The sequence below is a fragment of the Heterodontus francisci genome, chromosome 34 (genome assembly GCF_036365525.1).
Source record: "Heterodontus francisci isolate sHetFra1 chromosome 34, sHetFra1.hap1, whole genome shotgun sequence".
Lineage (NCBI taxonomy): Eukaryota > Metazoa > Chordata > Chondrichthyes > Heterodontiformes > Heterodontidae > Heterodontus > Heterodontus francisci.
In genome coordinates this window covers 15880515-16023915 of record NC_090404.1, presented here as the reverse complement: position 1 = coordinate 16023915, position 143401 = coordinate 15880515, and the positions used below count along the sequence as shown (strand labels likewise).

At 50.8% G+C, this 143401-nt stretch overlaps 3 protein-coding genes across 3 annotated transcripts in view; 2 read left to right on the top strand and 1 right to left on the bottom strand.

Moving 5' to 3' along the window:
- Positions 1–48948: 48948 nt before the first annotated feature.
- LOC137349110 (mucin-3B-like) lies at positions 48949–114797 on the top strand. The gene is made up of 19 exons (XM_068014463.1): positions 48949–52287; positions 63936–66197; positions 67858–67981; positions 70297–70390; positions 71467–71553; positions 78657–78773; positions 80533–80631; positions 82852–83000; positions 84026–84164; positions 87137–87259; positions 89531–89722; positions 90269–91233; positions 94147–94396; positions 95598–95687; positions 96301–96525; positions 99674–99844; positions 103726–103903; positions 104260–104373; positions 113679–114797. The coding sequence occupies exons 1-19, from the start codon at positions 49884–49886 to the stop codon at positions 113696–113698; spliced, it is 7803 nt and encodes a 2600-aa protein (XP_067870564.1). The 5' UTR covers positions 48949–49883; the 3' UTR covers positions 113699–114797.
- Positions 114798–126902: 12105 nt separating this feature from the next.
- On the top strand, positions 126903–128131 carry LOC137348670 (isocitrate dehydrogenase [NAD] subunit gamma, mitochondrial-like). Its single transcript, XM_068013929.1, has one exon. The coding sequence runs from the start codon at positions 126903–126905 to the stop codon at positions 128076–128078; it is 1176 nt and encodes a 391-aa protein (XP_067870030.1). The 3' UTR covers positions 128079–128131.
- Positions 128132–138294: 10163 nt separating this feature from the next.
- Positions 138295–143401, bottom strand: part of LOC137348513 (tubulin polymerization-promoting protein family member 3-like) — an 82574-nt gene continuing 77467 nt past the window's right edge. The window contains exons 2-4 of the mRNA XM_068013817.1: positions 142176–142390; positions 140143–140296; positions 138295–138635 (exon numbers count right to left, since the gene is read on the bottom strand). Of these exons, the coding sequence (XP_067869918.1) occupies positions 138441–138635; positions 140143–140296; positions 142176–142366 (540 nt within the window). The 5' untranslated portion in view covers positions 142367–142390 and the 3' untranslated portion in view covers positions 138295–138440. The remainder of the gene's footprint in view (positions 138636–140142; positions 140297–142175; positions 142391–143401) is intronic.

The following is a 143401-nucleotide window of genomic DNA, read 5'->3' as shown; positions in this document are numbered from 1 at the left end:
GAGAGACAGTTCCCAACAGAGGATGAGAGGGAGAGGGACAGTTACCGACAGAGGAAGAGAGGGAGAGAGACAGTTACTGACAGAGGAAGAGAGCGAGAGGGACAGTTACCGACAGAGGAAGAGAGGGAGAGAGACAGTTACCGACAGAGGAAGAGAGGGAAAGGGACAATTACCGACAAAGGAAGAGAGGGAGAGAGACAGTTACCGACAGAGGATGAGAGGGAGAGGGACAGTTACCGACAGAGGAAGAGAGGGAGAGACAGTTACTGACAGAGGAAGAGAGGGAGAGGGACAGTTACCGACAGAGGAAGAGAGGGAGAGAGACAGTTTCTGACAGAGGAAGAGAGAGAGAGAGGGACAGTTACCGACAGAGGTAGAGAGGGAGAGAGACAGTTACCGACAGAGGGCGAGAGGGAGAGGGACAGTTACCGACAGAGGAAGAGAGGGAGAGAGACAGTTACTGACAGAGGACGAGAGGGAGAGGGACAGTTCCCAACAGAGGATGAGAGGGAGAAAGACAGTTACTGACAGAGGAAGAGAGGCAGAGAGACAGTTACCGACAGAGGACGAGAGGGAGTGGGACAGTTACCGACAGAGGAAGAGAGGGAGAGAGACAGTTCCCGACAGAGGAAGAGAGGGAGAGGGACAGTTATCGATAGAGGAAGAGAGGGAGAGAGACAGTTACCGACAGAGGACGAGAGGGAATGGGACTGTTACTGACAGAGGAAGAGAGGGACAGAGACAGTTACCGACAGAGGAAGAGAGGGAGAGAGACAGTTACCGACAGAGGAAGAGAGACAGTTACCGACAGAGGACGAGAGGGAGAGGGACAGTTACCGACAGAGGAAGAGAGGGAGAGAGACAGTTACTGGCAGAGGAAGAGAGGGAGAGAGACAGTTACTGACAGAGGACGAGAGGGAGAGGGACAGTTACCAAGAGAGGAAGAGAGACAGTGACTGTTACCGACAGAGGAAGAGAGGGAGAGAGACAGTTACCAACAGAGGATGAGAGGGAGAGGGACAGTTACCGACAGAGGAAGAGAGGGAGAGAGACAGTTACTGACAGAGGAAGAGAGGGAGAGGGACAGTTACCGACAGAGGAAGAGAGGGAGAGAGACAGTTCCCAACAGAGGATGAGAGGGAGAGGGACAGTTACCGACAGAGGAAGAGAGGGAGAGAGACAGTTACTGACAGAGGAAGAGAGCGAGAGGGACAGTTACCGACAGAGGAAGAGAGGGAGAGAGACAGTTACCGACAGAGGAAGAGAGGGAAAGGGACAATTACCGACAAAGGAAGAGAGGGAGAGAGACAGTTACCGACAGAGGATGAGAGGGAGAGGGACAGTTACCGACAGAGGAAGAGAGGGAGAGAGACAGTTACTGACACAGGATGAGAGGGAGAGGGACAGTTACCGACAGAGGAAGATAGGGAGAGAGACAGTTATCGACAGAGGAAGAGAGGGAGAGAGACAGTTACTGACAGAGGACGAGAGGGAGAGGGACAGTTGCCGACAGAGGACGAGAGACAGAGACCGTTACCGACAGAGGAAGAGAGGGAGAGAGACAGTTACCGACAGAGGATGAGAGGGAGAGGGACAGTTACCGACAGAGGATGAGAGGGAGAGAGACGGTTACCGACAGAGGAAGAGAGGGAGAGACGCAGTCACTGACAGAGGAAGAGGGGGAGAGAGTCAGTTACCGACTGAGGAAGAAGGGGAGAGAGACAGTTACCGACAGAGGGCGAGAGGGAGAGAGACAGTTACTGACAGAGGACGAGAGGGCGAGGGACAGTTACCAAGAGAGGAAGAGATACAGAGACAGTTACCGACAGAGGAAGAGAGGGAGAGAGACAGTTACCAAGAGAGGAAGAGAGGGAGAGGGACAGTTACCGACAGAGGATGAGAGGGAGAGGGACAGTTCCTGACAGAGGAAGATAGGGAGAGAGACAGTTACCGACAGAGGAAGAGAGGGAGAGGGACAGTTCCCAAAAGAGGAAGAGAGGGAGAGAGACAGTTACCGACAGAGGATGAGAGGGAGAGAGACAGTTACTGACAGAGGATGAGAGGGAGAGAGACAGTTACTGACACAGGAAGAGAGGGAGAGAGACAGTTCCCAACAGAGGATGAGAGGGAGAGGGACAGTTACCGACAGAGGAAGAGAGGGAGAGAGACAGTTACTGACAGAGGAAGAGAGCGAGAGGGACAGTTACCGACAGAGGAAGAGAGGGAGAGAGACAGTTACCGACAGAGGAAGAGAGGGAAAGGGACAATTACCGACAAAGGAAGAGAGGGAGAGAGACAGTTACCGACAGAGGACGAGAGGGAGAGAGACAGTTACCGACAGAGGATGAGAGGGAGAGGGACAGTTACCGACAGAGGAAGAGAGGGAGAGAGACAGTTACTGACAGAGGAAGAGAGGGAGAGGGACAGTTACCGACAGAGGAAGAGAGGGAGAGAGACAGTTACTGACAGAGGAAGAGAGAGAGAGGGACAGTTACCGACAGAGGTAGAGAGGGAGAGAGACAGTTACCGACAGAGGGCGAGAGGGAGAGGGACAGTTACCGACAGAGGAAGAGAGGGAGAGAGACAGTTACTGACAGAGGACGAGAGGGAGAGGGACAGTTCCCAACAGAGGATGAGAGGGAGAAAGACAGTTACTGACAGAGGAAGAGAGGCAGAGAGACAGTTACCGACAGAGGACGAGAGGGAGTGGGACAGTTACCGACAGAGGAAGAGCGGGAGAGAGACAGTTCCCGACAGAGGAAGAGAGGGAGAGGGACAGTTATCGATAGAGGAAGAGAGGGAGAGAGACAGTTACCGACAGAGGACGAGAGGGAATGGGACTGTTACTGACAGAGGAAGAGAGGGACAGAGACAGTTACCGACAGAGGAAGAGAGGGAGAGAGACAGTTACCGACAGAGGAAGAGAGACAGTTACCGACAGAGGACGAGAGGGAGAGGGACAGTTACCGACAGAGGAAGAGAGGGAGAGAGACAGTTACTGGCAGAGGAAGAGAGGGAGAGAGACAGTTACTGACAGAGGACGAGAGGGAGAGGGACAGTTACCAAGAGAGGAAGAGAGACAGTGACTGTTACCGACAGAGGAAGAGAGGGAGAGAGACAGTTACCAACAGAGGATGAGAGGGAGAGGGACAGTTACCGACAGAGGAAGATAGGGAGAGAGACAGTTATCGACAGAGGAAGAGAGGGAGAGAGACAGTTACTGACAGAGGACGAGAGGGAGAGGGACAGTTGCCGACAGAGGACGAGAGACAGAGACCGTTACCGACAGAGGAAGAGAGGGAGAGAGACGGTTACCGACAGAGGAAGAGAGGGAGAGAGGCAGTCACTGACAGAGGAAGAGGGGGAGAGAGACAGTTACCGACAGAGGAAGAGAGGGAGAGAGACAGTTACTGGCAGAGGAAGAGAGGGAGAGAGACAGTTACTGACAGAGGACGAGAGGGAGAGGGACAGTTACCAAGAGAGGAAGAGAGACAGTGACTGTTACCGACAGAGGAAGAGAGGGAGAGAGACAGTTACCAACAGAGGATGAGAGGGAGAGGGACAGTTACCGACAGAGGAAGAGAGGGAGAGAGACAGTTACTGACAGAGGAAGAGAGGGAGAGGGACAGTTACCGACAGAGGAAGAGAGGGAGAGAGACAGTTCCCAACAGAGGATGAGAGGGAGAGGGACAGTTACCGACAGAGGAAGAGAGGGAGAGAGACAGTTACTGACAGAGGAAGAGAGCGAGAGGGACAGTTACCGACAGAGGAAGAGAGGGAGAGAGACAGTTACCGACAGAGGAAGAGAGGGAAAGGGACAATTACCGACAAAGGAAGAGAGGGAGAGAGACAGTTACCGACAGAGGATGAGAGGGAGAGGGACAGTTACCGACAGAGGAAGAGAGGGAGAGAGACAGTTACTGACACAGGATGAGAGGGAGAGGGACAGTTACCGACAGAGGAAGATAGGGATAGAGACAGTTATCGACAGAGGAAGAGAGGGAGAGAGACAGTTACTGACAGAGGACGAGAGGGAGAGGGACAGTTGCCGACAGAGGACGAGAGACAGAGACCGTTACCGACAGAGGAAGAGAGGGAGAGAGACAGTTACCGACAGAGGATGAGAGGGAGAGGGACAGTTACCGACAGAGGATGAGAGGGAGAGAGACGGTTACCGACAGAGGAAGAGAGGGAGAGACGCAGTCACTGACAGAGGAAGAGGGGGAGAGAGTCAGTTACCGACTGAGGAAGAAGGGGAGAGAGACAGTTACCGACAGAGGGCGAGAGGGAGAGAGACAGTTACTGACAGAGGACGAGAGGGCGAGGGACAGTTACCAAGAGAGGAAGAGATACAGAGACAGTTACCGACAGAGGAAGAGAGGGAGAGAGACAGTTACCAAGAGAGGAAGAGAGGGAGAGGGACAGTTACCGACAGAGGATGAGAGGGAGAGGGACAGTTCCTGACAGAGGAAGATAGGGAGAGAGACAGTTACCGACAGAGGAAGAGAGGGAGAGGGACAGTTCCCAAAAGAGGAAGAGAGGGAGAGAGACAGTTACCGACAGAGGATGAGAGGGAGAGAGACAGTTACTGACAGAGGATGAGAGGGAGAGAGACAGTTACTGACACAGGAAGAGAGGGAGAGAGACAGTTCCCAACAGAGGATGAGAGGGAGAGGGACAGTTACCGACAGAGGAAGAGAGGGAGAGAGACAGTTACTGACAGAGGAAGAGAGCGAGAGGGACAGTTACCGACAGAGGAAGAGAGGGAGAGAGACAGTTACCGACAGAGGAAGAGAGGGAAAGGGACAATTACCGACAAAGGAAGAGAGGGAGAGAGACAGTTACCGACAGAGGACGAGAGGGAGAGAGACAGTTACCGACAGAGGATGAGAGGGAGAGGGACAGTTACCGACAGAGGAAGAGAGGGAGAGAGACAGTTACTGACAGAGGAAGAGAGGGAGAGGGACAGTTACCGACAGAGGAAGAGAGGGAGAGAGACAGTTACTGACAGAGGAAGAGAGAGAGAGGGACAGTTACCGACAGAGGTAGAGAGGGAGAGAGACAGTTACCGACAGAGGGCGAGAGGGAGAGGGACAGTTACCGACAGAGGAAGAGAGGGAGAGAGACAGTTACTGACAGAGGACGAGAGGGAGAGGGACAGTTCCCAACAGAGGATGAGAGGGAGAAAGACAGTTACTGACAGAGGAAGAGAGGCAGAGAGACAGTTACCGACAGAGGACGAGAGGGAGTGGGACAGTTACCGACAGAGGAAGAGCGGGAGAGAGACAGTTCCCGACAGAGGAAGAGAGGGAGAGGGACAGTTATCGATAGAGGAAGAGAGGGAGAGAGACAGTTACCGACAGAGGACGAGAGGGAATGGGACTGTTACTGACAGAGGAAGAGAGGGACAGAGACAGTTACCGACAGAGGAAGAGAGGGAGAGAGACAGTTACCGACAGAGGAAGAGAGACAGTTACCGACAGAGGACGAGAGGGAGAGGGACAGTTACCGACAGAGGAAGAGAGGGAGAGAGACAGTTACTGGCAGAGGAAGAGAGGGAGAGAGACAGTTACTGACAGAGGACGAGAGGGAGAGGGACAGTTACCAAGAGAGGAAGAGAGACAGTGACTGTTACCGACAGAGGAAGAGAGGGAGAGAGACAGTTACCAACAGAGGATGAGAGGGAGAGGGACAGTTACCGACAGAGGAAGATAGGGAGAGAGACAGTTATCGACAGAGGAAGAGAGGGAGAGAGACAGTTACTGACAGAGGACGAGAGGGAGAGGGACAGTTGCCGACAGAGGACGAGAGACAGAGACCGTTACCGACAGAGGAAGAGAGGGAGAGAGACGGTTACCGACAGAGGAAGAGAGGGAGAGAGGCAGTCACTGACAGAGGAAGAGGGGGAGAGAGACAGTTACCGACAGAGGAAGAAGGGGAGAGAGACAGTTACCGACAGAGGGCGAGAGGGAGAGAGACAGTTACTGACAGAGGACGAGAGGGCGAGGGACAGTTACCAAGAGAGGAAGAGATACAGAGACAGTTACCGACAGAGGAAGAGAGGGAGAGAGACAGTTACCAAGAGAGGAAGAGAGGGAGAGGGACAGTTACCGACAGAGGATGAGAGGGAGAGGGACTGTTCCTGACAGAGGAAGATAGGGAGAGAGACAGTTACCAACAGAGGAAGAGAGGGAGAGAGACAGTTACCGACAGAGGATGAGAGGGAGAGGGACAGTTCCCAACAGAGGAAGAGAGGGAGAGAGACAGTTACCGACAGAGGATGAGAGGGAGAGAGACAGTTACTGACAGAGGATGAGAGGGAGAGAGACAGTTACTGACACAGGAAGAGAGGGAGAGAGACAGTTCCCAACAGAGGATGAGAGGGAGAGGGACAGTTACCGACAGAGGAAGAGAGGGAGAGAGACAGTTACTGACAGAGGAAGAGAGCGAGAGGGACAGTTACCGACAGAGGAAGAGAGGGAGAGAGACAGTTACCGACAGAGGAAGAGAGGGAAAGGGACAATTACCGACAAAGGAAGAGAGGGAGAGAGACAGTTACCGACAGAGGACGAGAGGGAGAGAGACAGTTACCGACAGAGGATGAGAGGGAGAGGGACAGTTACCGACAGAGGAGGAGAGGGAGAGAGACAGTTACTGACAGAGGACGAGAGGGAGAGGGACAGTTGCCGACAGAGGACGAGAGACAGAGACAGTTACCGACAGAGGAAGAGAGGGAGAGAGACAGTTACCGACAGAGGATGAGAGGGAGAGGGACAGTTACCGACAGAGGATGAGAGGGAGAGAGACGGTTACCGACAGAGGAAGAGAGGGAGAGAGGCAGTCACTGACAGAGGAAGAGGGGGAGAGAGACAGTTACCGGCAGAGGAAGAAGGGGAGAGAGACAGTTACCGACAGAGGGCGAGAGGGAGAGAGACAGTTACTGACAGAGGACGAGAGGGCGAGGGACAGTTACCAAGAGAGGAAGAGATACAGAGACAGTTACCGACAGAGGAAGAGAGGGAGAGAGACAGTTACCAAGAGAGGAAGAGAGGGAGAGGGACAGTTACCGACAGAGGATGAGAGGGAGAGGGACAGTTCCTGACAGAGGAAGATAGGGAGAGAGACAGTTACCAACAGAGGAAGAGAGGGAGAGAGACAGTTACCGACAGAGGAAGAGAGGGAGAGGGACAGTTCCCAACAGAGGAAGAGAGGGAGAGAGACAGTTACCGACAGAGGATGAGAGGGAGAGAGACAGTTACTGACAGAGGATGAGAGGGAGAGAGACAGTTACTGACACAGGAAGAGAGGGAGAGAGACAGTTCCCAACAGAGGATGAGAGGGAGAGGGACAGTTACCGACAGAGGAAGAGAGGGAGAGAGACAGTTACTGACAGAGGAAGAGAGCGAGAGGGACAGTTACCGACAGAGGAAGAGAGGGAGAGAGACAGTTACCGACAGAGGAAGAGAGGGAAAGGGACAATTACCGACAAAGGAAGAGAGGGAGAGAGACAGTTACTGACAGAGGAAGAAAGGGAGAGAGACAGTTACCGACAGAGGATGAGAGGGAGAGGGACAGTTACCGACAGAGGAGGAGAGGGAGAGAGACAGTTACTGACAGAGGAAGAGAGGGAGAGGGACAGTTGCCGACAGAGGACGAGAGACAGAGACAGTTACCGACAGAGGAAGAGAGGGAGAGAGACAGTTACCGACAGAGGATGAGAGGGAGAGGGACAGTTACCGACAGAGGATGAGAGGGAGAGAGACGGTTACCGACAGAGGAAGAGAGGGAGAGAGGCAGTCACTGACAGAGGAAGAGGGGGAGAGAGACAGTTACCGACAGAGGAAGAAGGGGAGAGAGACAGTTACCGACAGAGGGCGAGAGGGAGAGAGACAGTTACTGACAGAGGACGAGAGGGCGAGGGACAGTTACCAAGAGAGGAAGAGATACAGAGACAGTTACCGACAGAGGAAGAGAGGGAGAGAGACAGTTACCAAGAGAGGAAGAGAGGGAGAGGGACAGTTACCGACAGAGGATGAGAGGGAGAGGGACAGTTCCTGACAGAGGAAGATAGGGAGAGAGACAGTTACCAACAGAGGAAGAGAGGGAGAGAGACAGTTACCGACAGAGGAAGAGAGGGAGAGGGACAGTTCCCAAAAGAGGAAGAGAGGGAGAGAGACAGTTACCGACAGAGGATGAGAGGGAGAGAGACAGTTACTGACAGAGGATGAGAGGGAGAGAGACAGTTACTGACAGAGGATGAGAGGGAGAGAGACAGTTACTGACACAGGAAGAGAGGGAGAGAGACAGTTCCCAACAGAGGATGAGAGGGAGAGGGACAGTTACCGACAGAGGAAGAGAGGGAGAGAGACAGTTACTGACAGAGGAAGAGAGCGAGAGGGACAGTTACCGACAGAGGAAGAGAGGGAGAGAGACAGTTACCGACAGAGGAAGAGAGGGAAAGGGACAATTACCGACAAAGGAAGAGAGGGAGAGAGACAGTTACCGACAGAGGACGAGAGGGAGAGAGACAGTTACCGACAGAGGATGAGAGGGAGAGGGACAGTTACCGACAGAGGAGGAGAGGGAGAGAGACAGTTACTGACAGAGGACGAGAGGGAGAGGGACAGTTGCCGACAGAGGACGAGAGACAGAGACAGTTACCGACAGAGGAAGAGAGGGAGAGAGACAGTTACCGACAGAGGATGAGAGGGAGAGGGACAGTTACCGACAGAGGATGAGAGGGAGAGAGACGGTTACCGACAGAGGAAGAGAGGGAGAGAGGCAGTCACTGACAGAGGAAGAGGGGGAGAGAGACAGTTACCGGCAGAGGAAGAAGGGGAGAGAGACAGTTACCGACAGAGGGCGAGAGGGAGAGAGACAGTTACTGACAGAGGACGAGAGGGCGAGGGACAGTTACCAAGAGAGGAAGAGATACAGAGACAGTTACCGACAGAGGAAGAGAGGGAGAGAGACAGTTACCAAGAGAGGAAGAGAGGGAGAGGGACAGTTACCGACAGAGGATGAGAGGGAGAGGGACAGTTCCTGACAGAGGAAGATAGGGAGAGAGACAGTTACCAACAGAGGAAGAGAGGGAGAGAGACAGTTACCGACAGAGGAAGAGAGGGAGAGGGACAGTTCCCAACAGAGGAAGAGAGGGAGAGAGACAGTTACCGACAGAGGATGAGAGGGAGAGAGACAGTTACTGACAGAGGATGAGAGGGAGAGAGACAGTTACTGACACAGGAAGAGAGGGAGAGAGACAGTTCCCAACAGAGGATGAGAGGGAGAGGGACAGTTACCGACAGAGGAAGAGAGGGAGAGAGACAGTTACTGACAGAGGAAGAGAGCGAGAGGGACAGTTACCGACAGAGGAAGAGAGGGAGAGAGACAGTTACCGACAGAGGAAGAGAGGGAAAGGGACAATTACCGACAAAGGAAGAGAGGGAGAGAGACAGTTACTGACAGAGGACGAGAGGGAGAGAGACAGTTACCGACAGAGGATGAGAGGGAGAGGGACAGTTACCGACAGAGGAAGAGAGGGAGAGAGACAGTTACCGACAGAGGAAGAGAGGGAAAGGGACAATTACCGACAAAGGAAGAGAGGGAGAGAGACAGTTACTGACAGAGGACGAGAGGGAGAGAGACAGTTACTGACAGAGGAAGAGAGGGAGAGGGACAGTTGCCGACAGAGGACGAGAGACAGAGACAGTTACCGACAGAGGAAGAGAGGGAGAGAGACAGTTACCGACAGAGGATGAGAGGGAGAGGGACAGTTACCGACAGAGGATGAGAGGGAGAGAGACGGTTACCGACAGAGGAAGAGAGGGAGAGAGGCAGTCACTGACAGAGGAAGAGAGGGAGAGAGACAGTTACCGACAGAGGAAGAAGGGGAGAGAGACAGTTACCGACAGAGGGCGAGAGGGAGAGAGACAGTTACTGACAGAGGACGAGAGGGCGAGGGACAGTTACCAAGAGAGGAAGAGATACAGAGACAGTTACCGACAGAGGAAGAGAGGGAGAGAGACAGTTACCAAGAGAGGAAGAGAGGGAGAGGGACAGTTACCGACAGAGGATGAGAGGGAGAGGGACAGTTCCTGACAGAGGAAGATAGGGAGAGAGACAGTTACCAACAGAGGAAGAGAGGGAGAGAGACAGTTACCGACAGAGGAAGAGAGGGAGAGGGACAGTTCCCAAAAGAGGAAGAGAGGGAGAGAGACAGTTACCGACAGAGGATGAGAGGGAGAGAGACAGTTACTGACAGAGGATGAGAGGGAGAGAGACAGTTACTGACACAGGAAGAGAGGGAGAGAGACAGTTCCCAACAGAGGATGAGAGGGAGAGGGACAGTTACCGACAGAGGAAGAGAGGGAGAGAGACAGTTACTGACAGAGGAAGAGAGCGAGAGGGACAGTTACCGACAGAGGAAGAGAGGGAGAGAGACAGTTACCGACAGAGGAAGAGAGGGAAAGGGACAATTACCGACAAAGGAAGAGAGGGAGAGAGACAGTTACCGACAGAGGACGAGAGGGAGAGAGACAGTTACCGACAGAGGATGAGAGGGAGAGGGACAGTTACCGACAGAGGAAGAGAGGGAGAGAGACAGTTACTGACAGAGGAAGAGAGAGAGAGGGACAGTTACCGACAGAGGTAGAGAGGGAGAGAGACAGTTACCGACAGAGGGCGAGAGGGAGAGGGACAGTTACCGACAGAGGAAGAGAGGGAGAGAGACAGTTACTGACAGAGGACGAGAGGGAGAGGGACAGTTCCCAACAGAGGATGAGAGGGAGAAAGACAGTTACTGACAGAGGAAGAGAGGCAGAGAGACAGTTACCGACAGAGGACGAGAGGGAGTGGGACAGTTACCGACAGAGGAAGAGAGGGAGAGAGACAGTTCCCGACAGAGGAAGAGAGGGAGAGGGACAGTTATCGATAGAGGAAGAGAGGGAGAGAGACAGTTACCGACAGAGGACGAGAGGGAATGGGACTGTTACTGACAGAGGAAGAGAGGGACAGAGACAGTTACCGACAGAGGAAGAGAGGGAGAGAGACAGTTACCGACAGAGGAAGAGAGACAGTTACCGACAGAGGAAGAGAGGGAGAGGGACAGTTACTGGCAGAGGAAGAGAGGGAGAGAGACAGTTACTGACAGAGGACGAGAGGGAGAGGGACAGTTACCAAGAGAGGAAGAGAGACAGTGACTGTTACCGACAGAGGAAGAGAGGGAGAGAGACAGTTACCAACAGAGGATGAGAGGGAGAGGGACAGTTACCGACAGAGGAAGATAGGGAGAGAGACAGTTATCGACAGAGGAAGAGAGGGAGAGAGACAGTTACTGACAGAGGACAAGAGGGAGAGGGACAGTTACCGACAGAGGAAGAGAGGGAGAGAGACAGTTACCGACAGAGGATGAGAGGGAGAGGGACAGTTACCGACAGAGGAGGAGAGGGAGAGAGACAGTTACTGACAGAGGACGAGAGGGAGAGGGACAGTTGCCGACAGAGGACGAGAGACAGAGACAGTTACCGACAGAGGAAGAGAGGGAGAGAGACAGTTACCGACAGAGGATGAGAGGGAGAGGGACAGTTACCGACAGAGGATGAGAGGGAGAGAGACGGTTACCGACAGAGGAAGAGAGGGAGAGAGGCAGTCACTGACAGAGGAAGAGGGGGAGAGAGACAGTTACCGACAGAGGAAGAAGGGGAGAGAGACAGTTACCGACAGAGGGCGAGAGGGAGAGAGACAGTTACTGACAGAGGAAGAGAGGGAGAGAGACAGTTACTGACAGAGGACGAGAGGGCGAGGGACAGTTACCAAGAGAGGAAGAGATACAGAGACAGTTACCGACAGAGGAAGAGAGGGAGAGAGACAGTTACCAAGAGAGGAAGAGAGGGAGAGGGACAGTTACCGACAGAGGATGAGAGGGAGAGGGACAGTTCCTGACAGAGGAAGATAGGGAGAGAGACAGTTACCAACAGAGGATGAGAGGGAGAGGGACAGTTACCGACAGAGGAAGATAGGGAGAGAGACAGTTATCGACAGAGGAAGAGAGGGAGAGAGACAGTTACCGACAGAGGACGAGAGGGAGAGAGACAGTTACTGACAGCGGACGAGAGGGAGAGGGACAGTTACCGACAGAGGAAGAGAGGGAGAGGGACAGTTACCAACAGAGGAAGAGAGGGAGAGAGACAGTTACCGACAGAGGAAGAGAGGGAGAGAGACAGTTACCGACAGAGGAAGAGTGGGAGAGAGACAGTCACTGACAGAGGAAGAGGGGGAGAGAGACAGTTACCGACAGAGGAAGAGAGGGAGAGAGACAGTTACTGACAGAGGACGAGAGGGAGAGGGACAGTTACCGACAGAGGAAGAGAGGGAGAGGGACAGTTACCGACAGAGGAAGAGAGGGAGAGGGAAAGTTACCGACAGAGGAAGAGAGGGAGAGAGACAGTTACCGACAGAGGATGAGAGGGAGAGAGACAGTTACCGACAGAGGAAGAGAGGGAGAGGGACAGTTACCAACAGAGGAAGAGAGGGAGAGAGACAGTTACCGACAGAGGAAGAGTGGGAGAGAGACAGTCACTGACAGAGGAAGAGGGGGAGAGGGACAGTTACCAACAGAGGAAGAAGGGGAGAGAGACAGTTACCAACAGAGGGCAAGAGGGAGAGAGACAGTTACCGACAGAGGAAGAGGGGGAGAGAGACAGTTACCGACAGAGGAAGAGGGGGAGAGAGACAGTTACCAACAGAGGAAGAGATGCAGAGAGACAGTTACCGACACAGGACCAGAGGGAGAGGGACAGTTACCGACAGAGGAAGAGGGGCAGAGGGACAGTTACCGACAGAGGAAGAGGGGCAGAGGGACAGTTACCGATAGAGGACGAGAGGGAGAGGGACAGTTCCCAACAGAGAAAGAGAGGGAGAGAGACAGTTACTGACACAGGAAGAGAGGGAGAGAGACAGTTACCGACAGAGGACGAGGGACAGTTACCGACAGAGGAAGAGGGGGAGAGAGACAGTTACCGACAGAGGACGAGAGGGAGAGGGACAGTTACCAACAGAGGAAGAGGGGGAGAGGGACAGTTACCGACAGAGGAAGAGGGGGAGAGAGACAGTTACCGATAGAGGACGAGAGGGAGAGGGACAGTTCCCAACAGAGAAAGAGAGGGAGAGAGACAGTTACTGACACAGGAAGAGAGGGAGAGAGACAGTTACCGACAGAGGACGAGGGACAGTTACCGACAGAGGAAGAGGGGGAGAGGGACAGTTACCGACAGAGGAAGAGGGGGAGAGAGACAGTTACCGATAGAGGACGAGAGGGAGAGGGACAGTTCCCAACAGAGAAAGAGAGGGAGAGAGACAGTTACTGACACAGGAAGAGAGGGAGAGAGACAGTTACCGACAGAGGACGAGGGACAGTTACCGACAGAGGAAGAGGGGGAGAGAGACAGTTACCGATAGAGGACGAGAGGGAGAGGGACAGTTCCCAACAGAGGAAGAGAGGGAGAGAGACAGTTACCGACAGAGGAAGAGAGGGAGAGAGACAGTTACCGACAGAGGAAGAGTGGGAGAGAGACAGTCACTGACAGAGGAAGAGGGGGAGAGAGACAGTTACCGACAGAGGAAGAGAGGGAGAGAGACAGTTACTGACAGAGGACGAGAGGGAGAGGGACAGTTACCGACAGAGGAAGAGAGGGAGAGGGACAGTTACCGACAGAGGAAGAGAGGGAGAGGGAAAGTTACCGACAGAGGAAGAGAGGGAGAGAGACAGTTACCGACAGAGGATGAGAGGGAGAGAGACAGTTACCGACAGAGGAAGAGAGGGAGAGGGACAGTTACCAACAGAGGAAGAGAGGGAGAGAGACAGTTACCGACAGAGGAAGAGTGGGAGAGAGACAGTCACTGACAGAGGAAGAGGGGGAGAGGGACAGTTACCGACAGAGGAAGAAGGGGAGAGAGACATTTACCAACAGAGGGCAAGAGGGAGAGAGACAGTTACCGACAGAGGAAGAGGGGGAGAGAGACAGTTACCGACAGAGGAAGAGGGGGAGAGAGACAGTTACCAACAGAGGAAGAGATGCAGAGAGACAGTTACCGACACAGGACCAGAGGGAGAGGGACAGTTACCGACAGAGGAAGAGGGGCAGAGGGACAGTTACCGACAGAGGAAGAGGGGCAGAGGGACAGTTACCGATAGAGGACGAGAGGGAGAGAGACAGTTACCGACAGAGAAAGAGAGGGAGAGAGACAGTTACTGACACAGGAAGAGAGGGAGAGAGACAGTTACCGACAGAGGACGAGGGACAGTTACCGACAGAGGAAGAGGGGGAGAGAGACAGTTACCGACAGAGGACGAGAGGGAGAGGGACAGTTACCAACAGAGGAAGAGGGGGAGAGGGACAGTTACCGACAGAGGAAGAGGGGGAGAGAGACAGTTACCGATAGAGGACGAGAGGGAGAGGGACAGTTCCCAACAGAGGAAGAGAGGGAGAGAGACAGTTACCGACAGAGGATGAGGGACAGTTACTGACACAGGAAGAGAGGGAGAGAGACAGTTACCGACAGAGGACGAGAGGGAGAGAGACAGTTACCGACAGAGGACGAGAGGGCGAGGGACAGTTACCGACAGAGGAAGAGAGGGAGAGAGACAGTTACCGACAGAGGAAGAGAGGGAGAGGGACAGTTCCCAACAGAGGAAGAGAGGGAGAGAGACAGTTACCGACAGAGGACGAGAGGGCGAGGGACAGTTACCGACAGAGGAAGAGAGACAGTTACCAACAGAGGAGGAAAGGGAGAGGGACAGTTCCCAACAGAGGACGAGAGGGAGAGGGACAGTTCCCAACAGAGGTCAAGAGGGACAGTTACCGACAGAGGGAGAGGGACAAACAGACAGGAGGAGGTGGATGCTACACTCGGGCCAAAGGACGGAAACGATTGATTGATTTCAAAAGAATGCGCATTTCAGTACCGCCCTCCTCATCCTGCTTTCCCTCTCCAGGCTCTCAAAGTGGCAGAAAGTCAACAATCCTTGCTACCGTTGTTTAACAGCTGTTGTTCCCATGCAGCTATCGCTCTTAATGACTCTGCCTCTGTCATTTGTTGCGTGCCTGTCTTGGGTGTCTGTCTTGTCTTGTGTGTTTATCTATGTGCATCTACATATCTCTGTGACTGTCCATGTTTCCTCTCTCTGTGTGCCTGTCAATCCCTCATTCTCTTTCCACTTCCATTCTGATGCTCAGTCCAGCCCCAGGGTCTTTATTTACACAGCAGTTTTCCTGTACCAATGGAAGTCTGGAACAGCTATGCCACCTTCGCCGTCTCTTGCCCTTTTTTCCCTCTCCGTCTCACTTCGCAGCAAGAGAAACCACTGGAGAGGACAGAATGCGGAGGTTGCTGGGGAAAGAATGAGTCAGAATGGGAGGCGTTGTGAGTAGTCCCAACTGCAATACAGCGAGACAGAGGGGGATTGCAAAATGTGGGGCTGGAGGTGGGGAGGGTCTGGGTATTTCGAGCTGGAGAGGGACAAGAGAGCAATGTTATAGGCTGTGAAAGCCTCACACTTGCCATTCCCGAGTGCGACCCACCCGAACGTCCATTTCCAATTGCCACAACCACTGCATGTCAACAACAGTTTGGAGGGTAATCGGGCCAAGTGACATCCAACATTTGGAGCCAAGCACCACCCAAAGTACATAAACGTTCTTCAGCTGGGAGTGGGACTTCATGGCAAAGGGTAACCACCACCCCCCCCCCCCCCCCACGCCCCACACACCTCCAGACTGTCCCACTTTTCCCTTGTGACTCTGCTGCAAACTTTCAAAGCTTGCCATTACCTTGCCTCCATCCCCTCCAAATTATGTCAGCTGTGGCTCAGTTTGTAACTCTCTCACCCAAGGCGGAAGGTCGTGGAGTCGAATCCCATTCTGCAGACTTGAGACCCATAGTCCAGGCTGCTGCACCCCATGCAGTGCTGAGGGAGTTCTGCAACGTCGGAAATGCTGGTCTTTGGATGAGATGTTAAAATCAAATAATTATAAAGGTTAATGGAATGCTGGCCGTTATATCTCCAGGATTACGAGGGGTAGAAGGCATACTTCAAATTTCTATTCAAAACCCTGGTTAGACCACACCTGGAGAACTATGAACATATCTGGGCATCACACCTTAGGAAGGATAGACTGGCCTTGGAGGGAGTGGAGTGTCAATTTACCAGAATGATACCTGGACTCCAAGAGTTAAATTATGAGGAAAGATTACAGAAAGCAGAGTGTATTCCCTCAAGTTTAGCAATTTAACAGGGGATTTGATTGAAGCTTTCAAGATGTTAAGGGGAAAAGACAGGGTAGAGAGAGAGAAACGTTCGGCTTGTTGGAGAATCTAGGACTTAGGGGCATAGGCTAAATTTGGAGACAGACCTTTCAGGAGTGAAGTTAGGAAACACTTCTACAGTCAAAGGGTGGTAGAAGTTTGGAACCCTCTTCCTCAAATGGCAATTGATGCTGGGTCAATTTTTATAAATGACTTGGATGAGGAAGTGGAAGGCTGGGTTAGCAAGTTTGCCGATGACACAAAGGTTGCTGGAGTCAGTAAGAAAGCTATGGGTGGATCGGCCCCCTATGTTGAGTGGACAGGACTTCAGGATCAGGTGCTCATGGGGTTAAAAAGAAATGGTTACTCTCGGAGGACAGGCTCGCCTGGCCCCAACATTTAGGCATGACACTTTTGCTGTTTTCCTTGAGCTGCTGCAGCTGTCGTGAGGCCTGAGCCAAAAATATCATCTCCCGGGTGGGCCTGAGGCCTGATTTATGAATTAAGTTGAGGGAGAAGCTTGAAATGTTCTAGGTCAGTGATCAGGGTCAGCAGGCTGGTTGGCGAAGCGGTGGTGCAGAGACTGCTGCCCAGGTGTGAAATTGTCGGCAAGAACTATGGTCGGTTTGCAACCCCTTGGTGGTAGGTGAATGTCTACAGCAGTGACTTCTTGGCTCAGGGACCATTCACATAAAATAGCCAGATGTTGGGCGAGGGTTAACTGTTGGTGGGGATGACTCCCCTGCTGTTCCAGCAGTGGTCGTGGGATCATTTACATCCACCTGAACAAGCAGATAGGGATCTTGGTTTACATAGGAACAGGAGCTATACCCGCCTTTGCTCCATATCCCTTAATACCTTTGGATAACAGAAATCTATCAATTTCAGGTTTAAAATTAGCAATTAGAACATAGAACAGTACAGGCCCTTCGGCGCACGATGTTGTGCCGAACCTTTAACCTACTCTAGGATCAAACTACCTACATACCCTTCATTCTACTATCATCCATGTACCTATCCAAGAGTCGCTTAAATGTCCCTAATGTATCTGCTTCTACTACCACCACTGGCAGTGCATTCCACTCACCCACCACTCTCTGTGTAAAGAACCGACCTCTGACATCTCCCCGTTCTCTCCCCACAGTCCTGTATCAATCCCAAACAAAGCACACTGCTCCTCCGCACTCTCCCTGTAGCCATCTATCAATCCTTAACTAATCCTAATGCCCAACCCTTTCTGTACAGCCCTGTTGATAGAACTTTACTCTGTCCAAACAGTCAGGGAGAGGTAGAGATGCAGATATGTAGGCAAATCTCAGAGAGGTGTAAACATAATAGGGTAATAATAGTAGGGGATTTCAACTTCCCCAATATCAACTGGGATAGTCTTAGTGCAAAAGGCTTAAAGGGGGTGGAATTCTTAAAGTGCAGACAGGAGAGCTGTTTGAGCCAGTATGCAGAAAGTCCTACAAGAGACGGGTTGTTACTGGACCTAATCCTAGGGAATGAAGCCGGACAAGTGGTAGAAGTGTCAGTGGGGATTTTGGGGATAGTGACCATAACTCTGTAAGATTTAAGGCAGTTATGAAAAAGGACAAAGAGGGACCGGAAATAAAAGTACTGAATTGGGGGAAGGCCAATTTCAATCTGATAAAACAGGATCTGGCCAAAGTGGACTGGGAGCAGCTACTTGTAGGAAAGTCTACATCAGACCAGTGGGAGTCATTCAAAAATGAAACAGTGAGAGTTCAGGGCCAACATGTTCCCATTAAGGTGAAGGGTAGGACCAACAAGCCCAGGATACCCTGGATGTCAAGGGATATAGAGGATTGGATAAGGAAAAAAAAGGAGGCTTATGGCAGATTCAGAGTGATGAAAACAGTGGAGGCACTAGAGGATTATAGAAAGTGTAGGGGTGGGGCACGAAAAAAAGTAATTAGGAGAGCGAAGAGGGGACATGAAAAAACACTGGCAGGCAAGATAAAGGAAAATCCCAAGGCGTTTTATAAGTATATTAAGGGCAAGAGCATAACCAGGGAAAGAGTAGGGCCCATCAGGGACCAAAGTGGCAACCTGTGGAGCCAGAGGACATAGGTGAGGTTTTAAATAATTACTTTTCATCTGTGTTCACTATGGAGAGGATGATGTAGGTGCAGAGATCAGGGAGGGGGATCGTGATATCCTTGAACAAATTAGCACTGAAAGGGAGGAAGTATTAGCTGCTTTAGCAGGCTTAAAAGTGGATAAATCCCCAGGCCCAGATGAGATGTATCCCAGGCTGTTATGTGAGGCAAGGGAGGAGATAGCAGGGTCTCTGACACAGATTTTCAAATCCTCTCTGGCCACAGGAGAGGTACCAGAGGACTGTAGGACTATTCAAAGAGGGTAGCAGGGATAAACCAGGTAATTACAGGCCGGTGAGTCTAACATCAGTGGTTGGGAAAATATTGGAAAAGATTCTGAGGGACAGGATCAATCTCCACTTGGAGAGGCGGGGATTAATCAGGCGTAGTCAGCATGGCTTTGTCAGGGGGAGATCATGTCTAACAAACTTGATTGAATTTTTCGAAGTGACTAGATGTGTAGATGAGGGTAAGGCGGTTGATGTAGTCTACATGGACTTCAGTAAGGCTTTTGATAAGGTCCCGCATGGGAGATTGGTTAAGGTGGTAAGAGCCCATGGGATCCAGGGCAATTTGGCAAATTGGATCCAAAATTGGCTTAGTGGCAGGAGGCAGAGGGTGATGGTCGATGGTTGTTTTTGCGAGTGGAAACCTGTGACCAGTGGTGTACCGCAGGAATCGGTGCTGGGACCCTTGCTGTTTGTAGTGTACATTAATGATTTAGACGTGAATATAGGAGGTATGATCAGTAACTTCGCAGATGACACGAAAATTGGTGTTGTCATAAATAGTGAGGAAAGCCTTAGATTACAGGACGATATAGATGGGCTGGTAAGATGGACGGAGCAGTGGCAAATGGAATTTAATCCTGAGAAGTGTGAGGTGATGCATTTTGGGAGGACGAACAAGGCAAGGGAATATACAATGGATGGTAGGACCCTAGGAAGTAAAGAGGGTCAGATGGACCTTGGTGCACTTGTCCTTAAGACCACTGAAGGCAGCAGCACAGGTAGATAAGGTGGTTAGGAAGGCATATGGGATACTTGCCTTTATTAGCCGAGGCAAAGAATATGAGCAGGGAGGTTATGATGGAGCTGTATAAAACATTAGTTAGGCCACAGCTGGAGTACTGTGTACAGTTCTGGTCACCACACTAGAGAAAGGATGTGATTGCACTGGAGAGGTTGCAGAGGAGATTCACCAGGATGTTGCCTGGGCTGGAGTATTTCAGCTATGAAGAGACACATGATAGGCTAGGGTTGTTTTCTTTAGAGCAGAGAAGGCTGAAGGGGGACCTGATTGAGGTATACAAAATTATGAGGGGCACTGATAGGATAGATAGGAAGAAACTTTTTCCCTTAGCGGAGGGATCAATAACCAGGGGGCATTGATTTAAGGTAAGGGGCAGGAGGTTTAGAGGGGATTTGAGGAAAAATGTTTTCACCCAGAGGGTGGCTGGAATCTGGAACACACTACCTGAAGGTGTGGTAGAGGCAGAAACCCTCACAACATTTAAGAAGCAAACAAGGCGCCGAGCCAAGTGCTGGAAAATGGGATCAGGATAGGTGCTTGATGGCCGGCACAGACATGATGGGCCGAAGGGCCTGTTTCTGTGCTGTACAACTCGATGATTCTGTGTATCTCACCTGCTTTTTTTTGTTTGATGGGGACAGTGTAGAGGGAGCTTTACTCTGTATCTAACCCCGTTTTTTGTGTCTATAAGGTGGCCTTTATACCCCAGGCCCCTTTTATATTTTTCACGTCGAGGGGGCCTTTATTCCTCAGGCCCCCTTTATACACATATTTACAGTTTTAAGATAACTTTATTAACACCAGATAAATAAACAAAAAACTCAAATTAAAATGCCATTCTCGGCGTCAACGATGCACTCCAGTCCCTGTGGTGCACACCGGTCGCGGAAGGCCCCAAGCGTACCGGCGGACACCGCATGCTCCTTCTCCAGGGACACCCGGGCGCGAATGTAACCGCGGAAGAGGGGCAGGCAATCGGGGAGGACGGTCCCCCCGATGGCCCTCAACCTGGACCTGTGAATTGCCACCTTGGCCAGGCCCAGGAGCAGACCGACGAGGAGATCCTCCTCCCGGCCCACGCCCCTCTGCACCGGGTGCCCAAAGATCAGGAGCGTGGGACTGAAGTGCAGCCAGAATTTGAGGAGAAGCCCCCTTCAGATACTCAAATAGGGGCTGTAACCTCGCACACTCCATATAAACGTGGAACACGGACTCGTCCAGGCCACAGAAAGTATAGGCGGCCTGGGAGTCCGTGAACCTACTTAAAAGTCTATTGCACGGGACTGCTCTGTGCAGCACCCTCCACCCCAGGTCCCCGATGTAAAGGGGGAAGACTGCCGCGTAGAGAGACCTCCATCGGGGTTTCCCCTCGCCGCCAGATGGCAACGCGGACCGCCAGGGCGTGTCCGGCTGGCTGACAAGGGCGAGGAAGTGGAGAGTGTGCAGGAGCAGCCCATACAGGAAACCCCTCCGCGCCGATTGGAATGGCACGGAGGGCATTTCCGAGAGGTGGCTCGGGTTGTGTGGGACCGGCTCCCGAGCCCCCTCGCCACCCGCAGTGAGGGGTGTCCCGGGGGTTTCGGCTACTCCTCCGCCCGCCGGACCGTCCCTGGAGTCGGCCGCCCGGACAGCCGAGGCGCTCTCCTCCGCCGGTGGGGGAGCGCCATGACTGGAGGCAACCATGTTCCAGACTCGGAATAGATCCCGGTAAAAGACAGGCAACACCCTCAGAGAGGCGCGGCTAACGGACTCCACCGGGAGCTGCGTGTCGTCTTGAAGGCAGTGACACTGGCGGAAAAAATACGTCGCCAGCGCACACCATCTGGGAGGACGCTCGACGTACAGGTATCTCTGCAGGGTCCGAAGGCAGAGAGTCGCAGCCTGCGTGTGGACGCACACCAGCGACTGACCGCCCTCCTCAATCGGGAGACTCAAGACTGCGGCAGAGACCCAGTGTTTCCTCTTGCCCCAGAAGAAATCGACGAGTTTCTTCTGGATCTTGGTGGCAAATACAGGGGGCGGGGCCAAAGTGACCAACCGGTACCACAGCATAGAGGCCACCAGTTGGTTTATGACCAGCGCTCGGCCCCTGTAGGAAGGCACTCTGAGCAGTCCTGTCCAGCGCCCAGCCGAGCGGTGACATTCGTCTCCAAATCCTGCCAGTTTGCCAGCCAGGCTTCCTCAGCGGGGCGAAGGTGGACTCCCATATAGAGGAGGTGCGTGGTGCTCCACGCAAAAGGTGTCATCTCCTCCGGCAGGGAGTCCACCCGCCACTGACCCACCAGGAGACCGGAACATTTATCCCAATTGATCCTCGCAGAGGACGCGGCAGAAAAGGTCTGCTGGCAGACGCGCATCCTCTGCAAGTCAACGGGATCTGTGACCGCGAGGAACACGTCGCCGGCATAAGCCGAGAGGACGACCCACATGGCCGGCTCGCACAGAGCCAATTCCGTCAACCTCCTGCGAAGCAGGCACAGGAAGGGCTCCACACAGATGGTATACAATTGGCCGGACATGGGGCATCCCTGACGCACTCCTCTCCCAAAGCGAAGGGGCGCCGTCAAGGACCTGTTAACTTTGACTAGACACTCTGCGGCGGCGTATAAAAGTCGGACCCAGGCCACAAAATGCGGCCCGAGTCCGAAAGCGCGCAGAGTCCCGAAAAGGTATTCGTGATCCACCCTGTCGAACGCCTTCTCCTGATCGAGGGAGAGAAAGGCGACCGACTGACCAGTCCTCTGGGAAAGATGGATCAGGTCCCGGACCAGGTGGATGTTGTCCTGGATGGACCGGCCCGGGACCGTGTAGGACTGGTCGGGGTGGATCATGTGGGCCAGCACGGAGCCCAGGCGGGTAGACATAGCCCGGGCAAAGATCTTATAATCCGTGCTGAGGAGGGAGACCGGACGCTAGTTTTTAAGCAGGCGGAGATCGCCCTTCTTCGGCAGCAGGACGATGACCGCCCTGCGCCACGAGAGGGGCATCTCCCCCGGTCGCCAGGCTTTCCCCCAGGACCCGCGCGTTTTCCCCTGGGCTTTCCCCCAGGACCCAGAACGCCCTGAGGAACTCCACGGTCAACCCATCCAGCCCTGAGGATTTGTCCCTTGAGAGCTGGTGGAGGGCGCCAGTCAGCTCCGCCAACGTGAGCGGAGCCTCCAATCCTTCGGCGCCCTCCGGGCTGACCTGCAGCAGGTCCTCCCACAAAACTCTGCGCGCATCCTCGCTGGACGGATCCAGAGAGAACAACGCACTGTAATACGTCCGGACCAGGAGGCCCATTCCCTCCGGATCCGTGATGGAGGATCCGTCGTTGGCCAGCAGCTCAACGAGCTGCTTACGGACCCCCTGCCATTTTTCACGCGAGTAGAAGAAGGGTGAGGCGCGGTCCAAATCTTCCAGGATCTGGATCCGCGATCTCACGTACGCGCCTCGGGACCCTATGAGCTGCAGGTCCCTCAACGCGCCCTTCTTCTCTTTGTACGCCTGCCACAGGGCCGGGTCCACGACGGCATGACCGAGGCAGGACTCCAAGTCGAGCACCTCCCTCTCAAGGCGCCCGATCTCAGCTTCCCGCCTCTTGGTCGACCCCTTCGCGTACTCCTGACAGAAGACGCGGATGTGAGTCTTGCCCACATCCCACCATAGCCTCAAGGAGGGGAAGCCCCCGTTTCCTTCTCCAGTCGGCCCAGAATTGACAGAACGAGTCCCGAAATCGCTCGTCCTCCAGCAGCCGGTTGTTAAAGTGCCAGTACGCGGACCCCGCCCGCGTGCGGAGCGGAGTGAACTCCGCCCACACCAGGCAGTGGTCCGAGCACGGCACCAGCCGCATGGAGGCTGCTGAGACGCGGGAGACGTACGCCTGCGAAAAGTAGAGGCGGTCGATTCGCGACCCTCCTCCTCCAGACCTCCACCAAGTTAAGGGAGCTGATCAGTCCCCTCAACATCTCCACCGACGCTTGGCCGTGCTGGGGACCGGAGCGATCCCCCACCTCGAGGGTGCAGTTAAAATCCCCCCCGAGGATGATGCACTCGCCGCTATCGATGGAGCTCAAGAGAGCGGACACTTCTTCAAAGAAGCGCGCTTGCAACGCGCCGGGCCTGGACGCGTACACGTTCACAAAGTGGAGCGGTACGCTACCCAGGCGAACGGCGAGGTGGAGCAAGCGGCCCGGCCCGGCACTAGCTCCTTGACTCCCAAGATCTCCGGCTGAAAAGTCGGGGCCAACAAGATCGCCACCCCACTAGAAATAGGGGTGAGGTGACTCATGTAGACCCCACCCTGCCACTCCAGGAGCCAGGTGGCTTCGTCTCCCAGAACGGTGTGGGTTTCCTGCAGAAAGCTCAACGCGTATCTCCCTTCCCTGAGGACTGAGAGATTGTGAAATCTGCGGAGAGACCCCCTGCTGCCGTTGATGTTGAGGCTGGCTATGGTTATCTTCATGTCAAAGGTACTTAAAACCCGTCACCAACACCTCACTGTGAGGAGGGAGTGGAAGTGCACCTGGCCTTCCACTCCCCCAGCAACCCATTGAGGAACACATTAAACGACGCCTCTCAACCAGTTTCACGCCCGCGCGCTTGCCCGCTTTCTTCAGGGCGGCACGGACGGACTGTACGATCAGCGCCAGATTCGACCAACGGCCGAGGGCCAGCTGAACTTTATCGCGGCAACCCCTGCAAGCCGCGAGGAAATCCCGGAATCTGCCGTGAGGATGAGAGGAGATTCGGTGGGAGGCACGAGGGACTCCACCACCTCACTGGCGATGGAATCAAGATCATCCTCAGTGCCACACACCGAATCCCCATCCTCCTCCGGGTCGTCACTGCCAGCGGCCGACACATCCACAACACACTGTGGGGCGGACATCCCGGCTGCGCCAGCTGATCCCGCCTCCGTCACAATCCCACCCCCAGGATCGATGGCAGAGGAGTCCTCTCTGGGTTCTACTGTGAAACTGGAGCCTGTGGGTACCAGCAGCCCAGGACCGCCCTCCACCTCCATCCCCAGGCCAATGAGTGGTCCAGGGGAGACAGAAGTTCCCGACCCTGGAAGTCCAGCCAGAGTCGAGACCGGAGGCAGAGAGAGGAGGCCATCTCCCGCTCCGCCAGCACCCACAGGCCCAGCAGATGGGGCAGCATTCTCGGTTATGACCGGGTCGGGTGTCTCCTGGTTGGTGGTGGACTCCGGCTGGGTGGGCCGACCCTTTGGGGCCCCGCCCTCCCCTCCCCTCTACTCAGGGCACCCGACCCAGTGGCAGTGGCAGAATGGGCGGCGTCCCCAGGCTCCCCCACAACAAGCAGGGCTCCACTGGCTTCCCATGGAGGGGCCACATGTACAGGTGTCTCCCCCTCCACTCCATCCTGAGGAATAGGGAGCTCCTGCCCGGACTTTGCAGCCTTGATGTTGGTGGCGGTGGTAGGGGAAACCTGGGGACCTGAAACAGGAGACAGCTCCCCTCCAACAGATGGACCTTGTGCCTCAGGGCCCCTCGTCACCTCTGTGGAGGGGTGCCTTCTCCTTTTTTTCCCAGTTGGGTGCAGAGGTTCAGAGACCTCCATGTCATCAGAGGCCTCCGCACTCTCTTTTTTCTCATTCACCCTGGGCCTGAGCCCAGCCCTGGGGCAAGTTGACTCCCCGAGATCGGGCTTTATGCTGAGCTCAGACTCGGGTTGTGTCAATATGTCCAGGGGACGCGCCTCGCGATGTCTATTTTTCCTCCACGCCTTCCTTCCACTTGGACGGGCACCCTCCTCCCTGCTGGAGGCCGTGAAAACCACAGCCTCCGGTCCCGACTGAATGGTATCTGGTAGAGGTGTAAGGGGGGTGGGAGGAGGTGCAGCGGCGCCACCCTGGGCCGCCGAGTTGGAGTTGGCAGCCGGGAGGTTGGGGCAGTTCTTACGAACATGACCCACCCCCTTACAGACAAGGCACCGCACCCCATCCAAGGTCCAGAAGACACGGTAGGCTGTCCCCTGGAACTCTGTATTGAAGTGGCCCTCTGTAACCTCCTCCCGCGCCAGCTGCATGAATAGCTGGCGGCGGAAGGAGTACACATGCCGGAGGCTGTTCTCCCGAAGACCGAGCGGGACTGGGGTGAGCCCCGTCTTTACCTCCCCCAGATGGTGCAGGTGGGGAAGGAGGAGCTCACCAGGAATGAAGGGCGGGACATTGGATAAAATGACCCTTTGCGCAGTGGCCTCCAGGGGGTCCACTGGCAGAAAGGTCCCGCCCACGGTGAGCCCCTTGTTCAGAGTCAGGGACACCGCCCACTCGGTCTGCAGGAAAAACACTGCCTTCCCGTACATTTTAGAGGCTGCAACAATGGCTGAAGGGCCGACAACCTCGGCCATTGCTTTCACGCATGCCTCTATTGTCATGTTTGGGTGGACGTAACTCTTGACCCCATGCTTCGATGTTATTAATGCAAACGGTGACGGGGCAACAGGTGCAGCTGCAGCAGCATATGTACAGGAAGGCCCCGCCACCGGCGAAGGAGGGCTTGCCATGGGATCTAAGAGCCACGTCCACCCCCAAGAAGCAAAGCAATTTTACACAATTGAAACAAACGTTAAACAAAGTGGAGTGGGAGTAGAGGAGGATAGGGGTAGGAAGTAAAGGAAAAAGGGGGGATAGGTGACTGAGTGGAGGAAGGGAGAGAAAGGCTGAAAGGGATGTTTGATCCAACTGCCAGTTGGAGCACCTTTGTAACAATTAGACCAAAACTGTTTGCTGTCTTACAGCTGGGGCAGGCTTCTTCGCCCGGGATGGCTGGAGCCGCCCGGTACTCTCCTTTTCTGCTTTTAACAAGACAGTCTTCACCCGGGCAACTCCAGCTGTCCCGAGCAGGCAGTTGGGGTGGGGAGGGAGCTCCCTGTGTGCAAGCACCAATACAAATACAGGGGACCCCTACTGGATTTGGCAGCCCCACCCAAGTCTTCCGGCCTCTTCTCCCTCCCCCCAAACAGTCCAAACTTAAGAGTTCTTCAGGTGCCCTGACCCCCACCTCTCCAAAACAATTGCAGCCTTTCTTGATGGTTTCTCCCCACTCTGCATTCACCTCTCTCCACTTTCTCCAATTACTCCACTCTCCTGTTGCTGCAGCACAGGTGCAGCTGCTCCCCCTGATTGCTGGCAGGAAGTGCTCCAAATTGCCCAGCCAATCCCAGTGCTGTACCTGTCCTGGGAGTGTTTGATGGGGACAGTGTGGAGTGAGCTTTACACTGTATGTAATCCCGTTTTTTTTTTTTTCTTTATTCCTCAGGCCCCCTTTATACATTTTTTATGTCGAGGGGGCCTTTATTCCTCAGGCCCCCTTTATATACACACTTATATTTTAAAATAACTTTATTAAAACCAGATAAATAAACAAAAAAACTCAAATTAAAATGCCATTCTCGGCGTCGACGATGCACTCCAGTCCCTGCGGTGCCCACCGGTCGCGGAAGGCCTCAAGCGTACCGGCGGACACCGCATACTCCTTTTCCAGGGACACCCGGGCGCGAACGTAACCGCGGAAGAGGGGCAGGCAATCGGGGAGGATGGACCCCCCGACGGCCCGCAACCTGGACCTGTGAATTGCCACCTTGGCCAGGCCCAGGAGCAGACCGACGAGGAGATCCTCCTCCCGGCCCAAGCCCCTCCGCACCGGGTGCCCAAAGATCAGGAGCGTGGGACTGAAGTGCAGCCAGAATTTGAGGAGAAGCCCCCTTCAGATACTCAAATAGGGGCTGCAACCTCGCACACTCCATATAAATGTGGAACACGGACTCGTCCAGGCCGCAGAAAGTACAGCTGGCCTGGGAGTCCGTGAACCTACTTAAAAGCCTATTACACGGGACTGCTCTGTGCAGCACCCTCCACCCCAGGTCCCCAATGTAAAGGGGGAAGACTCCCGCGTAGAGAGACCTCCATCGGGGTTTCCCCTCGCCGCCAGATGGCAACGCGGACCGCCAGGGCGTGTCCGGCCGGCTGACGAGGGCGAGGAAGTGGAGAGTGTGCAGGAGCAGCCCGTACAGGAAACCCCTCCGCGCCGATTGGAATGGCACGGAGGGCATTTCCGAGAGGCGGCTCGGGTTGTGCGGGACCGGCTCCCGAGGAGGGTTTCGGGGCCTGGGTCCGATGAGCAGTTCCGGCCGAGCGGGGGTCAGCTCGGCCGGGATCGCTCCGCACTCCCGAGCCCCCTCGCCACCCGCAGTGAGGGGCGTCCCGGGGGTTTCGGCTACTCCTCCGCCCGCCGGACCGTCCCCGGAGTCGGCCGCCCGGACAGCCGAGGCGCTCTCCTCCGCCGGCGGGGGAGCGCCCTGACTGGAGGCGACCATGTTCCAGACTCGGAAAAGATCCCGGTAAAAGACAGGCAACTCCCTCAGAGAGGCGCGGCTAACGGACTCCACCGGGAGCTGCGTGTCGTCTTGAAGGCAGTGACACTGGCGGAAAAAATACGTCGCCAGCGCACACCATCTGGGAGGACGCTCGACGTACAGGTACCTCTGCAGGGTCCGAAGGCGGAGAGTCGCAGCCTGGGTGCGGACGCACACCAGCGACTGACCGCCCTCCTCGATCGGGAGACTCAGGACCGCGGCAGAGACCCAGTGTTTCCTCTTGCCCCAGAAGAAATCGACGAGTTTCTTCTGGATCTTGGTGGCAAATACAGGGGGCGGGGCCAAAGTGACCAACCGGTACCACAGCATGGAGGCCACCAGTTGGTTTATGACCAACGCTCGGCCCCTGTAGGAAAGCACTCGGAGCAGTCCTGTCCAGCGCCCCAGCCGAGCGGTGACTTTCGCCTCCAACTCCTGCCAGTTTGCCAGCCAGGCTTCCTCAGCGGGGCTAAGGTGGACTCCCAGATAGAGGAGGTGCGTGGTGCTCCACGCAAAAGGTGTCATCTCCTCCGGCAGGGAGTCCACCCGCCACTGACCAACCAGGAGTCCGGAACATTTCTCCCAATTGATCCTCGCAGAGGACGCGGCAGAAAAGGTCTGCTGGCAGTCGCGCATCCTCCGCAAGTCAACGGGATCTGTGATTGCGAGGAGCACGTCGTCGGCGTAAGCCGAGAGGACGACCCGCATGGCCGGCTCGCGCAGAGCCAATCCCGTCAACCTCCTGCGAAGCAGGCACAGGAAGGGCTCCACACAGATGGTATACAATTGGCTGGACATGGGGCACCCCTGACGCACTCCTCTCCCAAATCGAAGGGGCGCCGTCAAGGACCCGTTAACTTTGACTAGACACTCTGCGGCGGCGTATAAAAGCGCGCAGAGTCCCGAAAAGGTAATCGTGATCCACCCTGTCGAATGCCTTCTCCTGATCGAGGGAGAGAAAGGCGACCGACTGACCAGTCCTCTGGGAAAGATGGATCAGGTCCCGGACCAGGTGGATGTTGTCCTGGATGGACCGGCCCGGGACCGTGTAGGACTGGTCGGGGTGGATCATGTGGGCCAGCACGGAGCCCAGGCGGGTAGACATAGCCCGGGCAAAGATCTTATAATCCGTGCTGAGGAGGGAGACCGGACGCCAGTTTTTAAGCAGGCGGAGATCGCCCCTCTTCGGCAGCAGGACGATGACCGCCCTGCGCCACGAGAGGGGCATCTCCCCGGTCGCCAGGCTTTCCCCCAGGACCCGCGCGTAATCGTCCCCCAGGACGTCCCAGAACGCCCTGAGGAACTCCACGGTCAACCCATCCAGCCCTGGGGATTTGCCCCTCGAGAGCTGGTGGAGGGCGCCAGTCAGCTCCGCCAACGTGAGCGGAGCCTCCAATCCTTCGGCGCCCTCCGGGCTGACCTGCGGCAGGTCCTCCCACAAAACTCTGCGCGCATCCTCGCTGGACGGATCCGGAGAGAACAACGCACTGTAATACGTCCGGACCAGGAGGCCTATTCCCTCCGGATCCGTGATGGAGGATCCGTCGTCGGCCAGCAGCTCAACGAGCTGCTTACGGACCCCCCGCCATTTTTCCAGCGAGTAGAAGAAGGGTGAGGCGCGGTCCAAATCTTCCAGGATCTGGATCCGCGACCTCACGTACGCGCCTCGGGACCCTATGAGCTGCAGGTTCCTCAGCGCGCCCTTCTTCTCTTTGTACGCCTGCCACAGGGCCGGGTCCGCGACGGCATGACCGAGGCGGGATTCCAAGTCGAGCACCTCCCTCTCAAGGCGCCCGATCTCGGCTTCCCGCCTCTTGGTCGACCCCTTCGCGTACTCCTGACAGAAGACGCGGATGTGAGTCTTGCCCACATCCCACCATAGCCTCAAGGAGGGGAAGCCCCCCTGCTCCCTTCTCCAGTCGGCCCAGAATCGACAGAACGAGTCCCGAAATCGCACGTCCTCCAGCAGCCGGTTGTTAAAGTGCCAGTACGCGGACCCCGCCCGCGTGCGGAGCAGAGTGAACTCCGCCCACACCAGGCGGTGGTCCGAGCACGGCACCAGCCGCATGGAGGCCGCCGAAACGCGGGAGACGTACGCCTGCGAAATGTAGAGGCGTTCGATTCGCGACCCCCCTCCTCCAGACCTCCACGTGAAGGCGCTGGAGTCGGGATGGAGATTCCGCCAGACGTCCACCAAGTTAAGGGAGCTGATCAGTCCCCTCAACTTCTCCACCGACGCTTGGCCGCGCTGGGGACCGGAGCGATCCCCCACCTCGAGGGTGCAGTTAAAATCCCCCCCGAGGATGATGCACTCGCCGCTATCGATGGAGCTCAAGAGAGCGGACACTTCTTCAAAGAAGCGCGCTTGCAAAGCGCCGGGCCTGGGCGCGTACACATTCACAAAGTGGAGCGGCACGCTACCCAGGCGAACGGCAAGGTGGAGCAAGCGGCCCGGCACTAGCTCCTTGACCCCCAAGATCTCCGGCTGAGAAGTCGGGGCCAACAAGATAGCCACCCCACTAGAAATAGGGGTGAGGTGACTCACGTAGACCCCACCCTGCCACTCCAGGAGCCAGGTGGCTTCGTCTCCCGGAACGGTGTGGGTTTCCTGCAGAAAGCTCACCGCGTATCTCCCTTCCCTAAGGACTGAGAGATTGTGAAATCTGCGGTGAGCCCCTCTGCTGCCGTTGATGTTGAGGCTGGCTATGGTTATCTTCATGTCAAAGGTACTTAAAACCCGTCACCAACACCTCACTGTGAGGAGGGAGTGGAAGTGCACCTGGCCCTCCACTCCCCCAGCAACCCACTGAGGAACACATTAAAACGGCGCCTCTCAACCAGTTTCACGTCCGCGCGCTTGCCCGCTATCTTAAGTGCGGCACGGACGGACTGGATGATCAGCGCCAGATTCGACCAACGGTCGAGGGCCAGCTGAACTTTATTACGGCAACCTCTGCAAGCCGCGAGGAAATCCCGGAGTTCCGCCGTGGGGATGAGAGGAGATTCGGTGGGAGGCACGAGGGACTCCACCACCTCACTGGCGATGGAATCAAGATCATCCTCCGTGCCCCGCACCGAATCCCCATCCTCCTCCGGGTCGTCACCGCCAGCGGCCGACACATCCACCACACACTGTGGGGCGGACGTCCCGGCCGCGCCAGCTGGTCCCGCCTCCGTCACGATCCCACCCCCAGGATCGATGGCGGAGGAGTCCTCTCTGGGTTCTATTGTGAAACTGGAGCCTGTAGGCACCAGCGGTTCAGGACCCCCCTCCACCTCCATCCCCAGGCCAATGAGTGGTCCAGGGGAGACAGAAGTTCCGGACTCCGGGAAACCAGCCGGAGCCGAGACTGGAGGCGGCGAGAGGAGGCCATCTCCCACTCCGCCAGCACCCACAGGCCCAGCAGATGGGGCAGCATTCTCAGTTATAACTGGGTCGGGTGTCTCCTGGTTGGTGGTGGACTCCGGCTGGGAGGCCCAACCCTCTGGGGCCTCGCCCTCCCCTTCATTCAGGGCACCCGACCCAGTAGCAGTGGCGGAAAGGGCGGTTTCCCCAGGCTCCCCCACCACAAGCAGGGCCCCACTTACTCCTTTAGGAGGGGCCTCACGTACCGGGGCCATCCCCTCCCCTCCATCCTGAGGAATAGAGTGCTCCTGCCCGGACTTTGCAGCCTTGGTGGTGGCGGTAGGGGGAACCTGAGGACCAGAAACAGGAGGCAGCTCCCCTCCAACAGATGGGCCCTGCACCTCAGGGCCCTGTGTTATTTCTGTGGAGGGGTGCCTTCTCCTCTTTTTCGCACTTGGGCGCGGAGACTCAGAGACCTCCATGTCATCAGAGGTCTCCGCCTCCGCACCCTTTTTTAGTCACCCTGGGCCTGAGCCCAGCCCTGGGACAGGTGGATTCCATGGGAATGGGCTTTGGGCTGAGCTCAGGCTCGGGTTGAGTCAAAGTGTCCAGGGGACGCGCCTCACGATGTTTCTTTTTTCCCCGCGTCTTCCTTCCGCTCGGACGGACGCTCCCCTCCCCGCCAGAGGCTGTGAAAACCACAGCCTCCGGAACCGACTGAGCGGTGTCTGTTGGATCTGCGGGGGGAGTGGGAGGAGGTGCTGTGGAACCACTCTGGGCCGCCGAGGTGGAGCTGGCGGCCGGGAGGTTGGGGCAGTTCTTACGAACATGCCCCACCCCCTTGCAGACGTGGCACCGCGCCCCATCCGAGGTCCAGAAGACGCGGTAGGCCGTCCCCTGGAACTCCACATAAAATTGGCCCTCCGTGTCCTCCTCCCGCGCCAGCTGCATAAATAACTGGCGGCGGAAGGAGTAGACATGTTGGAGGCTGTGCTCCCGAAGACCAAGCCGGACTGGGGTGATCCCCGACCTCACCTCCCCCAGATGGTGCAGGTGGGGGAGGAGGAGCTCACTGGGAATGAAGGGTGGGACGTTGGACAACATTATCCAATGCGCAGTGGCCCCCAGAGGGTCCACTGGCAGGAAGGTCCCCCCCACAGTGAGCCCTTTACTCAGGGCCAGGGACACCGCCCGCTTGGTCTTCAAAAAGAACACAGCCTTCCCATACATCTTTGAGGCCGCAACAATGGCCGAGGGGCCGACAACCACGGCCATTGCCTTAACGCAGGCCTCAATAGACATGTTGGGGTGGGGATAGCTCTTCACCCCATGGCTGCATGTCAATAATTTAAAGAGTGACGGGGCCACGTGGGCAGCCACAGAAGCTGCAGCTGCGTAGGTATGAGAAGGCCCCGCCACCGGTGATGATGGGCTTGCCATGGCTCAAGAGCCAAACCCACCCCCAAATTGCAGGTAAGCAAACAAACAAAGAAACCAACTAGGAGGTTTGGGGAGAGGCTGAGGGTACACAGGAAATGGGAAAGACAGGCTGCAAGCGATGACTTTGCTTTTTTTCCCCTTAAAGGGTGGTACTCAGAGCACTGTAAACACTTCTGGTCTTCCGGTCTTCTGGTTGTGGGAGGGGTCTTCACCTGGGTCAGCCGAAAGCTGCCCAGGCTCTCGTTCGATCCTGATGTCTCTATTAGCCAGGCAGCTTCAGCTGACTCAGGCTGGGCAATTGGGGTGGGGAGGGAGCTTCCCTGCAACTTTAATGCAACTGCACAGCTCCCTACAGAATTGTATAGCCCCCACCCCTTGTTCTTCTGGCCTCTTTCACCTCCCACAACAGTCCAAATGAAATGAAAGCTTGGTGCTCGACACCCACCTCGAAATACAGCCTTTTTCAAAGTCTTTCCTCCTCTGCAGCAAAAGTTGTTGAAAAGTTTTTGCAGTTCCCTCCTCAGCACTCCTTCTCCAGCAGCACCTCCAGCAACTGACTGCAGCACTGTCAGCTGCACCTCGTTGATGCACTCAGCACTCAGTATTCCCAATCACAGAGGAGCCAATCCCAGTGCTGTACCTGTCCTGGGAGTGTTTGACGGGGAGTGCAGAAGGAGCTCTAGTCTGTATCTAGCCTGTTTTATTTTCTTGTTCTTTACAAGATTTACCCTCCATCTAACCTTTTTTTTTTCAAGAGTGAGCTTTACTCTGTATCTAACCCTTTTTTTTTGATGAGACAGTGTAGACGAAGCTTAACTCTGTACCTAACTCGAGCTGTACGTGCCCTGGGAGTGTTTGATGGAGATTTACTCTGTATCTGACCCCTTTTTGTTGTTTTTTTCTGTACCTGTCCTGGGAGTGTTTGATGGGACAGTTTAGAGGGAGCTTTACTCTGTATCTAGCCTATGCTGAGTGGGTTGACAGAAATACAAAGTGTTACACCCTCCAGCACTGACATCCCTGACCTTGAGGAGCAAAGAATTCAGTATTTAACTCTTTCTTAAAAGAACGATCAGAATGCAATATTGGACGTTGTTGGGTTATGTGAATGAGGCTGTTGTTTCATTGAGAATTGGAAGGTGATCTGAATGTAGAAAGTCCACCTTCCAGAATAGCCTTGCAAGGGAATGACAGTGAGTAGCATTGCCATTTCTCCCAGTGTCCAAGCCCCATTACCTGGGTATCCAAACAGAGAAGAATATTAAAGGGCATGTCACCGGCCCTTCCTCAAGATGGTAAAGGGCTCAAGAGAAGGACAAGGGCACTCCTGAATTTGTGGTTAGCTGACGCCAAGCTTCAAGTTGTATACAAGGTCCCAGGGAGTAGTAAGATCCCAGGTTCCATCCACCACCCACTGTCTGCATTGAGTTGGCTGATCCCAGCATGAGGGAGGTGAGGTGGGGGGGGGGAGGTGCTTGGGAGGCAGTGGGGGGTGTAGTGGGAGGGCTACAATGGGTAGTAAAGTTCCACAATCAAGAAGAGCTCAAGTTTCATCCCCTGCTCTGTGCTGAGTAAGCTGATCCCAGCTGGTGGCAGTCGGGGGTGGGGCAGCAAGGGGGCTGCAACTGGTCCTGTGACCCAGATAGAGCAGGAAGGGCCCAGGTTTTTAAAAAATATTTGTTCATGGGATGTGGGCGTCGCTGGCGAAGCCAGCATTTATTGCCCATCCCTAAATGCCCTCGAGAAGGTGGTGCTCAGCTGCCTTCTTGAACCACTGCAGTCCTTATGATGTAGGTACGCCCACAGTGCTGTTAGGAAGGGAGTTCCAGGATTTTGACCCAGCGACAGTGAAGGAACGGCGATATAGTTCCAAGTCAGGATGGTGTGTGACTTGGAGGGGAACTTGCAGGTGGTGGTGTTCCCATGCATCTGCTGCCCCTGCCCTTCTAGATGGTAGAGGTTGCGGGTTTGGAAGGTGCTGTCGAAGAAGCCTTGGTGCGTTGCTGCAGAGCATCTAGTAGGTAGTACACACTGCTGCCACTGTGCATCAGTGGTGAAGGGAGTGAATGTTGAAGGTGGTAGATGGAGTGCCAATCAAGGGGGCTGCTTTGTTCTGGATGGTGTCAAGCTTCTTGTGTGTTGTTGGAGCTGCACCCATCCAGGCAAGTATTCCATCACAGTCCTGACTTGTACCTAGTATATGATGGACAAGCTTTGGGGAGTCAGGTGGTGAATTACCCACCACAGAATTCCCAGCCTCTGACCTGCTCTTGTGCGACAGCATTTATGTGGCTGATCCAGTTCAGTTTCTGGTCGATGGTAACCTCCAGGCTATTGACAGTGAGGGATTCAGCGATGGTAATGCCATTGGACATCAAGGGGAGATGGTCATTGCCTGGCACTTGTGAGATGCAAATGATACCTGCCACTTATCAGCCAAGCCTGGATGTTGCCCAGGTCTTGCTGCATCTGGATACGGGCTGCTTCGGTGTCTGAGGAGTCTGAGGAGTCATGAATAGTGCTAACATTGGACAATCATCAGTGGGGAACATCCCACTTCTGACCTAATGATGGAGGGAAGGTCTTTGATGAAGCAGCTGAAGATGGCTGTCCTGAGGAACTCCTTAAGCGATGTCCTGGAGCAGAGATGATTGACCTCCAACAACCATAACCATCTTCCTTTGCGCTAAGCTTATGGGTCTAACCCTGTAGTTTGTGCCAAATTAAACTGATTGCAAAAGGAAATTGGATGGGCACTTGAAGGAAATAATCTTGCAGGAGTACAGGGATCGAGCAAGGCACTGACTGGACTGCTCCACAGAGAGCCAGCATGGACTCAATGAGTATCCTTCTATCCATAAGTGACTCCAAGACTCTCTGGACTTCCATTGTTTCTAGCTTTTCACCATTTAGGAAGTATGCATCCATTGTTTTTAGGTCCAAAGTGGATGACCTAAAGTTTGCCGATATTGAAATCCATTTGCAATTTTGCCCACTTATTCTGTTAATATATTTGCAGCTTTAAGCTTCCATCTACACTGCTTACAATGCCACCTACCTGTGTCATTGGCAAACTTGGATATGCGGCTTTCTATCCCATCACCTATGTCGTTAATAAATAGGAAGCCACTAGTCATATCCTGCCAACTAGAGCACCATTATCCCTACTCACCTTCGCTGCAACACTGGTGGCCCTACCTGCAGCTTTCTAGGCTCTAAGCTCTGGAACTCCCTCCCTAAACCACACTGCCTTTCTCTCCCCCTTTAATGTGCTCAATAAAACCCACCTCTTTGACCAAGCATTTGGTGACCTATCCTAATGTCCTCTTACGCAGCTCTGAATTAATTTTGTCTGATTCCGCTACTGTGGAGGGCCTTGGAAAGTTTCACTATAGTAAAGCAGCTATGCAAATCCAGGCTGGTGTTGTTTCTCGTGCGTCTGGCACTGCTGGAGGTTAACTGGGGACTGGCTGTTCGTCTGCCACTGCGGCTGGAGCTAATCTCCCTCCCTCTCTAGTCATATTGCGCTCCCGAATCACCCATCATTGCACGTCCAATGCTCCCTTTGTACAGAATGATCAGCACACTCCCTGGCTCGCCCCCAATCAAAGGGGCACCAAGCACTCTATCCCAGGCCAGAAATTCCTGCTTGTAAAACAGGGGGGCCAACCGAGGGGGGCTTCCGATCTTGTCGGAAAATCACAGGGCCACTTTCCTGAACACAGGCTAACTTTAAAAGAAGAGTCGAGTGAAATTCAGTATCACAACAGACCCAATCCCTTCCCATTCACTCCCACTATACTCAATCACAACAACCCCAGCAAGATTCCCCACTCCCGACCCAGCAGTCTGCACCCGATACTCCCAAACACAGCCCTCCGACTCCTTCCTTTCCCCCACCTCCCCCCCCACCAATCTGATTGCACTGGTTGTGACTCTGTGGAGCACACTTTCCATTCACTCGTCTCACAAAGTGCCCCCAGTTTCCAGCCACAGCTCCCATGGAGGCTGTAAGAACAGCCGTGTGCGGTTCCAGGTGCAGAAGCAACCCACTGGGTATTGGGAATTTTAAGTTCAAAGGAAAGGTTTAAGCATGTTAAGAGGGCGAATGGAATGTTGGGCATTATCTCAATGGGTTGGATTAGAGACGGGAGTAAGTGTTGCCTTAAAACATACAGACCACTGGTCAGATCCTAGCTGTGTTTGGTTCTGGGGACTGCACCTCAGCAAGGATATATTGGAGTGCAGATTCACCAGAATGATGGCGCTAAAGGGATTAACTTATGAGGATAGGTTGCATAAACCTATTCCCTCAAAGTCAGCAGGTTAAGATTGAGAGATGGTGTGATCGACGTGTTTAAGATGATTAAAGGAGAAAAACTATTTCCTTTGGTGAGGGAATCCCAAACAAGGGAGGGCACAGTACAAATCGTAAAATTAGAGCTAAGCTGCTCAGGAAGATATAGGTGACTGGGGTCAATTATAGTTTTGTAGACGGAGATAATCAAGATTGTTAGGTCAAGGAATCAGGGTATAGTGGTACAGAACAGGCTTGAGGGACTGAACGGCCTACTCTTGTTCCTCATAGAAACAGATGGAGAGTGCAGAGATTTGCAAGAATGGTACCCAGGGATAAGACTTTAGTTATGATGAGAAGCTAGCAAAGCTAGGATTGTTCTCCTTAGAGTGGCGCAGTGGTTAGCACCGCAGCCTCACAGCTCCAGCGACCCGGGTTCAATTCTGGGTACTGCCTGTGTGGAGTTTGCAAGTTCTCCCTGTGACCGCGTGGGCTTTCGTCGGGTGCTCCGGTTTCCTCCCACAGCCAAAGACTTGCAGGTTGATAGGTAAATTGGCCATTATAAATTGCCCCGAGTATAGGTAGGGAAATATAGGGAAGGTGGGGATGTGGTAGGAATATGGGATTAGTGTAGGATTAGTATAAATGGGTGGTTGATGGTCGGCACAGACTCAGTGGGCCGAAGGGCCTGTTTCAGTGCTGTATCTCTAAATAAAATGAAAATAAAGCAGCGAAGAGCAATGGGAGATTTAATATAAAATTATGTGGGGTTTTGACAAGTGTAAATAAGCAGAGGCTGTTTCCACTGGCAGAAGGGTTGGAAACCAGAAGACCGAGCTCTATAGTTATCGGCAGGAAGAACAACTGCGACTCATTTCTGAAAAATGTAGCAGGCTGCAGGCACCTGCGCCAGTTATTCGACAATCACTGCTGTGACACAGAGCTCCATTCTAGGTGAGCTGGATGACAAAATTTGACCTTCCACCGCCTGTCTTGTCACAATGGCTGCCAGTGCCATGGTGATTTTTCTAGACACTCCCTAACGTCTGTCTCTTTTTTTTGCCACCATCTCTGCAGGAGTCTGAAGCAGTGGACAGCTACATCCAGAGATCGCTCTCTGCCCTCTACCCTCCCTTCGAGGACACAGCCGCCACGCTCCTCGGCCAAGTGTTTGACGTGTTGGAGAAAACCTTCCGCCATGATGCTCTGCGCTATGTCATTGACTTCCTCATCCCCGCTAAGCATGTCCTGCAAACCATCCAGCAGCAGGCCTGTGTGAGTACCAGCCTAAGATATCTGTGGCGCAACAGGGAAAAGGACGGGGCAAAAAGGACAGAGGGAAAAGCTCTTTCTGTGCGAGAGGCCATGGGGTTTGTGGGCCAAATGGAGGGAAAGGATGGGGAATAGGAATAGGCCGAAGCTCTTTCAGAATGAGGGCACTACGATTGTCCAAATGGATCCCTCCTACATTGTAAAATTTCTGTGATTCCTGACCAGCATCCAGTGACTGAGAGGTCTGCATTTGTGCATGACAAGGGAAGGCAGTAACTGGATTTACTGCGATTGATGCCCACAACTGATGAGTAGCTCACTCGCACTCACTGTTCTGGGTTTGGATACAGGTTCCCAGCCTCCATTCACAATATTTCTGCTCAATATCACCTTCACCTTTGATGCCCTGCTCCCTAGTAATCCCTCAGACTCTCCCTCACCCTCGTAGCACTCCATCTCTGCTCCCTGAAGTACAAGGGATGCAGACTTGAACGCTTATGGCGGACAAATGATTTAGCCATTCATTGCCAGATCTGGCTGGACCACGCAAGGCATTATCAGGTCCTGCAGTTCTCTTCTGAAACTGATCCTTAGCCAGGATCATCCTGGAGTGCAAAAGTTAACAACCGGCTTCCTTTCTCCACTACAAACTGTCTTCTTAAACCTTTCTCTACTCCAACATGTGCGTGGAACTAGATAATAAAGATATCAAGGGATTATGAGGACAATACAGGAAAATGTAGATCAACCATGATCTAGATGAACGGCGGAGCAGGATCGAGGGGCTGAATGGCCTATTCCTATTCCCTATTTAACTCATTGGCTTCTTTGTCACCAAGACTGAGACCATCTGTTTCTCTTCCTTCCCAAAGCTTACAAAGCCAAAGTGCCTCCAGCCCCAGCCCTGAACTTGCATCTTTTTCTAGTTTCTCCGCTATGTCTCCTCATGTCTGTCAGACCTGCGCTCTTGATTCTATTCCTACTAAACTCCCAATCGCACTCCTTCCCTGCCTGGCCCCTATGTTAGCTGATACTGCTAACAGTTTCCTCTCCTCCCCTTCAAATGTGCCACGAACCACCTCTTCAAAAACACTTACCCATGACCCCTCTGTCCTTGCAATCTACTGCCCCATCTCCAAACTCCCTTTCCTCTCCAAAGTCCTCGAACACGTCGTCTCCTCCCAAATTTGTGTCCATCTTTCCCACAACTCCCATGTTCGAAACTCTTCAGTCAGATTTCTGTCCCTGCCACGGTACTGGAATGGCCCTTGCTAAAATCGCAAATGGCAGCTTATGTGACTGTATCCATGGTGCACTATCCCTCCTAGGTGTCAGCTGTGGTTCAGTGGGTGGCACTCTTTCCTGAGTCAGAAGGTTGGGGATTCAAGTCCCACTCCAGAGTCTTGAGCACAAAATCTAGGCTGACATTTCAGTGCCAGTACTGAGGGAGAGCTGCACTGCCAGAGGGCTGTCTTTGTGATGAGATGTTAAACCGAGACCCCATCTGCTTCCTCAGGTGGATGTAAAAGATTCCATAGCACTAGTTAAAAGAGCAGTGGAGTTCATCCTGGTGTCCTGGGACAAATATATAAATCACTCAACCAACAAAGCCAAAAATAGATCATCTCGTCACTCGCATTGCTGTTTGTGGGATCTTGCTGTGCACAAATTGGCAACCACATTTCGTACAATCAGCTACACTTTAAAAATACTTCATTGGCTGTAGAGTGCTTTGGGACATCGAGTTCATGAAAGGCAGCCTTCACTGTCTGATTTTCATGCTGTTTGTCTGACATATGTGAAGTTTCCTCCAATTAAATATTGATAATATATTGGTCCCAACAGAAAATCTGTTCCCAAGCCACCAAATCCATCCCTCTGTCTCGCCACTGTCTGAGGCTGAACCAGGCTGTTCGCAACCTTGGTGTCCTATTTGTCCAGGCCTGACCTTCTGATCAGATACCTGCTCTATTAACAAGACTACCTACTTCCAACTCTAACATCGCCCGACTCCGATACTACCTCAGCTAGTCTGCTGCTGAAACCTTCCTGAATATCTCCTTCACCTCCGCAACACACTCCTGGCTGGTCTCCCACATCCCACCCTCTTTGAACTTGAGCTCAACCAAAACTCTGCTGCCCATGACATAATTCACACCAGTCCCGTTCACCCATCACCCCGCTTACTAACCTACACTGGGCCCTGGTCTGGTAACATCAAACACGAGGGGACATAGCTTCAAGTTGAGGGGTGATAGATATAGGACAGATGTGAGAGGTAGTTTCTTTACTCAGAGAGTAGTAAGGGCGTGGAACGCCCTGCCTGCAGCAGTAGTAGATTCGCCAACTTTAAGGGCATTTAAGTGGTCATTGGATAGACATATGGATGAAAATGGAATAGTGTAGGTCAGATGGTTTCACAGGTCGGCGCAACATCGAGGGCCGAAGGGCCTGTACTGCGCTGTAATGTTCTAATTCTAATTCTAAAAAAATCTCGAATTTAAAATCCTCACCCTGGGGTCAAATCCCTCCATCATGGACTTGTCCCCTCCTTATCGCTAAGTTCCTCCAGCCCTACAACCCTCGGAGATCACTACGCTCCTCCAATTCTGGCCTCTTCCATGATTTTAATCGCTCCAGCACAGATCAGCGCTATAAGACTGCCTATTTCCACCTCCATAACATCTCCCGACTCCGACATGGCCCCAGCTTATCAGCTGCTGAAACCCTCCTTCATGCCTTTGTTACCTCTCGATCTGACTATTCCAATGTACTCCTGGTTGTGTTTGCCACATTCTACCCTCCATAAACTTGAGCTCATCCAAAAAATATCCAAGGACAAAGAACAATATAGAGTAAGAATAATTAACTGGGGGAAAGCCAACTTCAATGGGCTAAGAATGGATCTGGGACGAATAAATTGGAGTATAAAGTTGGCAGGAAAAATGGCAGCTGAACAATGGGCTACCTTCAAAGAGGAGATAGTTCAGGCACAGTCAAAGTATGTTCCCTTGAAGGGGAAAAGTAGGGCAAATAAATCCAGACCTCTTCAGATGACAAAAGAGATAGAGATTAAGATAAAGAAGAAAAAGTGTGCTTATCAGAGATGCCAGATAGAGAATACTATTGAGAACCAGCTTGAATACAGAAGGTTCAGAGGGGAAGTGAAAAAGCAAATAAGAGAAGCAAAGAGAGAGTATGAACAGAGACTGGCAGCTTACATAAAAGGGAATCCCTAAGTTTTCTATAGACATATTAACAGTAAAAGGGTGGTAAAAGGAGGAGTGGGGCTAATTAGGGACCAAGGATGTTTGCACATGGAGGCTCAAACCCAGCCCTGTTGACCCTGCAAAGTCCTCCTTACTAACATCTGGGGGCTTGTGCCAAAGTTGGGAGAGCTGTCCCACAGACTAGTCAAGCAACAGCCTGACATAGTCATACTCACGGAATCAGCTTACAATGTCCCAGCCACCACCATCACCATCCCTGGGTATGTCCTGTCCCACCAGCAGAACAGACCCACCAGAGGTAGCGCTGCAGTGGTATACAGTCGGGAGGGAGTTGCCCTGGGAGTCCTCAACATTGACCTCGGACTCCATGAAGTCTCATGCCATCAGGTCAAGCACGAGCAAGGAAACCTCCTGCTGATTACTATCTACTGGCCGATACCTCCCCCATCCCCCACAGCTGTGAATCAGTGCTTCTCCATGTTGAACACCAATTGGAAGAAGCACCGAGGGTAGCGAGGGCACAAAATGTACTCTGGACGTGGGACTGCAATACCCATCACGAGGAGTGGCTCGGTAGCACCATTACTGACTGAGCTGGCCGAGTCCTAAAGAACATAGCTGCGGGTCTGCAGCAGGTGGTGAGAGAATCAACAAGAGGGAAAAATCTACTTGACCTCGTCGTCGCCTGTCGCAGATGCATCTATCGATGACAGTATTGGTAGGAGTGACTACTACACGGTCTTTGTGGAGACAAAGTCCCGTCTTCACACTGAGGGTCCCCGCCATTGTTGTGTGGCTCTACTGTGCTAAAGGGGATAGATTTCAAACAGATCTAGCAACTCAAAAATGAGCATCCACGAGGCGCTGTGGGCCATCAGCAGCAGAATTGTATTCAATTACAATGTGTAACCGAATGGCCCAGCATATCCCCCACTCTACAATTACCATCAAGTCGGGGGACCAACCTAGATTCAATGAAGAGTGCAAGAGGGCATGCCAGGAGCAGCACCAGGCATACCTAAAAATGAGGCATCAGCCTGATGAAGCTACAACACAGGACTACTTGCAAGCCAAACAGTGGAAGCAGCATGCAATAGACAGGGCTAAGCGGCCCCACAACCAATGGATCAGATCTAAGCTCTGCAGTCCTGCCACATCCAGTCGCGAATGGTGGTGGACAGTTAAATAACCGACAAGAGGAGGCGGCTCCAAAAACATCTCCATGTGCCCCTAGCCAAGCTGTTTCTGTACAGCTACAACAGTGGCATCTACCTGGCAATGTGGAAACTTTCCCAGGTGTGTCCTGTGCACAAAAAGTTAGACAAGTCCAACCCAGCCAATTACTGCCCTATCAGTCTACTCCCAATCATCAGCAAAATGATGGAAGAGGTCGTCGACAGTGCTATCAACCGGCATTTGTTCAGCAATAACCTGCTCACTGACTCTCAGTTTGGGTTCAGCAAGGGTCACTCAGCTCCTGACCTCAGCCTTGATCCAAACATGAACAAAAGAGCTGAACTCCAGAGGTAAGGTGAAAATGACTGTCCTTGACATCAAGGCAGCATTTGACCAAGTATGGCATCAAGGAGCCCGAGCAAAACTGGAATCAAGAGGAAAACGCTCCGTTGGTTGGAGTCATACCTAACACAAAGGAAGATGGTTGTGGTCGTTGGAGGTCAATCATCTCAGTTCCAGGACATCACTGCAGGAGTTCCTCAGGGTAGTGTCCGAGGCCCAACCATCTTCAGCTGCTTCATTAATGACCTTCCCTCCATCATAAGGTCAGAAGTGCTGATGATTGCACAATGTTCAGCACCACTCGCAACTCCTCAGACAGTGAAGCAGCCCATGTCCATATGCAGCCCAAGACCTGGACAATATCCAGGCTTGGGCTGATAAGTGGCAAGTAACATTTGCGCCACACAAGTGCCAGGCAATGACCACCTCCAACAAGAGAGAATCTAACCATCTCCCCTTGACATTCAATGGCATTACCATCACTGAATCCCCCACCATCAACATCCTGGAGGTTACCATTGACCAGAAACTGAACTGGATCAGCCACAGAACTGCTGTGGCTACAAGGGCAGGTCAGAGGCTGGGAATTCTGCGATGAGTAACTCACCTCCTGCCTCCCCAATGCCTGTCCACCATCTTAAAGGCACAAATCAGGAGTATGATGGAATACTCTCCACTTGCCTGGATGGGTGCAGCTCCAACAACACTTAAGAAGCTCGACACCATCCAGGACAAAGCAGCCGACTTGATTGGCACCCCATCCACCACCAACACACAGTGGCAGCAGTGGGTACCATCTGCAAGATGCACTGCAGTAACTCACCAAGGCTCCTCCGACAGCACCCTCCAAATCCATGACCTCTACCACCTAGAAGGACAAAGGCAGCAGTCGCATAGGACCACCACCACTTGCAAGCTCTCCCTTAAGTCATGCACCTTCCTGACTTGGAGCTATATCATAGAGTTATACAGCACAGAAACAGGCCCTTCGGCCCATCCTGTCTGTGCCAGCCATCAAGCACCTAACTACTCTAGTCCCATTTTCCAGCACTTGGCCCATAGCCTTGTATGTTATGGCATACAAGTGCTCATCTAAATACTTAAGTGTTGTGAGGGTTTCTGCCTCTACCACCCCTTCAGGCAGTGTGTTCCAGATTCCAACCACCCTCTGATTTTTTCCCCCTCAAATCCCATGTGTGTGTGGCTGGGAGGGGGGGGTGGTGTTGGGAAGAATGGGCGGTGGAGGTGGTTGTGTGGGGGTGGGAGTGAGTGGGGCCGTGGGGGGTGGTGCGAGGGGAGGTTGGGGTATTGTGGGGGGAGTTGGGGGGGGGGATAAGAGAGAGTTGGGGGGATCATTGTGTGGGGGGGGGAAAAGAGAGTTGGGCAGTGGCGGGGGGTTGTGTGAGGGGGGGTAGGGGGGTTCTGCAGGGGGTTGGGGATGGGGGGAGCTGTGTGAGGGTGGGGGGTGGAGGGATTGTCCGGGGAGTTGCGGGATCATTGTGTGGGGGAGGTTGTGTGAGGGGGGTAAGGGGGTTGTGGGGGGAAGTTGGTGGATTGTTGTTGGGGGGGGGGGAGGGGGTTGGGGGATGGGGAGTTGGTGGATTGTTGTTGGGGGGGGAGGGGGTTGGGGGATGGGGAGTTGGTGGATTGTTGTTGGGGGTGGGGGAGTTGGTGGATTGTTGTTGGGGGGAGTTGGGGGATTGTTGTTGGGGGGAGTTGGGGGATTGTTGTTGGGGGGAGTTGGGGGATTGTTGTTGGGGGGAGTTGGGGGATTGTTGTTGGGGGGAGTTGGGGGATTGTTGTTGGGGGGAGTTGGTGGATTGTTGTTGGGGGGAGTTGGTGGATTGTTGTTGGGGGGAGTTGGTGGATTGTTGTTGGGGGGAGTTGGTGGATTGTTGTTGGGGGGAGTTGGTGGATTGTTGTTGGGGGGAGTTGGTGGATTGTTGTTGGGGGGAGTTGGTGGATTGTTGTTGGGGGGAGTTGGTGGATTGTTGTTGGGGGGAGTTGGTGGATTGTTGTTGGGGGGAGTTGGTGGATTGTTGTTGGGGGGAGTTGGTGGATTGTTGTTGGGGGGAGTTGGTGGATTGTTGTTGGGGGGAGTTGGTGGATTGTTGTTGGGGGGAGTTGGTGGATTGTTGTTGGGGGGAGTTGGTGGATTGTTGTTGGGGGGAGTTGGTGGATTGTTGTTGGGGGGAGTTGGTGGATTGTTGTTGGGGGGAGTTGGTGGATTGTTGTTGGGGGGAGTTGGTGGATTGTTGTTGGGGGGAGTTGGTGGATTGTTGTTGGGGGGAGTTGGTGGATTGTTGTTGGGGGGAGTTGGTGGATTGTTGTTGGGGGGAGTTGGTGGATTGTTGTTGGGGGGAGTTGGTGGATTGTTGTTGGGGGGAGTTGGTGGATTGTTGTTGGGGGGAGTTGGTGGATTGTTGTTGGGGGGAGTTGGTGGATTGTTGTTGGGGGGAGTTGGTGGATTGTTGTTGGGGGGAGTTGGTGGATTGTTGTTGGGGGGAGTTGGTGGATTGTTGTTGGGGGGAGTTGGTGGATTGTTGTTGGGGGGAGTTGGTGGATTGTTGTTGGGGGGAGTTGGTGGATTGTTGTTGGGGGGAGTTGGTGGATTGTTGTTGGGGGGAGTTGGTGGATTGTTGTTGGGGGGAGTTGGTGGATTGTTGTTGGGGGGAGTTGGTGGATTGTTGTTGGGGGGAGTTGGTGGATTGTTGTTGGGGGGAGTTGGTGGATTGTTGTTGGGGGGAGTTGGTGGATTGTTGTTGGGGGGAGTTGGTGGATTGTTGTTGGGGGGAGTTGGTGGATTGTTGTTGGGGGGAGTTGGTGGATTGTTGTTGGGGGGAGTTGGTGGATTGTTGTTGGGGGGAGTTGGTGGATTGTTGTTGGGGGGAGTTGGTGGATTGTTGTTGGGGGGAGTTGGTGGATTGTTGTTGGGGGGAGTTGGTGGATTGTTGTTGGGGGGAGTTGGTGGATTGTTGTTGGGGGGAGTTGGTGGATTGTTGTTGGGGGGAGTTGGTGGATTGTTGTTGGGGGGAGTTGGTGGATTGTTGTTGGGGGGAGTTGGTGGATTGTTGTTGGGGGGAGTTGGTGGATTGTTGTTGGGGGGAGTTGGTGGATTGTTGTTGGGGGGAGTTGGTGGATTGTTGTTGGGGGGAGTTGGTGGATTGTTGTTGGGGGGAGTTGGGGGATTGTTGTTGGGGGGAGTTGGGGGATTGTTGTTGGGGGGAGTTGGGGGATTGTTGTTGGGGGGAGTTGGGGGATTGTTGTTGGGGGGAGTTGGGGGATTGTTGTTGGGGGGAGTTGGGGGATTGTTGTTGGGGGGAGTTGGGGGATTGTTGTTGGGGGGAGTTGGGGGATTGTTGTTGGGGGGAGTTGGGGGATTGTTGTTGGGGGGAGTTGGGGGATTGTTGTTGGGGGGAGTTGGGGGATTGTTGTTGGGGGGAGTTGGGGGATTGTTGTTGGGGGGAGTTGGGGGATTGTTGTTGGGGGGAGTTGGGGGATTGTTGTTGGGGGGAGTTGGGGGATTGTTGTTGGGGGGAGTTGGGGGATTGTTGTTGGGGGGAGTTGGGGGATTGTTGTTGGGGGGAGTTGGGGGATTGTTGTTGGGGGGAGTTGGGGGATTGTTGTTGGGGGGAGTTGGGGGATTGTTGTTGGGGGGAGTTGGGGGATTGTTGTTGGGGGGAGTTGGGGGATTGTTGTTGGGGGGAGTTGGGGGATTGTTGTTGGGGGGAGTTGGGGGATTGTTGTTGGGGGGAGTTGGGGGATTGTTGTTGGGGGGAGTTGGTGGATTGTTGTTGGGGGGAGTTGGTGGATTGTTGTTGGGGGGAGTTGGTGGATTGTTGTTGGGGGGAGTTGGTGGATTGTTGTTGGGGGGAGTTGGTGGATTGTTGTTGGGGGGAGTTGGTGGATTGTTGTTGGGGGGAGTTGGTGGATTGTTGTTGGGGGGAGTTGGTGGATTGTTGTTGGGGGGAGTTGGTGGATTGTTGTTGGGGGGAGTTGGTGGATTGTTGTTGGGGGGAGTTGGTGGATTGTTGTTGGGGGGAGTTGGTGGATTGTTGTTGGGGGGAGTTGGTGGATTGTTGTTGGGGGGAGTTGGTGGATTGTTGTTGGGGGGAGTTGGTGGATTGTTGTTGGGGGGAGTTGGTGGATTGTTGTTGGGGGGAGTTGGTGGATTGTTGTTGGGGGGAGTTGGGGGATTGTTGTTGGGGGGAGTTGGGGGATTGTTGTTGGGGGGAGTTGGGGGATTGTTGTTGGGGGGAGTTGGGGGATTGTTGTTGGGGGGAGTTGGGGGATTGTTGTTGGGGGGAGTTGGGGGATTGTTGTTGGGGGGAGTTGGGGGATTGTTGTTGGGGGGAGTTGGGGGATTGTTGTTGGGGGGAGTTGGGGGATTGTTGTTGGGGGATTGTTGTTGGGGGGAGTTGGGGGATTGTTGTTGGGGGGAGTTGGGGGATTGTTGTTGGGGGGAGTTGGGGGATTGTTGTTGGGGGGAGTTGGGGGATTGTTGTTGGGGGGAGTTGGGGGATTGTTGTTGGGGGGAGTTGGGGGATTGTTGTTGGGGGGAGTTGGGGGATTGTTGTTGGGGGGAGTTGGGGGATTGTTGTTGGGGGGAGTTGGGGGATTGTTGTTGGGGGGAGTTGGGGGATTGTTGTTGGGGGGAGTTGGGGGATTGTTGTTGGGGGGAGTTGGGGGATTGTTGTTGGGGGGAGTTGGGGGATTGTTGTTGGGGGGAGTTGGGGGATTGTTGTTGGGGGGAGTTGGGGGATTGTTGTTGGGGGGAGTTGGGGGATTGTTGTTGGGGGGAGTTGGGGGATTGTTGTTGGGGGGAGTTGGGGGATTGTTGTTGGGGGGAGTTGGGGGATTGTTGTTGGGGGGAGTTGGGGGATTGTTGTTGGGGGGAGTTGGGGGATTGTTGTTGGGGGGAGTTGGGGGATTGTTGTTGGGGGGAGTTGGGGGATTGTTGTTGGGGGGAGTTGGGGGATTGTTGTTGGGGGGAGTTGGGGGATTGTTGTTGGGGGGAGTTGGGGGATTGTTGTTGGGGGGAGTTGGGGGATTGTTGTTGGGGGGAGTTGGGGGATTGTTGTTGGGGGGAGTTGGGGGATTGTTGTTGGGGGGAGTTGGGGGATTGTTGTTGGGGGGAGTTGGGGGATTGTTGTTGGGGGATTGTTGTTGGGGGGAGTTGGGGGATTGTTGTTGGGGGGAGTTGGGGGATTGTTGTTGGGGGGAGTTGGGGGATTGTTGTTGGGGGGAGTTGGGGGATTGTTGTTGGGGGGAGTTGGGGGATTGTTGTTGGGGGGAGTTGGGGGATTGTTGTTGGGGGGAGTTGGGGGATTGTTGTTGGGGGGAGTTGGGGGATGGAAGGGAAGTTATGTTTTACTCGGCTATCTAAATGCTAACTTGCTTGTGGACATTGCTCTGATTAACTCTCTATTCTTTCCTTTCCCCCCCAGGCTCAATACGACGGCTGCCTCTTCCTGCACCAGGGCTGGCCGCTCTGCCTCGGGGACCGGGTGGTGCTGCAGCTCTCGGCGCTGGACTGGAGGGCGCTGCAGCCGGAGGACTTCTACCTGCAGCTGGCGCCGCTGGGCGGCCGGGGGGCCCGGCTGCTCCTCAAGTGCCGGGGCCGGGGCGGCCGCGGCGTGCGGGAGCTGCCGGTGCTCGAGGCCTCCTACCCGCACCTCTTCACCGTCGAGTGGCTGGACGGCGTCAACCGGGAGCTAGAGGCGGGGGAGCCGGGCCGCCGGCACCGCCGCCGCCTCGACACCTGCCTGCTGGCCTCGGCCGGCGGCCGGCTGCAGCGCCTGCGCTGGCGCCACCTGGTCTTCCCGCGCCTGCTGAGTGCCGGGCGGCCGCGGCGGCGGAGGCCCTCGGGCGACGGGGCGGCGGCCGCCACCTGCGAGCCGCCGATCCCGGAGCCCGGCCGCCCCCCGGAGACCAGCCCCCTGCCCATCAAACGCGACGCCGGCAACGGGCAGGACTCGGCCGCCGACGGCCTGGAGGCCGAGGCTTCGACTTACCAGCGCGTCGAGGTCGAGGAGGAGGATGACGACGCCGAGGGGGAGTACGTCGAGCTACTGGAAGTTTCGGTCGAGGCACCGGCCGCCGGTGGCCGCGGGCCACCGCGCCTGCGCTCCCGGACGCTGCCGGGCGACGTCGGCCGCCGCAGCCGTCACCACCGCCGCCGCCGGAGGGGCGCGCAGGCGCGGCACAAGGCTTGGCTCCACCGCCGACAACCCCAAACAGCCGTCAATGACGACAGCAGTAACAGGACTCGGCCGCTTCTGGAAAGTTCCGGCGCGGCGGCATGTGCCCGGCCACCCTGGCCGTGTTCCAATCTCGCGAGACCAGTCTGCGTCTGCGCACTGGACCACCAGCCGCGAGAGGGGGAGCGCGACGACGCCGAATGGAGGAACTGCCGCGCCTCTCTGGTCTACGTCGAGCACGACCATGCGGACGCCGTTGGGCCCCCGTTGCCTAGGGTGACCAGTGCCGGTGACGTCGGCTGGAGGGAGCCGCCGCGTGAAGTGGAGGCCACGCCCTCTCTGGGATCCACCAATCAGCTGGCGGCGAGACTGTCAGGTGGTGGTGGTGGCGGCGAGCGAGCATGCGGCTGGAACGGCGCCACGTGCCTTCAGGACCGCGCCTGGCCGTCGCCGCCCAGGTGCCGGGCCCATAGCAAACCCTCTGCCGCCGCTGCTCAGCAAGGCGAAGGTGACGACGGACCCGATGTCCCGGCGCAGCGAGAGACGCCCGGGCGGCAGGCGTTGGTTGACTTGCACAGTCGCCCGTTGGCCGCGGCCCGCGATGACTCCTCGGCCAATGGCACGAAGGCAGAACGGACTGGCCATCGCCCATTGGCCCATTCGGGAATCCACGTGGGGCTCGACGCTCGACCGCTATTGGCGGAAACGGTTTTGTTTGCCGGGGGTTCCGAGGAACCATTGGCTGAAGAGGCCACACCGAGAATGGTGCCCGAGCCAGAGTTGGGCAAGAGGCCTGCAGCCGTCAGCACATCTGTGGCTGAGCAAGAGAAATCAATACCTGGGATTGAATCATTGGCTGAGCAGGAGAAATCAATAACTGGGATTGAAATGTCATTGGCTGAGCAGGAGAAATCAATAACTGGGATTGAAATGTCATTGGCTGAGCAGGAGAAATCAATAACTGGGATTGAACCGTCATTGGCTGAACAGGAGAAATCAATAACTGGGATTGAAATGTCATTGGCTGAGCAGGAGAAATCAATAACTGGGATTGAAATGTCATTGGCTGAGCAGGAGAAATCAATAACTGGGATTGAATCATTGGCTGAGCAGGAGAAATCAATAACTGGGATTGAACCGTCATTGGCTGAACAGGAGAAATCAATAACTGGGATTGAAATGTCATTGGCTGAGCAGGAGAAATCAATAACTGGGATTGAAATGTCATTGGCTGAGCAGGAGAAATCAATAACTGGGATTGAACCGTCATTGGCTGAGCAGGAGAAATCAATAACTGGGATTGAATCATTGGCTGAACAGGAGAAATCAATAACTGGGATTGAAATGTCATTGGCTGAGCAGGAGAAATCAATAACTGGGATTGAAATGTCATTGGCTGAGCAGGAGAAATCAATAACTGGGATTGAACCGTCATTGGCTGAGCAGGCGAAATCAATAACTGGGATTGAATCATTGGCTGAACAGGAGAAATCAATAATTGGGATTGAAATGTCATTGGCTGAGCAGGAGAAATCAATAACTGGGATTGAAATGTCATTGGCTGAGCAGGAGAAATCAATAACTGGGATTGAACCGTCATTGGCTGAGCAGGAGAAATCAATAACTGGGATTGAATCATTGGCTGAGCAGGAGAAATCAATAACTGGGATTGAAATGTCATTGGCTGAGCAGGAGAAATCAATAACTGGGATTGAAATGTCATTGGCTGAGCACGAGAAATCAATAACTGGGATTGAAATGTCATTGGCTGAGCAGGAGAAATCAATAACTGGGATTGAATCATTGGCTGAGCAGGAGAAATCAATAACTGGGATTGAAATGTCATTGGCTGAGCAGGAGAAATCAATAACTGGGATTGAAATGTCATTGGCTGAGCAGGAGAAATCAATAACTGGGATTGAACCGTCATTGGCTGAGCAGGAGAAATCGATAATTGAGATTGAACCGTCATTTGTTGAACAGAGCACTCTAATAACTGGGACTGAACTGTCATTGGCTGAGCAAAAGAAGTCAATAATTGGAGCTGAAAGGTCATTGGCTAAAGAAAAGGAATCAATAACTGGGACTGAACTGTCATTGGCTGAGCAGAGCACTCTAATAACTGGGACTGAACAGTCTTTGCCTGAACTGGTAAGATTTAAAATGAGAACTGGGCAGCCACTGGCTGAACAAAATGCAACTAAGAAGGGGACTGAGCATTCATTGGTTAAAGAGGCCAGATTTAGAATGAGAACTGAGCAGTTATTGGCCGAACAGGATGACTCAATAAGTGGGACTGAACAGTCATTGGCTGAACGTATCACACCAATAACTGGGACTGAACTGTCATTGGCTGAGCACGAGAAATCAATAACTGGGACTGAACTGTCATTGGCTGAGCAGAGCACTCTAATAACTGGGACTGAACAGTCTTTGCCTGAACTGGTAAGATTTAAAATGAGAACTGGGCAGCCACTGGCTGAACAAAATGCAACTAAGAAGGGGACTGAGCATTCATTGGTTAAAGAGGCCAGATTTAGAATGAGAACTGAGCAGTTATTGGCCGAACAGGATGACTCAATAAGTGGGACTGAACAGTCATTGGCTGAACGTATCACACCAATAACTGGGACTGAATCGTCATTGGTTGAGCCAACAAGATCTAAAATGAGAACTGAGCAACCACGGGCTGAACAAGATACAGCCATAACTGGGACTGAGAATTCATTGGTTGAACTAATTGAATCGCGATTGAGAAGTGAGCAGCCATTAGCTGAACTGGATACTGGGACGCCACAGCCACTTACCAGATCCAAGCGCTCATTGGCTGATTGTTCTGAAACTAACCAATCGGCCGCATTGCTGCAAAGGGCACAGGTTGACTGGAAAAAATTTGACAAGAGCCTAACAGACCATTGGCAGAAGGGTGCAGGGTCCACATGGGCAGCTGGGGAATTACTTGCTGCATTCCAAGGGTCTCTGGAGCATAGTGAAAGGAAGGCACACTCTGATGCTGCCTTGACCAGTTTGGCAGCTACTTCTGTACGTGCTGAGAGAGCTGACTGGAGGACTCCGACCAAGGTTAGAGTGGAGGAGGGAGAGACAGGCATGGGACACCATGGAGAAGTTTCTCAAATGGACGACACAAGAGACTTGACCCAAGAAGGTAAGCAATGGTTTACATTCAACGCTGACAGTTCATTGGGTAATGTTACTACCAGGTGAGAAAAGTGTCTAGGGTTCCCTCTCAGCCTTCACCTGGTCTTACTGTAACAGGGTTTAATTTTAAACACATTGTTTTTAACCTCCCTTGGTGAATCCTTGTTCACCGCTTTCCAATTAGATTAGATTAGATTAGATTAGAGATACAGCACTGAAACAGGCCCTTCGGCCCACCGAGTCTGTGCCGACCATCAACCACCCATTTATACTAATCCTACACTAATCCCATATTCCGACCAAACATCCCCACCTGTCCCTATATTTCCCTACCACTTACCTGTACTAGTGACAATTTATAATGGCCAATTTACCTATCAACCTGCAAGTCTTTTGGCTTGTGGGAGGAAACCGGAGCACCCGGAGAAAACCCACGCAGACACAGGGAGAACTTGCAAACTCCACACAGGCAGTACCCAGAATCGAACCCGGGTCCCTGGAGCTGTGAGGCTGCAGTGCTAACCACTGCGCCACTGTGCCGCACATAAGGCAAATAAAGCAGTACACACACAGGTTTTCTTCGGTTTAAAGAAGAAAGATTGAAATTTATTTAAATTTAAACTCTAATTCAGTTAACACCAACGGGTACACAACGTGCCCAAGCTAGTATGAATACGCGATACACACGTGCAGATAGGGACAGAAAAGAGCAGAAGAAATAAAGTGGAAAAGTTTGAGGCAATATCTGAAGAGCTTTTGTTATAGGTTTTCGAGCTCACTGCAGAGTCCTTGCTTGTCGGTAGATCATGCTTTTTGTTGGGGCCCAGTATTCTTCTTCTTAAACCTTGTTCACTGTAGGAGACTTTTCTCTCTTGGGGTTCATGTGTCTTCAGTGGGTTTTGGAGTTCCGTGAGAAAGAGATGGGAGCAGACAGGCAGGCTGGAGGTGGTCTTCAGTCCAGGAGCACTCGGCCTTCTGCCAGTTCTAACACTGTCTCTCCAATATAAAACTCTCAGTTCAAACTCTGCAACAGCCAGATAGTCATGTGACTAACTGGTCTGACCACGTCTGTTTGTGGATTGTATTGGAGCGAGGGATAGCTCCTTTGTTCCAATTACTGTCTGTTAATGTGCAAAAATGTCTTTCCAGCCAGGGGTCTGGCAACCCCTTGTCACAAGCCTCCTTTTCTTCCCAGCAACAATTTGAAATTTAATGTCCATGTGGCAAAATTAATATGCCTCATTCTTGGCAGGTGGGGCACCTGCATGACAGCAAGGACTGATGGGCTAGGTCTTTCAATGTTAATGCTTCTGATATTCACTGAGGGCCCATAGAGAGAAATGCAGCTCCCAGCCCCTTGTTACATGGTATCGTATCCATTGGGAAAATCTAATTGACAAAGATACTTTGTTGGCCAAGATCAATGGTGGCACTGTTTTAAAAGGATTCAAACACTCCAAGTACAGGTACAGCACGGGTTAGATATGAGTAAAACTCGCTCTACACTGCTACGGCCGCATGGTGAGGGGTTTGGGTGGTTCTCAATGTTTAACTCCTACCTGCCCGCATCAAGGCTTTAATCACTTTGTGTTTAATTCATCAAATAAACAGACAGCGACAGGTTTTCTTGTAGGTTTAAAAACAGAAAATCACTTATTTATTGATCAAGATGCCTTAACCCAATTCTTATCGCAACCGCATCTACTCATGTATTCACTCGCACATGCACTCACGCAAGAAGAGACAGACAGAGAGGAAAAGGGGTAAGTGGTTGTAAGTGGGGTAGGTTTCAGGGGTCATGGTAAACCTGTTGCATTTACTCGGAAGTCAACTTCTTGTTGGTTGCAAGCTTGAGGTGTTTGTAGGTTTCTCTCCTGGTTGAAAGTTCATTTGAAGACGGTGGATCACTTCTAATTCACTGCTGCTTAGCTGGAAACAAGCTTCTTGGTGAGGCTTCCTTCTGGGTCTCTCTCTCTCTCTCTGTCTTCAGGGATCTGCCTTTAACATCAAAAATGGTTTCACACCTTTGTCTCTGTTGGGAGATGTTGATCTGCCTCCCTGTGGTGACCAACATTGGACCAGGATGTGGCTACTTCACACCTTTGTTTCAGAAGAACCCATTCAATTCAAAAGTGTCTCTTGATGGGGTCAGGACGAGAATAATCCAGTTATGATGCTTCCATTTTATATCTTCTTTGTTTCAGAAGAACCTATTCAATTCAGGAATGTTTCAGGATGGGTATAATTGACACCTCTTAGTTTTGCATTCTTTGTTCTAAACAGACAGTGAGGCAGTGTTTGAATACACGTGGCCATCTTTTATCAGCATTGTCCATTTTCTTGAACAGCAAAGCCAATTTTTATAACTCTTCAATTTTAGTCTATAGTTTCTCATCATTGCACTTCACATGAGCGTGACAACACTGTCCCATCAAACACCGCCAAGACAGGTACAGCACGGGTTAGATACGGACTAAATCTCCCCTTACACTGCCCCATCAAACACTCCCAGGACAGGTACAGCACGGGTTAGATACGGACTAAATCTCCCCTTACATTGTCCCATCAAACACTCCCGGGACAGGTACGGCACGGGCTTAGATACAGAGTAAAGCTCCCTCTACACTGTCCCCATCAAATACTCCCAGGACAGGTACAGCACGGGGTTAGATACAGAGTAAAGCTCCCTCTACACTGTGTGTGCACGAATATGGGATTATCTGCTAAACAGAGTGGCAACAGCAATTTGGTAAGAGTGTGAATTCAGTGCTGAGGGGAAAGGAGAAGCTAAGTACTTCAAGCCAATGGAAAACTGTGATTATATAAAAATAGTAATTAATTTCATCTAAAGGATAAAAATAAAATTAACTGTAGCAGACACTATGGCATTAAGATTAAAAAAATCTGGCATACCTAATTAAATAGGAGTAAGGCTATACTAAATTAAAAATATATAACTTGAGTAGATATATATTAATGCAAAGATATGGAACAGAGACTTGTCTGCAATCCCTGACCCAAGTGGGAACTCCAGGGTGCTTCATTTATCTTGGATAACCACATGTGCAGGAAATGTCTCCAGTTGTTTGGTTTCTGAGCTTGAGGAGTAGCTGAAGTCATTGCAGGGAGGCTGCGAATTTCTTGGAGTGCACGCTCCAGGAGGTTGCTAGCCCACAGCTACAGGAAGCTCAGGAGAAGAGTGGGTGGATAGGAAGAGGCCGGCAGTGCAGGAATCCTCAGGGAGTCTGGTGCTCAAACTGTTCTTCACTGCGGAATACCGGCGAGGGTGATGCCACTTCGGGGGACTGCAGGCTAGCGCGCACCCATAGCACTGTGGAGCAACTGACTGCAAGGGGTCACAGCAAAATGTAGGAATCCAGTGGTCATAGGGAATTCAGTAATCAGGAGATAGGCAGGTGTTTCTTCAACTGCCAACGTCAGCCTTGCATGGTGTGTTGTCTCATGGTGCCCAGCTATAGAACATGACTGAGCGGGTGCAGAGAATTTTGAAGTGGGGGGGCGGGGGGGGGGGGGGTGTCGGGGTGGTCCAGGTGTAATCATCCATGTGGGAACCAATGAAAGAGAGAGTCAAAGGGTTGATGTCTTGCAGAGATGGTGTCGTAATGGTAATGTCATTGGACTAATATTCCAGAGGCCCACGCTAATGCCCTGGGGACACTGGATCAAATCCCACCATGGCAGCTGGTAGAATTTAAATTCAGTTAATAAATTGAATAAATGAATAAAAATCTGGAATTAAAAATCTAGTCTCCGTAACAGTGAAATAAAACTGTTTATTGTTAAAACCCATCTGGTTCACTAACGTCCTTTAGGGAAGGAAATCTGCCATCCTTACCTGGTCTGGCCTACATGTGAGTCCAGACCCACTGTAATGTGGTTGACTCTTAATCGCCCTCTGAAATGGCCTAGCGAGCCACTCAGGATGGGCAACAAATGCTGGCCTTGCCATTGACACCCACATCCCGTGAAAGAATTTTAAAAAATCAGGTGTTTGGGAGGAAATTAAAAGCCAGGGCCTCAAAAGCTGGAGAAGTGACGCCAGAGGGAGGGCTTCAGATTTCTGTGGCATTGGCATTAGTTCTGAGGAAGGAGGGGTCTGTTCAAGGTGGACGGGTTCCACCTGGACAGATCTGGGGCCAGTGTCCTCACAGGAAGTTTAACTGGTGCTGTGGGGAGGGTTCAAATTAATTGGCAGGGGGTGGTGCACCAGGATGAAACATTACAAAGGTGGAACAATGTGAACAGAGGATTGGGAGAAACAGAAACAGTCCTAAAAACCAAAGACCTGCATTTACATAGCACCTTTCACGACCACAGGATATCCCAAAGCACTTTACAGCCAATAAAGTACGCTTGAAGTGTAGTCACTGTTGCAATGTAGGAAAGTTCAGGAATAAACAGGGATCAGATGGAACAAATTCGAGGCAGGCTTAATTGGATTTGAAATGTATGTACATAAATGCATGCAACTTGGTGACTAAGGTTGGTGAGCTGCAGGCACAAATCGCACATGGAACGACAATGTATAGACATAGACATAGAGAGATACAGCACTGAAACAGGGCCTACGGCCCACTGTGTCTGTGCCAACCAACAACCACCCATTTTATAATAGAGCTGGCTCAAAGAAGGGAAGGATTGAGAACTTAATATTCCTGGCCACAAGGTATTCAGGAAAGATAGGGAAGAAATGGGGGGATAGGTGCTGGTGGCAGTATTGATCAAAGAAACTATTACAGCATTAGAGAGGGGTCAAAGGCAGAATCTATTTGGTTAGTATTGAGGAACAGTAGAAGAGCTATTATACTACTGGGTGCATACTATTGGCCACCAAATAGTGGGAAGGAGATAGAGGAGCAAATTTTCAGGCAAATTACAGCAAGATGCAAGAACTGCAGAATAATGATAATGAGGGACTTCAATTATCCTAATATAGACTGGGATAGGAACAGTGTAAAGGGCAAAGAGGGGGAGGAATCCCTGAATTGTGTAGAAGAGAACTTCCTTGATCAGTGCGTTTCCAGGAAGGAAGCAGAGCTGGAGCTAGTTCTGGGGAATGAAATGGGGCAAGTGGAGCATGTTTGAGTGGGGGAGCCTTTTGGGAACAGCGATCGTATCATCAGCCTTAGAATAGTGATGGAAAAGGACAAGGAACAATCAAGTGTCAAAATACTTCACCTGGAGGAGAGCTGACATCAGTGAGTCGAAAAGGGATCTGTCTGAGGTAGATTGGAATCAAAAATTGAGAGTTAAAACAGTAAATGAACAATGGGAGATCTTCAAAGAAGGGATGGGGAAAAGAAGGGCATCCAAAGCTAGAGCTCCCTGGATGATTAATTCGATAGACATTAAAACGAAAGAGAAAAGGGAGGCTTATAACAAATCTAAGGTTCAGAATACAGTAGAAAAACCAAGCTGAATATGGAAAATATGGAGGAGATCTTCAAAAAAAGGGAATAAAAGGGACCAGTGGCTAACATAAAAGGAAATTCAAAAGCTTTTTCTAAACACATAACTAGTTAAAGGGTAGTCAAAGTTAGGTAAGGATGTGGCCAGTTAGGAACTAAAAAGGGGATGTTCTTGTGGATGCAGAGGGGATGGTTGAGGTATGAAATGAGAACTTTCCATCTGTCTTCACGATAGAAGAGGATGCTTTCGATATAGCAGAAAAGTAGGAGGCCAGAGCGCTATTGAATAGGATCAAAATAGATAAAGAGGAGGTACTTATAAGGTTGGCAGTCTGCAGAGTCGAACAGTTATGCAGTCCAGGTGAGATGCATCCAAGGTTAGTGAGGGAAGTAATTTTGGAAATTACGGAATCTCTGGCCACAATCTTCCAATCCTCCTTGGATATGGGCCAGAGGACTGAAGGATTACATATGTTACACCCCTGTTTTTAAAAAAGAGAGAGAGATAAACTTGGCAGTTCCATCCTCATGTCAATGGTAGGGAAACTTTTAGAGACAATAATGAAAGTCAGCACAGATTTGTTAAAGGCAAATCACATTTAACTAACTTGATTGAGTTCTTTGAAGTAATAATGAGGGTTGATTAGGGTAGCATAGTTGATTTATATATGGACTTATAAAAGACATTTGACAAAGTACCACACAATAGACTTGTTAACAAAATTTAAGCCCATGGGATTAAATGGACAGTGGTAGCACAGATACATAATTGGCTAAGGAACAGCAAGCAGAGAGGTAGTGGTGAACCATTGTTTGTCTGACTGGAGTGGGGTATACAATCGTGTTCCCGTGAGGTCGTCAGTAGGACCACCTCTCTTTTTGATATATGTTAATGACCTGAGTATGCAGGATATAATTTCAAAGTTTGCTGATGACAGAAATGTAGTAAACAATGAGGTGGATAGTAAGAAACTTCAGGAGGACATAGATAGGTTGGTGAAATGGGCAGACACCATTACTTTCCCATTACCCATTAGCCGTTGTTACGACCAAAGCGGGAGAAATGCACTGTTAATTCAGTCCCACTTCTCTGCGGGTCACAGATATCAATAAGTTTTTCCCAGCTACTGAAGAATAGCCAATTAGATTCTATTTGTCCCCCAGAATAAAGCACACCAACCAGGTTTCTTTAAACAACATCATTAACTATTTATTAGAAAAAAAAGTCTTAACCACTAATGAGATAAATCTATATTTCCCGAGGCCTCATGCACATACATATACATTCAAAAAAAGCCAGTTAACCTTGAAAAAAGGATTTGCGTTTACAACTATTTCTTAGGAATAGAAGGAATAATAACATAAATCAGTTTGTCACGTTCTGGTAGGAAATTCTTCGGTTGGGTAAGGTGCCCCAGAGTCGAATAGTCGGATGCCACTTGAAGTCTCTCCAGGCGAGGTTGATGAATAGTCTGTGATTTGCTCACGGTAAATCGACTACAGCAGGCATCACATAGGTCTTTCAGCAGGGGTGTAGCAACAGGTCTGCTTAGGACTCAGCAGCAGTATAGCAGTAGAAACTTTCCCAAAACACAGGAGGCAACAGGAACCACACTGGATGCAGGAATTCTTCAGAGACAGGAGGCAATAGGAATCTGCCAGCTTTCAAATACAGGATTTCTTTTCAAGAGATGCAGGTTTCCTTTACAGAGAGAGGTCTTTTTCTGGGTCTTCCACTTTGATCTCCAGGCAGGTCAGAAACCAAATTTCAAATGTTTGCTCCCTGTCCAACTCACTGGTTTTTAAAAAGGTCCAAAGTGAAGTAAACCTTCCTAAGACTAGACACAGTGTCTCTCCTGTCATTCAAAGTGTTGCTCTGAGGAGGTCAAAAACCCCTGGCTAGCTTCCTTGAAACTGCTTGTTTTCCTATTCTTGTATACAAAGTCAACATCCAAAAATTTCAGCTATTGCCGGTGTCCATGTCCACTGAAAGTCCTTTTTTTACAGTTTTTTAAAACACACAGACGTCTAAGATTCTAGTACAAAAACAAAACCGTTATAACACCTTTCTATCACCCCTTCACTCCCATCACAACCCCTACCTCTTCCCTTCGAAATACTCATTCAAACCTGTTTATCTACCCCTCTGATTTAGCTTTACTGTTACTCACTTCGCCCTTAACCTTCCATCCACTGCCACTCACAACCCCAGGAGAAGTTGCTGAGGCCAGAGGCCCTCTCACCCTCAATCAGCTGTCCTCCTCCCCTCTATTTCCTGTCCTACCTTCTCTGTTTTTCTTAGAGGTTTTATCTGCTGTCAAAATTGAACTTTAAAAAAGAAATCAGATTAGCATGAGGAAAGAAACAGCTGTCTACCTTTCACTCTCTCTCTCTTTATCTCTGTCATGCTTTCTGTGTCTCACATGAGTAAACATTAGTACTGACTTCTAACTGTCAAAAATCACAGGTGAGGTAATGATCTTGTTTTAAAATTCAGCTGATGTGAAGATACACATGGACACACATACCCTGTAAAATAAATATTCAATGTGAATTTTACCTGAGTAAAGCATTTGAAGTTGGTTCTCTATCTTTTCTTCAAAACAATTTTTGACAAAGGAAACTATTGAGGAGGAACTACGAGAAGCTTAAGAAAAATATTCCTCGGTACAGCTGTTGAACAGTACTGATGCATCCTGGGAATGGAGGCGCACCCATGCACGTAGTCAGACTGCACAGATCCAAATTCAGCTCTGGGCAAAATTATCCATCAGGATTTCCAACAGGATTTCTTCCAGTCTCCCACTGTTAACTGCATTAGAAGGTGGGCGGAAGGCAAGCAGAATGCCCATAGTAAATATGGACGTTGGGATTTATAAAGCTGATATAAAATATGTGAGAAAAATATGACTGCAGGAAGCCAAGGGGCCCAGTCAGGAAATGTATGTAGATGTAAATTACAATTAAATTGAATTACAATCACCAGGGAAGTGGTACTGAACAAATTGTTGGAACTGTGGGCTGACAAGTCCCAGGGTCCTGATGGACTTCATCCGAGGGTGTTAAAAGAAGTGGCTAGTGAGATAGTTGATGCGTTAGTTTGAATTTTCCAAAATTCCCTAGATTCAGGTTAGACTGGAAAATAGCGAATGTAACTCCTTTATTCAAAAAGGGAGGGAGACAGAAAGCAGGAAACTACAGGCCAGTTAGCTTAACATCTGTCTTAGGGAAAATGTTAGAAGCTATTATTAAAGAGGTTATAACAGGGCACTTAGAAAAATTCAAGGTAATCAGGCAGAGTCAACATAGTTCTGTTAAAGGGAAATCATGTTTAAATAATTTATTGGAGTTCTTTGGGGAGTAACATGTGCTGTAGATGAAGGTGAACTGGTGGATGTATTGTACTTAGATTTCCAGAAGGCATTTGATAAGGTGCCGCATCAAAGGTTACTGCACAAAGTAAAAGCTCATGGAGTAGGAGGTAACATATTGGCATGGATAGAAGGTTGGTTAGCTAACAGGAAACCGAGAGTAGGCATAAATGGGTCATTTTCTGGTTGGCAAGATGTAACGAGTGGTGTGCCACAGGGATCAGTGATGGTGCCTCAACTTTTTACAATTTATATAAATGACTTAGATGAAGGGACCGAAGGTATGGTTGTTAAATTTGCTGATGACACAGAGAGGTAAGAAAGTAGGTTGTGAAGAGGACCTAAGGAAGCTACAAAGGGATATAGATGGAGTATAACGTGGGAATCTCCAAAGTTGTCCATTTTGGCAGGAAGAATAACAAAAAGGCATATTATCTAAATGGTGAGAGATTGCAGAGCTCTGAGATACAGAGGGATCTGGGTGTCCCAGTGCATGAATCACAAAAAGTTAGTATGCAGGTACAGCAAGTAATTAGGAAAGCTAGTTGAATGTTATCATTTATCGTGAGGGGAATTGAATACAAAAGTAGGGAGTTTATGCTTCCACTATACAGGGCATTGGTGAAACCACATCTGGAGTACTGTGTACAGTACTGGTCTCCTTATTTAAGGAAGGATGTAAATGCATTGGAAGCAGTTCAGAGAAGGTTTACTAGACTAATACCTGGAATGGGCGGGTTGTCTTATGAGGAAAGGGTGGACAGGCTAGGCTTGTATCTGCTGGAATTTAGAAGAGTAAGAGGCGATTGATTGAAACATATAAGATCCTGAGGGGTCTTGACAGGGTGGATGTGGAAAGGATGTTTCCCCTTGTGGGAGAATCTAGAACTAGGGGTCACTGTTTAAAATAAGGGGTCACCCATTTAAGACAGAGATGAGGAGAATTGTTTCTCTCAGAGGGTCGTGAGTCTTTGGAATTCTCTTCCTGAAAAGGCGGTGGAAGCCGAGTCTTTGAATATTTTTAAGGCAGAGGTAGATAGATTCTTGATGAGCAAGGGGGTGAAAGATTATCGGGGTTAGGTGGTAATGTGGAGAAATCAGTTCAGCCATGAACTCAATGAATGGTGGAGCAGGCTCTAGGGGCTGAGTGGCCTACTCTTCCTAATTCGTATGTTCATATGTAAGAGTTTTAAAAGTCTAAGGTGATAATGTGTGTGAATACATTACATATATCAGCCAACATAGCCCCAAGCTGTATTTAAGACCGTAGTAGATAGCATTATATTCGGAAGACAAATGGCATGTTGGCCTTTATTGCAAGGGGATTGGAGTGCAGGAATAAGTCTTACTAAAATTGTACAGGGTTTTGGTGAGGCTGCACCTGGAATACTGTGCGCAATTTTGGTCTCCACATTTAAGAAAGGATATACTTGCACTGGAGGCAATGCAGTGAAGATTTACTAAATTGGTCCCTGGGATGAGGGGGTTGTCCTATGATGAGAGGCTGAGTAAATTGGGCCGATATTCTCTGGAGTTTAGAAGAATGAGAGGTGATCAAATTGAGACATAAAAGATTCTGAAAGGGCTTGATAGGGTAGAAGCTGAGAGATTGTTCCCAGTGGTCAGGGAATCTAGAACACGGGGACACAGTCTCAGGATAAAGGGGTCAATCATTCAGGACTGAGATGAGGAGAAATTACTTCACTCAAAGGGTTGTGAATCTGGAATTCTCTACCCCAGAGGGTTTGTGGATGCTCCATCATTGAATACATTTAAGGCTGGGATAGATAGATTTTTAGTCTTGCAGGGAATGGAGGGATATGGGAAGCAGGCAAGAAAGTGTAATTGAAGCCCAAGATCAGCCATGATCGTATTGAATGGCAGAGCAGGCTCAATGGGCCATATGGTCTACACCTGCTCCTATTTCTTGTGTTCTTGTGTTATAGTTATATTGAAAACGCCTTAATTATGCCCAAAGGCCTCTTCAACTAAAGTAACGAATAGTGCTCAGTGGAGACAGTGTTTTGGGATTTTGGGATTACATTTTATATACCAAACTCCAGTTGCTGTTAATCTCCGCCTCCATCAGGTTTTTCCCAATGTGTGTTAAATATTGGCAAAGAATATTGAAAAATTTTGAGAGCTGAATTTGCTGGAATGGGTTGGTGGCGGGGGGGGGGGGGTCCCTTTTGGAGGGAGGATACGGGAGTGTGAACATTGGTTTGCAAACCTGCCCCACCTCTGCTGCAGACACTGCCTGTTACAAGCAGCGGATAGGCATTCGTGCCGTTAACAAACCCTGTTGCGGTATCCAATCACAGTGAAAGGTGGCGACCCAAAAGAGACCAATCACCAAATCAGTAAACCTCCCGCCCCACCCCCACAGGCTTTACAAAATTCAAATGCCTTCCACTCCCTTAACAAGACCGTGGCAAACAGCATCACGAAGGATGCAAATTGGAGCAAACCAATTGTATAATGACATCCTGCCCCTCTGTGTGCCCAACCCCACTTTGTGGGCTGTGATCTTATGGGTCCACTCACAAAACATAGGGAGCCCGGCATAATCAGGGCATGGCCCAGTTTATGGCCCTAACCACCCCTTAGGCAGTGTTATTAAGCCAGAATTGTAAAGGAAACTCAGATCGGCCATAATTACAGGGATTGTGCAAAGAATGGGATGTTACAACAATATTTCTAGTGGATGTGCTGCAGAGCTGCGTTGGTGGTTTTCTTTCCACACCCCATTTTGTTTTCTCCTTCGCTTGACTCCTTACAGAGATATGGCAGCCCACAACCCATCTCTCCCGGTATCTCACCCAAGTGTCACTCAGTCTGTCTGTCTCTCTTTCTAGGTTCCAGTGAAGTTCATCTGGCTGCAAACCTGCCAAACAACCAGGAAGATCCAGAAGATACATCCCACCCACCGCCCGAGACATCATCACACCCACCACCCAACACCTCATCCCACCCACTGCCCGAGACATCATCACACCCACCACCCAACACCTCATCCCACTCACTGCCCGAGACATCATCACACCCACCACCCAACACCTCATTGCACCCACCGCCCGAGACATCATCACACCCACCACCCGACACCTCATTGCACCCACCGCCCGAGACATCATCACACCCACCACCCAACACCTCATCCCACCCACTGCCCGAGACATCATCACACCCACCACCCAACACCTCATTGCACCCACCGCCCGAGACATCATCCCACCCACCACCCGACACCTCATTGCACCCACCCCCCGAGACCTCATTCCACCCACCGCCCGAGACCTCATCGCACCCTCCCCCCGAGACCTCATCGCACCCTCCCCCCGAGACCACATCGCACCCTCCCCCCGAGATCACATCGCACCCTCCCCCCGAGATCACATCGCACCCTCCCCCCGAGACCTCATCGCACCCTCCCCCCGAGACCACATCGCACCCTCCCCCCGAGACCACATCGCACCCTCCCCCCGAGACCACATCGCACCCTCCCCCCGAGACCACATCGCACCCTCCCCCCGAGACCACATCGCACCCTCCCCCCGAGACCACATCGCACCCTCCCCCCGAGACCACATCGCACCCTCCCCCCGAGACCACATCGCACCCTCCCCCCGAGACCACATCGCACCCTCCCCCCGAGACCACATCGCACCCTCCCCCCGAGACCTCATCGCACCCTCCCCCCGAGACCTCATCGCACCCTCCCCCCGAGACCTCATCGCACCCTCCCCCCGAGACCACATCGCACCCTCCCCCCGAGATCACATCGCACCCTCCTTCCGAGACCTCATCGCACCCTCCTTCCGAGACCTCATCGCACCCTCCCCCCGAGACCTCATCGCACCCTCCCCCCGAGACCTCATCGCACCCTCCCCCCGAGACCTCATCGCACCCTCCCCCCGAGACCTCATCGCACCCTCCCCCCGAGACCACATCGCACCCTCCCCCCGAGACCACATCGCACCCTCCCCCCGAGACCACATCGCACCCTCCCCCCGAGACCACATCGCACCCTCCCCCCGAGACCACATCGCACCCTCCCCCGGAGATCACATCGCACCCTCCCCCGGAGATCACATCGCACCCTCACCTCGAGACCTCATCGCACCCACCCCCCGAGACCTCATCGCACCCACAGCCTGCCATCTCATCATACCCACCGCCCGAAACCTCATTGCACCCACTGCCTGCCATCTCATCGAACCCACAGCCCACCACCTCATTGCACCCACAGCCCGCCACCTCATCGCTCCCACCGCCCGCCACCTCATCGCTCCCACCGCCCGCCACCTCATCGCTCCCACCGCCCGCCACCTCATCGCTCCCACCGCCCGCCACCTCATCGCTCCCACCGCCCGCCACCTCATCGCACCCACCGCCCGCCACCTCATCGCACCCACAGCCCGCCACCTCATCGCACCCACAGCCCGCCACCTCATCGCACCCACAGCCCGCCACCTCATCGCACCCACAGCCCGCCACCTCATCGCTCCCACCGCCTGCCACCTCATCGCACCCACCCTCTGAGACCTCATCGCACCCACCCTCTGAGACCTCATCGCTCCCACCCTCTGAGACCTCATTACTCCCACCGCCCGCCACCTCATCGCACCCACAGTCCGAGGCCTCATCGCACCTACCATCCGCTCTCCTGTCTCTACAAGCACCCGGCGGCCCATCGCATCAACCATCTAATGCCTCATCACAGCTACGTTCTATTGTGTCATCACACCAAACACTTAATGCCCCATCTCACCAACCACCCGTCGTCCCGTCTCGCCAGCCCCCCAAAGCTCTATCTCGCCAATGCCTTAACACCCCATCTTACCAACCCAACACCCCATCTGGCCAACCTCCTGTCGCCCCATCTTGCCAACACCCCAAAACCCCATCTCGCCAATGCTCCAACACCCCATCTCGCCAACCACCCGATGTCCCATCGCACCAACCATCTGATGTCTTCCCACACCATCCAGTCACTGTTGGCACAACACAGAAGGAGCCCTGTTCCCAAGATCAAGCCATTGCCGTTGGCTGTTTCCCTGCCAATTTGCTCAAACTTGATTTGGACATTCTTCATTCTGGGGTTCTGTCTCTTCCAGGTAGGCTGGAGATGCATTTGGGTGGCCGAAGGATGTTGGTGGTGGTGCGGGGTGGGAGTGGAGGGTTGGGGAGAAAATGTATTAAGTGTATTACACCACAAGATAATGCACAGGGTGATTCTGTAAAGATAAAGGGTGGTCAGGGCCTATGTTTTCAGGGGGTGGGTGGTGACAATTTATTGGAGTGTGTTACACACAAGGTAATACACAGAGTAATACTGTCAGCGTAAGGGACTTAGCAATGAGAACAGAAAGTGCTGGAAATACTCAGCAGGTCTGGCAGCATTTGTGTTGAGAGAAACGGAGTTAATGTTTCAGATCTGGAACTGGAAAAGTTAGAAATACAATAGTCTTTGAGCAAGTGAAAGGGGGGAGAAAAGAACAAGAGGGAAGGTCTGTGATAGGAGCGGGGGAGAGATTAAATGGCAGGTGTCATGGAACAGAATGCATATGGAGTGCTAAACAGTTTTAGTGACAGACAAAGCATGAGTCCAGAGAGAGTGCTAATGGCAGAATAATGAATAGCTCTGTGGGGGGCGGCGCAGTGGTTAGCACCGCAGCCTCACAGCTCCAGCGACCCGGGTTCAATTCTGGGTACTGCCTCTGTGGAGTTTGCAAGTTCTCCCTGTGTCTGCATGGGTTTCCTCCGGGTGCTCCGGTTTCCTCCCACATGCCAAAGACTTGCAGGTTGATAGGTAAATTGGCCATTATAAATTGCCCCTAGTATATGTTGGTGGTAGGGAAATATAGGGACAGGTGGGGATGTGGTAGGAATATGGAATTAGTGTAGGATTAGTATAAATGGGTGGTTGATGGTTGGCACAGACTCGGTGGGCCGAAGGGCCTGTTTCAGTGCTGTATCTGTCTATGTCTCTGTACGAAAGCAAAAGCATGAAAAACAACTGCACATGGTTTAAAAAAAAATTAAAAAGTAAAAAAAATAAATAAAAATAATAATAAAAAATAATGGGGCTCATGGTCTGAAATTATTGAACTCAATGTTGTGTCCGGAAGGCTGTCGAGTGCCTAATTGGAAAATGAGGTGCTGTTCTGGAGCTTGCGTTGAGCTTCAGTGGAACACTGCAGCAGACCAAGGACTGAAATGTGGGCATGAGAGCAGGGTGGTGAATTAAAATGGCAAGCCCCATTATTTTTTATTATTATTTTTATTTATTTTGCTCTTATTAAGGGACTTAGTAGTTTGGGTAAAGTGTGTAGTTAGAGCTTGCTGAGATTGGGGTTCCTGTTTGGGTTAGGGTTGGAGTTATGGTTTAATTAGATTAGGTATGGAGTTAGAGTTGGGCCTGAATTGAGCTTAGGGTTGTTTTAGACTCGGGTGTAGAGTCTAAATATAGGTAATGCAGAGCATCCTATCCAGTATGGACCAGTACAGTGTAGAACAGTCCAGTGTAATATATCACAGCCCATTCCAGTCTAGTAACAGACCATTTCATTGCATTGAGGCCTGTCCAGTGCCTTGCAGATCTCTCCAGTGCGCTGCAGGCCCAGCCAATGTAATCCATGTCTACTGTCCAGCATGGTCCAGTCTAGTCCGGCGTGGTTCAGGCCTGTCCGATGTGGTTCAGGTTGGTGTAGTTCTGTGCGTGGCTCCTTGCTGTGCAAAATGGTCTCATTATGTAGTCATACTTTTACATTGCAGGGAACAGGGACAGAAATGGTCGAGCATTGGTTGTCGTGTTGACAAAGCACGCAATCTGGGAGAATCCGAAGTGTTCCAGCACAGAACTGACCAGGATCCTGATGTACTACTATACCATCTCAAAGTAAGAATATCCAGGAACCAGACATCAGGACTTCAGCATCAGGACCACTTTTAAAGAGGGAGTCTCTCCATCAGGAACCCCTTTTAAAGAGGGAGTCTCTCCGTCAAGGACCCCTTTTAAAGAGGGAGTCTCTCCATCAGGGACCCCTTTTAAAGAGGGAGTCTCTCCATCAGGGACCCCTTTTAAAGAGGGAGTCTCTCCATCAGGGACCCCTTTTAAAGAGGGAGTCTCTCCATCAGGGACCCCTTTTAAAGAGGGAGTCTCTCCATCAGGGACCCCTTTTAAAGAGGGAGTCTCTCCATCAGGGACCCCTTTTAAAGAGGGAGTCTCTCCATCAGGGACCCCTTTTAAAGAAGGAGTCTCTCCATCAAGGACCCCTTTTAAAGAGGGAGTCTGTCCATCAGGGACCCCTTTTCAAGAGGGAGTGTCTCCATCAGGCACCCCTTTTAAAGAGGGAGTCTCTCCGTCAGGGACCCCTTTTAAAGAGGGAGTCTGTCCATCAGGCACCCCTTTTCAAGAGGGAGTGTCTCCGTCAGGCACCCCTTTTCAAGAGGGAGTGTCTCCGTCAGGCACCCCTTTTAAAGAGGGAGTCTCTCCATCAGGGACCCCTTTTAAAGAGGGAGTTTCTCCATCAGGAACCCCTTTTAAAGAGGGAGTTTCTCCGTCAGGGCCCCTTTAAAGAAGGAGTCTCTCCATCAAGGACCCCTTTTCAAGAGGGAGTGTCTCCATCAGGCACCCCTTTTAAAGAGGGAGTCTCTCCGTCAGGGACCCCTTTTAAAGAGGGAGTCTGTCCATCAGGGACCCCTTTTCAAGAGGGAGTGTCTCCGTCAGGCACCCCTTTTAAAGAGGGAGTCTCTCCATCAGGGACCCCATTTAAAGAGGGAGTCTCTCCGTCAGGGCCCCTTTAAAGAAGGAGTCTCTCCGTCAAGGACCCCTTTTAAAGAGGGAGTCTCTCCGTCAGGGACCCCTTTTAAAGAGGGAGTCTCTCCGTCAGGGACCCCTTTTCAAGAGGGAGTGTCTCCGTCAGGCACCCCTTTTGTCTCTCAAGGTAATTTTAAGCTTGGCTGATAATGTGAATTGAAGATTATCCAATTGGCTGCCACTTGGATACCCTGCTGATTTTTCCCTTCCATTGACATAATGGGTGGTGAATTTGATATCGCCAATTTTACACCATCAGCCAAAGTTAAAATTACCCCTCTTTCCCTTTCTCTGTGTCTTTCTCCCTCTTTTTCAGCCTCTCCCTTTTTTCTCTCTCTCCTTCACTCTCCATCTCTCTCTCTCTGTCTTTCCCTCTCTCTGTCTTTCCCTCTCTCTGTCTCTCTCCCTCTCTCTGTCTCTCTGTCTCTGTGTCTGTCTATCACTGTCTCTGTCTCCTCTCCATCTTTCTCTCTCTCTATCCCCGTCTCTCTCAGTCTTTGTGTCTCGCTGACTGTTTCTGTCTCTCTTTCTGTCTCTGTCTTTCTCTGTCTCACCACCTGTCTCTCTGTCTCTGTCTCTCGGCATCTGTCTCTCTCTCTTCCACTCTGTCTCTCTTGCTGTCTCTGTCTTTTGCTGTCTCGCTCACATTCACTCTTTCTGCCCGTCTTGTCCCTCTCTGTCTCTTTCTCACTATCTGTCTCTCTCACTCTGTCTCTTTCTTTCCTTCCCTCTCTGTCTCATTTACTATGTGTCTGTCTCTACTTTCACTCTGACTCTGCCTCTCTCTGTCTCCCTCCTTCACTCTCTCTTTCTGTCTCTGGCTCTCTTTTTCTGGATCTCTGTCTTTGATTCACTTTCTCTCTCTGTCTCTCTCTCTTTCTATTTCCATCTCTCTGAGTATGTATGTATCTCACTATATCTGTCTCTCTTGTCTCTCTTTCTCTGTAGAGGTGTGAAATTCACTCCCACAAAAAGCAGTAGATACTAGCTCAATTAATCATTTTAAATCTGTGATCCATCGATTTTTGCTAGCCATGGATAGTAAAGGATATAAGAACCAAGACATGTGGATGAAGCTAAGATATAGATCAACCATGATCTCATTGAACGGTGCGAAACAAGGTCGAAGGGCTGAAAGACCTCCTCCTGTTCCAATGTCTCTCTCTGTCTTTGTGTCACTCTCTTTATCTCCCTCTCTTTTTTTTCTGTCCCTCTCTCTCTCTCCCCCTCCAACTCTCCCACTCCTTCGTTTTCTCTCTCTCTCTGACTCTCTACCTCTCTTTCATCACTCTTTATCTCCCCCTCTCTTGCTTCCGCGGGCCGCCTGTCTGCTGTGCACCCCACCCCCCCCCCCACCATTCTCATCTCTCCCCTTTCTGTTTCTATTCCTGCAGAAAGCAGGTGCAAAACATGGGCCTTAGGGTCCTGATAGATGCTCGCGACTGCCGGCCAGCATCAGTCCTCTGCAGAGCCCTCCACACCTTCCAGGTGAGAACCATGACTCTGGAGCATACGGGGGTGGGAGGAGGGGGGATTTGGAGAAATTGCCACTTTTTTTTAATACATATTAATTTTGGGGGGATCTGAGCAAGGCTGGCATTTATATCCCATCCCTCGTTGCCCTGTACAGTTTGGTACAAGTATATGGCTTCCTCAGCCACTTCAGAGGATAGTTAAGCGTCAACCACATTGGCATGGGACTTGAGTCATGTATAGGCCCAGACCGGGTAAGAACAGGAGCTTTCCTTCCCCAAATGTTGGGTTTTTATAACAATCCAACATAAGGGTTCTGGATTACTAGCCCAGTAACATAATGACAGCTGTACCCAATATTGTGAATGCAGAGCCTCACTAGGCTGCCCCATCACGCAGTGAACACTGCTTTAATGTTCAGCTGATGGCTAACACTCAACACTGGGGTCTGAATCACTACCCTGATTCCAGCTGAGTAGCACAAATGTGGGGATGAAAGAATATTCTGGAGTTTTTGTTCCGTGACCTTCTGTGAGCCAAAGGTCAGGGAGTATTTATACAGACGTCTACCTCAGGAGATTAAAGGGGTGGGGTAGAGTTGCTCAGCAACATTTCCGTGGCTGTCAACAGCTGTCCGGCACCTGAGCCAAGTTGGTCAGCTAGCAAAACCTGGAGTGGATCGCTTGCAAAACATGAAAAAGAAATCCTGGTCTCCTCTTATTCCTCGGATTAGAAGAGCAGAATGCGATGGGGAGCGGGGGTGGGGAGGTGGTGATGGTGGAGGAGCTGGTAATGTGTCTGTCGCTTCTCATATTTTATGATATTCTGAAATTCCAGTGGGGAAGCTGGTGCTGCAGGAATATCAGCCCCATTTTTATTCTTTTAGTGGGGGAGTTTCACAATCTTGACTCCTTTTTTCAGGGCTTTGGTGGGGTGCGTTGCGCGGTGACGGTTGAGGTGGCACAGGAGATCTGTTTGATAAAGATGCTCCATTGTTTGGGTAATGGGAGCCTGGGGAACATTATTAAAGTGACTCCAGTGCTTTAGTTCAGACGTTCCTCTCTGATCCTTCCCCGTTTGTCTTCCCATAGAAAACTCTCCACAGTGGGATTCACTCCGTCTTGGTGCTGGCGGGCAAGGAGTCTTCAATAAGTGCGGAGGGGCTGCTGGGCTTCCAGGTACTTTAGAACCCATGTGTTTCACCTTTAGCTATTGCTATGGTAACATTAACCCCTTGGTCTTTTGTTTGATCCGTAGGGTGACCAGTGTCACCAGTCAGAATCTAATAAACATACACGCCTTTTTTTTGAAAAGGGGCACCACCAAAAAAAAGACCCAATTTGGGTCAGTAAATTACCTCATAATTGGTCATTTCCTGTTGCTATGATAATGACCTCTTAATTGGTCATTCCCTGTTGCTATGGTGATGATGACATAAATGGCCATTCCCTGTTGCCGTGGTAATAACATTGTAATTGGCCATTCCCTACGCACATACACGGTCCTTTTTTTAAAAAGGGGGCACCAAGAAAAAAAATGCCCAATTTGTGTTGGTAAAAGCTACGGTAATGAGCTCATAGTTAGCCATTCCCTGTTGCTACAGTAATGATGATGTAATGAGCTGTTCTCTGTTACTACAGTAATGACCTCATAATTGATCATTCGCTATTGCTATGGCAATGATGACATAATGGGCCATTCCCTGCTGCTATGCTAATGATGTCATAATTGGCCGTTTCCTGTTGCCACGGCAATGACATTGTAATTGGCCATTCCCTGCTGCTATGGTAATGACATTGTATTTGGCCATTCCCTATTGCTACAGTGATTGGGCATTTCCTGTTGCTATGGTAGTTCTGTCATAATTGACCCTTACCTGCTGCTAAGGTAATGGTGTCATCAAGTTTCCCCACGAGAAATTGCTGTGCCCAACTTAGATGGAACGCAGGACCCGTTGGTCTCCTTGTTAACCAGTTGACCTTGTCAGTGGAGCGGGATTTGATGTTTCAGATGTAGGGGGTGGATTTTTGCCTGTCGTCCAGGTATAAAGAATCGTCAGAGATGGCAAGCGAGAAAGAAAATCACAGAATCGTACAGCACAGAAGGGGGCTATTCAGCCCATCGTGCCTGTGACAGCTCTTTGAAAAAGCTGTCCAATTATTCCCACACCCTTGCTCTTTCCCCAGAGCCCTGCACATTTCTCCTTTTCAAGTACTAATTACTTCCCTTTTGAAAGTTACTATTGAATCTGCCTCCCCACCCTTTCAGGCCATGCATTCCAGATCATATCAACTCACTGCGTAAAAAAAAATTTTTTTTTAATTCTCCTCACTTCTCGTCTGACTCTTTTGCCAGTCTCCATAAATTAGTGGCCTCTGATTACTGATCCTCCTGCCCGTGGAAACAGTTTCTGCTTATTTACTCCATCAAAACCAGTAAGTCTCCTCTGCACCCTGTCCAATTTTGGCCAGGGAAGGATCATCTACCCGCGACGCATCTGCCTGATTCTCGCTCTATTTAAATCACGGGACAGAAGATCGGGCAGATTCTGTTACCAACCTTCGATTCCCACCGCCCGAGGTTTCTCCTCAGCGTCATGCCCAGGCAATTCTTTACTGCCGGCCAGTACAGATGAAAAAATCCACCGCCACTGAGAGACCAGTGACCGACAATAAAGCCTTTCAAGGTTTTTTCAGGCTTACAACAACCACACTTCACCTCTGGTGCTTGTATTTTAATCCATCTCCAACTCACACAACTAACCTCAATGCCTCGATGTAATGATCCAAACCGAACTGCATTCAGAGACTGGGTTAACCCTGCTCAATGCCGCAGAAAGTACCACAAGTGAGAAAAAAGTGTCATTAACTGTCAATCACAGCCAAAGGCACCAGGAAGGTAGCTGGTACGCTGACGGACATATCACTGGTGCGCAGTGAAGGCCAATGTTCTGAACATGGGTCGAAGGATACAGTAAAGGGAGCTTTACTCTGTATCTAAAACTAAAGGTTCTGTATCTGAATGCACGTAGCATTAGAAACAGGGGAATTTATTATGGGGAATAAAGAAATGGCTGACCAACTAAATGCATAGTTTGGTTCTGTCTTCACAAAGGAGGACACAAATATCATACCAGAAACGTTGGGGAACACAGGGCTTAGTGAGAGAGAGGATCTGAAAGAAATCAGTATTAGTAGAGAAATGGTGTTGGGGAAATTGATGGGATTGAAGGCCAATAAATCCCCAGGGCCTGATGTTATGCATCCCAGAGTACTTAAGGAAGTGGCCCTAGAAATGGTGGATGCATTGGTGGTCATCTTCCAAGATTCTATAGACTCTGGAACAGTTCCTACAGATTGGAGGGTAGCTAATGTAACCTCACTATTTAAAAAGGGAGGTAGAGAGAAAGCAGGGAATTATAGACCAGTCAGCCTGATGTTTGTAGTGGGGAAAATTCTAGAGTCCATTATCAAAGTTTTTATAGCAGAGCACTTGGAGAACAGTGGTAGAATCGGGCAGAGTCAGCATGAATTTACGAAAGGGAAATCATGCTTGACAAATCTACTAGAATTCTTCGAGGATGTGTTGAGGGGTTGAGTTGATGAGTAAAGTTGATGAGGGGGAGCCAGTGGATGTGATTTATTTGGACTTTCAGAAGGCTTTCGATAAAGTCCCACATAAGAGATTAGCATGTAAAATTAAAGCGCATGGGATTGGGGGTAGTGTATTGCGATGGATAGAAAATTGGCTGGTGGACAGGAAACAAAAAGTAGGGATAAATGGGTCTTTTTCTGAATGGCAGGCAGTGACTAGTGGGGTACCGCAGGGATCGGTGCTAGGACCCCAGCTATTCACAATATATATTAATGATTTAGATGAGGGAACTAAATGTAATATCTCCAAATTTGCAGATGACACAAAACTGGATGGGAGGGTGAGTTGTGAGGAGGATGCAGAGAGGCTTCAGGGTGATTTGGACAAGTTGAATGAGTGGGCTAATGCATGGCAGATGCAGTATAATGTGGATAAAAGGGAGGTTATCTACTTTGGTAGCAAAAACAGGAAGGCAGATTATTAGCTGAACAGCTATAAACTGAGAGAGGGGAAGATGCAGCGAGACCTAGGTGTTCTCATAAGCCAGCCGCTGAAGGTAAGCATGTAGGTGCAACAGGTGGTAAAAAAGGCAAATGGTATGTTGGCCTTCATAGCGAGAGGATTCGAGTACAGAAGCAGGGATGTCTTGCTGCAATTATACAAGGCCTTGGTGAGGCCACACCTGGAATACTGGGTGCAGTTTTGGTCTCCTGAGGAAGGATATTCTTGCTCTAGAGGGAGCGCAGTGAAGGTTTACCAGACTGATTCCTGGGATGGCGGGACTGACGCATGAGGAGAGATTGAGTCGGTTAGGATTATATTCGCTGGAGTTCAGCAGAGTGAGGGGGGATCTCATAAAAACCTATAAAATTCTAACAGGACTTGACAGGGTAGATGCAGGAAGGGTGTTCCCGATGGTGGGGGAGTCCAGAACCAGCAGTCATAGTCTAAGGATACGGGGCAAACCTTTCAAGACTGAGATGAGGAGAAATTTCTTCACCCACAGAGTGGTGAGCCTGTAGAATTCGCTACCACAGAAAGCAGTTGAGGCCAAAACATTGTACGTTTTCAAAAAGGAGTTAGATATAGCTGTTGGGTCTAAAGGGGTCAAAGGGTATGGGGCGAAAGCGGGAACAGGCTACTGAGTTGAATGATCAGCCATGATCATAATGAATGGTGGAGCAGGCTCGAAGGGCCAAATGGCCTACTCCTGCTCCTATTTTCTATGTTTCTATTAGATACAAAATAGATGAACTGAGAGTGCAAATAGAAATAAATAAGTACGATCCGATAGCCATTACAGAGACACGGCAGGATGACATAATTGGGACCTGAATATTGAAGGGTACTTGGCATTTAGGAAGGACAGGAAGCTAGGAAAAGGTGGAGGGGTGGCTCTGTTAATTAATGATGGTATTAACACAATAGAGAGGGATGACCTAAGTTCAGGAAACCAGTATGTAGAAGCAGTTTGGGTAGAGATGAGAAATCATAAAGGCAAGAAGTCACTTGTGGGAGTGGTGTACATGCCACCTTACATTAACCACACTGTAGGACGGGGTATAAAGGAAGAAACAATGGCAGCTTGTCAGAAAGGTACAGCGATAATTATGGGGGATTTTAACCTACATATAGACTATATTATACAATATGGATTGGAAAAATCAGATGGGCAGAGGAAGCCTACATGAGGAGTACATAGAATGTTTTTGGGATAATTTCTTGGAACAGTACGTTCTGGAACCAACCACAGAGCGGGCTATACTATACCTGGTATTGTACAACGAGGTAGAATTAATTAATGATCTCATAGTTAAGGCGCCCGTAGGTAGCAGCAATCATAATATGATTGAATTTTACATTCAGTTTGAGGGAGAGAAGAGTGGGTCCAAGACTAGTATTTTAAACTTAAATAAGGGCAATTATGAGGGCATGAAAGCAGAGCTAGCTAAAGTGAACTGGCAAATTAGTTTAAGGGATAGGTCAATAGAGATGCAGTGGCAGACATTTAAGGGGATATTTCAGAATACACAGAATAGATACATTCCAACGAGAAAGAAAACTTCCGGGGGGTGGGGATCCGCCATACGTGGTTAGCTAAAAAAGTTTGATTGTATCAAACTTAAAAAGGATATATTTATGCAAAGATGGGTGGCAGGTGAGAAGATTGGACAGGATATAAAAAACAGCAAAGAATGCTGAAAAGATTGATAAGGAAGGTAAAATTAGAGTGCGAGAGAAAGTTAGCTAGAAATATAAAGATAGATGGTAAGAGTTTCTATAGATATTTAAAAAAGAAAAGAGTTAACAAAGTGAGTGTTGGTCCTATAGAAAGTGAGTCTGGGAATTAATAATGGATAATTATTAATAAGGAGATGGCAGATGAATTGAACAGGTATTTTGCATCGGTCTTCACTATTAAGGATACAAGCAACATCCCAGAATTAGCTGTAAATCAGGAAATGGAAGGAAGGGAGGAACTCGAGAAAATTACAATCACCAGGGAAGTGGTACTAAACAAATTGTTGGAGCTGCGGGCTGACAAGTCCCTGAGTCCTGATGGACTTCATCCTAGGGTCTTAAAAGAAGTGGCTAGCGAGATAGTTGATGCGATAGTTTTAATTTTCCAAAATTCCCTAGATTCGGGGAGGGTTTTGTTAGATTGGAAAATAGCAACTGTAACTCCTTTATTCAATAAGGGAGGGAGCCAGAAAGCAGGAAACTACAGGCCGGTTAGCTTAACATCTGCGTTGGGGAAAATGTTAGAAGCTATTATTAAAGATGTTATTGCAGGGCACTTAGAAAAATCCAAAGTAATCAGGCAAAGTCAACGTGGGTTTGTAAAAGGGAAATCATGTTTAACCAATTTATAGGAGTTCTTTGAGGGAGTTGCATGTGCTGTGGATGTAGGGGAACTGGTGGATGTATTGTACTTAGATTTCCAGAAGGCATTTGATAAGTTGCACATCAAATGTTATTGCACAAAATTAAAGCTCATGGTGTAGGGGGTAACATATTGGCATGAATAGAAGATTGGCTAGCTAACAGGAAAGCAAGAGTAGGGATAAATGGTCATTTTCTGGTTGGCAAGTTGTATCAAGTGGTGTGCCACAGGGATCTCTGCTGGGGTCTCAACTTTTTCCAATTTATATAAATGACTTAAATGAAGGGACTGAAGATATGGTTGCTAAATTTGCTGGTGACACAAAGATAAGTAGGAAAGTAAGTTGTGAAGTTATATAGATAGGTTAAGTGAGTGGACAAAGATCTGGCAAATGGAGTATAATGTGGAAAATTGTGAAATTGTCCATTTTGGCAGGAAGAATAAAAAAGAAGCATATTATCTAAATGGTGAGAGATTGCAGAGCTCTGAGATACAGAGGGATCTGGGTGTCCTAGTGCATGAATCACAAAAGGTTAGTATGCAGGTACAGCAAGTAATTAGGAAAGCTAATAGTATGTTATCATTTATTGCGAGGGGAATTGAATACAAAAGTAGGGAGGTTATGCTTCAGCTATACAGGGCATTGGTGAGACCACATCTGGAGTACTGTGTACGGTACTGGTCTCCTTATTTAAAGAAGGGTGTAAATGCGTTGGAAGCAGTTCAGAGAAGGTTTACGACACTGATACCTGGAATGGGCGGCTTGTCTTATGAGGAAAGATTGGACAGGCTAGGCTTGTATCTGCTGGAGTTTAGAAGAGTAAGAGGCGACTTGATTGAAACATATAAGATCCTGAGGGGTCTTGACAGGGTGGATGTGGAAAGGATGCTTCCCCTTGTGGGAGAATCTAGAACTAGGGGTCACTGTTTAAAAATAAGGGGTCGCCCATTTAAGGTAGAGATGAGGAGAAATCTTTTCTCTCAGAGGGTCGTGAGTCTTTGGAATTCTCTTCCTGAAAAGACGGTGGAAGCAGAGTCTTTGAATATTTTCAAGGCAGAGATAGATAGATTCTTGATAAGCAAGAGGATGAAAGGCTGTTGGGGGGTAGGCGGGAACCTGGAGTAATCAGTTCAGCCATGAACTTATTGAATGGCAGAGCAGGCTCGAAGGGCTGAGAGGCCTACTCCTGCTCCTAATTCGTATGTCCGTATGTAACCCTTGCTGTACCTGTTTTGGGAGTGTTTGATGGGACAGTGCAGAGGGAGGTTTACTTTGTATCTAAGCCAATTTTTTATAAATGCACATATATTGTTGTTTTTATTAGTAAGATAAATTTCTAATCCCTTTATCTTTCGAAATTTGCTCACCAGCCTCCACGGGCTGAGCAAAAATCGTAATTTAGCCTTTGCCTGAAAAAGTTGGACAACCCTGGTGTAGAGGGAACTTTACTCTGTATCTAACCCGTGCTGTACCTGTCCTGGGAGTGTTTGATGGGGACAGTGTAGAGGGAACTTTACTCTGTATCTAACCCCGTGCTGTACCTGTCCTGGGAGTGTTTGATGGGGACAGTGTAGAGGGAGCTTTACTCTGTATCTAACCCCGTGCTGTACCTGTCCTGGGTGTGATTGATGGGGACAGTGTAGAGGGAGCTTTACTCTGTAGCTAACCCTTGCTGTACCTGCCCTGGATCTTTCGGCTCGTGGGCTTCTGGTGACCAATTGACGGAGGCATCTACCTGGAGGGAAATCTTGCTGTGCCCTGCCCTGCCCTGCTCACACACTCTATCAAAATGCTGCCCGCAGGTGGATCTCCTGACGTCAGTCCGGACCCTGTACAAGCATGTTGAGCCTGCTCAGCTGACGCGAGACTTCGCCGGAGGCTTCCCGTACATTCATGAGAAGTGGGTTCGCTATCGACTGGTGAGTATCTTGTGTGGGTTCCTGGAGCCCGAGCTGGAACCCACATCCACTGCCGTGTAACTGAGGCTCACTGAGCAGGATGGGCCCAGGTTCCATCCCCACCCATTTGCGCTGATTTGGTTGCTCGATCCCAGCTTGGGGTAGGATAGTATGGGGTGGAAGGTGATGCAGTTATAAAATCGGATTCCTCCCAATCCTGAGTGGGTGTTATTTCTTCCTCATGCATTGCTGTCTGAATGGCTGTTCAGTCACATGCTTCACACTCACTCCCTGTGGTTAAACATTGCGCTCACTGACAAATCTCTGTCACCCTGTGGAAGTCAAGCTCAATGTACAGGGTGAGATCACGCTCACTCAGTAAACAACAGTGTCCACTGTGTCTACCTGTACATACATGAGCTGACAGTGAGACTCACATCGGTCGTACAGTACCAGAGGGGAGTGAATCATTCCCTTTTACCCGCTGTGTACTGCGCATGTACAGGAGCTGACACTGAGATGCACACGGGTCGTACAGTACCAGACGGGAGTGAGTGGAGGAAGGGGAATGAGCGGTGGAGTGAGTGATGCAAACAGTGGAGGGAGGGAGAATGGGAAGGGAGTGAAGGAGTGGGGAGAAAGACATCAAGGGATGGAGGACAGGAGTGAACAGTGCAGAATGGGAAGAGGGTGTGAGCAAAGAGTGAAGGAGAAGGGGAGTGAGTGGAGCAGGGGAGGTCAAGAGTTAGCAGAGGAAGGGTGGGAGGATGTCTATGTCAGTCTCTCTCTCTCAGAAACATAGGAACAGGAGGAGGCCATTCAGCCCCTCGAGCCTGTACCACCATTCCATGAGATCATGCTGATCAGTGACCTAACTACATATACCTGCCTTAGCAGCCCCGTATCCTTTAATACATTTGGTTAACAATCAGTCTCAGATTTTAAATTAACAATTGACCCAGCATCAATTGCTGCTTGAGGAAGTGAGTTCCAAATCTCTCCCACCCGATGCGTGTAGAAGTGTTTCCTAATTTCACTCCTTAAAGGTCTGGCTCTAATTTTTCTTGATATTTGATATTGCCCATCCCTATTTGCCCTTGAATTGAGTGACGTGCTCGGCCGTTTCAGAGGGCATTTAGGAGTCAGCCACATAGCTGTGGGTCTGGAGTCACATGTAGGCCAGACCGGGTAAGGACGGCACAATTCCTTCCCTAAAGGACAGCAGTGAACCGAATGGGTTTTTACAACAATCGACAATGGTTTCATGGTCACCATTAGATTAGCTTTTTAATTCCAGATTTATTAATTGAATTCAAATTTCACCAACTGCTGTGGTGGGATTCAAACCCATGTCTGCAGAACACTAGCCTGGGCCTCTGGATTACTGGTCCAGGGACATTACCGCTGCGCAACCACCTCCCCCTAGTCTTAGACACTCCAATCAGCGGAAATAGTTTAATTCTCGATCAACCCAATCACTTCCCCATGACATCTTGAAAACTTTGCTCAAATCGCTCCTTAACTTTCTAAAATTCCACAGATTACAACCCTAGTTTGTGTAAACTCCACTGAAAAACCCTTGGTGTCTCCATCTCTCCCTCTCACTCACACAGCCTCTCTCATACAGCTTGAAGTGGTGTTAGGACCCTGCAACACATGGGAGCGCACAGGTCAGGACTGATAAACAATTAGGCCCCAACCCAAACCATTCTGTGCGGTCCGAACAAAGGAAACACCTGGGCACTTCAAACACACTAACAGAATTTACCACCTCTTCCAGCGTCTGGAGTCACTGCTCCACGCCTGCAGAGCGTCTGTCGACTTCCTGCGTAGCACAAGTGACCAACTGGAGGCCAAGCGACTGCCTGAATCTGCTGAGGTAATGGGAGCCAGATACACGTCGACACTGAGAACTAAACAAAACATACCTCTCCACTCTCAGATACCAGCTCCTCCATCACTAACACACAGCCTGTCTCACTCTCAGATACCAGCTCCTCCATCACTAACACACAGCCTGTCCCACTCTCAGATACCAGCTCCTCCATCACTAACACACAGCCTGTCCCACTCTCAGATACCAGCTCCTCCATCACTAACACACAGCCTGTCCCACTCTCAGATACCAGCTCCTCCATCACTAACACACAGCCTGTCCCACTCTCAGATACCAGCTCCTCCATCACTAACACACAGCCTGTCCCACTCTCAGATACCAGCTCCTCCATCACTAACACACAGCCTGTCTCACTCTCAGATACCAGCTCCTCCATCACTAACACACAGTCTGTCCCACTCTCAGATACCAGCCCCTCCATCACTAACACACAGTCTGTACCACTCTCAGATACCAGCTCCTCCATCACTAACACACAGCCTGTCTCACTCTCAGATACCAGCTCCTCCATCACTAACACACAGCCTGTCCCACTCTCAGATACCAGCTCCTCCATCACTAACACACAGCCTGTCCCACTCTCAGATACCAGCTCCTCCATCACTAACACACAGCCTGTCCCACTCTCAGATACCAGCTCCTCCATCACTAACACACAGCCTGTCCCACTCTCAGATACCAGCTCCTCCATCACTAACACACAGCCTGTCCCACTCTCAGATACCAGCTCCTCCATCACTAACACACAGCCTGACCCACTCTCAGATACCAGCTCCTCCATCACTAACACACAGCCTGTCTCACTCTCAGATACCAGCTCCTCCATCACTAACACACAGTCTGTCCCACTCTCAGATACCAGCCCCTCCATCACTAACACACAGTCTGTACCACTCTCAGATAACAGCTCCTCCATCATTAGCACAGCCTGTGATTGATGGTGTTGTATAAAAGAGAGTGTTATGACTGCAAGTCTTGTACTGAGGGTGTGGTGTAACAGAGTGTCCTAATGAGTGCCTTGCATTGAGGTTGGGTTGTGTAACAGAGGGAGTGTCATATCTGTAAGCTTTATATTGAGGGTGTGATGGAATAGACTCATAGAATGGTTACAACACAGAAGGGGATGAACTTTACCGACTCCCCCCCCGCCCCCCGATATCGGGGGTCGTGGCAGGGGTTGGAGGGGCGCCACGGGCCTCAACGCTGGGAAGGCACGGCCCCGTATTGCCAGCGGCAGCAAGGCCTCCTGGCAGCTGCTCGGTGACGGGACCGCCATTTAAATATGTTAATAAATGTAAATGAACGAATTAATGTCTTAGCTGGTACCGCCAGCAGTTCCGCTCCGATATTGCGGTGGGTGGCCGGCACTCCCGTGTATGCATATAACTTTAAAAATTTGAATTAAATTTAAGGGCTTGAAGCCAGGACGGACCCCCCGCCACCCCCCCCCCCCCGTCTCCTCCACGTTATCCTGGGCCAGCGGACAGTGGGTGCAGTCCACCCCGTCCATTTAAACGAGCCACTGCGTTTAATATCACGGCAGCTCCGTGACGAGCGGTTAGTTTACGTCTGCCGCCTGTTCTTGTGCGACAGACATCTAAAATCCAGCCCAAGGAGTCCATTCGGCCCGTCGTGTCCGTGCCAACTGTCCGCAAGAGCAACTCCACCTCATCCCGCTCCCCTGCCCTTTCCCCGTAGTCCTGCAAATTTTTTTTTTGTCTTAGTAACAATTCAATTCCCTCTTGAATGCCTCGATTGAATCTGCCTCCACCGCACTCACAGGCAGTGGGTTCCAGATGCTGACCACCCGCTGCGTAAAAAAGGGTTTCCTCATGTCACCGTTGCCTCTTTTCCCAATCACCTTAAATCCGGTGCCCTCTGGTTCTGGATCCTTCGGCCAGTGGAAACAGTTTCTCCCCAGCTACTCTGTCCAGACCCCTCATGATTTTAAACACCCCTATCCAATCTCCTCTTAACCTTCTTTTCTCCAAGGAGAACAGCCCCAGCTTCTCCAATCTGTCCACATCACTGAAGAGGGAGTGTCATCACTGCAAGCTTTATATTGAGGGTGGGCTGTGCAAGAGAAGAGAGCGTTCTAACTGAAAGCGTTATATTGAGGGTGGGTTATGTGACAAGGACTACTTAAATATTTAGGGCTGTGAGCGTGTCTCCCTGTGACATAATTTTCTGTTTGTGTGACAGGAAATTCCTGTTCTTATAGAAGAGGATCAGATGATAATGAGACAGGTGCTGCAGGATGCAAGGCTCATTGGACTTCAGCAGGAAGGAGCTGCCATATTGGTGAAGCTGAGGAGAGAGACGGTCACCATCAGCGGCTCAGAGGATTACATGTGAGTTTCAAAATGGTGACCCCATTGGGACGAGGCACAGCGCGTGCATTTAGAGATCAAACGTCCATCGTGCCAGAAGTTCAAGTCCATTTGGGTACACTGGTCCCCGCTGTCTGCGGCTGGATTTGACCCCAGGTTTTTAGGTGGTGAAAGTCAATGATCGGTCCCACTGCCCCATGCAGTCCCCCATCAGAGAGGAGATCTTCAACCCCCTCTTTAGGGGCTGGATTTGACAACAGCAGGTGAAAGTACCCAGTTATCCAATTACAGTGTCCGAGTTGGATATTCCTGGAATTGTGAGCATTCTTTTTAATAATGTAACTTGGCAGACGGTCCCTCGCAATCTCTCGTTAATGACTTGGCTCTGTCTGAAAGGTCACAATTGCCCTCACAATGCTGCTGATTATTCCAATCACCACCACCCGCCCTCCCCATCCCCCCCCCCCCCTCCCGACCGTGGGCTCCTTTCTATCTCAGGAATGTCACTGTCCCATGACGTTCAGAGCCCCTCCCCCGCAGCCTCTGAAGCCTTGCTGCCGGCCAACAGAATTCCGGTCCCACGAAAACAGTGTGATTCAGAAATGCAGAGATCAGGGTTCAGCCGATGGGGGCTGGAAACTGGGCTCTCTTGGCATCTGAGGCGTTTTTTTTTAAAGCAGTGCCTCTTTTTTTTTAACTGTTCGACAGCTAAACTGATAGACAATTGTTGTTTAACACAGTACTTTGGTTGCAAGGGTACAGAATTGTTTATGTTACTGGATTAATTTGTCTGACGGGGGTGGGGCGCAGTGGGGTGTGGTGGTGGTGCTGGGTGGGGCAGTGCGTCAGATACTGACCTTTCAGTGTCTGGGACCAGAGGTCAAATCGGTCCTCGACAGAGGGGGAATGAAGGTCTGCTCTGTCTGATGGGGGACCGGGTGGGGCAGTGGGTGAGGCCCCGTCTGCAACCCAGTCGCTGTTCATTATCAGCAAGGAAAGCAAACCAAATTGCCTCTACTGATTGCGGCATTCTAAATTACCGACAGGCATGACATGGAGATGACCTGTGCCCTCTATAACCAGGTGGATGAGGAGGTCCATCGCCTGGTTCAGGTGTCCAACCAGCGCCAGAAGGACCTGGAAAGTCTGGCTGAGTTCTGGTGCTTCGAGGACCAGTTTCGAGAGGTACTCGGCAGGGTTGACGGGCTGGCGGGAAGTGAGCCGGAGATGTTTGTTTATGATTTTCTTCATTTCACGTTCTCCTCCCGGCACGCAGGGTTTTACGGCAGCAAAAGCAGAACAGTACAGCAGCTGGAAATATGAAATAAAAACAGTAAATGCTGGAATGCTCAGCAGGTCGGGCAAAATTTGTGTGGAGAGACAGACAGACGGACAGAGCTAACTTTTCAGGTCCAGGATCTGTCATCAGAAATGGAAAATGTTTGAGATGCAGGGGGCACAGCCTTAACATTAGAGCTAGGCCGTTCAGTGGTGATGCCAGGAAGCCGTTCTTCGGACAAAGGGTAGCTCTTTCAGAGAGCAGGCGCAGGCACGATGGGCCGAATGGCCTCCTTCCGTCTTGTATTCGGTTAATACTAGAAAACCTGGATCTGTTTTCCCTCCCCAGAAAAACCTATGGAGGCTGGGAGGACAAGTGAGAGTTTCAAAACTGAAGATTGGTAGATTTTTGTTAGGTATATTAAGGGTTAGGGAACTTACGAGTTGAGGGACAACTATGATCTGCTTGAGCGTAGGGGACAGGTTTGAGGGGCAGAATGGCCTCCTGCTGTTCGTTTCAACAGCTTTCTAAAAATTTGTTCTGGGGATGTGGGTGTCACTGGCCAGGCCAGCATTTATTGCCCTTCCCTAATTGCCCTTGAGAAGGTGGTGGTGAGCAGCCTACTTGGACCGCTGTAGTCCTTGGGGTGCAAGTTACAGAGGCGGGGGAAGTGGGTGTAGGTGCAAGTTACAGAGGCGGGGGAAGTGGGTGCAGGTGCAAGTTACAGATGCAAGGGGAAGGGGGTTGAAGGAAAGGACAAATGGGAAGATCTGCCATAAGGGTGGCGGGCTGGAGTGATTAAATGACAAAAGTGATGATGGAAGGCAGACGGGGGGTGAGGGGGTGGGGGATGGTAATGGGACAAGTAGATGAAAAATAAGAGGGTCCAGAGGAGGTGTTAATGGTTACAGCAGAATAGAAAAGGGGGCAGGGAGGGGGAGCATGGAAAATCCAGCATAGAGGATAAGGCTCCCATGGCCCCGGAATTTGCCGGAGAAAGATGGTAGACGTCAAGGGTGCGGGCAAACCTAACCAGCCGTGATTCATTAGGGGATCGGTTTTACTGTTCTGAAGTGGGTTACTGGCCGGGATTCTTTCGGATACAGAACTAAGCCACCTTAGCTCAGTTGGTCTCACCCTCACCTCTGAGTCCAAAGGTCCTGGATTCAAGTCCCACACCATGGAACACAAAAGCAAAACGCTGAGGATGCTGGAAATCTGAAATAAAATCAGAAAGTGCTGGAAACGCTCCGCACATCCACTGGTGACCTTTCACCAGAACTCGCCAGGGACTTGAGCACAAAATCTAGGCTGGTGCCAGTTGTGAGGGAGCACTGCACCTTCGGAGGCACCGTCTGTTGGATGAGGCATTAAACCGTGGCCCTGTCTGCCCTCTCAGATGGGCATCCCCCAACCCACGGCTGCTACTGGAAGAAGGGCAGGGGAGTTCTCCCAGTTGTCCTAGGCAAAATTTATCCCTCAGCCAGCACCTAAAACAGATTATCCGGTCAATATCACATTGCTTTTCGTGGGACTTTTATTGGGGCGTATTGGCTGCCACACTTCCCTACCCTACATTAGAACAGTGACTACACTTCAAAAAGTACTTCATGTCAATGCATGTCTTTTCCCCTGGAAAATAATCTGTAAGAAACTGAGCTATAGTCGTTTGGATGTACAGAACCCGAGTGTTGCTGAAAATAGAGACATGTTGTCAAAGCTTTTCGTCTTGCACTCATCAGGACAATCTGCAATTTAAGATTGTCAGTCGGGCTCGCAGTGTGGTGCATTTGCCCGTACAGGAAGCTACATATATTGATGCACAGGGCCCTGTTCTTTGCAGACAGAAAGAACATATACAAACATTGTGCCAGTTTCAGCTAAACAAAATAGGTGTCAGCCATTCACTGGTTCATTCCTCAGGGCGACGCCTTGACCAATCCCCTAGTCAACCTGCCTGGTTTAAATTTCAAACGAAGCTTGGCAGTTAACTGTCAGTCACCGTAAACTGGTGCATTCCCCATGGCAACGCCTCTACCAATCAGAGTTCGCTTGCCAACCAATCAGCACTCTCTTCTCATACAGTATAAAGTCATTGTTTTCCCTTACATTGGTATTCTTGAAGATTGTCCTGATGAATGCAAGACGAAAAGCTTTGACATGTCTTTATTTTCAGCAATACTCAAACTGAGCTATCTGGGAATCTATAGGCTATGGAGCTAGCCAGGAATACTTAGGGTACAGATTCGGGGATTAACCTATAGCAAGCAGGGACTATGAGATTTAAAAATGGACTGATCGATAAGGAATGGATCTAGTCAGGAATTTATGGAGCTACTGAGGAATCGGTAAGTTAGAGCACAGATCTAGCCAGGAATCTGTATGATGCACTCAGACAATAATCAATAAAATACAGATCTGGCCAGGAATATATAAGGGCACAGAATCATGATCTATAGATTATGGAGATAACCAGTGATCTATAGGCACATCTAAAAACACATACAGAAACAGACAGACGCACACCCAAACACAGACACACAAATACCTGTGCACACAGACACATGCACTGAGTTTCTCACACACACACACACACATAACCGTGCACACTCTCGTGAGTGCACACAATTGTGCACACACACACTCTCACATGCCCATTCACACACTGACACTCACGTACACAAACCCGTGCATACACTGACACATTCGCACTTGCACACACTGACACACTCTTGCACACAAACATGCACCCACTGACAAACACACACACACACTCAATCGTGCACACACCACGCACATTCACATGCACACAAACATTTCTCTTCACCTCAATCAGTCCTGTTCCTTTCATCTTTTGTCTCCCTCTCTTCCCCCTCAGGTGAGTGACTGGTTCAGAAATGTGGGGCAACCACAGCTGGTCAAGAGTGAGAAAATGGGAGACTCACTCCCTGCTCTCCGGAAGAAGCAACAGGAATTTCGAGACTTCAACCACATGGCATTGGTAAGCGGGTGAGGAGGGAAGCTGTCAGCAGAGATATCGCAGATGAATGTATTCGTTCCGCATTCTTTCCTTGGCTACCCGGGTGTGCGCCAACACTCAAAGCCATCACCATGTTAGATTCTCCAGACCGGGCTGCTGGGATATCTACACCCGACTGACTGTTCACCCTGTTACAGTGCTTAGCTCAGCCATGTCAGCTTGGCTCAGTCAGTTTCACTGTGTCCCCGTCACCCCCTCCCCACTCCACCACCCTTGGACTTGGAAGGTTGTGGGTCTGAGTCCCACTCCAGAGACTCACACCCGTGATCAGCGCTCCTGGCGCCAGTACCGACAGAGTGCTGCACTGCCGGAGGCACCTTCCTTGGGATGAGGTGGTGTGTTAAAGATCCCATGGCCACTATTGGAAGAAGAATAGGGGAGTTCTCCCTGCTACCCTGGAACCAACGATCCTTCCTCAACCAGCACCACCAAAAGTAACGAGAGCACACGGTTAGTCATCTCATTGCTGTTGGTGAGATCTTGCTGTGCATAAAATGGCTGCTGCATTTACCTACATTGCCAATAGAGACTCCATTTCAAATAGTCATTGGACTATTTGGAATGGGAAGTGAATGGTCTGTCAGAATATAGAAAAGGAAGCAGTCGCACATCTGGTCCTCAAAGGAGAGGGTGCTCGTCTAGAGATTGAAGGTAAACAGACACATTTCCACACTCATTACACGAGAATTCACCAGAGACCTTCAGTCCCCCTTCTCTGGACTGCATATGGTTTTTCCTATGGGACTGGCTCTTGGCTGAAGGTGTCCTGGGTACATTTCCACCAGCTCAGTCCACCAGTCGCAAAACAAACCCTCATCCATGCTTTGTCACCTCCAGACTCGACTATTCCAGTGGTCTCCTGGCAGCACTCATCTACTCTCCTTCCGTAAGCATCAGCCCATCCCTACCTCTACTGCCCTCATCCTATCCCATCCTCAGTCAGGTTCATCCATCACCCCCTGTACTCACTGAACTAGATTGGCTCCCGGTCCCTCAATGTCTCAATTTTAAAATTCTTATCCTTCATGACCTCGCTTCCTTCCCATCTCTGTCCCCAGCCCTAAAACTCTGCGAGATCTGTGTTCCTGCAACTCTGGGCTAGTATGCATCCCTCACTCCTTTCCCTCCACCATTGGCAGCTATGCCTCCACTCAGCTAGGCCCGAGGCACCGCCTCTCCACCTCTCCCTCCTCCTCTAAGACACTCCTTAAGACTTACCTCTTTGACTGAGCTGCTGATCAGGAATACTAAAATCTCCTTATATGGCTTGATGTCAGATTTTGTCCAATAATCACCCTGCTAAAGCACCAGGGGACATTTCAGCTATCTTACAGCAAGTGTACAAATACAAATTGTCGTAGTAAAACCTCCCAGGGTGCTTCACAGGAGCATCAGGAGAGAAAAAAATTTCACCCTCTTGCGACATTTCTACAGAGCTTTGGCAAGACCATACCTGGAGCACTGCGCGCAGTTTTGGTCTCCATATTTAAAGATTGGAGACAGTGCAGCGAAGATTCACTAGATTGGACCCTGGGAAGAGAGGATTATTCTATGATGAGAGGCTGAGGAAATTGGGTCTATTTTCTCTGGAGTTTAGAAGAATGAGAGGTGAACTCATTGAAACATATGAAGTTCTGAAGGGGTTTGACAGGGTAGAAACTGAGATTGTTTCCCCCCTTGGCTGGGGAATCTAACACACGGGGGCACAGTCTCAGGATAAGATCATTCAGGACTGAGATGAGGAGAAATTACTTCACTCAGAGGATTGTGAATCTATGCAATTCTCTACCCCAGAGGGTTGTGGATGCTCCAGTGTTGAATACATTTAAGGTTGGGATAGAGGGATATGGGCACCGGGTGGGAAAGTGGAATCGAAGCAAAAGATCAGCCGTGATCGTACTGAATGGCAGAGCAGGCTCGAGGGGCTGAATGGTCCACTCCTGCTCCTATTTCTTATGTTCTTACTACCTTTAGCACCCTCCTTACAACCTACCTCTCTGACCGGGCTTTCAGTCATCCATGTGCCGACATCTCCTTCGCTCCCAGTCTTATTCTCAAGTCTCCGCGGAGTGCCTGGTGCTGTTTTTCTGTTTTACATTAGCTGTGTAAATGCAGATTGTGATTGTTGCTGTGATTCGATATCTCAAGGTAAAGTCTCGGCAACTGACACTGAATAATTGCTTTCCCCCCACTTCACCCCACACCCACCGGGCCCCGGCTTGAATTGACCAGGAATACTGTCAGAAAGCACAGGGGCTTCTCCAGGATATGACGCACTGGGAGTCCTGCGTCTCCCCGCAGCTTCAGGCTTTCACGGACCAGCTCCAGGGCTACAGGTCACAGCTGGCAGACTTCACCCAGCGGGCAGAGCAGTGTCGACTTGCCATCGACAGGACCATCCGGCTCCACGAGTTCTTTAAAACGGTAAGAGTCTGGCTGTCGGAGGACGGGGAGGGGTTACTGAGTGGCAGTGTGAGGGAGCTGGATTAACATCAGTACAGATAGAGTCAGTAACACAGGGTGCTGGGGAGAGGGGTTACTGAGTGAAAGTGTGAGGGAGCTGGATTAATATCAGTACAGATACAGTCAGTAACACAGGGTGCTGGGGAGAGGGGTTACTGAGTGGCAGTGTGAGGGAGCTGGATTAACATCAGTACAGATACAGTCAGTAACACAGGGCGCTGGGGAGAGGGGTTACTGAGTGACAGTGTGAGGGAGCTGGATTAACATCAGTACAGATACAGTCAGTAACACAGGGTGCTGGGGAGAGGGGTTACTGAGTGACAGTGTGAGGGAGCTGGATTAACATCAGTACAGATACAGTCAGTAACACAGGGTGGTGGGGGGTGGGGTGGGGGCGTTGGTTACAAAGATGTGTTAAAACAATACAGTACCAGATTGGAGTGAATCGTTCCCTTTTACTGGACAAAGACTCTTCCTCTGTTATTTTGGTTTTTTTAATCTCTGCAGGCCTACAACTGGGCATTGGGCGGCATCCGGAACCTGGCTGGAATCAGTATGGATCACTGCCTATCGCCTGGACATTGCGAGGCGGCCATCGCCAGCCTGGAGCGCTTTGCAGAGCGCCACCCTGAGATCCCCGTGTCCCGGTTCTGGGAAATGCGCGAGCTGGCGGAAGAGCTGGGGGACCCGCGGTGCCTGGACCAGTGGACCTTTTGTCGGGCCAAGTGCCAGGAGACCAAGTCAGAGGCTGGCCGCAAGCTGACGGCCGCCCTGAGGACCCGCAGATTGTCGTGCGTGGAGGAGCGGCCAACCCTGGGCTGGGCCAGCCAGAGGAAAGCGCCCGAGGGCGCGGTGGGCCACGGGGGCAGTCGGACGCCATGTTTGGAACGGAGGAGCCCTTGGCCCAGCAACAGTGTCATGACTCCCTCGCTCAGCATGACGTCACTGAGTAGCAGTCGGCCTGCTGACCGGAGCGAGTGGATGGGTGCCGGACTCTCGGCCCTTTCTTTGGCCTCGGCCTCTGAAGACCACGATGAAGTTCCACCGGCCCGGAGTCCCAGATGGTCCCCCCAGAGCCCGGATCTCCTCAGGACCTTCTGTCCCATCCACGCCTCCACCCCGGACATACGCGAGCCTGACCTTTGCCTCAGGAGCTCCCTGCAGGTGGGGCCAGCTGCGGGCGGCTTCCCACCCCGAGTTCAGAACTCCCGGCAGGCACTGAAGAAGGCCCAGAGCTTTGACCTTGCCCACCACGCGGTTCCCATTTGCAGCTGGAGCCAGAGGACCCTCAGCGAGCCAGGCGGCAGCAGCAGTACGGGGGTCCTCATCAAGGGGCTGGAGGTCAGCAGCACTGAGGTGGTGGACAGAACCTGCTCGCCCAAGGAGCATGTCATGCTGACGAGGGCCGGCGTGGCCCTGGTTGAGGCCCCGTGGGGCGGCACTCCCAGGCTGGAACTGCAGACCAAGGGCAGGTAGGTGGACACCAGCATGCGTCCGTGTCTTATCAACAAAGTGACAAAGTTGATTGATGAGGGAAGGGCTGTCGATGTCATATACATGGACTTCAGTAAGGCGTTTGATAAGGTTCCCCATGGCAGGCTGATGGAGAAAGTGAAGGCGCATGGGGTCCAAGGTGTACTAGCTAGATGGATAAAGAACTGGCTGGGCAACAGGAGACAGAGAGTAGGAGAAGAAGGGAGTTTCTCAAAATGGAGACGTGTGACCAGTGGTGTTCCACAGGGATCCGTGCTGGGACCACTGTTGTTTGTGATATACATTAATGATTTGGAGGAAAGTATAGGTGGACTGATTAGCAAGTTTGCAGACGACACTAAGATTGGTGGAGTAGCAGATAGTGAAGGGGACTGTCAGAGAATACAGCAGAATATAGATAGACTGGAGAGTTGGGCAGAGAAATGGCAGATGGAGTTCAATCAGGGAAAATGCGAGGTGATGCATTTTGGAAGATCCAATTCAAGAGTGAACTATACAGTAAATGGAAAAGTCCTGGGGAAAATTGATGTACAGAGAGATTTGGGTGTTCAGGTCCACTGTTCCCTGAAGGTGGCAACGCAGGTCAATAGAGTGGTCAAGAAGGCATACGGCATGCTTTCCTTCATCGGACGGGGTATTGAGTACAAGAGTTGGCAGGTCATGTTACAGTTGTATAGGACTTTGGTTCGGCCACATTTGGAATACTGCGTGCAGTTCTGGTCGCCACATTACCAAAAGGATGTGGATGCTTTGGAGAGGGTGCAGAGGAGGTTCACCAGGATGTTGCCTGGTATGGAGGGCGCTAGCTATGAAGAGAGGTTGAGTAGATTAGGATTATTTTCATTAGAAAGACGGAGGTTGAGGGGGGACCTGATTGAGGTGTACAAAATCATGAGAGGTATAGACAGGGTGGATAGCAAGAGGCTTTTTCCCAGAGTGGGGGATTCAATTACTAGAGGACACGAGTTCAAAGTGAAAGGGGAAAAGTTTTGGGGGGATATGCGTGGTAAGTTCTTTACGCAGAGGGTGGTGGGTGCCTGGAACGCGTTGCCAGCGGAGGTGGTAGATGCGGGCACGATGGCGTCTTTTAAGATGTATCTAGACAGATACATGAATGGGCAGTAAGAAAAGAGATACAGACCCTTAGAAAATAGGCGACATGTTTAGATTGAGGATCTGGATCGGCGCAGGCTTGGAGGGCCGAAGGGCCTGTTCCTGTGCTGTAATTTTCTTTGTTCTTTGTTCTTTTTTAACTCAAGCCCAACTCAAACCCCCAGGCTGCCCGTGTCCTAACTCTCACGGAGTCCTGGTCACCCCTGTGTGCTTTGCTGACCCACGTTGGCCACCGATTGAGCAATGCCTCTATTTTAAATTTCTCATTTACATTTTCCAATCCCTCCATAGGCCCCCCACCCCCCATCCCTCTGTAATCTCCTCCAGCCTCACAACCCTCCGAGATCTCTGCGCTCCTCTAATTCCGACCTCCCTGATTTTAGTCACTCTACCATTGGCGGCCTTGTCTTCAGCTGCCTGGGCCCGAAGCTCTGGGATTCCCTCCCTAAACCTCTCCACCTCTCCGTCTCCTCCTTTAGGACCCTCCTTAAAACCTACCTCCTAATATCCACCTACCACCCTGTCCTCATGTCTCCACCTGTGGCATGCTGTCAGTTTCTGTCTTATTACCCTCCTTTGAAGTGCCTCAGGACGTCTTAAGATGTTTAAGGCAAGTTTTGTCTTTACCACATCTCCATGAAAGCCGTCGCCTCCACCCCTACCTTCCCCCAGGACTCCACATCCACGCTCAACATTCCTCACCGGACTTGGGGGCAAAAATCGGACAGGAACACTGAACGGGCGGCATCACATCGGCCGCCCTCTGTGCGCGCTCCGCCTGACATTCAGTTCCTTTCACTCCAGTGAAAATTAATACTGGGCGTGTCGCATGATGGTCGGTGCGTGTGCGACTCCTCCCGCTCTGCCTCCCTGCCCATGTCCAGTTTCACCCCTGTTACTCCTGCCACCTCCCCACTCTGCTGCAAACTCCAACTCACCCCAAAACTCAGCTGCCCGACCAATCCTCGCTGCTCTACATCGGTTCCTGTGGTCCCCCCCCTCGCATCCCGGAGAAGTCACAAGGGGTGAATCAGCACTCTTAGTACCTCACAGCACTGAAGGAGGCCATTCAGCCCATCATACCTGTGCTGGCCCTTTGAAAGAGCTATCCAATAAATCCTGCTGTTTCCCCATCGTCCTGAAAGGTTTTCCACTTCGCACATTTATCCAACTTACTTTTGAAATTTACTACTAAATCTGCCTCCACTGCCCTTTCAGCCAGTACGTTCCAGATGATGATAACTCACTGCGTGAAAATAATTCTCCGAATCTCCCTTCTGGTTTCTTTGCTGATTGTCTTAAATCCGTGTCCACTGGTTATTGACCCTGCCTGGCTCTATCCTTGTAATTTTGAACACTTGTTAAACCTCCTCTTAACCTTTTCTAAGGAGAACGACCCCAGCTTCTCCGGTGAAAACTCGCCCTCTTGTATCCCGTCGCACTACAGTGACGCATGTTGGCACCATACCGTCCTGTCCTTTGTGCCCATTGCTCGGTGGGCTGCCTCTGAGTCAGAAGGTCGTGGGTTCGAGACCTATTGCAGACACTTGAGCACATATTCTACACTAAATTTCAAGAAGGACCTCATTGGCTGTAAAGCGCTTTGGGACGTCCCAAGGTGATGAAAGGGGCTGTTGGAAGTTCTTTCTCAATGCGTACCGCTGCAATTTAAACCTCCCTCCAGTGATGGCGCTGCTGTGCTTCCGTTCCAAGTCTCCCAGCTCACTGCACGTCTTTTTGTTTCCTTTCATTCCCCTCCCCTGTTCCCATTCTTTCAGTAAACCTTGCCGCGCCTTGGCTGAGGCGCTGGCCGCGGAGCAGGAGTACGTCGGCTCGCTGGCGCACGTGGTCAAGAACTACTTCCCAGAGATGGATCGGCCGGACGTGCCGCAGGACCTGCGTGGCAAGCGGGGCGCCGTCTTCGGCAACCTGGAGAAGCTGCTGGACTTCCATGGGCAGCACCTCCTGCAGGAGCTGCGGGGCTGCCTGGCTCACCCGCTCCACCTTGGCGTGTGCTTCCTCCGCCACGTAAGTACTGCGCCGAATGCCAGAACCACACCTGTCCGACAGTCTGCCTTTTCCGCCTGAGCCAGTGCTGGCGTTTACCATTTGCGTTCCGCGGGTTCGAGTCCCCACTCCAAGGACTCGTGGCCTGTATTCCAGGGCCAACATTCGCGGGTGCCGGTACCGAGGGAGTGCCAGACTGCCGAAGGTGCCGTCTTTCGGATGAGACGGTGAAACCGAGGGCCCAGTTTGCCCTCCAGGTGGATGTAAAAGATCCCACTGCCACTATTGGGAGGAAGAAGAACAGGGAGGAGTTCTCTTCGGTGTCCTGTGACCGGCATCCAATCCTCAAAGCAAGGTCACGGAGAAATAGATGATCCAGGAATTTATCGGGTTGTTGTTTGTGGAATCTTGCTGTGCGCATATAGGTTTCCACATGACAACTTCAAGTCTACACTGGCTGTAAAGCACTTTGGGACAGCTTGAAGAGGTGAAAAGCAAGATATAAATACAAGTCTTTTCAGCTGTGGGAGGAGCAGAGTGGGGCTCCCCAGTGCTGGAGTGTAACTTTCACTCTGTGCATTGCTGCCCTCCCTGGCAGACGATTTTCATTGCAGGAGTGCGTTATTGATCCCAGATCCCAAGATAGGACCAACCCCGCGACCCCCCCCCACCCCCCTCTCCCCGGATCAGCTTTACTTTCAGATGTATTCTCAGGACTTGAGTCAGGTTGTCAAGGCCCCCATTTATTAGCCACCCCCAGTCGCCAGGAGATGGCGGCACTGGGCTGCCTTTTTGAACCGCTGCAATCCGCTTGGCAAGGTGCTAGGGAAGGAATTCCCGGGTGGCGACCCTGCAATTCTGGCCCCGTTTCCCGAGGTGGTGACAGGCGCTGCGCAAAGGCAAGCTCTTTCCTCCTTAATGTCCTTCGGGGAAGGGAACCGGCCGCAACCACGTCTGGTCTACACGGGGCTCCAGTCCTCACCCGAAGAGGTTGACTCTGAACGTCTGGCTGCAGTGGCCCTGACGGGACAGTCAGTTGTACAGACAGTCAGTCAAGGAATAGACCCACTGCCCAAGTTTCAGCCCCCATTTCCCCCCACCCCCCCACCCCAACTTTTCCTCAGCCTTCTCGCTTGGTACTGTTCTGTTTGATTTTACAATAGTGTGATATGACTTGACTCCTCTCGTCCTCCCCTCCCCGCCCCCCCACACCCCCCCACAGAAAGAGCAGTTCACGATGTACGCCCTCTACGTGAAGAACAAGCCGCAATCGGATGCGCTCCTCACCAGCCACGGCAACGCATTCTTCAAGGTAATGGCATTTTGCCTGTTTTCTCTGGTCTGCTGACAGTGCCGGGGCCTGGGCGGGATGAGGAGGAGTGGGAGGGGGGCCGAGCCTGAGCGAGAGGGAACAGCTGCCGCCTCTCGGCGTTTCAGTCTGAAACTGTTTCCTCCGCGGGACAATATTGAGCACCTGTCTGTGCTGAGTACATGATCCCATGCTGGTGGGACAGCCGCGTCTGCAGGGCATCCACTTTGCTGAGCGATTTGTACTCAATGTAACTCCTCTTGTACTTCACTCATCACATGACTCTCCTTGTCCATTAATTGGCATGTGACTCTTTCCCCCCTCCATTATTCTGCACACAACTGTCCCGATCTATTCTCCACATGACTCGCTCCCTGCCGATTACTCCCTTAGTGACACACTCCCTTTTCACTACTGTCCCTGGAACTCAATCCCTGTGCGTTACCATCTTCGTCACTTCTGTTAATACTGATTCTCTATGACTCGCCTTGTAACTCTCTCCCTCTGCATCACCGTCCTCATTACTCCCTCCCTCTCCATTTCCCTCCAGGTAGCTCAGTCCCTGCTCCTTGCCCCCTCCATTGCTAAACCTGTCCCTTTGCTCTCGTATCTCCAGAGGAGGCAGCAGTTCCTGGGTGACAGGATGGCCCTGGCCTCCTACCTGCAGATACCAATCCAGAGGATGGTCAGTTACAGCCGCCTGCTGCAGGACCTGATCGGGGAGTGCGACACCGACAATGCCCAGGAGAGGGCGAGCCTGCAGGCCGCCATGGAGATGGTCAAGTTCCAACTTCGCCACGGCAACAATCTCCTCGCCATGGACGCCATCCGGGGGTGTGACGTGAGTCGGGTGTGACGGAAACTCAGCCCTTTCAGGAATTAATTCCAACGGCCCATCTTGTTACACCTCTGATCGGACACCACCCTTACCTGGAACCTGGGGGCAAATCCAGTCCCAGACTGAGAGCTGAAGGGCTCATCTCTGTTGCAGGAAGACACCAGTCAGTGTACAGATATCACCCTGAGAGAGAGGGACTGAGAGACACCAGTCAGTGTACAGTTATCACCCTGAGAGAGAGGGACTGAGAGACACCAGTCAGTGTACAGATATCTCCCTGAGAGAGAGTGACTGAGAGACACCAGTCAGTGTACAGATATCACCCTGAAAGAGAGGGACTGAGAGACACCAGTCAGTGTACAGATATCACCCAGAGAGAGAAGGACTGGGAGACACCAGTCAGTGTAGAGATATCTCCCTGAGAGAGAGGGTCTGAGAGACACCAGTCAGTGTACAGATAACACCCTGAGAGAGAAGGACTGAGAGACACCAGTCAGTGCACAGCTATCACCCTGAGAGAGAGGGACTGAGAGACACCAGTCAGTGTACAGCTATCACCCTGAGAGAGAGGGACTGAGAGACACCAGTGTACCGATATCACCCTGAGAGAGAAGGACTGAGAGACACCAGTCAGTGTACAGATATCACCCAGAGAGAGAAGGACTGGGAGACACCAGTCAGTGTACAGATATCTCCCTGAGAGAGAGGGACTGAGAGACACCAGTCAGTGTACAGATAACACCCTGAGAGAGAAGGACTGAGAGACACCAGTCAGTGTACAGCTATCACCCTGAGAGAGAGGGACTGAGAGACACCAGTCAGTGTACAGCTATCACCCTGAGAGAGAGGGACTGAGAGACACCAGTCAGTGTACAGATATCACCCAGAGAGAGAAGGACTGGGAGACACCAGTCAGTGTAGAGATATCTCCCTGAGAGAGAGGGACTGAGAGACACCAGTCAGTGTACAGATAACACCCTGAGAGAGAAGGACTGAGAGACACCAGTCAGTGCACAGCTATCACCCTGAGAGAGAGGGACTGAGAGACACCAGTCAGTGTACAGCTATCACCCTGAGAGAGAGGGACTGAGAGACACCAGTCAGTGTACAGATATCACCCTGAGAGAGAGGGACTGAGAGACACCAGTCAGTGTACAGATATCTCCCTGAGAGAGAGGGACTGAGAGACACCAGTCAGTGTACAGATAACACCCTGAGAGAGAAGGACTGAGAGACACCAGTCAGTGTACAGCTATCACCCTGAGAGAGAGGGACTGAGAGACACCAGTCAGTGTACAGCTATCACCCTGAGAGAGAGGGACTGAGAGACACCAGTCAGTGTACAGATATTACCCTGAGAGAGAGGGACTGAGAGACACCAGTCAGTGTACAGCTATCACCCTGAGAGAGAGGGACTGAGAGACACCAGTCAGTGTACAGCTATCACCCTGAGAGAGAGGGACTGAGAGACACCAGTCAGTGTACCGATATCACCCTGAGAGAGAGGGACTGAGAGACACCAGTCAGTGTACAGATATCTCCCTGAGAGAGAGGGACTGAGAGACACCAGTCAGTGTACAGATATCACCCTGAGAGAGAGGGACTGAGAGACACCAGTCAGTGTACAGATAACTCCCTGAGAGAGAGGGACTGAGAGACACCAGTCAGTGTACAGATATCACCCTGAGAGAGAGGGACTGAGAGACACCAGTCAGTGTACTGATATCACCCTGAGAGAGAGGGACTGAAGGACACCAGTCAGTGTACAGATATCACCCTGAGAGAGAGGGACTGAGAGACACCAGTCAGTGTACTGATATCATTCTGAGAGAGAGGGACTGAAGGACACCAGTCAGTGTACAGATATCACCCTGAGAGAGAGGGACTGAGAGACACCAGTCAGTGTACAGCTATCACCCTGAGAGAGAGGGACTGAGAGACACCAGTCAGTGTACAGATATCACCCTGAGAGAGAGGGACTGAGAGACACCAGTCAGTGTACAGATATCACCCTGAGAGAGAGGGACTGAGAGACACCAGTCAGTGCACAGATATCACCCTGAGAGAGAGGGACTGAGAGACACCAGTCAGTGTACAGATATCACCCTGAGAGAGAGGGGACTGAGAGACACCAGTCAGTGTGCAGATATCACCCTGAGAGAGAGGGACTGAGAGACACCAGTCAGTGTACAGATATTACCCTGAGAGAGAGGGACTGAGAGACACCAGTCAGTGTACAGTTATCACCCTGAGAGAGAGGGACTGAGAGACACCAGTCAGTGTACCGATATCACCCTGAGAGAGAGAGGGACTGAGAGAGACCAGTCAGTGTACAGATATCTCCCTGAGAGAGAGGGACTGAGAGACACCAGTCAGTGTACAGATATCTCCCTGAGGGAGAGGGACTGAGAGACACCAGTCAGTGCACAGATATCTCCCTGAGAGAGAGGGACTGAGAGACACCAGTCAGTGTACAGATATCTCCCTGAGAGAGAGGGACTGAGAGACACCAGTCAGTGTACAGATATCTCCCTGAGAGAGAGGGACTGAGAGACACCAGTCAGTGTACAGATATCACCCTGAGAGAGAGGGACTGAGAGACACCAGTCAGTGTACAGATATTACCCTGAGAGAGAGGGACTGAGAGACACCAGTCAGTGTACAGTTATCACCCTGAGAGAGAGGGACTGAGAGACACCAGTCAGTGTACCGATATCACCCTGAGAGAGAGAGGGACTGAGAGAGACCAGTCAGTGTACAGATATCTCCCTGAGAGAGAGGGACTGAGAGACACCAGTCAGTGTACAGATATCTCCCTGAGGGAGAGGGACTGAGAGACACCAGTCAGTGTACAGATATCTCCCTGAGAGAGAGGGACTGAGAGACACCAGTCAGTGTACAGATATCTCCCTGAGAGAGAGGGACTGAGAGACACCAGTCAGTGTACAGATATCACCCTGAGAGAGAGGGACTGAGAGACACCAGTCAGTGTACAGATATCTCCCTGAGAGAGAGGGACTGAGAGACACCAGTCAGTGTACAGATATCTCCCTGAGAGAGAGGGACTGAGAGACACCAGTCAGTGTACAGATATCACCCTGTTCCATGTGGATAGTTTGGGTGAATCTCAGGCTGTTCTTACTGTTTCCAGGTGAATCTGAAGGAGCAAGGCGAGCTGCTCTGCCACGACCGGTTCATCGTGTCTTGCGGGCGCCGGAAGTCGACGCGACATGTCTTCCTCTTCGAGGAGCTGATCGTGTTCAGCAAGCTGAAGCGCCTGGATGGAGGCTCGGATACCTACGTCTACAAATCGTCCCTCAAGGTGGGTCTGATCATGCTCACCGGCGCAACCACTGACCATATTGGTGACCGCTGCAGAGCCTCTGAGCATTGGACGCAGGCCGTGCCTGGATCCTCTGTGAACCCCATCTTCTGTCGGGGTGGGGGAGCGGAAGGAGTTAGTTCCCCCATCCTCCAGGGATGGAATTCCTAATCTTTGCATTCCAGGTGACTAAATCGGAGAATGCCACACTGCTGCACTGTGATTTTCCAGCCATTCATTTATTGAATGGAAGATGGCAGTGATGGGGGCGGGGTAGTTGGCTGGTGGCATCAAGCGGTTTCCTGCTTTGAACTTGCGTTGTGCACTGGGTGGGGTGGAACCTTTTCTGTAGATTAACAACCAGGGTGAGTCATGGCTCATTGGGTCTCCCCTCTCAGCCAGAAGCTCGTGACTTTGATTCCCTGCACCAGAGTGGGGAGTAATCTTCATAATCCAGGGCTGACTCTCCCGGTGCCAGCACTGAGGGAGTGCCAGGCTATCCGACAAGCTATTAAGCCGAGTGCCCCGTTTACCGTCTCAGCACGGATGTAAAAGATCCCGCAGTCACTGCTAGAAGCTGAGCGAGGGACTGTTCTACCTGATACCCTGGGGCTAATATTTATCCCTCCAACCCAACTTACAAAGCAGGTTACCCGGTCCTTTATCACGTTGCTGTGTGCAAACTGGTTGCTGCGTTTCCCACATTACAACGAAAGAGGTAGCTCGTTGGCCGCACAGTGCTTTGGGTCGTGAAAGACACCATGGAAATGCCAGTCTTTAACAACATGCATATATAACAGTCAGTTTTCTGTGGGTGCGGTGGGATTGGAGTAATGCCATCTGACGACAAACATTTTATTTGGTTTGCACGCTTGTCAGGGCTTTGGAAAGGCTGCAGAGGAAATTTACTGGAATGAAAGCTGGGATGAAAGATTTCAGTCGCAGGGAGAGACTGGAGAAGCTGGGATTGTTCTCCTTAGAGCCCAGAGGGTTAATGGGAGATTTAATAGAGGCGCACAGTATTATGAGAGGTTTTGATAGCGGAAACAGTTTCTCGTTATTTACTCTAACAACGGGGTTGGTAATCAGAGGACACAGATTTATTGTCTGCAGCAGGAGGGCCGGAGGTGGCACAAAGAAGGATATTATATCACGAGTTGTTGTGATCTGGAACGCGCTGCCTGAAAGGGCGGTGGAAGCAGATTCAGTCATAACTTTCAAAAGGGAATTGGATAAATACTGGAAAAGGAAACATTTGCAGGGCTCTGGGGAAAAGAGCAGAAGGCGCGGGACTAAATGGATTGCCCTTTCAAAGAGCTAGCAGGGGCACGACGGACCGAATGGCTTCCTTCAGAGCTGCATCATTCCAGCCGGAATTTAAACAACAGTTGTTTAAATTGGTTTGATCCTCGACCATTTACTGGAAAGTATTTATCATCCTGGCTCGTTAAGATCACAAAGACTGTCTGCAGCTTTTGCAGAGTGCCTTTTGCACAGTCAGAAATGGAAAACTACCACAACTTAGCAAGGTGTGGTTTAGCACAGCTTTTGGTGGCTCTTTATTAGTTTCTGCTTATTCCAGGAGATGGTTAGGTTGAACAATCACAGTAAATTCTCTGTTACATTGTTTTCACTGTTCACTCTTCTTTTGGGGGCTTAAATTCCGTTGAGAAATGTTTTCCAGTCGCTGTGTGATGGGGGCCCTGACGGAGAGACTCCCTCTTTAAAAGGGGGCCCTGACGGAGAGACTCCCTCTTTAAAAGGGGGCCCTGACGGGGAGACTCCCTCTTTAAAAGGGGGCCCTGACGGAGAGACTCCCTCTTTAAAAGGGGGCCTTGACGGAGAGACTCCCTCTTCAAAAGGGGGCCCTGACGGAGAGACTCCCTCTTTAAAAGGGGGCCCTGACGGAGAGACTCCCTCTTTAAAAGGGGGCCCTGACGGGGAGACTCCCTCTTTAAAAGGGGGCCCTGACGGAGATACTCCCTCTTTAAAAGGGGGCCTTGACGGAGAGACTCCCTCTTCAAAAGGGGGCCCTGACGGAGAGACTCCCTCTTTAAAAGGGGGCCCTGACGGAGAGACTCCCTCTTTAAAAGGGGGCCCTGATGGAGAGACTCCCTCTTTAAAAGGGGGCCTTGACGGAGAGACTCCCTCTTTAAAAGGGGGCCCTGACGGAGAGACTCCCTCTTTAAAAGGGGGCCCTGACGGAGAGACTCCCTCTTTAAAAGGGGGCCCTGATGGAGAGACTCCCTCTTTAAAAGGGGGCCCTGACGGAGAGACTCCCTCTTTAAAAGGGGGCCTTGACGGAGAGACTCCCTCTTTAAAAGGGGGCCCTGACAGAGAGACTCCCTCTTTAAAAGGGGGCCTTGACGGAGAGACTCCCTTTTGAGAATTATGTTTTGAATCTGCACATTCCTTAATGATGGGATAGAAAAACAAGGCTGCAATATCAACATGCGAACAGGGCCACAGGAAATCCCCCTTGCTTAATTAGGCACTGTCCCAAAGCTAGCACACCCACACCCACATGAAAGGTTCAAAGCAAGAGAAATAAAACTTGAAAGGAAACCAGCAATGGGATTTAAAATGAGAGCGGCCTTGCAGGGCACCAGAAAGTTAACCCCATTCCCTCTAAAAGCATCTCTACTGATGTTAATCCAGCACCCTCACACTGTCACTCAGTAACCCCTCCCCTCAGTGCCCTGTGTTACTGACTGTATCTGTACTGATGTTAATCCAGCTCCCTCACACTGTCACTCAGTAACCCCTCCCCCCAGCACCCTGTGTTACTGACTGTATCTGTACTGATGTTAATCCAGCTCCCTCACACTGTCACTCAGTAACCCCTCCCCCCAGCACCCTGTGTTACTGACTGTATCTGTACTGATGTTAATCCAGCTCCCTCACACTGTCACTCAGTAACCCCTCCGTGCCCTGTGTTACTGACTGTATCTGTACTCATGTTAATCCAGCTCCCTCACACTGTCACTCAGTAACCCCTCTCCCCAGCACCCTGTGTTACTGACTGTATCTGTACTGATGTTAATCCAGCTCCCTCACACTGTCACTCAGTAACCCCTCCCCTCAGTGCCCTGTGTTACTGACTGTATCTGTACTGATGTTAATCCAGCTCCCTCACACTGTAAGTATCAGTAACTGCCAATTGGTATGGGCTATTACTGTCTACCGTGCCGATTAGGTAGCATGAGGGAAGCACTGGACCAGTGATTCCTTTGGGTTCCGAATGAGGACTGGATAGTGTCTCCTGATGCCGATCCCCAGGGTCAGAGAGCCTGACTCTGCTGACTGTCTGGGCTGACAGCATGGGGCACAGGTGGTTGAAAGGAACACAGCTGTGAGGAGTTGGGAAAACAAATTAGTCCAAGTTTTTTGGGGGGAACTAAGAGGGAACCTGCCTTTCTATAGCGCCTTGACCAACCTGGGGCCGCCCCCAGCGTGCTTTACAGCCCCTGAATTACTGTTTTGGAAGTGTAGCCGTTGTAACGTAGGAAATGCGGAAGCTAGTTTTTGCACAGCAAGATCCCGCAAATAGACAATCTTGAACCACGGGTCAAATCCTCATCTTCCTTTTCAAATCTTCAAAACTTACCAGATCATCCGTCTTTCAGTGATGTTGGTTGAAGGGTAAGTATTGGCCGCAGGACACTGGGGGGGGTGGGGGAAGGGGGGTGAATCTCTCCCTGCTCTTCCGATAGTGTCGTGGGATCTTTTACATCTCATCTGAAAGACGGCGACTCAGACAGAGCAGACGGTGTGAGGCACCGCGTGTCATCGAGGGCAGCTGCGGGCAGGGAGAGGTCAGCGCGGCAGTCTGATGACATTGTGACCTTTATTGTCCAACCCCCCCCACCACCCCGCCTCAGACAGCGGACGTGGGACTGACGGAGAACATCGGGGACAGCGGGCTGCGGTTCGAGGTGTGGTTCAGGCGCAGGAGGTCGAATGAGGCCTACGTCTTCCAGGCCGAGTCCTCGGACGTCAAGCAGGCATGGACGAGAGACATCGCCCAGATCCTGTGGAGGCAGGCCTCGCGAAATAAAGGTGAGGTCAGGTGGGGTTGGTGGTGTATGGGGAAGGTGAGAGGGTTCCCATATCCACATGTCAAGGTCGCTGACTGACACTCAAATTACTGAGAAAGTCAGGACCCTGGAGGGTGAAAGGTCAGCGTCTGATCCACTGCTCCCCATCAGACAGAGAAGGAGGAGACCGTCACCCCATCTGCTCGGGGCTGGATTTGACCCCATGGGTCTCCAGAGGGTGCAAGATCAGTCGTCTAATCAACCCCCCCCCCCCACCCCCCAACCTTTGCAAACTGTTCCCTGTGCTTTCTGTCACGATGACGACAGGTTTGCACCGGCCTGGATTCCCTAAAAACTTCTGAAACTGTTCCCTTCCAGATTTGCGGCTGCAGGAGATGGTTTCCATGGGGATGGGAAGCAAGCTGTTCCTGGACGTGCAGAGTTCCGCGAGCGCTGCCGAAACAGCCATCGACCGCATCGTGATCGGAAAAGGTAGGGAGTGTGGATTCCTGCCCTGAGGCACCAAGGTCCGCCACCTGAAGTGTGACAGGTGGCAAGTGTGTGTAGGAGTATGACCCCCCCCCCCCCCCACTGCAGACATTTGTTTCTGTAAGGCATGAAAAACAAAATCTTAGGTCTAAACGTACTTCCTGTGTCAGCTTTTCCCATTCTAAGTTCCTAAGTTCGTATTTATGCTGCTAATTACCTATGTAAACATGTCATGGTGTAATAACACTATCCCACCAGTGGCGGTGTTGCAGATGGTGTTTTCCACCCCTCTCAGCTTCTCCATCTGTACTTGACACCCCAAACCAACTCAGCTTACATAGTACAAAGTATATACAGCACTGGAACAGGCCATTGGGCCCATTTAGTCCGTGCTGATGTTTATGCTCCACTTGTGCCTCTTCCCCATCAACATATCTGTCTATTCCTTTCTCCTTCGTGTGTTTATCCAGCTTCCCCTTAAATGCATCAATGCAATTCAACCACTCCATGTTGTAGCAAGTTCCACATTCTCCCCACCCTCTGGGTAAAGAAGTTTCTCCTGAATTCCCAATTGGATTGATTAGTGACCAACTTATATTTATGACTCCGAGTTCTAGTCTCCCCTGCAAGTAGAAACATCTTCTTTACCTCTGTCCAATTAAATGCTTTCATAATCTAAAAAGACCTCTATCGGGTCACCTCTTCAGCCTTCCCTTTTCTAGAGAAAAAAAGCCCCAGCCTGTTCAACCTTTCCTGACTGTTACAAGCTCTCAGTTCTGGTATCGTTTTATTAAATCTCTTTTGCACCTCCTCCAGTGCCACTATATCCTTTTTTTTTATATAATACGGAGACCAGAGCTGCTCACAGTACTCCCTAGTGCAGTTTGACCATGTTCGATACGTGATTAACGTGACTTTTCCTGCTCTTCAATTCGAGAAATTAACTGCACGGCTTAGTTTGCTTTTTTTGTTGAAATGTCCTTAATAATTTGCGGCACTACCTTTGAGTGATTTGTGTATCAGTACCCCTAGATCCCGCTGCTCCTCAGCCCATTTAGACTTCTCTCCTAACCAGGTTTTCCAGAGCGTTGCTATTCAAAATCAGATAATAATTCAAAAGAACGTGCTTAAAAAAAACCTTAAGGGCTGAACATGTGTACTTTTTAAAAGCGGGGCCAGAATTAAGTCGGCACGCCCTTGGCCCAGTCGTCTCCTGCCCTGGATCCAGTCTGGAACTGGATTTGGCCCCTCAGTCCCCGGGGTGGGGTTGAGGGGGCTGGTGAAAGGTCACTCTCTGACCCACCACTGAGCCCACCCCACCATCAGGCCTTCAGTGGTCCCTCTGTCTCGGTCCTGGATTTGAGCCCGGGGTCCCAGAGGGTGTTTGTTTGTTTGCACGTTGGCTCGCTGGAACATTCTGATCCCCGACCCTCCCGCGTCTTAATTTCCTGCCGTCGATGAGTTTTCTTTTGAGTAAACAGTGGATCTGGAGAGAGGAAATCACACTCTGAAAGTGGGTATTTCCTCTCAATGAAAAAGCCCATTCACAACTGCATTCGAGAAATTCCTGGCAGCCGCCAGTCTGTTTGACGACGTCACTGTCCGGCCCGGCAATCCCAGAATTCTGGGTTATTTAAAGGGCCGTCACCCAGGAGTTTTCCAGCCATCCGCTTTTTTCAACACGGATGCTTTTTGTAAGGTTTATGGTAATGGTATGGGACTAGTCATCCAGTGAACACGAGTCCGAATCCCATTGTAGTGTGAGCATTTGAATTCAGTTTTTCAAAAATCATGTGGGGAAACAAGCAGCTGATAGCAGTAAGAGCGACCGTGAATCTGTCGGATTGTCATAAACTGCTGCACGAATGTCCCTTCGGGGTCGGAGACCTGCCGCCCTTACCCGGCCTGGCTTGGCTTGTAAATGACTCCGATCCCACACCAAAGTTCTTGGCTGCGAGCTGCTCAGTTGTGTCAAACCCAGCAGACCGTGGGAGCGGTTTCACCGCGCGGATTGCAGCGGTTCAAGGAGGCGGCTCACCACCACCTTCTCAAGGTGGGGGGCATCTAGGGATGGGCAACAAACACCAGCCTTCACAGCGACACCAACCCCCCACCCCCCCCCCACCCCGCCCGAATCCCGAGAATGAATAGAAAAAGAACCCTCTCCCAGACACACACACAAGAGTTGCTTTGCACAGCTGTCAAATTTGTAACCACCTTTCAGCTGTGGGCAGGTGATGACATTGTTGTAGCACCTGCGGGCCAATCACGGCCAGATGCTGACGCACCCGCTTAATTTACGTAGCGCCTTTCACAAATTCAGGGCATCTCAGAGCACCCTACAGCCAGTGAAGTACTTTCTAAGTGCCATCATTGTCGTCACGTAGGAAATCCGGCAGCCAACTGGCGCACAGCAAGCTCCCACAAGCAGCATTGTGATAATGAGCTGATCGTCCGTTCTCGTGATGTTGAAGGATAAATATTGTCCGGGACGCCGAGGATAACTCCCCTCCTCTTCTTCGCAATAGTGTCACGCCCACATCCACCTGAGAGGGTAGACAGGGCCCTTCCGTGTAACATTTTATCTGAAAGACAGCACCTCCGATGGTGTGGCACTCCTTCGGTATTGCACCAGAATGTCCGCCTTGATTTCAACGCTCAAATCCCAGAGTGGGTCTTGAACTTATGACTCAAAGGGAAGCGTGCTACCAATGGAAAAGCAGGCCCACTCGGGTGAGGGTGCTAGAGGATTAATTATTAAATAATAATGAACGAATTAATTATAAAGTTGAATGGGATATTTTCCTCTATTTTCGGGCTGGAATACAAAGGGGATGGAAGTTCTGCTTCAGCTGTACAGAGCCCTGATCAGGCCTTATAGAATCGTAGAATGGTTACAGCACAGAAAGAGGCCATTCAGCCCTCTACTAGTCCATGCCAGCTCTCTGTGAGAGAAACTCAGCTAGTCCCACTCCCTCGCCTTTTCCCCCGTAGCCCAGCAAATTCTTTTCTCTTCTCAGGTAATTATCCATTTCCCTTATGAATGCTTCAGTTGAATCTGCCTTCACCATGCCTTTGGGCAGTGCATTCCAGATCCTCACCACTCGCTGCGTGAAAAGGTTTCTCCTCCTGTCGCTGTTGCTTCTTTTGCCGTTCACATTAACTCGGGTGTCCTCTGGTTCCATTGGTTCCCTTCCTCCATTGGGAACAGTTTCTCCTGATCTACTCTGTCCAGACCCCTCATGATTTTGAACATCTCCATCAAATCACCTCTCAACCTTCTCTTCTCCAAGGAGAACAGCCCCAGCTTCTCCAATCAGTGCACACAACTGAAGTCCCACATCCCTGGAACCATTCTCGTCAATCATTTCTGCCCCCTCTCTAAAGCCTTCACATCCTTCCTAAAGCGTGGTGCCAGAGTTGGGCACAATACTCCCGTTGAGGCCAAAGCAGTGTTTTATACCGGTTCATCATAACTCCCTTGTTTTTGTACTCTGTGCCTCTGTTTATAAAGCTCAGGATCCCCTTTGCTTCATTAACCGCTTTCTCAACCTGTCCTGCCACCTTCAGTGATTTGTGCACATATACCCCCAGGTCCCTCTGCTCCTGCACCCCCTTTAGAATTGTACCCTTTGTTTTATATCGCCTGTCCTCATTCTTCCGACCAAAATGTGTCACTTCGCACTTCTCTCCATTAAATTTGATCTGCCAAGTGTCCGCCCATCGCACCAGCCTTTGTCCACTGAAGTTCATCACTATTCTCCTCACAGTTTACAATGCTTCCACCTGGAGTACTGGGTTCAGTTCTGGGCACCGCACCTCAGGACGGCCTTGGCGGGGGTGCAGCACAGATCCACCAGAATGATACTGGGCCTGAAAGATACATGTTGAGAAGAGGTTGTATATAGACTAGGCTTGTAATTCCCTAGAATTTAGAAGGTTAAGGGGTGACTCAATGGAGATGTTTATGGATTAAAGGAGTTGACAGGATAAGTAGAAACTATTTCCTCTGGTGTGGGAGAGCAAAGGAGCAGAACCTTAAAACCAGAGCTCGTCCGATCAGTGTGGGTGACGTTAAGAAGGGTGCTGGAAATCTGGAACTCTCTGCCCCAAAGAAACGGAGATTGATTAGATTTCCGCTAGGTAAAGGTGTTAAGGGATATGAAAGCGAGGAGGGCAGATGGAACCATGATCTAACAGAAGGGCGGAACAGGCTGGAGGGGCTGAATGGCCTCCTCCTGTTCCCACGTTGGAAGAAGCTGTGTGGACTCGGACTGTGCTGTTGCTGTTTTATTGCCGGCCACCGGGTGGTGAAATTTGCTGCGTGAGGAGATTCACCAATCGGCATCCGATGGGGCCGGTGCATCATCTGCTGGCAGCAGCCTGCTACTGCAGGCTTTTCCCAACACAGAAATGCAGCGTCTTGATACAACTGAGCCGGGGGGCGAATAGTAACCTCAGCCACCCCCGACCCCAGCCAGGCTGGGATCAACTAACTCAACCTCAGGGATGGAACCCGGGCTCTTCCTGCTCTGTGTGGGGCTCAGTACCAGTCAGTAGCCCTCACTGCCAGCCCTTGTCCTCCCCGCTGCCGGGGGCCTCTGCTGGTGCCACCTTGGAGCGATTTTAACCAACTGCACTTAAGAGGTGGCCAAGGTGGAGTCGTAAACTGAAAAGCCAGTTTAGCTCGTGTTTTGCGCAAGGTGGCATCTTGGTAAAGGAGTTGAAACCAGCACAAGGTGCAGCCGCCCAGAAGCCAGTTAAACAGCTGATTGTCATTTAAAAATGCCCGCTGGCACGGCATTTTGAACAAAGAACAAAGAACAGTACAGCACAGGAACAGGCCATTCGGCCCTCCAAGCCTGTGCCGATCTTGATGCCTGCCTAAACTAAAACCTTCTGCACTTCCGGGGACTGTATCCCTCTATTCCCTTCCTATTCATGTATTTGTCAAGATGCCTCTTAAACTTCATTATCGTATCTGCTTCCACCGCCTCCCCCGGCAACAAGTTCCAGGCACTCACCACCCTCTGTGTAAAGAACTTGCCTCGCACGTCCCCTCTAAACTTTGCCCCTCGCACCTTAAACCTATGTCCCCTAGTAACTGACTCTTCCACCCTGAGAAAAAGCTTCTGACTATCCACTCTGTCCATGCCGCTCATAACTTTGTAAACTTCTATCATGTCACCCCTCCACCTCCGTCGTTCCAGTGAAAACAATCCGAGTTTTTCCAACCTCTCCTCATAGCTAATGTCCTCCAGACCAGGCAACATCCTGGTAAACCTCTTCTGTACCCTCTCCAAAGCCTCCACGTTGTTCTGGTAGTGTGGCGACCAGAATTGCACGCAATATTCCAAGTGTGGCCTAACTAAAGTTCTGTACAGCTGCAGCATAACTTGCCAATTTTTATACTCTATGCCCCGACCGATGAAGGCAAGCATGCCGTATGCCTTCTTGACTACCTTATCCACCTGCGTTGCCACTTTCAGTGACCTGTGGACCTGTACGCCCAGATCTCTCTGCCTGTCAATACTCCTAAGAGTTCTGCCATTTACTGTATACTTCCCACCTGCATTAGACCTTCCAAAATGTATTACCTCACATTTGTCCGGATTAAACTCCATCTGCCATTTCTCCGCCCAAGTCTCCAACCGATCTATATCCTGCTGTATCCTCTTGACAGTCCTCATCACTATCCGCAACTCCAACAACCTTTGTGTCGTCCGCAAACTTACTAGTCAGACCAGCTACATTTTCCTCCAAATCATTTATATATACTACAAACAGCAAAGGTCCCAGCACTGATCCCTGCGGAACACCACTAGTCACAGCCCTCCATTCAGAAAAGCACCCTTCCACTGCTACCCTATGACCAAACCAGTTCTGTACCCTTCTTGCCAGCTCACCTCTGATCCCGCGTGACTTCACCTTTTGTACCAGTCTGCCATGAGGGATCTTGTCAAAGGCTTTAGTGAAGTCCATATAGACAACATCCACTGCCCTTCATCAATCATCGTCGTCACTTCCTCAAAAAACTCAATCAAGTTCGTGAGACACGACCTCCCTTTCACAAAACCATGCTGCCTCTCGCTAATAAGTTTGTTTGTTTCCAAATGGGAGTAAATCCTGTCCCGAAGAATCCTCTCTAATAATTTCCCTACCACTGACGTAAGGCTATCCGGCCTATAATTTCCTGGATTATCCTTGCTACCCTTCTTAAACAAAGGAACAACATTGGCTATTCTCCAGTCCTCTGGGACCTCACCTGTAGCCAATGAGGATACAAAGATTTCTGTCAAGGCCCCAGCAATTTCTTCCCTTGCCTCCCTCAGTATTCTAGGGTAGATTCCATCAGGCCCTGGGGACTTATCTACCTTAATGCTTTGCAAGACACCCAACACCTCCTTTTTGATAATGAGATGACTGAGACTATCTACATTCCCTTCCCTAGGCTCATCATCCACCAAGTCCTTCTCCTTGGTGAATACTGATGCAAAGTACTCATTTAGCACCTCACCCATTTCCTCTGGCTCCACACATAGATTCCCATCTCTGTCCTTGAGCGGGCCAACCCTTTCCCTGGTTACCCTCTTGCTCTTTATATATGTATAAAAAGCCTTGAGATTTTCCTTAATCCTGTTTGCCAATGACTTTTCATGACCCCTTTTAGCCCTCCTAACTCCTTGCTTAAGTTCCTTCCTACTGTCTTTATATTCCTCAAGGGCTTCGTCTGTTCCCAGCCTTCCAGCCCTTACGAATGCTTCCTTTTTCTTTTTGACTAGGCTCACAATATCCCTCGTTATCCAAGGTTCCCGAAACTTGCCAAACTTATCCTTCTTTCTCACAGGAACATGCTGGTCCTGGATTCTAATCAACTGACGTTTGAAAGACTCCCACATGTCAGATGTTGATTTACCCTCAAACAGCCGCCCCCAATCTAAATTCTTCAGTTCATTCCTAATATTGTTATAATTAGCCTTCCCCCAATTTAGCATCTATTTGGTGGCTAATGTTTCGACTAGCACCTTCTCCGAACAGCGGCCAGCTGTTTGCGAGTAAACACGGCATTGATATTGACTTGAAGTGCTTCTTAAGGGAGTACTCGCCACTTAAAGGAACACTCATGATTTCATGGTCATTGCTGCTGGAGTTGTGAAGAGGATGTCTGAAACACGGCGGGAGACTTTCTGGGCCACTTACACAAGACCTCGCGAATGCTCCTATCAACATTTATTCTGGAAATGGAGGCTTTCACCTGAAAAGAGTATCTACTCTATCTTAGAGAAGTCGCCAGGAGAAAGGGAGTGCACAATCCTGGGCATCTTGCGAGAGGTCCCCCTTAGTCTGCAGGAGGAATGGGAGGAGCATGTGAGGATAGGCAAAGCCTCACCTGCTGCTGCAGGAGAGAGTGAGAGGGACAGGAGGGTGAGGTGCAGGAGAGAGAGGGACAAGAGGGCGAGGTGAAGGGGAGAGGGACAGGACGGCGAGGTGAAGGGGAGAGGGACAGGAGGGCGAGGTGAAGGGGAGAGGGACAGGACGGTGAGGTGAAGGGGAGAGGGACAGGAGGGCGAGGTGAAGGGGAGAGGGGCAGGAGGGCGAGGTGAAGGGGAGAGGAACAGGAGGGCGAGGTGATGGGGAGAGGGACAGGAGGGCGAGGTGAAGGGGAGAGGGACAGGAGGGCGAGGTGAAGGGGAGAGGGACAGGAGGGCGAGGTGAAGGGGAGAGGGACAGGAGGGCGAGGTGAAGGGGAGAGGGACAGGAGGGCGAGGTGAAGGGGAGAGAGGAACAGGAGGGCGAGGTGAAGGGGAGAGAGGAACAGGAGGGCGAGGTGAAGGGGAGAGGAACAGGAGGGCGAGGTGAAGGGGAGAGAGGAACAGGAGGGCGTGAAGGGGAGAGAGGAACAGGAGGGCGAGGTGAAGGGGAGAGAGGGACAAGAGGGCGTGAAGGGGAGAGGGACAGGACAGCGAGGTGAAGGGGAGAGGGACAGGAGGGCAAGGTGAAGGGGAGAGGGACAGGACGGCGAGGTGAAGGGGAGAGGGACAGGAGGGCGAGGTGAAGGGGAGAGGGGCAGGAGGGCGAGGTGAAGGGGAGAGGAACAGGAGGGCGAGGTGAAGGGGAGAGGAACAGGAGGGCGAGGTGAAGGGGAGAGGAACAGGAGGGCGAGGTGAAGGGGAGAAGAACAGGAGGGCGAGGTGAAGGGAAGAGGGACAGGAGGGCGAGGTGAAGGGGAGAGGGACAGGAGGGCGAGGTGAAGGGGAGAGGAACAGGAGGGCGAGGTGAAGGGGAGAGGAACAGGAGGGCGAGGTGAAGGGGAGAGGAACAGGAGGGCGAGGTGAAGGGGAGAGGAACAGGAGGGCGAGGTGAAGGGGCGAGGTGAAGGGGAGAGGGACAGGAGGGCGAGGTGAAGGGGAGGGGGACAGGAGGGCGAGGTGAAGGGGAGAGGAACAGGAGGGCGAGGTGCAGGGGAGAGGGGCAGGAGGGCGAGGTGAAGGGGAGAGGGGCAGGAGGGCAAGGTGAAGGGGAGAGGAACAGGAGGGCGAGATGAAGGGGAGGAACAGGAGGGCGAGGTGCAGGAGAGAGGGGCAGGAGGGCGAGGTGAAGGGGAGGGGGGCAGCAGGGCGAGGTGAAGGGGAGAGGGGCAGGAGGGCGAGGTGAAGGGGAGAGGGGCAGGAGGACGAGGTGAAGAGGAGAGTAACAGGAGGGCGAGGTGAAGGGAAGAGGGGCAGGAGGACGAGGTGAAGGGGAGAGTAACAGGAGGGCGAGGTGATGGGGAGAGGGGCAGGAGGGCGAGGTGAAGGGGAGAGGGGCAGGAGGGCAAGGTGCACTCAGTTACTACTGAAACTGTTTCCACCTCCTTTCCAAGCAGCACGTTCCAGATCACAACAACTCGCTGCGTGAATAAATATTCTCCTCATGTCACTTCTGGTTCTTTTGCCAATTATCTTAAATCTGCGTCCTCTGGTTATCGACCCTCCTGTCACTGGAAACCTCTCATCATTTGGAATGTCCCTGTTAAATCTCCTCTTAGCTTTCTCTGCACTAAGGAGAACAAGCCCACTTTCTCCAGTCCCTCCACGTAACTGAAGTCCCTCATCCCTGTGGCCGTTCTTGTAAATCTCTCTAAGTCCCTGACATTCTTTCTAAAGTGCGGTGCCCAGAACTGAACACAGTACTCCAACTGGAACAGAACCGGTGTTTTATAAAGGTTTAGCATGACTTCCTTGCTTTTGTCTGCACACAGATGGAGGGCGGATGAGGAGGGGACAAATAAAATTAATCCAATTGATCTTTTTATTTTAAACATGCAGGAAAGACAACGTCAGAGTGAGAGGCTGACAGACTGTCTGATGGACGACTCGGAAAGGCAAGCGGGAGGCAGAAGAGCCGTGTGCGGGATCGCACAAGCCGTGAAGGACTAAGGTTGGGGGGGTGGGTCGGGGCGTCCCGCAGACAATCCTTGGGACCGCGGGAGAGACCGACAGCCGGTGGCCGAGGTCCTGAGCAGGCGGCAGCAGAACTGGAGACAAAGAAAACTAAAATTGTCCTCAAAAAAAAATGTGGCTTGTCAGTGACATGGAGGACCGGGTACCTCCCTCGCACCCGCTCTCAGCACCTCCCTCCGTGACGACTGCAGCCATCACTACCAGCGCCGAGGATACGGGCCAGCCCCAGTTGCTGAATCCTCTAACCACACTGCAACTTCAGCTGCAGCGCCCGGGGACTGTGATAGACTTGGCCAATCGCCTTTAAGAACTGAAGACTACGTTGGATTTTTTCTCCCCCCCTGTTGGCCAAAAAGAAATACACTTTATACAGAATGTTAGCGTTAGCGGGGAAATTTAGGAATCCCAATGCAGTCTCTTGACTGGGGGTGGTGGGGGGAGAGGGACGAGCCCCTGCCCCTGCACCTCGGAAGGGTTTGCGCTCACGGACTCACGCTTCCAGAGTCCTCGCTCGGAATACCAGCTTCGATTCCTCTGAACTTTTCATCTTATTTGTCCTCATCTCCAAGGCGCCCCTCCCCTCACACCTTCCTGCTCTCCGAGTCAGAAACCGAGACTTGAGCTCTATCATCCAGGGCCGACACTCCCGCTGCCAATGCTGAGGGGGTGCTGCACTGTCGGGGGTGAGGTGCCGTCCTTGGAAGCAGCAGGGGGACTTTCTCCCACCCCCTCGTGTCCAGGGGCCGATAGGTATCCCTCAATCAACTAAAAACGGTTGATCTGGTTATTTGTCTCACTGAGAGATTTGTGGGATCTTGCTGTGTGCAAATTGGCTGTCCCGTTTCCTACATTAAAACTGTGTCTACAGCAACAACGTGAGTTTGCATAGCTCCTCGAACATAGTAGAACTCCGCAAGGAGCTTCACTTGAGCGTCATCAAATGCAGTTTGACTGCACAAAGTGCTTGATTGGCTGTGAAAGCGTGTCGGGGGGTGGGGGGGGGGGGCTCCTGAGCTGGGGAAACGCAAGATTTTGTTTTCCTTTTCCTTTCTCCTCCATGCACCGAAATCCAAACGGCTCGTGCCCTGTCCTACTTCCAACTCGTCCATTCTCACACCCGCCCTGCAGGTTGTTCATGTTGGGGCAGATGTGCCTTTCACGTTCCCAGAGACGTCTCTTTGAACGCTTCAGAGCCAGAGAAGAACAGTCACTGTTGTTACGTAGGCAACACGATGGTCACTCAATGCGCAGACTGAAAGTGCAAGAGGAAAGATGGCCTAATTGGCATTTTTTTTTTTGGAGATGTGTCAGTTTGAAGGTGAACTGTTGGGCCCCAAGACATCCCTGCTCTTCTTCCAGACATGGCCGAGGGATCTTTAGCATCCACCTGGAACATGCTCATCCGAAAGACGGCGCCTCCGGCAGTGCAGGGCTCCCTCAGTACTGACACCGGGAGTGTCAGCCCTGGATTACAGGGCTTGGGTCTTTGGGGCAGCGGCTCAAACCCATGCCCTTCCGACGGAAAGGTGAGAGCGAGCTCGAGTGCACTAAAACAGAACCTGTAAATGACACCAACCCCCTCGCCTTGTACACTGCCCAAGGCACCTTTCCCTAATGCCTCAATAGACAAGTACTCTGCCTCACAGAGAGCAGGGAAACCCCAGGTTCTGCCCTCTCCCATCCCCGCAGGTCTCTGCTGCGTTAGCTCATCCCGTCTGGAATAGGGCAACAGTTGGTACTGAGCCCCAAAGAGCAGGAAGACCCCAGGTTCTATTACAGCACCACCGTCCCCCCGATTCCCCCTCTCTTCCTCCTCCCCCCCCCCGATCTCTGTACTGGAAGGAGCGGACATTATGGAGATTCCTAAATTTATCAGGACTGAAAGACGTGCTCCAATTTTATAAAAGAGATAGTTGATGTGTTGAAAGACAAACCATGTAAATTAAATAAACATTTGAAAGGACCTTTGATTACTACGCGCTCATGTGTGTGTGTGTGTATATACACTTCTATTTTATATTGTCAGTAATGCCACACACCAACGCCACCCCCAGACTGCACCAGTTTCACATTTCCATTTTCTACCAAGGCCTTTTTGCTGGCCGCTCTGAGGCAGTCGGCCATTTTTCTGCTGCCCATTCAGCAGTGAACGCTGGACTCATTTTGTGGAGCCCCTCCCCCCAGAGGTCCCTGTCTTAAAAGTCCAACTGGCCGCCTTTCCTCTTCCCCGCTGTCCTCCCTTCCAAGTTTCTGGCAGGCGGGCGGCCTTTCACCCCCACCTCGGTCAGTGCCTCCTCCCGAGGCTGCCGGGATGTGCAGATCAAAAAACAGTGCTGTTTCCCGGTCACCGGGGCAACAACCCTGTGTTGACAACAACAACACTTGATGTCAGTCCCGAAATAACACAATGCTGGAAAGGCCAAATCTGATGAAGAAAAATCCATCCAAACAAGGGCCAAAACATCTGTTGCTATGGTTACTGACAATACGAAATACAGGTTTAGTGAGTTTGATGGAGCTGCAGTCATGAGAATTGAATAAGCTGGAGAAATACATTGTTCACAGTTTTCAGATTATTTGTCTTGGGGATGTAGATGAAACAGGCAAGGACTGCATTCAGCATTCACTGTCCCTCCCCAGTTTGCCTCAGGGTATTAAGAGTCCACGCTTCGGCCCAGACCAGGGTGTGGGGGCAGGTTCCCTCCCCTGTACATAAGAAATAGGAGCAGGAGTGGACCACTCGGCCCCTCTAGCCTGCTCTGCCATTCAGTACGATCATGGCTGATCATAGAAAATAGGAGTAGGCCATTCGGCCCTTCGGGCCTGCTCTGCCATTCAAAAAAAGATCATGGTCGATCGTCTAATTCAGTACACTGTTCCCACTTTCTCCCCATATACCTTGATCCCTTTGGCATTAAGAAATATATCTATCTCCTTCTTGAATATATTTAATGACTTGGCCTCCACTGCCTTCTGTGGTAGAGAATTCCACAGGTTTTCACCACCCTCTGAATGACGAAATTTCTCCTCATCTCGGTTCTAAATGGCATACCCCGTATCCTGAGACTGTGACCCCTGGTTCTGGACTCCCCAGCCATCAGGAATATCCTTCCTGCATCTAACCTGTCTAGTCCTGTTAGAATTTTATAGGTTTCTATGAGATCCCCTCTCATTCTTCTAATCTCTAGTGAATATCGACCTAGTCGACCCAATCTCTCCTCATACGTCAATCCTGCCATCCCAGGAATCAGCCTAGTAAATCTTCTTTGCACTCCCTCCATAGCAAGAACATCCTTCCTCAGATAAGGAGACCAAAACTGCACACAATACTCCAGATCTGGTCTCACCAAGGCCCTGTATAACTGCAGTAAGACATCCTTGCTCCTGTACTCAAATCCTCTTGCAATGAAGGCCAACATACCATTCGCCTTCCTAACTGCTTGCTGCACTTGAATGCTTGCTTTCAGCGACTGGTGTACAAGGACACCCAGGTCTCGTTGCACCTCCCCCTTTCCCAATCTATCACCATCCAGATAATCTGCCTTTCTGTTTTTACAACCAAAGTGGATAATCTCACATTTATCCACCTTATACTGCATCTGCCATCCATTTGCCCACTCACCCAACTTGTCCAAATCACATTGGAGCCTCTTTGCATCCTCCTCACAGCTCACTTTCCCATCCAGCAAACTTGGAAATGTTACATTTAGTTGCCTCACCCAAGTCATTAATATATATTGTGAATAGCTGGGGCCGAAGCACTGATCCCTGCGGTACCCCACTAGTCACTGCCTGCCACTCAAAAAAAGACCTGTTATTCCTACTCTCTGTTTCCTGTCAACCAATTCTCAATCCATGCCAATATATTACTCCCAATCCCATGTGCTTTAATTTTACACACTAACCTCTTATGTGGGTCCTTATCAAAAGCCTTCTGAAAATCCAAGTACACCACATCCACTGGTTCTCACTTATCTATTCTACTAGTCACATCCTCAAAAAACTCCCTTTTGTAAACCCATGCTGACTTTGCACAATTCCGTTTATGCTTTCTAGGTGTTCTGCTATTACATTCTTTATAATAGACTCTAGCATTTTCCCCACTACTGATGTAAGGCTAACTGGTCTGCAGTTCCCTGTTTTTTCTCCTTCCCTTTTTTAAATAGTGGGGTTACATTTGCCACCCTCCAATCTGTAGGAACTGCTCCAGAGTCTATAAAATTTTGGAAGATGACCACCAATGCATCCACTATTTCCAGGGCCACTTCCTTTAGTACTCTGGGATGTAGATTATCAGGCCCTGGGGATTTGTCAGCCTTGAACCCCATTAATCTCTCTAACACTTTTTTTTACTAATACTGATTTCCTTCAGCTCCTCCCTCTCATTAGACCTTTGGTTCCCTAACATTTCTGGGATGCTATTTGTGTCCTCCTTTGTGAAGACAAAACCAAAGTATGTGTTTAGTTGTTCTGCTATTTCTTTGTTCCCCATTATAATTTCCCCCATTTCTGACTGTAAGGGACCTACATTTGTCTTCACTAATCTTTTTCTCTTCACATATTTATGGAAGCTTTTACAGTCAGTCTTTATGTTCCCCGCAAGTTTACTCTCGTACTCTATTTTCCCCTTCTTAATTAACCTCTTTGACCTTTGCTGAATTCTAAACTGCTCTCAATCCTCAGACTTGCTGCTTTTTCTGGCAATTTTATATGTCTCATCTTTGGATCTAATACTATCCCTAATTTCTTTTGCAAGCCACGGTTGAGCCACCTTTCCTGTTTTATTTTTGCACCAGACAGAAATGAATAATTGTTGTAATTCATGCACACGTTCTTTAAATATTATCCATTGCCTATCCACCTTCATCCCTTTTAGTAAAGTTCCCCAATCTACCATAGCCAACTCACGTCTCATACCTTCGTAGTTTCCTTTATTTAGATTCAGGACCCTAGTTTCGATTCAACTCTCCATCTTAACGAAGAATTCTATCATGTTATGGTCGCTCCTCCCCAAAGGACCCCGCAAAACAAGATTGTTAATTAATCCTTTCTCATTGCACAATACCCAGTCTAGGATAGCCTGTTCTCTAGTTGGGTCCTCAACGAATTTGGTCTAAAAAACCGTCACGTACAAACTCCAGGAAATCCTCCTCCACAGTATTATTGCTAATTTGGTTTGACCAATCTATATGTAGATTAAAATCACTCATGATTACAGTTGTACCCTTATTGCATGCATCTCTAATTTCCTGTTTAATGCCATCCCTTACATCTCCACTACAGTTTGGGAGCCTATAGACAACCCCAACAACGTTTTCTGCCCCTTGGTGTTTCTTAGCTCCACCCATACAGATTCCACATCATGATTTTCTGAGCTAATATCCTTCCTCACTATTGTATTGATTTCCTCCTTTACTAACAATGCTACCCCTCCTCCTTTCCCTTTTTGCCTGTCCTTCCTAAATATTGAATACCCCTGGATGTTCAGTTCCCATCCTTGGTCACCTTGCAGCCATGTCTCCATAATCACTACTATATCATAACCATTTATATCTATTTGCGCTGTTAATTCATCCACCTTATTGTGAATGCTCCGCGCATTAAGACATAATGCCTTTAGACTTGTTTTTTTTAACATTGTTCGTCATCTTAGCTTTATTTTGCACTACGGCCCCATTTGTTTCTCGCCCTTGTTTTCTCTGCCTTCTACTTTTGCTTCTTACCTTTCTGTCTTTCATTTCTATCCTTGTTTCCCTCTCCTCAGATTCGCATCCCCCTGCCATTCTAGTTTAAACCCTCCCCGACAGCACTAGCAAACACCCCCCTGAGGAAATTGGTCCCAGTCCTGTCCAGATGCAACCCGTCCAGCTTGTACTAGTCCCACCTTCCCCAGAACCAGTCCCAATGTCCCAGGAATCTGAATTCCACACCTCCCCCCGCCCCCAACACCATTTCTCCAGCCACGTATTCATCTGATATATCCTGCTATTTTTATTCTCACTAGCACGCGGCACTGGTAGTAATCCTGAAATTCCTACCTTTGAGGTCCTACTTTTTAATTTCCGTCCTAACTCCCTATATTCAGCTTGTAGGACCTCATCCCTTTTTTTTATCCCTATGTCATTGGTACCGATATGTACCACGACAACTGGCTGCTTGCCCTCCCCCCTCAGAATGCCCTGCAGCTGCTCAGAGACATCCTTGACCCTAGCACCAGGGAGGCAACATACCATCCTGGAGTCTCTTTTGCGGCCTGTCAGTTCCCCTTACGATTGAATCCCCTATCACTCTAGCCCTGCCACACATTCTTCCTCCCCTCCTGTGCCGCAGAGCCAACCATGGTGCCATGAACTTGGCTCTTGCTGCTTTCCCCTGAGCCATCTCCCCCAACAATATCCAAAGCGGTATATCTTTTTGAGAGGGGGATGGCCACAGGGGACTCCTGCACTACCTGCCTGCACCTACCACTCCGCCTGGTGGTCACCCATCCCTTTTCTGCCTGTGTAGCCATTACCTGCGGTGTGACCACCTCACTAAACGTGCTATCCACGATGTTCTCAGCATCCACGGTGAATCCACCCGCAGCTCTAGCTCCGTAATGCGGGTAGTCAGTAGCTGCAGATGGATACACTTCCTGCACACATGGGCGTCAGGGACACTGGAAGCGTCCCTGATTTCCCACATAGCCCAGGAGGAGCAGATCACGGGGCTGAGCTCTCCTGTCATGACTTACCCTCAGATTAATTAGTTACTCCCTTTAAAAAATACTAATTACACTAGGGGCCTTGTTCTACTCCAAACACTACCCACTACAATCTAAAGTCCTTAATAGATTACACTAATTTTAAAAAAACACTTTACCAGTGCTAACCTTAACACTTATATGGTAGGTTTTGAGGGGCTTTTTTTAAAAAAAGAACTTTCCCCTTATATTTTTAACCTATTTAAAGGCAGTAACAGCTGCTCCTTATCCAACCAATCATCTGCCTCAACTCCACTTTCCTGCCCACTCCCCATATCCCTCGATTCCCCGACAGATCAAAATTCTGTCTGTCTCAGTCTTAAATATATTCAATGATGGAGCATCCACAACCCTTTGGGGTAGAGATTACCAAGATTCACAACCCTTTGTGTGAAGAAATTTCTCATCGCAGTCCTAAATGACTGGCCCCATATCTTGAGTCTCTGCCACCCCCCCCCCCCCCCCCCCCCCGTGTTCTGGATTCCCCAGTCGGGGGAAACAACCTCTCAGTCTCTACCCTGTCAAGCCTCTTCAGAACCTTGTATGTTTCGATGAGCTCGCCTTTCATTCTTCTAAACTCCAGAGAATATAGACCCAAATTACTCAGCCTCTCATCATGTAGAGTGCAGGAGGGCATGCCAGGTGCAGCACCAGGCATACCTCAAAATGAGGTGCCAACCTGGTGAAGCTACAACACAGGACTACTTGCGTGCCAAACAGCATGAGCAGCAGGTGATAGACAGAGCTAAGTGATCCCACAACCAATGGATCAGATCTAAGTTTTGCAGTCCTGCCACATCCAGCCGTGAATGGTGGTGGACATTTAAACAACTAACAGGGGGAGGTAGCTCCACAAATATCCCCACCCTCGATGATGGGGGAGCCCAGCACATCAGTGCAAAAGATGAGGCTGAAGCATTTGCAACAATCTTCAGCCAGAAGTGCTGAGTGGATGATCCATCTCGACCTCCTCCTGAAGTCCCTAGCATCACAGATGCCAGTCTTCAGCCAATCCAATTGACTACACGTAACGACTGAAGGCACTGCATACTGCAAAGGCTATGGACCCTGACAACATTCTGGCAATAGTACTGAAGACCTGTGCTCCAGAACTTGCCACACCCCTAGCCAAGCTGTTTCAGTACAGCTACAACACTGGCATCTACCCAGCAATGTGTAAAATTCCCCAGGTATGTCCTGTATACAAAAAGCAGGACAAGTCCGACCCGGCCAATTACTGCCCCTCAGTCTACTCTCTATCATCAGTAAAGTGATGGAAGGGGTCACCAACAGTGCTATCAAGCGGCACTTGCTTAGCAATAACCTGCTCAGTGACGCTCAGTTTGGGTTCCGCCAGGGCCACTCAGCTCCTGACTTCATTACAGCCTTGGTCCAAACATGAACAAAACAGCTGAACTCAAAAGGCGAGGAGAGAGTGACTGCCCTTGACATCAAGGCATCATTTGACTGAGTATGGCATCAAGGAGCCCTGGAAAACTGAAGTCAATGGGAATCAGGGGGAAAACTCTCCACTGGTTGGAATCATACCTAGCACAAAGGAAGATGGTTGTGGTTTTCGGAGGTCAATCATCTGAGCTCCAGGACATCACTGCAGGAGTTCCTCAGAGTAGTGTCCTAGGCTCAACCATCTTCATCAGCTTCATCAATGACCTTCCTTCATTATCATGTCAGAAGTGGGGATGTTCACTGATGATTACACAATGTTCAGCACCATTCGCAATTCCTCAGATACTGAAGCAGTCCATGTAGAAATGCAGTAAGACCAGGACAATATCCAGGCTTGGGCTGATAAGTGGCAAGCAATATTTACGCCACACAAGTGCCAGGCAAACACCACAGAAGAGAGAATCTAACCATCTTCCCTTGACATTCAATGGCATTCCGATTGCTGAATCCCCCATTATCAACATTCTGGGGCTACCATTGACCAGAAACTGAACTGGAGTAGCCATATAAATACTGTGGCTACAAGAGCAGGTCAGAGGCTAGGAATCCTGCAGCGAGTAACTCACCACCTGACTCCCCAAAGCCAATCCACCATCTACAAGGCACAAGTCAGGAGTGTGATGGAATACTCTCCACTTGCCTGGATGGGTGCAGCTCCAACAACACTCAAGAAACTTGACACCATCCAGGACAAAGCAGCTCGATCGATTGGAACCCCATCTACAAACATTCATTCCCTCCACGACCGACGCACAGTGGCAGCAGTGTGTACCATCTACAAGATGCACTACAGCAATGCACCAAGGCTCCTTCGACAGCACCTTCCAAACCCACGACCTCTACCACCTAGAAGGACAAGGACAGCAGTTGCATGGGAACACCACCAAGTTCCCCTCCCACCATCCTGACTTGGAATTATATCAGCCGTTCCTTCACTGTCGCCGGGTCAAAATCCTGGAACTCCCTTCCTAACAGCACTGTGGGTGTCCCTACACCACATGGACTGCAGCGGTTCAAGAAGGCAGCTCACCACCACCTTCTCAAGGGCAATTAGGGATGGGTAATAAATGCTGTCCTAGCTAGCGACGCCCACATCCCATGCATGAATAAAAATTTTTTTTAAATCATTGGACAACCCTCCCATACCAGCGACCAATTTAGCAAACCTTCACTGTACCATCTCCAATGCAAGTATATCCTTTCTTAAATGTGGAGACCAAAACTGTGCACAGTACACCATCTGTTGTTACAGCCAGGTGAGGAGGGGGTCACAGTCGCCCCTCTTGCCCTTCCTCTTATTTGATCACAACAAGGTTTATTCCTTTTCTTTTTAAATCAGTGATTGTGCTTACCACCTCCGTGAGTGTTTTACCTTTTACCTTTAGTTTGATCATGAAAGAACCAATCGGACAGGTTTACTTGAGTTTAGACAAGAGGTAAGTTTATTCTACTCAACAAGCTAAACTCGAGATAAAATAATTTTTAAAAAGCACTACACATTCACACACACATTCACATGAGCATCACACACACACAAATAATTACAAAGTGGAAAGGAGGTTTTTTTGGTTGGATTAAAGTCCAGAATAAATAAAAGTTTAAGACACAGTCTGAGGTTGGATGATTCGGCTGGAGTTGTATTCTTGAAGTTTTAGGCTGGTCAAAGTGCACTCTGTGGCTGGCCCACTTTGCTCAGAGTTTTCTTGGAGACAGGCTTGTGGGTGGCTCTATCCCCCTGGACTAGCAGTCTGTAGGCTTGGAGGGCCCACAGTCACAGATGGTTTTCAAACTTCTTGTTTTCTGGAGAGGGAGAGAAAGGGAGGCACACAGACTTCTCTGCTGCTGCACACTCCGTTACTGCTAGTCTCTTGTGTGCAACAAAAACTCCCAGTTTTTCACAGCCTGGGGAGACGGTCACATGGTTCTCGCAATCCCCTTTGTTTTTAATGAGGTCCAAAGTCTGAAACTCAAAACCTCTCTCAGCTGGTTTTGTCAGTCTTTACCCCCTGGAGTGACATCTCCACTCATGAATGCCTCAAGATGTCTTTGAATGTCCCGCTAACAAGGGTGATGTGGATAATCTACTCCGTTAGCCAAAGCATTGTCCTGGCTGGGCTTCTTGTTAGACTTGTGTCTCCGATTTGATTTCCTGGTGTGTCAGATACAAATTGCAGAGGCCATCTTGGTTGTCAGTCTTTTTTTTAAGTTAACTGTAGGATTTTTTTTCCATTAAAAGTTTAACATAAGTTTTCGACTGGTGAATTAATATTCCTCATTTGGCATATCGTGTTTTCTCGACAGTGTGGTCTCACCAAAACTTTGTACAAATGCATCAATACTTCCTTGTTCTTGTACTTCAATCCCCTTGCAATAAAAACCAACATGCCATTTGCCTTCCTAATTGCTTGCTGTACCTACATGCTAACTTTCTGTGTTCCTTGTACAAGTACACCTCCGAACATCAACATTTACAAGTTTCACGCCATTTAAAAAATATTCTGCTTTTCTATTACTGCCTAAGTGAATAACCTCACCCTTCCCCACATTATACTCCATCTGTCACCTTGTTGCCCGCTCACTGAACCTGTCTATATCTCTTTGCTGCCTCTTTTTGTCCTCACAGCTTACTTTCCCACCTATCTTGGTATCATCAGCAAATTTAGATACATGACTCTCAATCTCTTCATCCAAGTCATTAATATAGATTGTAAATAGCTGAGGCCCCAGCACAGATCCATGCAGCACTCCACTAGTTACTGCCTGCCAACATGAAAATGCCCCGACTTCCTGCCCATTAACTAATCTGCAATCCATGTTAATATATTACCCCCGACTCCATGAGCCCTTATCCTGCATATTAACCTTTTTGTGTGGCACGTTATCGAATGCCTTTTGGAAATCCAGATATACTACATCTACTGGTGCCCCTTTATCTACTCTACTAGTTACAACCTGAAAAAACTCCAAGAAGTTCGTCAAACATGATTTCCCTCTTATAAAACAATGTTGACTCTGTCTGACCGTGCTATGATTTTCTAAGCGCACTGTTAAGACTTCCTTAATAACAGATTCCAGCATTTTCTCAACGACTGATGTCCTTTCTTGAATAGCGATATTACGTTTGCTGACTTCCCATCCACTGGGACCATTCTAGAATCTAGGGAATTTTGGAAAATCATAACCAGCACATCCACTATCTCTGCAGCTACCTCTTTTACAACTGACTGTAGGTCATCAGGGGCTTCTACTGGCTTACTAATCTCCTAGCCAGGTTAATAATTTGCCTTCAATTCCATGACCTATAATTGTAGCTAAAAGTCTTTCATGTGCAACCTTATTGAATGCCTTCTGAAAGTCCATATAAACTACAATCCCCTGTCTACTAATTTCATTACTGCTTCATAACACCTACCTTTCATAAATTCATGCTGACTCTCTCTGAACAACTCAAATTTCCTCTATTTTCCCCATGACAGATGTAAAACTAACAGCTCTATAACTTCCAGGTTTCTCTCTCGTCTTTCTTAAGTAACACAGCTACATTTGTGATCTTCCAAACAAAAGGAATCATTCCCGAGTGCAGAGAGTTTTCTGAGATTATAACTAAAGCACCTACAACTTCCACACTGACTTCATACTTACTTGGGGGTGTTCCATTCCCTCCAAGTGGGGAGGGGTTGGGAGTGTTCCATTCCCTCCAAGCGGGGAGGGGCTGGGGGTGTTCCATTCCCTCCAAGCGGGGAGGGGCTGGGAGTGTTCCATTCCCTCCATGGGGAGGGGGTGTGGGAGTGTTCCATTCTTTCTATGGGCAGGTGGGTAGGAGTGTTCCATTCTCTCTATGGGGAAGGGGGGTGAGAGTGTTCCATTCTCTCTATGGGGAGGGATGTGCGAGTGTTCCATTCTCTCTATGGGGAGGGATGTGCGAGTGTTCCATTCTCTCTATGGGGGAGGGGTGTGGGAGTGTTCCATTTCTCTCTATGGGGAGGGGTGGGAGTGTTCCATTCTTTCTATGGGCAGGTGGGTAGGAGTGTTCCATTCTCTCTATGGGGGAGGGGTGTGGGAGTGTTCCATTTCTCTCTATGGGGAGGGGTGGGAGTGTTCCATTTCTCTCTATGGGAAGGATCTGGGAGTGTTCCATTCTTTCTATGGGGAGGGGGGTGAGAGTGTTCGATTCTCTCTATGGAGAGGGGTTGTGGGAGTGTTCCATTTTCTCCATGGGGAGGGGGTGGGAGTGTTCCATTCTCTCTATGGGGAAGGGGTTTGGGAGTGTTCCATTTCTGTCCATGGGAAAGGGTGTGGGAGTCTTCCATTCTCTCCATGGGGAGGGGGTTGGGAGTGTTCCATTCTCTCTGTGGGGAGAGCAGCGGGCGGGAATGTTCAATTCTCTCGATGTGTGTGCGGGGTCAGACATTTCTCTTGCTTTCTTCAGCTTTGAGCCCCAGCGCCACCCTGTTTCGAACGGGTAAAGTGGGGAGGGGTAGGGGGCGTGTAAGTAAGAGGGTTTTCCCCCCACTGCCTTGACGGAGGCGGCTCCTTCGCTGAGTGGCGGGAGAGGGCTGCGCACGCGCATTCCCTCAGCCCGGCGGCACGCGGGGAGGGCGGCAGCGCAGGCGCGGGAGATGGGGGAGGACGACACGTGGGGTGGCGGTGACGTCAGAAGGCGCGGTCTGGGGGCGGGGCCGGAGATCTCAAAGGACGGGGCGCGAGGGAGGCGGGTAGTGTCGTCACAAGCGGAATTTAAAACGCCCGGGCGTCGGTGACGTCACAATGGGGCGGGTGGTTTTTAACTGACAGGGCGCGCGGCGGGGGGTCACGGTGACGTCGTCAACGGTCGGGACGCTGTTGTCTCCTCCCCCCCCCCCTTGGGCCCGCTCGAGCACATGGCCACCCTGAGGAGCCTCTCCCGCCTGACCCTGGGCTTCCGGCCTCCTCTGCCCAAGGGGCTTGCCAACGCCCCTCCGCCCGCCAGCCAGCGCGGCTACGCCCAGTTGGGGGGCAGCCTGCAGGCTAGCCAGTACGGCGGCCTGGCAACGGTCACCGTCGTCCCGGGCGATGGCGTGGGCCCCGAGCTGATGCGTCACGTGGAGCAAGTCTTCCGGGCGGCGCTGGTGCCGGTGGAGTTCGAGGTGGTGCGGGTGGACAGCAGTGCCCACGACGGCAAGGACATCCACAGCGCCATCGAGTCGATCAAAAGGAACCGGGTGGGGCTGAAGGGCAACTTTGAGACGCCCGTCGACCAGCTGCCCGTCCACTGCCGCTCCCTCAACGTGCTGTTCCGCAACAAGCTGGAACTCTTCGCCAACGTCAACCGCTACTGCAGCCTCCCGGGCGTGGTGACCCGCTACAGCGGCATCGACGTCGTCATCATCAGGGAGACGACCGAGGGCGAGTACACCCACCTGGAGCATGAGAGCGTGCCCGGGGTGGTGGAGAGCCTGAAGATCATTACCCGCGAGCGATCCATCCGGGTGGCAGAGTACGCCTTCGACTATGCCCGCAAGCAGGGCCGCCGGAGCCTCTCCGTCGTGCACAAGGCTAACATCATGAAGCTGGCCGATGGCCTCTTCCTCCAGTGCTGCCGGGAGGTGTCTGCCGGCTACCCAGAGATCAAGTTCAACGATGTCATCGTGGACAACGCCACCATGCAGCTGGTCAGCCGGCCCGGCCAGTTCGACGTCATGCTGATGCCCAACCTGTACGGCGTGGTGATCAACAACATTTGTGCTGGCCTAGTGGGAGGGCCCGGGCTGGTGCCGGGGGCCAGCTTTAGCCACAAGTGCGCCGTCTTCCAGACGGCCATCCGCAACACCGCGCTGGGACTGGCCAACAAGAATGTCGTCAATCCCACCGCCATGCTGCTGGCCAGCTGCCTGATGCTGGACCACCTCCGGCTGCACGACCACGCCACACTCATCCGGGACGCCGTCCTGAAGGCCGTGACGGAAGCCAAGACCCAGACGCGCGACATCGGAGGGACCGCATGCACGACCGACGTAGTGAACTACATTATCAGCCAAATCCAGAAAAGGCTCGAGATGCCAGTGCAAGGCCTGTAAAATGGACGGTTTACCCCCACCGCTGCAAACGCCCCCTCCCTCCCCCATTCCTCCCCCCTCCTTTCTACCCCCATTGATCATTTTGCTTGTACAGTCTCCTGAGTATATAGAATTAAATGACATGTTGAGGGCCACCTCTCTCCTCAGCCGTCTTCATTGAGGCCCAACCGAACGGTGAAAGTATCATTTCTACCAAAAACTTATCATCCGACTTAACAGTCGTGGGTCAAGTGAGCCACCTTAACCAGTCTTCTGACCAGTCCCTGCCCCCACCCACCCCACCTTCTGGCAGTTCTGTAATTTTCCAGTTTTCAGAGCTACAAGAACAGTACATGACCCCCATTGACCACCTTTGTGCCTCCCCACACCACCCAACATCCTACAACCACTGGATCTCACGCCATTTCCAGTCGCAGTGCCCATTCAGGTAGCCATTTTTCCAATCTCTGGTAAACCGACGGGGAATTTTCTATGAACCCTTAAGATCCAAAAGGGAAGACGAGTCTTGCTGAAAATAGAGACACGTTGTAGAAGCTTTTCGTCTTGCACTTCTTTCTGTCTGCAAAGAATATGTACACACATTGCGCCTGTTTCAGGTAAACAAAATAAATGACAGCCATTCACTGGTTCATCCCTCAGGGCAATGCCTTCGACCAATCAGAATCAAGCTGCCTGGTTTTAAATTTCAAACGAAGCTTGGCAGTTAACTGTCAGTTACTGTAAAGTGGCGCATTCTCCATGGCAACACTTCTACCAATCAGATTTCACTTGCCAACCAATCAGCACTCTCTTCTCATATAGTATAAAGTTGTTGTTTTCCCTTGCATTTGTATTCTTGTGGATTGTCCTGATGAGTGCAAGACGAAAAGCTTTGACAACATGTCTATTTTCAGCAATACTCAAGTTCTTGTGCTACCAAACGACTATTTGGAAGACGAGTCCTTCTCCGCACAAGTCTCATAGGGAGCATTTGTCTTTGCTGCCCGGGTGACTGTCTTGAAGGTATGTTCAGCCTTGTGTGGGTACAGTCGTGTGCAGAGCCCAGGAATGGTAGGCTATCAGGAATACAAAAGGAAGTGGGGCTTCTTTCCTCGAGAAATAGTTGAGCAAGATTATGCAGGGAATTGACACATTTGATCCGAGCAATGGCGTGAATAAAACAACAGCCGCTTGCATTAATATAGCACCTTTGAGGTAGCAAAACATCCCGATGCACTTCACAAGAATGTCATCAATCAAAATTTGACACCGAGCCACCTGAGGAGATGACGAGACAGATGACTGAATGCTTGGCCAAAGAGGTAGCTTTTGAGAAAAGATCTCAAAGGAGGAGCGAGAGGCGGAGAAGTTCTGGAAGGGAATCCTCCGAGCTTGGCGGCCCAGGCAGCTGAAGGCACGGCCTCCAATGGTGGAGTGATTAAAATCGGGATGCTGAAGAGGCCAGGATTGGAAGAGCACAGAAATCGCAAAGGCTGGAGGAGATTGCAGAGATAGGGAGCGGGTGGGACTGTGGACGGACGTAAAGAGAAGGATGTGAACTTTATAATCGAGGCATTGCCGGACTGAGAGCCAATGTAGATCAGCAAGCACAGGTCATCAACCTGAAATGTCAACTGCGTAGATGCTGCTAGACCAGCTCAGTATTTCCAACCTTTTCTGTTTTTATTTAAACACGGGGTGGGGGGGGGGGGGCGGGTTATGGGTGAACGGGACTTGGTGCGAGTTAAGGCGTGGGGGCAGCAGAGCTTTGGATGACTTGAAATTTACAGAGGTTAGGACGTGGGACACCAGCTAGAAATGTGCTTGTTGAGCAGATATGTGGTCAGAAGGTCATCTTGGTGTCAAACACAACAGCCAAGGTTGTGAGCGGTCTAGCTGAGCTTCAGACAGTTTCCAGGGAACGGGATGGAAACGGTGTGCGAGGGAACAGATTTTGTGGCAGGGGCCCAAAGACAACAGTCTTCCCAATATTTAGTTGGAGGAAATTTCTACTCATTCAATACTGGGTGTCAGACAAGCATAATAAGGAGAAACTGTTTCTACTGGTGGGTAACCATAGGAAACAAATTAAATAATTATCATAAGAACCAGAGGGAACATCAGGAGAATTATTTATTTTTACCCGGTGAGATGTTGCAGTGTAGCATGCAAAGCCTGAAAGGGCTCATGGAAGCAGATTCCATAGTAAATTTGAAAGTGGAAGCATTTGCGGGGCTATGAGGGAAGATCAGAGCTGAGGGAGCCGGTGGGGTTGAGGGATGCCATGGCTTGGTAGGGTTCAGGGATGAGGTGCAGTTAAGGGATGCATTGGGTAGGTGGGGTTAGGGATGTGCTGGGGTTGAGGGATGAGGTGAGTTGCTGTAGCAAACCCCTCATAATTTTGGATGCCCCTCTTAGGTACCCCCTTAACCTTCTGTGCTTTAAGAGCACAATCCCAACCTCTCCGATCTCTTCACATAACTGAAGTCCCTCATCCCCAGTAAGCCTCCTCTGTACCTCTCCACGATCTTGACATCCTCCCTAAAATGGGGTGCGCTGTCCTCCAGCTGAAGCCTAACCAGTGATTTGTGGAGGCTTACCACGACTTCCTTGTGTTTGCAGTCAGTGCCCCTACTTACAGAGCCAAGTATCCCGTGCGCATTCTTAACTGCCTTATCGACTTGCCTTGTCACCTTCAAAGATTTTGAGTCTGCAGGTCCCTCTGCTGTTGCCCCCCCCTCAAAATGGTACCATTTAGATGATACAGCCTCTCCATGTTGTTCCCCCTCATGGTGTATTCCTTCACACTTCTCTGCCATGCGTCTGCCCATTTCACCAGGCTGTCGACGTCCTCCTGAAGTCTGTTACTACATTTCTGAGTTTCGTGTCATTTTGAAATTATACCCTGTGTACCCAAGTCCAGGTGATCAATATACATCAATAAGAGCAGTGGCCCTAATACCAACCCCGGGAGGACGCCACTGTCCAGTATGAAAAACAACCATTCACCACCTCCCTGCTTTCTGTCCCTTGGACAATTTTAGGAACATAGGAGCAGGAGTAGGCCATTCAGCCCATCGAGTCTGCTCTGCCATTCAATACGATCATGGCTGATCATCCACTTCAATGCCCTTTTCCCCACACTATCCCCATATCTCTTTATGTCATTGGTATTTAGAAATCTGTCAATCTCTGCTTTAAACATACTCAATGACTGAGCTTCCACAGCCCTCTGGGGTAGAGAATTGCAAAGATTCACAACCCTCTGAGTAAAGAACTTTCTCCTCATCTTGGTCCTAAGTGGCTTCCCCCTTATTTTGAAATTGTGTCCCCTGGTTCTAGACTCCCCAACCAGAGGAAACATCTTACCTGCATCTACTCTGTCTATCCCCTTTAAGTATTTTGTAGGTTTCAATTAGATCACCTCTCATTCTTCGAAACTCCAGAGAATATAGGCCCAGTTACCCCAGTCTCTCTTCATATGACAGTCCCGCCATCCCGGGAACAAGTCTGGTGAACCTTCGTTGCACTCCCTCTATGGCAATAATATCCTTCCTAAGGTAAGGGGACCAAAACTGCACATAGTATTCCAGGTGCTATCCAACCAAGGTTCTATACAATTGAAGCAAGACGTCACTACTCCTGTACTCAAATCTTCTTGCGATAAAGGCTAACATACCATTAGCCTTCCTAATTGCTTGCTGCACCTGCATGTTAGCTTTCAGTGACTTATTGACAAGGACACCCAGATCCAGTTGTACATCTACACTTTCTAATCTCTTACCATTTATGAAATACTCTGCACATCTATTCCTCCTACCAAAGTGGATAACCTCACATTTTTCCATATTATATTCCATCTGCCACGTTCTTGCCCACTCAATAAGTCTGTCCAAATCCCCTTGAAGCTGCTATGCATCTTCCTCACAACACATTCCCACCTTATTTTGTGTCATTCATGAAGTTCTCTGACTGAGCTTTTGGTCACCTGACCCAATATCTCCTTGTGTGGCTCAGTGTCATATTTTGTTTTATAATGCCCCTGTGAAGTGTCTTGGGATGTTTTATTGTGTTAAAGGCGCTATATAATGTACAAGTTGTTGATGTGATGGGGAAGTGAGATTGAGGGATGAGATGGGGTTTGCGGATGAGATGGGGTTGAGGGATGTGATGGTAGATGGGGTTGAGGGATGTGGTTGGGTTGAGGGATGTAGTGAGGTTAAGGGATGAGGTGGGGTTGAGGGATGTGGTTTTAGAAAAAACCTTAATTGTCACCCCATCCACCACCTTCAACATTCACTCCCTCCACCTCCAATGCACAGTGGCAGCAGTGTGTACCATCTACAAGATGCACTGCAGCAAGGCTCCTTCGACAGCACCTTCCAAACCCGCAACCTCTACCACCTAGAAGGACAAGGGCAGCAAGTGCATGGGAACACCACCACCTGCAAGTTCCCCTCCAAGTCACACACCATCCTGACTTGGAACTATATCGCCGTTCCTTCACTGTCGCTGGGTCAAAATCCTGGATCTCCCTTCCTAACAGCACTGTAGGTGTACCTACCCCACATGGACTGCAGCGATTCAAGAAGGCAGCTCACCACCACCTTCTCAAGGGCAATTAGGGATGGGCAATAAATGCTGGCCTGGCCAGCGACGCCCACACCTGATGAAAGAATTATAAAAAGATGGGGTTGAGGGATGTGGTGGAGTTGAGAATGTGGTGGGGTTGAGGGATGTGATCGTCGATGGAGTTAAGGGAGGAGGAGGTGGGTCGATGAGGTTGAGGGATGTGGTGGATTGGTGGGTTTGAGGGGTGAAAAAGCAGACAGGCTCGTCAGGTGCAAGGACCTTTTCCTGGATGTACCGAGTTAAAGCGGGAACTTTGCTCTGGGTTTCGCAGCACAAACCAGAAATGACATTGGATTCACATGAACTGTACAGGACCAAGCGAGTTCCCTTTTACCCCCATTGCAGCTGCTGAAGCTATATTTCCTTCTCCCCCCACAAATCTTCCCCTTCTGAATGCATGGACCATTTCTGCAGTACAGTTCAAGGATCACTGGCTGGTCGCATAATAGTAAAAGAGGCCATTTGAATGTTGGGGACATTGAAATCAGTCCCAATCCTGTCTTCACTCGATGATTCCAGTAACGGCTCAATCTTAAAATTCCCATTCTTTTTCAATGCCCTGCATGGCCCCGCCCCTCCCTATCTCTGTAATCTACAACCCTTCAACTCCAACGAGATCACTGCACTCCTCCAATTCTGTCGGCCGTGCCTTCAGCTGCCTGGGTCCCAAGCTCTGGAATTCCCTCCCCGGACCTCTTCTCCTTTAAGAGACTCCTTCAGGCCCATCCCTTTGGCCAAGCTTTTGGTCACCTTCTTACACGGCTCAGTCTCAAACATAACGCTCCTCTGAAACACTTCAGGTTGAAGGTGCTATATTAATGCAGGTTGTTATTTTGTTCGTACACACGGAGTTTCCAGCCGGAATGGTGGAATAGTGACCGGTGGAGGAACCCTGGCTGATTTCCACCCCCCCCCCCCCCACCATCCCCCTCCCACCCCCACCATTCCCCCCCATCTGCTCCCCTCCCAAACCCAGCAGGTGTTCAAAGCAGTTGTAACTCTCCGAGCACCCGTCCCAGATAAGATCAGCCAAACTCAGAACACATTCGCTGCTCTGTCGATCCTGAAGACCCCTCTTGAGTCTTTTTGCAGTTGGGACGCTAAAATAGCAAACTTCCTTCTGAGGGAATTACGACACAACAAGAGATGATTCTTTCACTTTATTTTTTTCACAAAGCTTACATGCGAAGCCTTACATTATCGCTCACTAAAGGCTAATGTTTTATTGGCCAATATATCTATTTTTGTCCAAGCAGTTCTGTGGTTTGGTGGATAGTTAACGTACTCCTTCTGGCCCAGAGGGTCAATGCCGCTGTCCCACCCAGTTTCTCCCATGACAGAGACAGAGAGAGAGGAGACCATCACCCACTTTCTCTGGGGTTGGATTTGACCCCCAGATCCCAGAGGGTGAAAGGACAGTGTTTGACCCACTGCCTCACCACAGGTCCCTCATCAGAGAGAGGAGACCTTCATCGCAAGCAATCTTCAGACACTTTTTTCTTCCCATTTTTCCTTCTCTGTCTCCCCCATGTCAGGGACAATCCCTGGCCTAATGGGTGGTCGGACGTGGCGGGGGAGTGGATGGTAGGGAGGAAAGAGTAGGGCGTTGTTCTCAAAGGCGTCCTCTAATAGAACACAGTGACCTTGCCTAAGAGGACCAGTCCTTTGATTGAGGTCTTCCTCTGTTGAGGGGAAGGGGAGGGCAGGGAGTGGCCCCTGAATGGGAGCGAAGAACCGCACCCTTCAGTGCCGTCCTTCAAAGCAAGCCCACTATGTAGAACGAGCGTGCTCACCTCCCACCACCTCCCCCTTCCCCCTCACCCACACTGCCGCTCTCCGGCCCCAAACCCACTGTTCCCCTGCATTCAATGGGGGGCCTGAGCTACTGCCAAGTACCACACAGGGTGCTGAGACCAGTTGAAGCAAATTGATCATTAAGGAATAGAATTGAAAAGCTGAGAATTTATGTTAAACTATAAAGAGCCTTGGTTAGACCACACAGTGCACAAGTTCTGGTCGTTTTTTTACGAAAGGGATGCATCGGCAGTGGAGAACGTGAACAAAGGATTGACAAGGATGGTCCCACAAGTGAGAAGATACAACTATCAGGAGACTGAACAGGCTGGGGATCTTTCCTCTAGAAAAGAGAAGGCTGAGGGAGTGACCTGATGGAGGTCTTTCAAATTATAAAGGGATTTTCAATAGGGTAGATGTGGAGAAGACGAGTCCACTTGAGGGAGAGAAACTAGGAGCCATAATTAAGCGATAGTCACTAGTAAATCCAACGCGGAATTCTGGAGAATCTTCTTTGCTCCGTGAGTGGTGAGAAAGTTGAACTCAACAAGGAATAGTTTAAGGCAGAGAGCATTAGATGCATTTGAGGGGAAGCTCGATACATCCATGAGGGATAAAGGAATAGAAGGTTAGGATGATTGAGTGAGATGAAGTAAGGTGGCAGGAGCCTCGCGTAGAGCATACAGACCAGTTAGGGCGAGTGGCCTGTTTCTGTGCTGTGTGCTGTATTTAATTCTACTGTCGCACACTGTGCATTGACAGCATCTCTCCCTTCAATGCAGCACACTTTTTAACAAACAAAGCATTATTAAAACGTCGCTGCACGCACAACTGTTTCACACGCACGGAAATGCCCGCTTCCTGGCTTGCGAAGCCAACCTCAAACTGGTCAGGTCAATTGGTCAGCCCAGTGGGGACCAACAGCCGCGCGTCCAACAGCAGGTTGGAGGAGAGGGTGGGGTACTATGGAAAAAAGAAATGGCCATTTTAGAAGACGGAGCGTCGGTAGCGTGCACCAACCCTCCAAGGCTTGCCTGGAGCCTTCGGGATTTGGAAGATTACTCTCCTGGATGCCGCTGCTGCGAGAGAGAAAAAAAACCTAGTAGAACATGTTGGAGGCAAGAGTAGGGTTGCCAACACTGGCTGGAGGTATCCACAAACGTGTGAATATGTTTTTTTAAAAAGCACAACTTTTTTTTATATGTCCGTATGCTTTTTTTTTTCTCCCAGGTTTTTGCTGACAGCAGAGTCCTGGTGATTAAACTAGACTGAGACTCCAGAGATGGGCAACCCCATGAATGAAGCCAACCAGAGGCAGCAACACTAACCTTTGGCCATCTCACACGGGCAACCGCATTTTTTGGTTTGTTTTAAGAACCAGGCACTGGAATTAAAAGCAAAAGGCTTCTCCGCCTATCCCCTTGCCCCATTCATTCTGGGTTTCCCCATCTGGAAATTGCCGGAAACCCACCCGCGAAATCCCAGGAAAGTGAAGTTTGCGCGGCAAAAGAAACAGAAATGGATCGATGGGCCCTTACCGACAGAGAGTGAAATATCGCGGCCACATGGCCAGATACCCGCATTGTGACTTACCAATCAGCTGCTCGCAAAGGCTACACGTGCAAAATTCAAATGTGGAAGGATAGATCATGCACTCCAAAGTTCAACCACAAATAGTCAGTGGTCGGGTTAACGAGGTAGTCAAAAGAAGGAAAATGAAGAACGGGTTTGTTTATTTTTGGTGAGTTAAGCTCTCATTCCTGAGAAGCAAAAAGCATTCAGGCACTGCGAGCAAGCACCCACTGGGCAGGTACAGCACGGGGTTAGATACAGAGTAAAGCTCCCTCTACACTGTCCCCATCAAACACTCCCCAGGACAGGTACAGTACGGGGGTTAGATACAGAGTAAAGCTCCCTCTACACTGTTCCCATCAAACACTCCCCAGGACAGGTACAGTACGGGGGTTAGATACAGAGTAAAGCTCCCTCTACACTGTCCCCATCAAACACTCCCAGGACAGGTACAGCACGGGGGTTAGATACAGAGTAAAGCTCCCTCTACACTGTCCCATCAAACACTCCCAGGACAGGTACAGCACAGGTTAGATACAGAGTAAAGCTCCCTCTGCACTGTCCCATCAAAAAAAAAGAAAAAAAAATTTATTAAAAAAAGAAAAAAAAACAGGTTAGATACAGAGTAAAGCTCCCTCTGCACTGTCCCCATCAAACACTCCCAGGACAGGTACAGTACGGGGGTTAGATACAGAGTAAAGAAAAAAAACGGGGGTTAGATACAGAGTAAAGCTCCCTCTACACTGTCCCCATCAAACACTCCCAGGACAGGTACAGTACGGGGGTTAGATACAGAGTAAAGAAAAAAAACGGGGGTTAGATACAGAGTAAAGCTCCCTCTACACTGTCCCCATCAAAGAAAAGAAGAAAAAAAAACGGGTTTAGATACAGAGTAAAGCTCCCTCTACACTGTCCCCATCAAAGAAAAGAAAGAAAAAAAACGGTGTTAAATACAGAGTAAAGCTCCCTCTACACTGTCCCCATCAAACACTCCCAGGACAGGTACAGCACAGGTTAGATACAGAGTAAAGCTCCCTCTACACTGTCCCCATCAGACACTCCCAGGACAGGTACAGCACGGGGGTTAGATACGGAGTAGAGTAAAGCTCCCTCTATTTTGTAATATGGGTCCCCATTGCCCCAGATTGACACTTCTATTCCGATCATTATCATTGTGACTTGTAGGAGTGAGAGGGCCAACTTATTAATGGTTTTGTCCTGCCGACAATTACTTAAACAAGCATGAATACAGAAGCAAAATACTGCAGATGCTGGAAATCAGAAATAACAACAGAAAATACTGGGAATACTGGCAGCATCTGTGGGGAGAGAAACAGAGGTTTCAGGTCCATGACCTTTCACCAGAACTGGGAGAAGTTAAAAATGTAACAGGTTTTAAAAAGAGCAAGTGAGAGAGGGTGGAAAAAGAACAAAAGGGAACGTCTGTGCGAGAGCAGAAGACAGGAGACATTAACTGATAAAAGAATTGTTGGGGCAGAGCCAAAGGGAGTGGTAATGGGACAGGTAAAGAAATGAAAGACGTGTCTATCGGAGGTGCGAATGGCAGAATAATGCACGACTGCCTTCTGAAAGCAAAAACGGGAAAAACAAGAACAAGACCGAAACATGCAAAGAAAAGGAAACAAAATGGGGGCAGAGATTACGATCTGAAATGGTTGAGCTCCATGTTGAGTCTGGAAGGCTGCAGATTGCCGCATGGAAAAATGAGGCGCTGTTCCTCGAGCTGACATTGAGCTTCATTGGATCACTGCAGGAGGCCGAGGACAGAGAGGTCAGCACGGAGAGCAAGGTGGAGAATTAAAATGGCAGGCCACCGGGAGCTCGGGGTCACGGCCTGCGGACTGAGCGGAGGTGTTCCGCAAAGCGGTTGCCCCCAATCACCCAACCAAGCATTGGCTGGACATGGCTCAAACTCGCGTGGTAGGAGAGCAGACATCATCGTTCTCTGTGATCAGAAATGCAGCAGCCCAGAGTAGGAAAGGGGGAGGTGAGGACTCGTTCAGTGCTGTACCCGCTGGGAAAGAATGTGTTGGGGGCTTAGTAAGGATGAAGATGGAGTAAGATGCATGGGGAGTTGGAAGATGGAGAAGACTACTGACTTATAGTAGGATTGATAACTGGAAGCACCTTTTTGGCATATGAATATGTTATAAAATGAAAATGACATACAGTCGCCCTCTCTCCACCAACCCCCCTAACTCCACCCTCATCCGCACACTGTCCTTTGAAGTTTGTTAAGGAAGGAATGTTGCTGAAGCGTTCAGGTGTCAAGCAGACCGCGGAACTTTGACTGTAGTTAGTCCGACATCAAGCGGTGGGGGGTGGGGGGGGAGCAGAGGGGGTGGGGCGGGTGGTCCCGATGAATTATTTCGAGCCTTTGACTTTTTGGTCGTAGGTGCCCTTCCCCTTGTAGGCCGCTACGAATCCCGTGTGCTCCACCAGGTTTTCTCGGCCCGCCTTGCCTCTGCCCTTCCCGCCTTCGTCGAACCGCTCCTTGTGGGACCCGGTGAACTTAGAGGTGTCTGTCAGCCGATCCACGGCCCCAGCCTTCGCGGCCTTCTGAAAGGACAGGGGAGAATATATATTAGCCGAGCACAGCGGGGCTGAGTTAGCCGAACCCAGCCGGTGAGGGTGGAGGGGGAGGGGGTGCTGCAGGCAGTAGTGGGGCTACAGTTGGGTCTTGGTTAGTTGTTGGGGTGGGGGGGGGGGGAAGCAGCAGCATAAAAAGGTCAGGGTTCATGCTCCTGATCACTGTCCATTGACTCTCATACAAACGTGTGTGTTTGCATGGATGTCGTGAGGATCAGAGCTTGGAATGATGCCACCCACAGTCTAACAGCCTGTCAGCACTCATTTACTTGTCCCATGTGCAAAGAATGGGCCACTTGCGTGGGGTCCCAGAAGAGGGCCAAGCAGGTACCTGTGGAACCCGTACCCCAACGAGGGGTCAACTCCTTCGGGCGAGAGCTGGGGGGCAGGTTCTGCCCCCTTGTTCTGGAGTTCCCCCCCCCCCCACCAGAGGAAATAGTTTCTCTCTCTCTCTCTACTCTGTCGAGTCCTTTAATCATCTTAACACAGTTAAATTAGATCACCCCCCTATATTCGAGAGAACAACAAGTTTACTCTGTGCAACATAATCTCATATTTTAACCCTCTAGGCCTGGTATATTTCAGCAAGACCCGAACTGAGGCCTTCAGTGATTGCCAGGTTTCCTGAGAGGAGGGCCCTCCACAAATCCCTCCCTCCTTCCATTCCCCCACCACGGAGACCCTTGACTGCTGCTTTCTTCCACCTGGCAATTCCCCTTGGGAAGATCAGCAAGTGAGGAGGACTCCAACACAAAAGCCCTCCTCCCAACCACTAGCTCCCGCACACCACTGCCTCCCCCCGCAACCCCCCCTCGGCCCCCCCCCCCCCCCCCAACCCCACACCAACAGCCTCCGATCTCCTGCAGTCATCTGTAGGTGACAGGTTGGGGGGAGGCTTAAGCCATCTGCGGTCCCAGCACAGATAGTGGGAGGCAGATCCAGCGGTAGGCCTTACCCCACTGAATTTCCACTCATTCGGAAGGGTTTGTGAAGGCTGAATCCAGCCCATTAGGCTCCCTCTGTCTCATATCAGTTCTTCAACATGGCAGTGTGCTGGTCAACAATTATCTGTCAGCCAAAAACAGATTAACTGGATCACCTCGGACTCAGAAAGTCATGGGTTCGAGTCCCTACTCCAAAGACTTGAGCCCCAAATTCCAGGGCTGGCACTCCCAGTTCCAGTACTGAGGGAGTGCTGCACTGTCGGAGGTACCGTCTTTCAGATGAGACGTTAAAACTCGCTCCACATCTGCCCTCTCGGGTGAACGTAAAAGATCCTCTGGGTGTTATATGGAAGAAGAGCAGGAGGGGGGAAAATTCTACCCAGGGTCCTGAGACCAATATTTAGCCCTCAACCAACATCACTTTGGAACGTGCTGAGGTGGTGAAAGGCTCGAGAGTAATCTATCCTTCCAAAAATCAACCCAGGTTACTCTATCACATTGAAGGCACATTCCCATAGAATATCTATACCAACCGTGATTCCCATCAGTGCCGGTTCCTTCCCAGCAATGAGTGCGTAAACTGCCTCCAGGGCCTCATCCTCACCCAGCTCCTTGAACCTTTTCTTAGCCAATTCCATCAGCGCCAGTTTGAACTCCTCGAATGTTATTACCCGAGCAGCCTTGGCCCTGCAAGACAAGGAGAACTCCACTTATTTTGTGTGTGGTGGTGTCATATCCCTGCCAATGAGCAATCCAGGAGGCTTGCCCCAGATAGTACAGGGAAGGTGCGCCCAACACCCAATGTGGCAGTGTGAGAAGTTGAATTCAGTTTTTTTTTTTAAATCTAGAAATAAAAATCCGGTATCAGCAAACATGACCAGTGTGCAGACATCTCCCTGACAGAGAAGGACTGAGAGGCACCAGTCAGTGTACAGATATTTCCGTGAGAGAGAGGGACTGAGCAACACAAGTCAGTTTGCAGATATCACCCTGAGAGAGAGGGACTGAGAGACACCAGTCAGTGTACAGATATCACCCTGAGAGAGAGGGAATGAGAGACACCAGTCAGTGTACAGATATCACCCTGAGAGAGAGGGACTGAGAGACACCAGTCAGTGTACAGATACCACCCTGAGAGAGAGGGACTGAGAGACACCAGTCAGTGTACAGATATCACTCTGAGAGAGAGGGACTGAGCAACACAAGTCAGTTTGCAGATATCACCCTGAGAGAGAGGGACTGAGAGACACCAGTCAGTGTGCAGATATCACTCTGAGAGAGAGGGACTGAGCAACACAAGTCAGTGTACAGATATCACCCTGAGAGAGAGGGACTGAGAGACACCAGTCAGTGTACAGATACCTCCCTGAGAAAGAGGGACTGAGAGACACCAGTCAGTGTACAGATATCTCCCTGAGAGAAGGGGACTGAGAGACACCAGTCAGTGTACAGATATCACCCTGAGAGAGAGGGACTGAGAAATGGATGGTGTTGAACTTCTTGAGTGTTGTCGGAGCCGCACCCACCCAGGCAAGTGGAGAGGATTTCATCACAGTTCTGACTTGCACCTTGTAAATGGTGGACTGGCTTTGGGGAGTCAGGAGGTGAGTTACTCGCTGCAGAATTGTATCAAAGTCTGCGACTGGGAGTAACAAGATGTCACTCCCCAACTGCACTGTTGGAGCACCTTCACCACATGGACAGCTTACCACCACCTTCTTAATGGCAGCTGGAGATAAATTAATATCTGGGACTGAGTTTGAACTGTAAACAGTTACTGGAAGAACCTGTTTTCAAATAACCCAGCGGGGGTTGTTTTTGACTTGGAGAGATGTTTAAGAAGTGACAAGCCAAGGTTTATGGTTGTCAAGAGGCTTTCTGCTGGAAAGTTGTAGATTCAATTTGAACTGTTAAAAAGCCAGTTGGTGGTTTTGCCTGTGCAGATGAAGACCCATACAGCTCATTTCTCTCTCTTGAAAAGAAATCCTGCATCAAGTGTATTTCCTAGTTCATCCTGTATTTGAAGAAACCCTGAATGTTGAAGGAACTTTGTATGTCGAATGTGTGGGAACTAAAACCTTGTTGCTGCAACCCTGCTGTAAGACATATTTGACATCTCTTGGAAAGCCTACCCAAACTGATCAACATCGCCTGGAAAGAACTGTTCTCAGAAGATACCATTGACTGCCATCAATGCATTTGGGACACCTAACAAAAACAAAAATCCCCTTTTATTTTCACGGTTAACTAGTTGCGTATGTATGTGTATTTGTGTGTGTGTGAGGGCTAAGTTAAATAAGGAGGTTTAATATTTCAATTTGTGTGTATGTTTTACCTCATTATTGGTTAAAACCTGCTTTATAATAAACTGATAATTTTGTTGTTTATTAAAGAAAACTGGTTGGTGTGCTTTATTCTGGGGACAAATAGAGGAAATGATTGTTTCAGTAAGTGGGGTAATTTAAATATGTGGGACGAGAATAAACAGTGCACTCCTCCCACCTCGATTGTAACACCAATAAAAAATCTAACGACCTCGCACAGCCAATGGGAGGATGCCACTTACTTGACCTTGGTGAAGACTATGTCGACGTCAGTACCCGTGACGGTCTTTCCGTCGATCACCTTGCAGTCCTTGCAGAGCTTGGCGAAGTTCTTGCCGGTCATGTCATTGCCGGTCGCCTTGGTGTCACCGTGGATGGCGAACCTGCGGAAGGAGTGCTCCAGCTCCGGCAGGCTCTCCGCTCCTTCGGCCATGTTTTGCTTCTCTCCTTTTCGGACCTGGCGGGGCGGAGATTGAGGTGAGTGACTGCCAGGGCATTGCTCAGCATTGCGATGGCGTGCAAAAAGAAATTATCTCGTCGCTCACTATCTGTGGTGTCAGCTGTGGATCAGTGCATTTCCCACTCTCGCCTCCAAGCCAGAAGGTCGTGGGTCGAGTCCCCGCTCCAGAAAGTTGAGCCCCATAAGCCAGAGCCGGCACTCACGGTGCCCGTACTGAGGGAGCGCTGCACTGTCAGAGGTGCCGTCTTTCAGATGAGACGATAAAACTCAGGGCCCCATATGCCCTCTCCGGTGGGTTCGACAGATCCCAAGGCCGCTATTGGGAAAAGAGTGAGGGAGTTCTTGGTCTTGGGGCCAATATTTATCTCTTGACCAACATCACTGAAAACAGATGATCTGGTCATTCGTCACATTGCTTGTTTGTAGGATCTTGCTGTGTGCAAATCAGCTGCTGCGTTTGTTCAGAAAAAGACTTGATTGGCTGTGAAATGCTTTGGGATGTGTCAAGATCGCGAAAGATCTTTTATCAATACAAGTTTATCTTCCTCTTCTATATTCGAGGACACGATACAAGAAAATAACGTGTCGCGGTGTACCTAATCCCAATCTCTCTCTCTCGTGCTGTACCTGTCCTGGGAGTGTTTGATGGGGACAGTGTAGAGGGAGCTTTACTCTGTATCTAACCCCCGTACTCTCCCTGTCCTGGGAGTGTTTGATGGGGACAGTGTAGAGGGAGCTTTACTCTGTATCTAACCCCGTGTTGTACCTGTCCTGGGAGTGTTTGATGGGGACAGTGTAGAGGGAGCTTTACTCTGTATATAATTGAGGGGTTGAATGCCTACTCCTTTTCCTATGTTGCCCTCCCTGAACTGAAATCAGGACTCATTGCCCCATCTCCTACTCTAGCTCATCATGGAGAGAATGGAGAAGCTGGGTTGTTCTCCTCAACACGGTGAAGATTAAGGTGAGATTGAACAGAGGCATTCAAAACCGGAGGGGTTTTGATAG

Coding starts and splice junctions, on each gene's coding strand:
- LOC137349110 (XM_068014463.1), top strand. CDS start 49,884: ATGGTGCCCGAGCCAGAGTTGGGCAAGAGGCCTGCAGCCGTCAGCACA. Junction 84,165..87,136: donor TCGAGGACCAGTTTCGAGAG/GTACTCGGCAGG, acceptor CTTCCCCCTCAG/GTGAGTGACTGGTTCAGAAA. Junction 95,688..96,300: donor ACGGCAACGCATTCTTCAAG/GTAATGGCATTT, acceptor TCGTATCTCCAG/AGGAGGCAGCAGTTCCTGGG.
- LOC137348670 (XM_068013929.1), top strand. CDS start 126,903: ATGGCCACCCTGAGGAGCCTCTCCCGCCTGACCCTGGGCTTCCGGCCT.